Here is a 144,179-nt window from a genome sequence, read left to right on the forward strand (position 1 = left end):
TGGGAACCTTGTCTTCAGTTTCAATTGCTGTCATGTCATATTGCCGTTTCTTGCCTCAAGTGATTTTTTTGCAAGTTTGACATGTTCCTCTTGCCACATTTTTTCAGTTTTACAGTACAGATGCATGAGGAAAAAAGGCTGTGCAAATCATTTCCTCCCTAAAGTAGAGCTGAAATATGATCATTTTTGGTAGGTGTAAGGGAGAGAAGAAAGAAGCAAAAAAGTAAAATAAAAAGTAACCTTGTTTCAGTGGGAAGAGAAGATTTGAGTGGGAGGTGAGATCAGAAGGGAGACAATGATTTTGGGAGGTCTTTGAAGAATTTATGAAAGTCTCATCAAAAGGAGTCATTTTCCAGTATTATAAAAGTTTATCTTGATGCTTCATTTATACCTAAAGGGCATATGCTTCACCTCTCACTGTAACAGGAGCTTTATGCTGAGTCTTTCCAGACTTTCCAGGCAGCTTTCATGCCTCCCCAGCACTTCCCCAGTGCTCTGCATACCAATAATTGTCTCACAGCACTTCACAAAAAGCACAGTGGACGTGGACTAGGATCAGAGGAAGAAATGGGCAGTATGTGCCAGTATATGCCTTCAACTTGAGTCTTTTCCTGAGGTAAGACAGAGATAAGCACAGGGAGGTAAAATATTAGAAGTGCTTTTAGATCCAAGAGCTCGTCCTTGTTTCCTCACGTGGAAAAGCAAGGTTTTTATTTCATGTTGCATTTCATTCTGTGGGTGTATTTCCTGTATCCACAGAGAGGATGAGTGCCATGCCATGGCAGTGTAGCTGCAGCAGGGATGTGACTCCCTGCCTGTGGCTGGCTGGGACACAGCTCCTGCTGCCAGCAGGGCACTGGAACACACAGGTTGCCCACTTGTGAAGGGCAGATGCTTAGAATGATATCCATGAAGGGACCTGGAAATAGCAATGTCATTTGAGGTGTCCAGGCAGGCAGCATTCAGAAGCTCCTGCTGAGCTGTTTAGCCCTCTGCAGGAGATGCTGTCACTCTTCAGCTTCCTACATAATGTCCTGCCAGGGCACTCAGGGGAGGTGACCTTGCTTTGTGTGCTTTGCAGTGCCTGGCAGGGGCACAAGGAATGGGTTCTGTGTGGAAGGGAAGGTGGAGGTGATTGCCATGCCCACTGATACCATGTTCAAGGCATTCACAAATGGATGTGGGAGATTGCTTTTGCAAGTCTTCTCTTGGCTCAATGGATACAGGATTTTTTTCCACATGCAGTTGCCGTGAGTATATTGGGTTAGGTTGTTCTCAATTCCTCTGTTAAAGACCCTCCATTTCACTTAAATAATTAGTCATTGAGAAACACTCCCAGAGTATTCTGCTGGCTGGGACTCTGCCCTGGATTCCAGTCCCTGCTCCACATCCCAGTGAATAAATCCTGCCTCCATGGCCCTACTGCTGGGTTAAAGGGGATCAGGTGACAGTGGTGTCCCTTCCCCATCCCATGGGACAGACTGGCTCCTCATAGCTCCTATTCCAAAAGGGATTTACAGCTGAAAATCCAAACTGGAGGAAAGCTTGTCGGCAAGGTATTTTAGAGCCCTCCAGCCTTCTTCCTGCTCAGTTTAGGTGTGATTTACCCTTCACTGCCTGGGCAGCCTCTGTGCCTGGCCAGTTTAATGATTTCACTCTTTAGCAACAGGCCTGTGAGCCAGGAGTTCAGGATGTAGGAAAACTGTTAAATAAAACATAAGGGAATGCAAAAATAATCATTTAATGGACATTATGAAAGGACAGTAAACCAAACAGTTCAGTCCAATGGATGATGTATAACATCTAAACAAATATGACAACTAATTAAGGATTAGGTTCTGTGCTTTGGATGTCAGGCCTTATAAAAATGAACAGCTAGGTTATGTTGGGGGGAAAAAAAAAAGCTGCATTTTGCAAATGTCAGGCAGACAGCTCAGTAAGCAGAAAAGCTCAGTTATCCAATTAAAATAAATGTGCAGTGTTCTCAATATAAAGAGCTAAAGCATCCTTATGTCGAGGAGTTAAGATGCTGAAATATAAGTGGAACAAAAAGTGCTCTCTATAAAGAATAATGTAATCTATCAAGATTAACATTTTGCATGCTGGCAAAGGCAGATAGTAATGTGTTTCAATTCTTGAAATTGGAAACTTTAGGCTAAGATCAGTACCAATTTAAACCCCAGGTAAGCCCAAATATTGAATGGAATTAATTATTTACAACCACGAAGGGCTAATAACTTGCCCTGAGATCTTCTATGGGAAATAGATATTTACAGTAGGTGCTCTCCTATTCCCCATAATCCTCCCTCGTACTTCAAGTGAAATGTAATTACAAGTTGCATAAATGCAATTTAGGAAAAAGTCTTCCGCTAGAAATAATTCTGATTTATTCAGGAGTTTGACTCCTGTCCTGAGAAAGAACAAGGGTGGTTTGAACATTGTCATGTGCATGGGGTATCAGGGGGAGGCCATAAAGTTTCAAGGCCACCAGTAGGGGACATAGTTAAACCTAATTTTTTTGTTGCTTTCTAACAAAAGGAGGTTATTGTCTAACAGTGGAAAGCAAGCAGTGGGGAGGGACCACAATAACAATTAAACTAGGTTGCACTTGATTTGTAGGAATAAAAGAAGATTCCACTATCTACGCTTCCAGCAGAGCATATTTTTTTTTTTTAAGCTAAGATTTAAACCTGCCCTTTGATGCAGGTCTTCAAAATAAGAATTTCTAAGGCCGGAAACGTGTAACAAAATTTCTAAAAGGATATTCAGTTCAAGGTATTTTCAACAGAATTAACATGAAACATATGGATTTTCTGGTGGTTTATAAAGTAGAAAGCAGAACATTATTACTAGGAGGGAGGCTTTACCAGAGTATTAAAATGAAATTCAAGTTTGTGAGGTGCCTGACATATAAAATAAAATCTGTCAAATGTTGAAGTGAGAGGTGATATCTTAGCTCTGCAGTGCTTGAGAAAACATGGAAGATCATGGCTGTAACACTCCCACCTCTGTTTGATTTCGCCACCCACAGATTTGCCACCTTTTTAATGAAGTGAGCAGTTGCACTTGCAGCTCTGAGTGCCTCGGCTGTCCTCACCTTTATTCTTCTAGAAGCAATGTTTCACATCTTCTTGGCCACAACTTTTGATGTTCACCCAGTAGGGCAGTGATCCAGCTCCCTATTATTTGAGAAGAATGATGGCCCGGGGATACAGACATTGTTAATTCACAAACTCAGCTGATGAGCTCTGCAACTGAGGTTTCATCGCAGACTTGAAATTTCTGGGGCCTCGTTGCTCTACAGTTAAAAAGCAAACAAAGTTCTTTCAGGAAAAATAGCAAGCAAGAGAAAAAATAGTTTTATCTGTGAAGCTGAAAAGCAGCTTTTATTGGCAGTTCTCTTATACTAAGAATAGAGAGAGAAATATGCATGTTGCTACAGCTGGTAAATTCTGCCAGAGAGACAAGAAATTCCTATGGGATGTCTCTAGATTCTGGTACATGTCTTTTTTTAATTTTTATTTTTTATTTTTATTTTTTAAACATGACCCTCTGCTAGGCCACACTATAAAAATTCAACACTGGCCCCAGTCTTCCCCCAGCATTGGCCCCTAATGCCTGATTGCCATGGCAAGAGCCATAACCCTTGGAATGGGAGGATGTGGTTTGTGCCCTGGGATTAAGAGGAAGGCATGCATCAGCAGAGCACACTGCACCAGCCATCCACTCTGAATCCACTCTGAAATCACCCACCTCTGGAAAATAAGAAGTGGCAACATGAATATGATAAGCAGAGCAACATGGCCTACTTTCTGATAATCTTCTTTTATAGCTTTATTCTCGGTGGCTTTGAGGGGAAGTCAATGCAGAAATCGTTTTGCCCAGTGCCAAAATAATGGAAATACATGGAAATTTGTGCTCTCCCCCAGCTGTTTGTCTCTTTGTCCTTTAGTCAGCCTGATCCTGCCACCACTCTACAGAATTTCATACCTGTGTGGAGCCCAGCATAGGGCTGGGGACAGGAAAATAGGATATCATTACTGGAACACCCTAAGAAACAAATGCCCAGTAAAATGAATTATTGTAAGGCAACTGGGGATCTGGGAAAGGGAAAAGCAACTAAGGGGCTCCTGTTGAAGGTCAGAAGGAACTTGGTGCCAGCACACACCATCATTAGCACTGACCTGCCCAACCTGAGGGGGGATCTTCAGAACACTGTCACCTCACACCACAGCACAGACAGGTTATTTGAAAGCCCCCAAATGCCACTTGCCTTATTTTGATGAGGTGTTTTCAAGTATTTTTAGACAAAGCACTCCCAGGGTTTTGAAGCCACCTGAAGAGAGAGGTGTGGTCCAATTCAGGAGACTTGTTTGCCTAGAATTTTCATAAAGGACAGTTCCAGCTTCTTTTTTTTTTTATTTTTAATTGTGAGAACTCACTTTTTCTACAAATATGAAAGTTCTTCTCTCTTCTCATTTCATTCCTAAATTTAAATTTAATTTTCTCCTCCATATTTTCAGGATTTCTTTTAAAGATTAAAATAAATAAATAAATAGGAAGGAAAAAAGGAAAAAAGAAGTTGGCAATGCTGCAGGTCTGCAAAGGAACACAGCACTGAGGTAAAGGAAAGCACTTGCTGAGTGAGTAGGTCCTAGGAATTTTAAACAACCTTAAGGCTGCTAAAAGGAAGAGTCATGAGGTCTCTGGTGTTTGTGAACATGCTGCAGAAAAGCAGACACATTAAAAGTGAGAGTTTTCCATTCTCTGTTGTGTAAGCACGAGCAGGCAACAACACCAACAGTGTATTTTAATCAGAGAAAAGCTACCAGCTAAAATTTGCTCATTTGCAGGGTTCAGCCCAGAGCACAGAAGCTCTTAAGGTGATTTCTGTAAATTCAAGAATGGATGCCCCAAAACAAATTGATACCTTTTTTTTTTTTTTTTTTTTTAAGTTAGGTTTAAAAATCTTTTACCAGGGAGCTAGAATTTCAGGATTTTAGAATGAATGAATTAAAAGCCTGGTTTGGGGCAGCTCTGTATGTTTTGTATGAGTCACAGGCTAGCTTTATTTTCATCCTTGCCCATCATATTTCATTCAGTGTGTAAATTCTTAGAAAAAAAGAGTTTTCACCTCATTGAAAGCATTTCACTCTTTTGTTGAAAACTCCACCAAAGCAGGAAAATTCCCAACTCTCCTGCCCCTGCTGGGCACACAACAGGAGGGAGTGCTGAGCCCTTAGAGCAGATGGGCCTTGGGCAGCTGCAGGTGGGAGCCACCAAAGCCAGCCCCGAGGGGCTCCAGCCTTCCCCTGGCTAGACTGGGGTGCATCAAACAGCTAACACCACTAAATAATCCTAAATACACTAAAGCACACCAATGCAGCCCCCCCAGGGTCAGTAAGACCTCACAGGGAGTTGTCTGGGTGGGGAACTCCAAGCTGGCAGCTCTGCCTGCAGGGTGGGGAGGGACAGCCAGGCTGGGATGTCACAGCAGACACATCAGACACCCCTGAACCCCTCCAGGTACCCAGCCTGATTTATTACTTTATAATAATATATTTTATATTAAAGAATACTATACTACACTATACTAAAGAATACAGACAGGATACAGACAGAATGCTAAAAAGATAATAATGAAACTCCTGACTCTCTCCAGAGCCCTGACCCAGCCTGGCCCTGGTTGGCCAAAGAGTGAAAACAACTCCCAGCAGAATGCAATGGAACAATCACCTGTAGGTGAACAATCTCCAAACACATTCCAGACAGGCAAAGCACAGGAGAAGCAAATGAGATCAGAATTGTTCTCCTTTTCTCTGAGGCTTCTCAGTTTCCCAGAAGAAAAATCCTGGGCCAAGGGATTTTTCCAGAAAATGTGAATGCTACACTTTGCAGCCAAGCCATGTGGCAAACACAGCCTTTTGGGTTTCAAAGCCTTTGTTCTTTGCCCCTGACTGATACACAGCACTGTGACAAGCATAAGTTTTCCCCTTATTCATCATGAAATTAACTTGAGGTGTTCAAAGCAGCAGAGCTATCAAGCCCAGATCATAATCAGCATTGGCTTTTTCAGGGGAACCTTCCCAGCCCAGCACTAAGGTGGGATCTGTCCCCATCACGAGCCCCATGAGCAGCCCAGCATGTTCCACGTGGGCTCTGCAAAGGGCCAAGGAAGGGATGGATGCTCCTCCCCCTGTGTAGCCACATTTCTCCTCACAGAGAAAAGCAAGGCAATCTTCCCAAGAATATTTCTGACATTCGCATTCTCTGAACCTCAGAGAAAGGAAGAAAAACTCTTATCTCATTTGCTCTGCCTGTGTTTGTGCCAAAGTAGAATGCAATATGTAGATTGTTTACCCAGAGTGATGGGGTTTTGTTCCTTGGCCTGTCAGGGCCAGGTGTGTGTGTGTGTTGGGACTGTGGGTGACAGTCATGAGATTCTGAGCAGTGGAGTGCAGTGAGTGCTTGGCAGATTCAGTTTAGGTGTAATGTAATACAGTATAAAATAATACAGTGTAATAAAATGATTAATTAGCCTTCTGGTAAGATGGAGTCAGATGCATCATTTCTCTCTCCTCATCGGGGGCAAAAATACCCACTATACCCCTGCCCTTTCCAGCCTCCCTCTGCAGCCCCAAAGCCACAGAAGGGAGGGATGCTCCCCCTGCCCTCTGCAGCCTCCCTCTGCAGCCCCAAAGCCACAGAAGGGATGGAATCTCCCCCTGCCCTCTGCAGCCTCCCTCTGCAGCCCCAAAGCCACAGAAGGGAGGGATGCTCCCCCTGCCCTTTCCAGCCTTCCTCTGCAGCCCCAAAGCCAGAGAAGGGAGTGGATGCTCCCCCTGCCCTTTCCAGCCTCCCTCTGCAGCCCCAAAGCCAGAGAAGGGATGGATGCTCCCCCTGCCCTTTCCAGCCTTCCTCTGCAGCCCCAAAGCCAGAGAAGGGGTGGATGCTCCCCCTGCCCTTTCCAGCCTCCCTCTGCAGCCCCAAAGCCATCACCAGCCAGCCCAGATGCGTTGTTTTAAGTATGCTCATAATGAGTAAATGCACCCACAGCCCTTCAGAGCTGCTGTTTCCAATGTTTAAGTGCCTTTTGGGAAGCTTTTAGGCTGAAATGTTGCTGTTAAGACACTGAAATATTAGTAAATCTTGCAAACGACACAAGTTCTAATGTTCCTCGTTTCTGTGGCGATGCACACTGTGCTAATGACCCGGTGAGTGGATTTGCTGCTTTGGAAAGCAGAGCTCTGTGCTGTAAAACTTTCATCTAACTTGAGCTGCCTCTCTCTAACGAATTTTTTATTTGTTTACTTGTTGTTTCGGTAGAATTTAAAAGTAGCAATTAAAAAAGTCCAGCCAACCAAGCCCTCACCCCCTAATGAGGAAGTTGCCTTAATTCAAGATCTAATATAATGATGAGGAAAACATTGTGCTCTTTCCAGTAAAGTGATAAGAAGTAAAGGAAGATGCATAAATATGCTGGTATTTTACATGAACAGGAATGCATCATTCATGTGAAGGTTTACACTCACACCAGCCACCACAGTGACATTTTCCACTCAGCTCTGGGCCTGACTCCTCTCTGCTTCTTGGTCAGAAAGTCCTGATGTCCTTTGAGCCCTGGCTCTCCAGTTCCCATGTACTTTGTTTGCTACAGGGTGGAGGAGCCCCTGAGTCTGCCTGTGCTAGGCAGGGAGGCTGACCTGGCACTCTCAGCATCTCCACAGTGGATTGAAGCAGAACCTGAGCAACCTCTGTGCCCAGCTTTCCCCCTGAGCCTTGGGAAAGAGGCCAGGAATGAAGAAGAAGCAGGAGGAGACAGAGAGAGGAGGGGAGCCCTTGAATGAAAGGAGGAGCAAGCCAAGGAGACTGCACAGGGCTCACCTGGGGACATGGGTGTCTTCCCTGGATCAGGGAGGGGGAGTGTGGGAGCCAAACTGCATCCCCTAGCTGCCAGGGCAGAGCAGCTCTCCTTTGCCTTCTGCTGAGAACTGTGTGATCCTGGAGGGCCACAGGCGTGGGGGAGAAAAAAAATAAAATTACAATTCCTACAGCCAAGGTCAACACTGTCATCTCTGCTGGTTCTGGTGGAGCTCACAGGAGGAGCAGGGGAGCACAGTGCTGCTCCTGGCACTGCCACCTGCCCTTCCTGAAGGCAGCCCTGGGCCACAGCCACCCCTTTGTCCCCAGAGTAGTGTCACCCCTTTGCTTAGGAGTAGAAAAAAATACTCTGCATACACAAATAAATAAAACCTCAGCACTTCTGTTTAAAAAGCAAGGACTAATATTGACTTTGTGTTTATTTACAGTAGAGGTGGTGAAAACAATGGTATTAGAAAAATAAATGGTCAAAATGTGGTTATTTTGGCCTTATTTCTGAGCCAACTGAAAAGATGAAAGCTAAAAGGTGATAAAAGCTGTCTGTAGTGAAATCCCTGACTGCTGCCCCCTGCCCCTCCTCAGAGCAGGGCCTGTCCCAGTCCTCCAAGGGCTGGTCAGAAATGTGTCCCCATGGCCACCAGTCCAACTGTGGCCGTGCTGTGCTCACTGGCTGGGGTGGGAGGGTTTTCATCTCCATCCTTTGGGATGTCCTGTGCCATCAGCCCTTGGCACAAGGCCAGCACAGCTTGTGAGAGAGAGGGGACATGGCAAACCCAGCTCTGAGTGCAGAGCATAGCAGAAGGAGCCATGGAGAGTTTGGCTGTGGGCAAAGAGCAGAGCAGTGCCAGCACTCACTGAGCACACAGGAGAGGCAAAGAGCAAAGCAGTGCCAGCACTCACTGAGCACACAGGAGGGGTGAATTTCACAGGTGCCCATCCTTCCAGTGCCAGGGGTTTCCAGCTCAGCCTCCACACTGTGGAGGTGCTGGGAGGGAGTGGGATGCTGCAGTGCCAGGGCCAAAATGAGCCGTGGGAGGGGAGGTCACAGAGGGACAGAAGGTTTGGCAGAGCTCCGGACACAGGCAGTGTGGATCAGCACCTCCTGTGACCTCAGTGGCCTCAAAACCACACAGAAACCTCCTCCTCCCCATTATACCTTTTTTTTTTTAGAGCTACTCTCAGTTCCAAAACTTTCTATTAAAACTCCAAAAGCAGACAGAATAGTGTGTTTTGAGAGCTGTAGGTCTTTATTATGGTAAAATCATAACATCTAAAATCCAATTCAGCCCTTGCTATAAATAAGTATAATGAAGAATTTAATGATATTTCCACTAAAATTAGTCAGAAGGCAAACTTTAAAAAATGACACAGATCATTAACTGGGAACATTTCTCAGAAGAGATTTGTTATATTAAAAAGGCACTGAAATTACTAGCGTTAATCAACTGTATTGTATTAAAAACTCTGTATAGATTAATTAAGTACTTTAAATATGGAGAAATAAAGTGGGGATATAGAGGCGGAATCACAAGCTTGAATCTGGGTCTCCTGACATGCTACTTCCCTTGAACTTCTTAAGCACCTAATTTAGTAAGAATTCAAATTAAATACTTATTCTTGGCTGGTCTAAGCTGTTTTTAATACCCTATTACATAAGCAACAAGATTCCTGGCATGACTTTTCATTTACTTTCCTCAAACACAGATACTGAGCTCTTGTCCACGCCCCACCATTGGCTCAGTTGAGTCAGTAAGGGTCAGCAAAATACACTTTAGACCATTTTTGAGATTTTTAGCTGTGGTTCTTTGCCTTCAGGACCTGGCACTTTTAGGTGATCTCCCGCTGGAACAAATCTGGGCTTGTTTAGCCACAGACTGCAGAGAAGAAGAGCATTCAGCTCATACACCTCAATTTGTATTTGCCAATGAGGGCAATTTGCCTCTGCACTGCTGCTCCCTTGGGTACCAGACACTTAAAACAACCTCAGTTCAAAGTACCAACTTAAAAAAAAAAAAAAAAGAAGCAAAACTGTGAAATAGGTAGGCTGCATTTTGTCTTTCTCCTTGTGGGAGCTGTGAAGCATCATCTCTGTCATGCAGGCTGAGCCAGCCTTGCACAGGTTGGAAAGGGAGGTTATTCTGTGGGTGGAAAGCAGCAGCATCAGGCCCTCAGTGCCCTTGTTAGCACAGCCAGCAGCTCCAGGAGTGCTTGTTCCTCTCCTGTAGAAGCACACCCCGTTGGCAGAGATATTATACACACAATTAGAATATTCACTGTCAGCTCCTGCAGAAAATGTGCTTCACTGTTATGGCACGGGAAGAGCAAACTTGTATTTTCCTGCTGGGGTGTTGCTGGTTTTTTGCCAGGTCCATTTGTACCAGGGGTATTTCAAGGACTGAAAAAATAACAGAGGTGCTCCCTCAATCTGCAGCACTTGGACTACAAAGGAGAATCTGTAAGAGAGGTCAGCAAAGCTGTCCTCACCCTACCTACAAAATAACCAGTCTTTTCTTATAGACAGGCATACGATTACATTTCTACCTGAAGAAAACTTTAACCACTCTTCTTCCCATCCTGCCCATGCAAATTCCCAGCCAGTCCCCTGAACAGGTTAGGGACTGACCAACAGAAACCTGAACCAGCCGTACAATCTTCCCAATCCTGTGTGCAATACAAAGGAAATTTCCCCCAGGGATCCTCTGCTTTGGAAACTGCAATTGAAAAGGCAGCCCAGAAGAAGAACCTTTTACTGGTTAAAGGAAACATTCACACTTGAAAGCTGGGAGACTTAGATTTCGGTTTTTTTAATGGGCTTAGTATTAGCAAAATAAAATAAAAAATAGAATTCTTGTGCAGCTTGACTGTTTCAGTAGCAGGTATTATCATATATCCTTTTCTCCCACTTTCTGATTTCAATTGTGTGGTGCTTTAAATGACGCTGGATAATACAGCAGAGTGTGTGTCAGAAACAGGTCACCAGCTGATTTTCTGCAGCTGCTTTATAGAAAAATATATTCTTTAAAACTCAAAAGCTCTTCAGCTAAGGCCTCAATACTTGAGGAGCTGTTGTATATACCAGGTTTGTTATAGTGCAGCTCACATTCTGGGCACACTCTTTAGTTGTGTGATAAAAACTACTGACATAGGTTCATGTAAAATGCAATAACATAAAATGTTTGTAGCCACATACTATCACTGAAACAGAATGAACTACATTTATATTTTATTTTATTTTATTTTATTTTATTTTATTTTATTTTATTTTATTTTATTTTATTTTATTTTATTTTATTGAGACATTAAATCGGAGATTGTCTTCACCTGTGAAATTCAACTCAGGGGACACATTTGTAATTATATTAATTAAAAACATCTGGACACTGTCTCATGGCTTTATGCTACATGCAAAATGTATTTTTCACAATTATTTTAAAAGTAGGTATTTTTTAAACTTGGATTTTCTCTTTTTCCTGATGTTTATTTCTATTTTTTCCCTCCTTAACGCAGTTTATTTTGCTATTGGTCCGGGAGTAAGATAAAAACCTGAAAGGAGCTACACCTGAAGGTAAAACCTGAAAGGAGCTGCAGCTGTGTTTTATCTCCCAGGTGTTATCAATCCAGGGTTGATTCCTAATGAAGAAAAGCTGCTTGTGAGGAGCCAGACTTTCAGGAGAGGCTTTGTGGTGCAGCAGTTTGCTCTCTTGTGGCTTGCATGGTGGCTGTGCGGTTGTTTCTTTGGCACAGAGAAAGTGTGAGTTTCAGAATGCCCTTTCTGTTTTGGGAGAAAAGTGTTTTGTCTGTGAGCCCCTTTGTGCCTCAAGAAAATAATGATCTGGCTGAGTGTTACTTGGTGCAAGCCCCTCTTTGTTCTACTTTTCAACTTGTGTTGAGAGACAAGGAAGAAAATCTGTCTTGGAGGTGATTCTGAGCATGAAGGAGGTGGATGAAGGATTGATGTTGAGCTGGTGAAAAGGGGAGTGTGGGGGGCAAAGTATTTTAGATTTTGTCTTTCTTTTTTACTATCTAAATCTATTTTAATTTGCTATGAGTTAAATGAATCTCATCCATTCTTTAAATCAAATCTTCTTTGTCTGGGATGGTGATTGGTGAGGGCCTTTGCTTCATCTCCACTCACAAAACTTGTTTTGTTTCTATCTCCCTTGTTCTGCTGGGAGGGTTTCTGCCAGTGACCAAGGCTTGTGGTGCTGGAGGAGCACGTGGAGGAGAGTCAGTACCTTCAAACTGGGCAGATTCACCTGGAGGAAGAGGGAAAAGGGTTGTGAGAATAGAAACAGGGAGGCTCATCTAAGTGAGAGGGAGATCAAGGTGTCTGGCTGAGAAAGGTGAAATAATTTTGGGCTATTGGTTTCGAAGCAACATAATCAGCTAAGGCTGATACCACACAAGGCTTACAGGAGCTAAAAGTTCAGTGCAAACAGTGAGTTTTGAAGAATATTTGGAAAAGAGGAATGTGATACTCTAAAGGTACCTTTAGACCTGGCTCAGGGATGCTGTTTATCCACAGTCAGCTGACAGTAAAGCCTAATATAAAGCCTAGTGCTGCATGTAAGCACCCAGAGCCCAGGGCAGAGGAGAGCTCCTAGTCATGGCTGAGCTGTGTTTGAGGGGCTGTGGGGTCTGTGCCCCATGCAGTGGCACTGAGCAGGGTGCCTGGTCACCAGCTCCTGTCGGAGGATGCTGTTGGGATCAGCTTTCATGGAGTGCTTGGGTTGTTTGCTCAGGTCCTTTCCTGGAAATGCAGCAGAGCTGCAGCGCTCAGCAGGCCACCAGCACTTCATCTTACTCTTGATACCTGCCTCCTGCAGTATTTGTACTGTTCAAATACAGCTGTAGCCCAGAAGTTTCAGTGAGTTAATAAGCCAGACTCTGTGATGCAGGCTCATCCAGGAGAAATGAACAAGTATTGTTGCCCCAAATCTGCTCCAAGTGTGACTGTCGGTAGGGTTACAGCACTTGGTTACAGTACATGTCATTGAGACAGTTGGCTAGAAATTCATAGTGCTTTAAGTTTAATTTTGGCTCAAGAGTCTGCATAAACTGGAGTACAAACATTGTCTTGGCTTTTTTTGCTTTAGCTGGAAGGTGCCAATGAAGTTCTGTAAGAGGGCAGTGAGGCCAAAACCAAAGAGCTGTGAACCCAGAGGGAGGAGAAGGCATTAAAATGGGTCAGCTGTGTCCCTGCACTCGGATAAAAATTCTTAATTTGTGAAACAGACTCTTACAGCCAGCAACAGAAGGAAATAATCCTGGAGGAATTCCTGCACTGCCTTAGAAGGAAGAGATGGGGATCATGCATGTGCATCCCCCCCCAACCCCACCATGCATGAACAGGTTTGAAAACTCCCTCCAATATGCCTGTTTGCTTTCTCTGTTTGTACTTGAGGGGTTTCTAGTCTCTCTTCTAGTTCAGTGCAGTAGCTGGGGTTTTTCATGTGCTGTTGGTGTCCTCTGGGTGATACCTGGTCCCTGGTACTACCTAAAGTAGTGTTAACAACAGAAATAGAAGTGTCTGTGCTTAAATAGAGAAGCCACAGTCTACAGAAACATTTGTCTCCAGGCTGAATGATCTGAGCATAAGTGTGCTCCAGCCAAGCTTTGTTTTTCCCCTCTCTGGTGATCACTGACGCCAGCCTCCCCTTCCCTGCTGATGGAAGGTGATCATGGCTTGTAGGCAGCAGGCAGAGGAAGCCTGGATAGAAAACATGCTGCAATCACACCAAGATGTGCTTTCAGTGTGAGCCATCACAGTGGAAATGCCTCACATTCAGACAGAACTGCAAGTGCAGCATGGAAACAAATGGGCCTGAAAGTTACTGTGTCTCAGTGATGACTGAGGACCAGGTACAGGCAGCGTGTCCTCATGCCTTTTCATACTTTGTTTAGAAGAGGAAAAATAATAGGCAATCTCTGAGTTGCTGAGGTTTTCAATTGTCTGAAGTGGTGCAAGGAGCCAGCACTCCTTAATGAGGTTTTGTGGTTTCACTGCACGTGTTTCATTTGAAGGTAAAGAGTATTTGCACAGGCACTAATACAGAGTGGAGAAGAACTGTATAGAATTTATGCTGCCCCTGGGGTTAAGAGTGTCCATATCTGACGGTTTATGTCCACCTTTTCTTGCAGAAATGATTGCAGGGTGAATTTTAAGTACTTTATCATGTGCAGGATTTGTAAATGCACAGGAGCTGGGTTAGGGCTCTTGTGCTTTGAAGGAGGCTGCTGTAAGCCTGGTGCTCTCAGAAATCATGCCTACCAATGCAGCAGGAGCAACATGCATTTGTGTTGCCTAATTCTGAAACAGCCCCCAAATTTGACTTAATATGTAGAAACTGTGAGTCTGAACATTAGAATTGGGGTTTCCAGAAACAGGAAATAGATTGCTGTGAGCACAGAACCAGTAAGTTTATATTTTCTTTCTTTTGCTTAGAATGTCAGTGATAGCTGTAGACATAAATAATTTTGAAAAATACAATTACTTCTGTCCTGGAGCTTTGAATGAAAAAAAATACTTGTTTTGTGTAAAGAAACTTAATGGAGACTGTGACCAGAAGTTTTAATGGAATGTTTCAGGTGCTTATCCAACCAGTGAGTGCTCAGAAATATAGCACTTGAGCAGCAGCTTGTGCTAGTGGTAAACAGCCATCATGATGTTCTTGCTTGTCATATTACAGTTTCAGCGTTCTGCCATGCAGAACTGTTGGTTGTGTTTGAGTGCAGCTAATGCCTCAGAGTGAGTGAGCCATGGAGGAGAATCCCTTTGGAGCCCCACAGCCTCAGGATGGATCTCCCAAGCTGCAAGGGTAGTTCAGCACTGTGAGTTTTGGAGAAGGACTTCACCCTGTCCTTCCTTAAAAATGGGTGTGCATCTCCTCTTCTCTGACCCCTGCCCCTTTTGATTTTAATATTTAGGTCAAAACTAGAATTGCACACAAATGGAAAGTTGAAATGAGAAAGGATCATTGCCAGCACTGTGTTTGAAACAGATTATAAACCAGAGCAGGTCAAGCCCCCTTGACTCACAGTCACTTTTTCCCACTCAGGCATTAACAGGATGTGCATTCAGTCCCTGTTAATGGGCTTCAACTTTTCTGAGCTGCAGAAGAAGGTTGGATTAACATCTCTGTGCATTTTGTCACTTTCTGACAGCACTGTAAGCTGCAGGCTGGGGACTGGATTCCCACACAGGGTAGACACTTGAACAAAAGTACAGCGTTAAGATCATCATTGTTTTGACCTTTCTTCTCCTTTTCTGCTCAATTCCTGCTGTGATCAATCAATAGCTGCTGTGGGAACCCTGGGTCAATATAATTTAAACTGGTTAGTATGTCAGGATGATGCCACTTCAAATACTGTAGCAGTCAAACCTTGCTGTATAAATAAAAAAAATCCCATGTAGTAGAAACAAGGCAGGTATTTTTCCTTGTAACATTTCTGAGCTGACAAGTCTGGATTTATGCTGATATAAATTATTCTTATAAAAATAGAGACAGACAAAAATCCTTTGGAGAGCTGCTTCCCTAATCTCAAGCAGATCTGAGGAGAAACCCAGAAGATTGGTTTGAGCATGTGAGAAGCTGGCTTTGTGTCTCCCTTACAGCTTAGGCTGAAGGGCTCTGGTTCATTAAACCTAAACACAAAGCAGTTGTACCCCAGACTTCTGGCTTAAGAAGGCAGCAAGAATTTGTTATAAAACTCCTGACTTGACCAAGGGTTTGTTTTCTCTTGTGAGAAAAATGTGTCTTAGCTCGGTGGTGGAGCTCTGGAGCACCTGTAGGTGTTGAGGTGTGCTCAGGCTGCCCTTCCCAATTGAGGTAGGGCTCCCCTCTGTGGGATTTATCCAAGGTAGCTACTGTTTTTTTGGTAAACAAAGGAAATCTTAGCTTGCAGACTTAATGGAAAACATGAACCATCTGTGAATGTTACTTGCAGCTCGTTTACTTCATTGGCAAATATTAAACGGTGTTGTAAAGAGCCACTGAAATTATGGAAATGGGTTTTAACGTTAAAATCAAAGTGCAATTAGAACATTTCACTGCATAATTGTTTGGCAGAGTAAACTAGCAAGCAGAAGATACCAGGCTTTCTGATTTATTGGCCACAGGTTGTTTCTTTAGAACCACAGAAACCGAGATACATTTTTGTATTTATATTTTTTTTTAATGATCTGCACAATTATGAAAAGGCAGTGCTCACACATCTTGGGGTTTATTTTGTATGACTGTGTTTTACAATTCCAAACTGTTATCTCTGTTTTCCCTAACCAGCATAAACTGGAACTGCAGGATTTAGAGGCAGGGATACAGAGAGCAGCATCTTCATGTTTTCCCCCTGTGTACAGCCTCCTCTGGAACATATAACTTGTTTGGTTTTGATTATTATTCAGACAAAAGAAAAAAAAAGGTTGATCACCAGTGTGGCCCAGAGTGTTTTGAAAGTAAATGCCATGTTACAACAGACATCAATCCCAAAACATACTGGTTTTTACATCTGCAGAAAAAAAGACCTTGGATTTGGTGTTGGAATACCTAAAAATATTATATGTATTTGTAAGATACAGTATTAAAATTTATTTGCCCAAAGCATGTTACAAATGGTCTCTGCTTTGCTGTTTCATGAGGACCAATGAGGGATTATGATAGGTAAGAGCTAGCCAGTGATGCATAGAGTCCTTGTGCTTTTAATTTATGTATGGGCTGCTCAGAGTAAGAATATATTTACTGTCTCATGCAGCTGAGCACTAGGGGCTCAGCCCTGGGAATGAAATAACATGTAGTAGAAATTATTGCACAATTCTTTTACACTAAAAAGCTTTTCAGAGAGTGTCTTTTTCTGTTCAGTGTCTGTACGATGGGGTCCTATTTGTGACTGGGTTCCCAGGTGCTATTATAATGCAAATAATTGTATTTTTCCTTTAAATGCACATTGCGAGCTCCAGTGTTGCTTCAGGAGTAAATATTTAAGTACCTTTAATATTGAACATTTGCTGAATGCCTTGGTACAGCTGCTATAACTGTTTAGTTTATTTATTTGTGGAATAATGCTAGTCTTGGGGGAGAAAAGTGTCTGCTCTTGAGATCATGTTTGGGGTCCTCAGCTCTGTTCTGGGTAGGCTGAACAAGAATTACAGCAGGTGATGTCAGCACTAAGGTGAAATTGTATTGGAATATTGCTCCTGTGGGGGCAGAGGTGTTCTGCCAATCAGTATTAAGGTGACTTCTTCTCAGGGAGCACTGCTGCTCTGTGGAAATGCACTTTACTGCTCTGTCTGAGCTGTGCAGTCTCTGGGCACTGCAAATTACTGAACAAGTAGAAGAGCAACTCTTGTAGCTTGTGGCATTACAGGTGGTGCAGACATGAAGCATGTTCCCATAAGCACACAAGGATAATGGTAAAATGTAGATATTTCCAAGCTGTTTGGTTCAAAGGCCAGGTGTCCTGTGGCTTCTGCAGCAGTCAGGGTCCTCCAGCTGCACAGTGATGCTGGTGCTGGGCATCTCTGGCTCTTGTTTTAGCTTAGCCACTGCTCACCTGGGCAAGAACAGGGATTTCTTAGGAAATGCTTTAAAACCAGAAAAATAGTGGTATGATCTTTGATTGCTTCTGCTTGCTCTTTTTAATATGAGTGGGATGGATTTCAGTCTGGCTTGGGCATGAAAAGCATTTTTTTTTTTCTTAGTGTTGGTTTTACATTCAAAACTCCCATGGGGTTGAGGCTGTTACTAGCATAGCTCTTTGGTTGTTGAAAAACTCCTGAAGCAAGCAGAAACTGGCCATTGTGGAGGTGTTATCTGCTGGCAGCTGTAAATCCAGGCTCCTCAGCACTGGGTGCCCTTGCTCTGGGCTCTCTGCTGCTGGTGGGTGCAGCCTTCAGGAGAGATGGGCTGGTGGTGCTGGTGGTAAGGCAGAGGCTCGGAGGCACAGTGTGTGCTCTGGAGGCCAGGGTGGTGCCTGCAGGCCAGGAAGCCAATTTCTGCCCTGGTGCTGGGAGAGCAGCTGACACGGGGTCTTTATTCACCTCAGAGGGCTGAACTCCCATCTGTGAGCTGCTCTGGCAAGCAGCTCTGGAGAAGCCCTCCTTTGTGGCTTTAGAGAGGGGTCTCTGCCACAGCTGAGTGAGTTGAGACATTTGGGAGCCAAGGCCAAGGGGGTGTTTTGTCCATTCTGGGCCATTCCCCTGCATTACTGTGCTGCAGGGTTTAGTGTGCAGAGGCTGGCAGGTTCCTTTCCTCACCACCAGTAAGTACATGGATCAAACACAGCATTTCTTTAAAGGTAAAGAGCTAAAAAAAAAAATCTCAGCAAGTCTCATGCAAATGAGCCTGCCTTCTCAATACAATATCCCTGAAACACCAACACAGTGCAGGTCTTTGTAATGTGATAAATCAGCTGAAGCAGCAGGAATTTAATGTAGTTGCTAAGGAATAGGAACTTTTTTGGAGCACCTCTGGAGGTTAATTGATGAAAGGATTTTGAGTTGATAAACACAACAGGAGGATTTGGATGTTTTCTCTCAGATGAAAACCTGTCTAGTCTGTGCTGCAAGATATTTATTTAACAAGAACTGTAAGTATGGATATCTAAGACGATAATTTCTCCTCCTGAAAAAAGAGACTTAATTTCAGTCTGATGTATCCCACAATCACTCTGACATCCCAGATAATTTCACATCCCTTCAGGGGTTTGGTACTTAGCTACATGTACATGCAAATCCACAAAGTAGATGGAGCAGGAAGATGACCTCTGAGCTGTCAATCCCCACGGATGGGAAGCAAACAAAAAGGAATGGACTAAGGCAACTTTGCAATATGAAGCTGGCACATGGTGATGATAAACAGTCAACACTGGCACAATGCTGCTGTTTAGCTTTCAACTGAGTTAGTCTTGCTGCTACCACTGGGAAAACTAATAACATAACAAATGAAACTATTGTTCAGTTTCATTAAAAAGAAATCTGATAAGATGGGGAAAATTGAATTAGCCAATCTCAATAGAGTTGCTGCTTGTTGGAGCACAAGCAATATCATCTCTAATAGAATATGTCCCAGATAGTTTTGGCTGGCCCATGCAGCCATGCAGTGTGAAATCTGTGTGCAGATGCTGGCACAGCCCTGCAGCAGGCTAATGTGAGCATTAGTGGGTCAGCACTCTGCATCTCCAGCAGCAGCTCCTCAGCCAAGGCTGGCAGTGCTACCTGTTAGATCAATGAGATGAATTGATTGCTCTTGGCAGAGCAGGTGGAGGCTTCCTTCCAGGGAGGCTGTGGTGCCCTGCTCTGTGTGTCAGGTGGACCCTCCCCTGAAACCCCCAGCCTGAATGCTCTGCTCTGGCCATGGCTGTAGCCACTCTGCCAGGCTCATGGACAGCTTGGATTCCTGTTTTAAAAACTCAGCTTTGGAATCCACTTTTAAAGACTTTGATGCCCTGGCCTCTTGAAGCTGTAGGCCAGCGTTCCTTTTGTTGTGGCTTTGTGAGTCTCCTGGGAGAGTCCCTGCAGGACAGTGCTGCCCAGAACTGGGCACTCTCTGTAACAGTGCCAGCCTGACTGCACGAGGCTGAAACCCTTGCATCACTTAGAGCTGACTCCCAAATGTTATACCTGAAATAATCAGTGCTTGCTTGTTTTGTTGGAAAACAGAGGTATTGTGGTAACACAATTAACACAATAGCCTGGGATTTGTTGGGGTTCCTCAGCTGCCTCTGGCACAGCCCAGTGCTCTGCCCTGTCCCTTGTCACTACAAGGGGGGCTGGCATGCCACAGTTCATGTTTGTAGAGCTCATAAGATCCAAGAGATTGCAGAAATGTCCTGTGCACCTTTGGTGCATGTGTGAGTGCACTTAAGCTGTGGGATGTGGATCACCTCATTTGCTCAAGTGTAAGAATTCAGTCATTTAATTGTTGGTAGGAATTGAGGGGAAAGAGGATCGAGTGAGACTTTTTGTTTGTTTATTTCTCCCGTAACTTAGAAGGACAGAGAGGTGCTGGGTTACATGAAGGGAGTAATAATGTGTGGAAGATTTTTGGGCATTTTAACAAATGTACTAAATGCAGGCTTTGAGGCACTGTGGAGTGGGGGGACACAATTCAGTGATAATACACTTTATGTAGGATCAACATATTTGATATGTAGCATAAACACCTGCATATGCTGTTTGGCCCCAAGCATGATATTGAAGGAGATTAATCTGAATACTTTCAGGGAATTACCTAGCTAGCTTTAAACTCCTTTGACATCTCAGTGTCAGAATGTCTCAGAATCCAGTTCAGTTTCTTTATTTCTTCTTAAGGTTATTTAATTTTGAATTAGAGAATTATAGATGTTGATTTTTACACCTTTATTTTGCTAGAATTAATTTCCCAGAGTTGCTTTTTCTTGTTGCTGTTTTAGTAGGTTTCTGGCTGGCTTCTGCCTATCCAAAGAGGTTTGCTATAAAGAGGTTTTCTTTTTCCTTGACATGGTTTTCTGGGCACTTTAAAGCACTGCAGTGGCTGTTTGGTAATGCTCTATTACTTGTAGCACCTTCTAAAATATCTCTTATGTCATCTCATTCTCACAAAAGTGGTGCACTCTGTTCAAGTTTAAATAATATGTTATCAGATTCAAAAGCTTACTGTCCTTAGACGATCAGAGTGAACTACTTCATTTTCAGTGTGTGGGGAAATGAAACATTTTGTAATAGAAACTTAAATCTCCTGTCTGTGGAATGAAATGACCTTGGGTGGTACAAGATTTACATTTAAGCCAATGGGCACTAAAACCTGCTGTGCACAGCTTTGTATTTCCAACTAGCTGTAACTCCATTTTGTAAAATCAAAATGGAAATGGTGTTCTGAACATTTTTATTTTAGTGGATTTAAATGTAGCCGTGTAAATAAAACTATTAGATGACAGAGAAAAAGAGATTTGAAGAGTAATGTTTTGGGGAGAGCGAGGATGTGGGGGAATTGTAAGAGAGAAAAGGTTCTTGACCTGCCAGTGGGATGTTCCACTGAAATGTGAGGCAGCAACAGGGAGATGGGGATGAGTGGAATTTTGTGAAATTAGGAAACAGCTGGAAAAGCTTCCCAGGATGCTGCTCCATGGCAGCTTGTGGCACTCACAGCAGCTGCAGGACTCTGCTAGAACACACATGTGCAAGGATTAAAAAAAAAAAAATAAACATCTTTCTAGATGATAACCTTTGACAGTGTTATTAACTCCTCTTGCATGTGCTAAAGAGCCATGTGAGGCCCTTCTGCCTGTTTTGTGACTTGTTTTGTCTGTGAAGCTGTGACTGACATTTAAATGTGATTTGAAACTTGGTGTGTACCTCTCATGGTGTTGATGGGGAGGATGAACTGTTGTGGTTCACCTGTGTACTTGGGACACCAAGCTCTTTGGCACTCCAAGTCCAATAAAATGCTGCTGTATCAAGGCAGGTTTTGTTAGAGGAGAGGGAAAATAGGGTTTCTCTTGGGATTTTGTCCTGCAAGCCCCATCCCAGCACCTCCGGCAGCTTTCCCCCACTGTGGGCTGGTGGCTGGGAAGCAGCAGCCTGCTGAGGGTGGCTGCAGGTGGATCTGCTGTCCTTGGGCTTCTTCAAGGCTCGCTGGAATTGCCATCCTTGCAGGGGAGGAGGATGAATAACAGGAAACACAGCATGAACTCGTGTCTGTCTCCTCTGCCCAGCATGAGCAATGTACAAATGTCACACACTTGGGAGGTAAATTGATCATTCCATCAAACCTAGAGAGGTTTTTTTTTTAAGTTATTGGAGGTACAAGGGCACATCTAGATGGGCAGTGCTTGTGAAGGTCATGACTGAGATATCTTCCTAATTCTCGGGTTGATCTGGAGTCCAATATTGGCTTTCATTGTTGTGTTGCAGCTTTTGTAACTTTGGAGTAACTGCTCTGATGGGAAAGAAAATAAAGCCAATTGAGGTTTTTTTAGATATACATGAAGTAAAAGGTGAAGAAAGTTAGGTATGGTTTGCTTGTAAGACTTCATGAACATCACAGTTTTTCAAATGCTTTTTCCCATGATTTTGAAATATTTTAACCTGAAGCATTGTAATCTAGATATCATTCTCTCCTTTCAACATTCTTGGTGTGACTTTTTATTAACTGAGCCTGTGGCATCTTTAAGGAACATTCCCTGGCTTAAGATCTGCTCAGCTTCAGATGGAGGCAGCTTTTGTGAAAGGGAGTTATTGTTAATATGTGATGGTGAAGTTAGGTTAATACATGATGGTAATTTGTTAATAAGTAATGATGTTGAAGAGCTTTGTCACAGCTGAGACCAGGAGGAAATTCATTCTTTGCTCTTCCTTCCTTTTTACATCTTTTCTATATCCAGTTTGTTATTTCTGCAATACCATTGTAGAAGCTTTTAGAAATAATGGCCATATTCACATCAAATTGTGAATTCAAAGGTTGATAGAAACTGCTCCCTCAGCTTATTTGGGAATCTCACGAAATCCAGCTGCTGTTGGGAAATGCTTTGTATGCTGTGAGTGACCCCATCCTTCTGATGGGGAGCAAACAATAGATCCTGGCAGTGCATGCCTGCTAAAACATTACTGAGCTAGCAAAATTCTGACTAACATCCTGGGCTCCACTTCAGCATTTTCATTTATTGAAAACCTGCAGCACAGGTAACCAATTTTGCTGTACAGTCACATTGGATTTCCTGCCTAAACTACAAACTTTAAGCAACAGACTTTGCCATAGTTGGTAATTATGAAACCAACCAAACAAAAAGTGCGTGTGTACTTATTTTATGGACTAAATGTTTTCTTATTGGGTGCTCTTCCCATATAGAGGATAACCATTTTTGATACCTCTCTGGGCTGGCATTGCTACTCCTTAGCCTAAATTTGAGCTGTGTTTTAGCAGGGCTCCTTTCCCTCCCATGACTGTGTTGTTCCTGCTGTGGTGCTGTTGCCAGCATCTCTGGCCAGGTGCTCTGTTACCTGCCTGGGGGGGCTGCAGTGCCCTAAAAAGGCATTTTTGGGCTCAGAGACCAGCCTGCCTTGTGCAGCCATCCCCAGCCTCTTGACCTGAGCAACAAAGTAGCGTCAATTTCTTTACTCTGGTTCCAGAGGACCCAATCCTGTTTCTGCTTGTCACCATGGAAGCTCTGGCAGAGTAGAGGATCTGAGAAGCTTCTCCTGTATCTCCTGGACAGTGGGAACCCAAAAAGAATCCTTTCTTTGAATGTGAATATATGTACCTCTGGGTTGAAGAGTGAGATTATGAGGTAGGGGTTAAAGCACAGAGTCCTCCCCAGACAGTTGTTTGTATCTTATTTTTTATTCTTAATGCTTGGGAGTAGTCAGCACAGCCAGCTTCCTCTCCTGGTTAAGGAAGAGCTGCTGACTTCCATTCCTAAATAATTTTGTGCATTAACTGGCAAGTCTTCCTCATCTTGCTGTTTGGGCTTTTGGACTTAAATAGATTAATTTCCTTTGATCCTATTGTTTATGAAAGTAACCTTTTTTCCCCCTTTTTTTCCCTTTTTTTTTTCCCTCTCTTTTACCCCTAGTCTCTTTAATCTCTGAGAGAAATGTAACCTGCCTGGTTCTTGGGGGTCTATCCAATGCTTTTCCTATCAGTGGTTCTGTTAAGATTTCTTTGCTGACTTTTGCTGTTTCACTATACACACGTTCCTGGTCTGCTTTAGCTCTGAACCACTTCTTACACAGGCAGTCTGAGCACCCTGAGTGTTTGGAAAGAAATAGTAAATAGGAGTTGGGTAACACCGTGTACCAAATGTGTCTGTGTGGCTAAAGACTTTCCATGGACAATGTATACATATTAAGAGGAGGAGAGGCTTCTGCTGCTTTAAAATAAAAAACTGGTTTGTAGCAGAGTAAATAAGCTCCCATGGTTGTTACCTGGATGATGCACTAATTGGGAATGAAAGCATTGTGTGGAATTTATAACACAAAAGCATCTTGATAACACTGTCTGGTGGTGCATTAGGCTGTTGTGCTGGGAGGGCTTTAAGAAACAGGGCACACAACTTTTCACAGCTACACTTTCTACTCCAGGTAACTCTAATGCAAATGAGGGAGAAATTGGTGACATTAGACTAATAGCACTGCTTAGTCTGTAATAGTCTCTACTTAATAATGACTCCATAGTTAAAATTTTCAGATGAAGGCTGAAAACAATTTGCTCCACAGGAGGCCTCGTGGCTTTGTGTCTTCTGTTTTCCTAGAATGAATATTCAGACTAAGAAATATCAGGGAGTACAATGAAACAAGATAAGCATCTAATGCTTCCAGGGGAAAGATCACTCTCTGGCATAAACAGCAGTTGCACACAGAGGGTTCTTGAAATTACAGCATGTTGATGTGTCTGTGTAAAATAAATAGAGACAAATGTAAGTCCAATGCCTTCTGTAAAGTGAGACTTATATCTAGAGTTCTTCTCCCATAGATATTCGTCCAATCAACTTATGGGGAAATTTAGGCCACAGCAGGGACTGATTCCTTTTGCCAACATGTCCAGCTCCCACCTCAGTGCTATGAGGAAAGCCAAGATACAACTCAATATTTATTTTTTTTATTGCAATCCCAAGTCAGACATTGTAGTAGTAACCAACAGTGGAGAACAGAACATAGCCTAGTTGTCTTCCAATTGATAATCCAGATTCAAGTAAAACAAATTTCTAAACTGGATCAACTCCTGTTGAATAAATGACTAAGGCTCCAACATACATCCTGCCTGTGCAGTGACAAAATGGCAACACTCATGGTTGCCTTTCCATTTGTGATTTGTCCATGCTGATGACAAACTCTTTTTAGCTGAGTGCACTGCTTATGGTGCAGGTTCCTGTCAAGGTGAATTTGATTCATTTTACCTTATTGCACCAAAGTCTAAATCATGTCATTTCTATCCGTGGCTACGTGTGGTTGATTTGTGGTACATGTCCAGCTGGAGAATACATAACAGAAGATTGATTACAATAGCATTTCTAAGAGTGTAATGATAACTTTTTATGGCTTTCAACTCTGTCATTGTGCTGGTGTCACAGTCTTCTGAAAGGAGTTTGGGATCTCACATGTCACACCGTGCAGGAAAATAAGGTGGGGAGAGGAGCAATAGTCTAAAGAGCTGGGAGGAAATCACATTTCTTCATTAGGTTTGTCTGCAACGTAAAAACTGTCAAAATTAAGAAATGTTTCACCACACCCTACAGAAAAAAACATATTCAAGGTAGCTCCATAAAGGGCTGCCAAGGAAGAAACTGAAACCTGCATTATTTGAGTGTTAATGAAATGTCAAAGATACCTGGAGATTTGAAGTATCTGCATTTAGGAAGGTTGGTTTTCATGTTGGCTTTGATCTGACTGTATGAGGTGTGATTTTTGCCTGTGGCCTTCTTTCCAGATACACAGTGACTCCACTTTTGAAAGCTGTGAGTGATTTGGGTGCCCATTTAAAGGCATAAGCACTGCCAGGATTCTTCCAAACCTCTTAGCTGTGTGTCCTGAGTGGGTTTCTTATGTTTACAAAAGAGCTCACTGACACTTGTAAAGCTGCTTAAAGCCTGTGTCAGTCAGCAGTCAGAATCTAAGCAGAAAAAGGAAATACCAAGTAGATGAAAATTAGAAGATCCCATAGAAATTCAGTAGCAGGTCTGGGAATGTCTCTAATATTCTGGGTTTCTTGATTCCTTCTCTTCAGAGGCAAAGAAATTTATGGTATCCTTGACTTCTCCTTGGCTGTGTGATTCCATGAAATGCAGGTGCTGTGGTTGATGGGAACTGTGGTTTTCCAATGTCCCCTGTAAGCAGCAGGTGCTGCTTTGGCAGAATCCTCTGCTGCTCTGCTTCTGATCAGTTTATGCCTCCAAATACCAGCAAACCTCAAAGGGTAACACGATACACCTTGTCAAGGATCATTCAAATACACTGATCTTGTTTTTACTAAGTGTTAACTGGGCCTTCCTGTTTGTAGAGCAGTGTTTGCAAGTACTACTTGTGAGCTGGATAAATTATTTAAGCTCTTGAAATAATGTGTACAGTGCTTCAAATTAAAAGCAGATTTGATTTGTCCTAACCACTGTACAAAGGCATCAGGGACTGGATTGTCAGATCCTTTGAAGATACAGTGATCAGAAAATCCCACTGACCATTAATTGAGTGCTAATGGCAGATAGTACTGTTGGGAACTAATTTATATGTTATATAAATACGTGTGTGTGTGTGTGTGTGTATATGCATACATACATATATTTATATATAAAAACTGTGCATCCCAGGCATTTAAATAACAGGTCTGGTTTCATGAATACAGATGTAGTTTCAAAGATACCTTTCCTAGCTGTTTTCTCAAGTTCTACAAAGTATTCCCTGAGAGCTGCTCCCTGCTGTTGCTGGGGTTTCCCAACCAGGAATGGCTAAAAGAATTGTTCTTGTTGAATTTACAGTTTGTGTTCATTTGAACTGCTGCTCCAGTCAGTATTAGATGCTGGTTCAATTTAATTGAAACTTGTTTCCTGAAAGAGAAGAGAATGAGTAAAATCTGTTTTCACAGGCTTAGTTCATGCTGATAAGCAAATTAAATCATTTGCTGTCCTGAATGTAGATAGGATTGAGTATTCTTTGTACTTCAAGGCCAAACAATTCCAAAGTAAGCATCAAGCTGCAAAGAAAAGTCACTGTTTGAAAGTACTGATCTAACTCTTGTCCACTTGTTACCCCCCACCTCCTGCCAAGGACTTTCTGAGCCTGGTCAAGGTGGGCTGAGTGCCCACTTGGCAAAGTGTCACCTTTGCATGGCAGAGCATGCACTGCCTGGGAGGAGTCAGAGACCTGCAAACTGCTTTGGATTACTGGGAACCGCAGCCAAGGAGCCTTCTAAAACTACAGAAAAGCACTTTTTGACAGTTGATGTTGTTTGACAGCTAAGTGCAACACCAAATAGGAAGGTTGGGCAGGGAGGGCTGGATTATGGACAATTATATTGTTCCAGGGAGATCTGGGGATTGATGCTTGGTTTTGATTAAATCTGTTCACTGTTCAAGGAAAATTAAGTTCTACTTGCCGAAATTATTTATGGTATGGACCATGTGCCTTGCATCACGTACTCCTCTAGTCACTGAGTGATAAATCCAAGTGATAGAGGTCTCTAAAATGCATGAGAGTTGCAGCAGTGAATGAAAAAAGGCAAGAGAGGGAATAGGACAGAAAGTCAGACTTGACATGAGCTTTTTTTTTCTTAATGCCGTGAGAAAATAATCTGAGGAATGTCCCCTGCAGAAAAAAAAAAAAAAATCCAAGGCCAGTTTTGCAAATATCTGTGTGGTTTTGTAGCATCCTTCAAGGCTGGTGTGCAGTGTTTGTATACCTGCCTGTGCTGCAGGGCCCTTCAGGAGGCTGCTGTGATTGTGCCCTTGGGGACTGGGGGTGTGCAGCTTTCTCCAGAAGTGCTTCACTGAGCACCCAGATGACTTCAGCTGCTCTTCTTTAATTACTGATGGAGACTGGGGGGGGGGGGGGGGGGGTGTCTGAATTTCAGCTGAAGAACTGATCTCTTTCAAGCAAAGCATCATTTCATAGTAAATTCGGTTACTTTTGTGTTGTTTTGCTTGTTTTTAAAGAGAGAAGAGGAAAATAGTGGTATAACTTTCCCTTACTAAAGGTAACACTTTTTGGTCCTATTTTCACTGTGCAAGTTGGTAGGAAATTGAGTTCAGAGTACTGAGGACACAGTTCAGGTGTTTTGAACCCTAATGTACCTGATTTACTGAGGGAGAATAATGAAGGAGAATAGCCTCAACTGCTGGAATAGTTTCACTCTATTGAATTGCATCAGTTTTAGACAACTGGGTCTGAACTGTGACATGTGAGATGGGATGTTGTAAATAGCACGGCTGTGTGCACAGCACAGCCCCCCTCTTCATCCTGCCTTTCCCTCTAAGCCTTTCCAGCTTAGAATTCAACACAAGCTTCTTTCTCACCAGAGAGAGTGAATTTTGATAATCCTGAGATGTCTAGACATCTGAACTCCAAGCTGCCCAAGCCTGAGGTGCATCTTTTTGGAATTTCTAAAATCTACATTTTACATGACCTATGCAGTTGATGTAGTGGTTTGTTTCCAATTAAAATTTTAAGTTGTAAAATAGGTACCAGAGAATTTGCAGTGATTCTACTAGGAACAGGAGAACTAGTTCAGAGAAAATAAGATTCAATTCAAGCGTGGGTAGGTTTATGGGATTGTAGGGTTTTAGTTTTATTCTCACACTCCTCTGTAATTCCTAATTTTGGACAGAACAGATGGACTGAAATTCTCTCTCTTTCCTTGTTTCCCTTCTGGGAGAAAACATGTTTGCAGGGACAGATTCACTGGTATAATTGAAGTAGAGAACAGGTCTGCTGCATTTCTGACCAACTGAAATCCAGAATAAAACAAGAAAATGAGGTTTAGGTATTTTAGCTAAAGGAAAAAAATCCTATTAAAGAAGACAGCCAACATAGGTATGAGGATCAAGTCATTAAGCAAAAGGGAATGATACAGATGTGTTGAATAATTCTGGATAAAACAAAGAGGAGCTCTCTGAGGTGCATTGGAAATTCTGTGCTGGTGCTGTGCCTGTGTCCCTGCTCAGATGGAAATGGTGTCTGGGTTTACCTGAGCTCTGAGTGCAGGGCAGCCCATGCTGAGCCTGGAACGTTCCTGCATGGCTTCTGCACCTACACAGAGACTCCAGTTCAGGCTCAGGTGAGCACAGAAGCTCCTGCCTCCAGGCACAGGTGAGCTTCTCTGGCCAGGTGAAGGAGTGACTGTGCCACACACAGTTAAACACAGAAGCAAGGAAAATCAGTTCATCCCTGACCAGAACCCTGCCAGCTGAAGGTGCAGAACTGCTGTGCCAGAAGTTGCCAAAGGAGTTGGGATGTAGCACAGGGCAGGGGGTCAGGTGCTTGTCCTGGGTTGAGGCTTTTATCCCTAATCATCCTGTTCTGTTTGTACTGAATAATAAGTTTTGCATCTTTAAAACTTGTTCCAGAGGGTGAAGGGGGGAGAGAAGCAGTGTGCAGTTTGTGTACAGACACTGCGCTCACTCCTCCTCATTCCTGCTCCTGCACTGTGCTGTCTGCAGATGGACAGACAGCAGGACAGAGCTCTCCTTTGTTTTAGTTAGTTTAGCTAGCTGAGGCAAAGAAGTTCCCTGGACTGTGGGGTTTTTTTTCCCTTTTCTTTGGACCTGTTCAAACCTGCTCTGGAGCCTGAACACCCAGAGGAGCACCAGCAGCTCCACCTGAGGCCCACCAGGCCGGGCCTGGGCCGCGGCATTTCCAGCGCCAGAGGGACTGATCAGAGACTGAGTGAGCTGAGCTACAGCCCACAGAGGGGACTTTCTCAGTTAGTCATCTTTTTTGGAGCACAAGGGGTTTTATTGTTTAATATTGTTTAGGTTTTATTGTTTATAAACAGGGTTTTTCCATTTTTCTCCAAGGAGGTGTTTTCTCCTGAACCGGTTGGGAGAGGGGCCGACCGAATCTGCTTTCCTAGAGGAGCCCCTCTGGGGGTTCTCACCCAAAATTTGCCCTGATCAGGACAGTGCTCATCAGCCCCACAGAGGTCCCTGACTCGGTGCCTTGGCTGCGATATCAGCTGGGGTTGATTCAGGCTGGTGACAGCACACACTGCCAACCCCAGCACGCTTTCAGCACAGCCCCCTTCCTGTGAGAATCCCCTTGGTCACTAGAGACTCGGGCCAGAGGTGAGAGCTTTTAGCTTTTATAATGCTCCTGTGCAAACTCTTGGGAGTGAGATCCTTGGGAGGGCTTCTAAACCAACCAAGCTGGGCTCAGGAGCTCTCTGGAGCTCAATAAAGTTGGAGACTGAAAAAGGATTCAAAGAAAGTGCCAGACAGGCTGACAGTGCTCCTGTTTGTGCCTGCCTGTCTGGTTACAGCTGGCACTGGAGGCAGCAGGCTGGGCTTGATGAACCCTTGCCTGAACCAGCATGATAAATATATCTTTGCTCATTGCAGAGCACCAAATGCTCTACAAGGTTGAAATCCTGAAAGGCAGACTCTCTCCAGATACTGGATTTAAATTCTAGTAAATGCCCATGTACAGCAGAGAAGGGAATAATTATTATATAGCAACTCTTCTAGGTAAGAAAATTATTTCAATTATTTCATAATCCCTTTAATGTCTGTGCTTTCACACCAGCCAGCTGGCTTGGTTACTGCAGGTAAGAGAGGCTACTCTATTCCTTTAACAACTTGTTTTCAATCAAGGAAGCTAGATTTTTGCAAGATCAATATGAGATGAACAGAAAATATTTGATTACCTCAGGAGCTGTCAGTGTCTGACTTTTTTTCTAAGCTGACATAAATAACATCTGGGACAGCAAATGTACATGCTTCTGCTTTCTATTTCTGAACATTATTCATGGACTGAAACTTAGCTTGAAATTGAAACAATAAGAGTTGGAATTCTGGAAAAGCACCACTGCAATTTGCAGCAGAGAAACAACAAGCTGTCAGCTGGAATGAAGATTCCCAGCACACAGAAAGCAGAGAGCATGTGTAGCATGATGCAAAGTACAGTGAAACTTGCTTGTAAATCACACTGCCTTTTAAAATTCAAGTCCTTCTCTCTGGCAGAGTAGAATGCAGCTGAAGTATTGCCCCATGCCTGAAATTATAGCACCTAAAAAATATTGCTGTTTGTTCATGCTGTGAGAAAGGTGAACCAGGAAAATTGTCTGAGAAGAAATTGTCTGTGCTGTACCTTTGGGGTGGGTGCTGCAGTCACTTTTGCACCTTGCCTGTGCCCCATCTAGACAAGAATTCTAAAATGTCCAGGCTGTTTAAATATCAGATGTTATTACTAAATCTGAAATGGCTTTATGAAAGGTTACTCTCTTCATACCTACTATATAGGTGGTTATACTTCTGCTTGGCAAGTCCTCAGAGCAGGAACAAAAAGAATACAATCCTACAATTTCTATTCTGTGCTCTGAGAGTGCCTTAAAATGCAGCAGTGTTTCCTACCCAACAATTGTCCCCAGCAACCTCTTGAGATCTGAGCTATTAACTACCAGTGAATGAGTACATGTGCTGTGGCCTTTAACCTCATCTTTGGGTTATCATTTCTGATGTTTCTTTCAATAACTTTGCCAGTTTTTTTTTTTTGTTTTTTTTTTTTTTTTTTTTTTTTTTAGCTGCCACTGAGATTTTTTTTTTTTTCAGAGCTATGTTTCACACTTCTGGGCTGTATCCCCAGGATAGAAATACTTACCTTTTCTTTCATATCTCATGTGCAATTTGTTGCCTCTGACAATTCCTTTCATTCTGAAAAATATTGCTTTCGAGAAATCAGTTTTAAAACCTCACAGCAACTCAGACTATTTTTGTCTGTAGCCATTCCAAAGAAATACCAGTTGCCAACTTGTCTCAACAGCAATCAGCACCTCCAGGTAATGGCTCCTGACACACTTTGGTATAAAATGTTGCGGAAAACTCACGATCTGGCTCTTCTTTTCAGGCTAACAAAGAAAAATGCTGGAGGAGAGAAAAGATGGAAGAGTTCACTTCCTCCCCCTTGGAATAAGTGCTGTGAAAGGGATGAGGAGATGTTGGTGTAGGATCCTGAACTTGCTGGGGACCAGCACAGGACGTGGATGTCGTGTCTCTCTGAAGGAGCTGTCACCTTGAGTTAGGCTGCTGGGCCATGGCACAGTGCCACCCACACTTGGGTGTACTTTGGAGTGAGCAGAAGTGCTTCAACTTCCCAGGCACACCAGCTTGGATCATGTCAAGGAGAAGGAAAAAGGGAAAGAAGCTTGCTTGTCAATGTTAAGAGAATAAATAAAAAATTAACTAAACCTTTCCCATGTGCTGTGCCAATAAATTTAAAACTGACCCAGTGGTTTTTAACCACTTTTTTTTTCAGGCTTTTGAAGCTTTTAAAAAGTCCTTTAAAATTCAACTTGTGCAGGTGGGGAGGCAGGGGTGCAATCAATTTTTCTCCCTTCTTTCCAGGAGGCAGCTGAGGGAGAAGGAGCACATGCACAGTCCCTGCAGTGACCTGGGGAGCAGCTGTGACCACTGAGCCCACACAGCCCAGCTTCCCCACCTGGGGGGCTGTGGGGATTCCTCTTTGTGTTCATGGGACCAAGTTTTGGCCCCAAGAGTCTCACAGCCTGAAGGTGAATGTCTGGCACAAGGAGGGCCTTCATTTTTTGTCTATTGTTCTGGGCATAATCTGTAATCAACCAAAAGCTGTGCCTGAGATGTTGCTGTGATGGTGACTTGTCTGGTCTCAACTGGGCATGTTGTCCCTTTGCATGTGGATAGAAAGTTACAGACTTTTAAGTTTTGTTTTGTTTTAATTCTTTTTAATTTCACAGAAAATTCACAGAAAGCCTCTGAACTGGCTTTGAAGCAGTGTAGAGGAGTGGTGAGGGATATATTGGGTGGAGGTATTTTGGGGGACAGCTTGAGCTGCAGGTTGAGCTCTGCTGCCCCCCAGGCAAGAAGAGGCCATGAAGTGCTGCCCCTTTGCATAGAAAAGGACCCCTGGCCCCAGGTGAGGGAGCCTGTGACCTCCACACTTCTGCACACTGGACTGTAGGGTGTAAAATCCCAGGATGTGCTTTGTTCAGGGTGCTCCCTTGGAGGCACCACTTGAGCTGTATTTTGTTATTTAGTTATTGCACCAAGATTAAATTATTGTTATGATCAGGACATCTGAGACTCTACTGTGGGGAGCCTGGGGTTGAGCAGGTGGGGAAGCACCTGGTCTGCCTGTGTGGGGTGTGTGAGGGCCCTTTGGTGAAGTCAGACAGTGTAAACTGAAGTTTCACCTGGTTTTAATAGCTCGTGATGTTCAGGTGAACTTGTGATTCAGAGTTTGTCTATGTTAAAAACTTTCCTGAGAGATTGGGTAAACCAGGTTTCCAGGGGAACATGAACAAGAAAACCTTTATAACCACCAAAATAAGCTGTTAGAAAAAACTGAATCTATTTAGCTGCTTGCTTGCTAACAATTGATCAAACTAATAATGTTCATTATATCCAGCCCTTGCAGGCAGTTTTGCAAAGGCAAACCAATGCCTTCCTTGTGTTTGGACAAATCTTAGGCTTGAGCTTAACACAAAATTCAGCTGCTAAAGAGCCATGAGCACAGCCAGAAGAGCTGCACTTGTTCATCTTGTTCTGGGTCTCTTTTGGGGTGCTATACATGGGGTGGAGAAGGCTGCCTCTGAGGTGACAGCTTTTGGTTCCTATGGGAAATATGAAATTAATTTACTTTTCCTTTCCTAGATTTTGGGATATTTTGGGTTTTTTTCTGTGCTTGTATTACAGCTGTGAGTCTTTTTACATCTCTTCAGCCTTCCATTGATTCCTTAGTGTGGTACTTTTTTTTTTTTTTTTTTGGTTTAGGTGTAGCCTGGTCCTCACTGTTTTCCTACAGTATGAAATCCATAGGACAGTCAGTTTTTTACTGTTGCTGAAAACTCAATCACTCTCTTTTTATATCTCATACTAGTGTTCAGGTATTAGATGTGTCTGGTTGTTTAAAACTGAGTATAAGTTTAATAATATAAGCTTGTAAGTGTTGGGGAATGGGTGGGAAATACCATGCACAGCAGCAGTGGGATGTGTCTTGTCTGTTTACCAGAAATTCATTAATATCGGGGCAAATCATGGCATGTTATATGTTTAAACTAAATTTTCTTTCTCCCTCATTATTTAATAATTATTTAATTTTCTTTGATTCTCTCTCTTTCTTTTCCAGCTTAAAGAACCAACCATGCTCTGGCCAAATCTCTACCAAGCCAAGCAAACTCTTCCTTTTTATCCTTCTTTGATACTATAATGCTTCAACAGGACCAGTGTAAAATCCTTTGTGCTACCCTTGCCACCTGACATCATTTATCTCTGAATGTTTATTCTCCTCTATTCTCCATTTGAACAGTGTAAATATTTGACTTTGCAGTTGTGGTGTTAGCACAAACTTCACAGGAAAAACTTGGCTTAATTAAGACCATCAAAATACCTGTCAGCCTTGTGTATGTACAAGAGGCTGGGTCAGAATTAGCTACCTACAGGTGATGCTGCAGATGTTTCAAGGGCTTTTTATTCTTTATGGCAGAATGTCTTTCAAAGGTGAATTTTGCAGCAGGTACTTCAGTAAAATAAGATAACAGGAAAGAAAGTTTATATTCCTCTAAATACTGAAAGTTAGGTTTTACCCTAAAACTTCTTTAAATATACATTCTAAGAATATGCTGTCACATGTGGAGTGAGAAACACCATAGCAAGTATGTCATAAATACAGCTGAATTTTAAATACCCTCTTGTTTTTATGCCTGTATTCATCTCAAAGCACACCAAAAATTCCTAAAGGTTAATCTAAATTAAATAGGAGTACAATCATTTAGCTTGTTCATTTGCAGTAGGAATAGCTTAAAGATGAGAAAGAGATCATCTTGAAAACTTGCTGGAAGTGGAAAATAAATGTATGGAGAGAATGTATGGATTACTGTGATCTTTCACAGTCGTGTTTGATATCGTGGCTAAATTTAACAGTTGTCTTAGGCATTTTTGTTCAATTAAAGACTTGATAGGATAATTTGCTGAGGAGCTAAAGGCTCCACCACAGGATGAGGCAGCCAGTGGTACTGGGATCAGGGTGAGCAGAGAGCTGCATTGCAAACAGCAGCACTTGAGGTTTTGTACAATGCAATGCCAGGTGCAGCTTGATTTCATAAAACAATAACCCCTGGCTGATGGAGTGTAATATGGCACATCTTCAAGAATAAATGAGACAAAATATTCCAATTACAGACTAATCTTACTTCTTTCTATCCTGAGCCAAGCGTTTGCCTCAATTGTTCAGCAACAAATTACCCCAGGAGCAGAGAACTACCACAGAGGATAACAAAGTGGTGTCTGCTCAGGGAGATTAACTCCTGATCAGATTCTCATATTAAGAGTTCTTGAAGGAAAAGAAGCAAACTAATTCACAGCAGATGAGACACTGATGTCTTGTTCTTTGTCTTCAGAGGAGCCTTCTGTGCTGTGTTCAACGGGATTTTTTTTTTTTTTTTGGAAGCTGCTTTTTGAGGATTTGTGTGTGCCTTCTGCACAACACATGCTGCAATGAAAAAATAAACTTACAGGAACAGTTTCGTGGGGGCTGGGAAAATTTTAGAAGTGTTGAGTTGTGACAATTAATGCTTTTATTCAGCACCTCTGAGTTTAAATTAATGTTCTGTCATTAACTCTTTCATGCATCTGTGTCATAAGAATGTGTCTCTTTTTCTCTTCTTTTGGATTGTTTGAGGACTGAGGCTGATTTTGCCCTGCATGCTGCAGAGGGGAATTCATAAAGAGGCCAGACTGAGATGCAGAGGGAGAAGCAATGCAGAGGTATTAGTTCCAGCCATACTGTGAATGCACATTATCACTGTGTTGGAAGAGTTTTAGGGGAGAATACTGATGTATGTGCTGCAGTTGGATTTCCTCCTTTTCTCTGTGTTTCCCCCTCCACACCCCCATTAAATATCTTTATGTAGCTGCTCTAATGACAGCCTTTGGGTGTACTCTGCAGTCAGAGCTGGGGGCTCTTTGCAGTCACCCACAGCCTTCCCTGGGGCTTGGATGGATATGGAATTCCTCCTTTGCTTCCAGCTGGATGTTGTTGATCCACACAGCCCCTCTACAGAGCTTGAAGTGCTTCACAGTCAAGTACAAGTTACTGCAATGATTAATTAGTTTATAAATATTTTCTACAGCTTAACAAAATGTATCATTGCTGCGTCGGAAAGAGCCACTTGACACTCTGTGTGTATTTTAGGCTATGAAGATCAGCTGCAATTTTAAATGTGCAAAACCACTCCACTGGAATATTTCTATGCAGATGGGAGACAAAACTCAGCCAAATTTTTCAGTGAGTGGTTAATGGTCATTGTTTTGAGAAATTCAGGGTTTAACCTAGCATAGTATCTAAGTGTAACACTTCACCTGAGTCTCCTTTATAATTAATCACCCAGATTTAGGTTAATTGAGCTGCTTTGCAAGCACAGACTGTTAAAGACAGTTCCTGACATCAGCTCTTTCCTTGCTCTGTGGAAAATATTCTCTTGAGAAGACCAAGAAGGAATTTAAAGCAGAGCCCAGAGACCTTACACGGTCCTGACTTATTCCTGGGACAGCCCAAGCAGTGACTCCTGATGATTGTTTTCTTGCCTCTCAGTTTAAAAATGCAGGTTTTGTTGACTTTGTTTCAGGTTGAACTGAGCAGCATCCTCTAAATCCCTTTGGTTAACAGTTGCTGTCACAGCAACATTATGGAACACTGGAAAACACTTGAAGAAAGTGATTTTCAGAATATTAAAAGAAGCTCAGAGTGAAGGGTCTTTGATGAAATGTGTCAGGTCACTGTGCTTAGGAGGTAGCTGTTAAATGTGGATGTGTGGAGCAGGAGGGGTTAATGAGGGGGGGTTCTCTTTGTTTTGAAGGGTGGGATTGTTGGTCTGCACTGCTTAGACTGTGGATAGCTCTGGTAGATAGAGATAAAAAAGCACAGGTAAGAGGTGCAGATCTTTGGAGAGCCACTTGATCAAGTGCTCCTTGGGAGGGGGGTTCAGCTGCAGGAGCTGCCTTCAGCTGCAAACACTGATGGAAGAGCCTTGGTTCCTCCCAAACAGCCACCCAAGGAATGACTTGGCTGTTCCTTTCCCCTGCCCCATGATACACCCATAACTGGGTGTACTCACACTGGCTCCAGCCAGGCTGTGCTCCAGTGCATTGCTGGGAGTGCAGATTGCCTGTGATGCTATAAACCAGATTATGAAGGTGTTTGCCAATGTTTTGGCTTCTCAAAATGCCTGTCTATCCTTGAGACCTCTGCAGTCAGCCAACTGCTCCAGGCTTGGCCAGCCACGCTGCTTGGCAAATGGAAAGGCATCTCATTGTGGTAATTTGATTTAACATACCTGCTCACAAAAGCAGGTGACTCTTCATTTAGCTAGTGAGATGTTAAGGCTAATATTTCAAAGCTCTGGAATTATGGCATGGTTTTGGTCTTTTTTTCCCCCTGTATTAATTTAAAGTAAAATTGAGCATTTTTGTAGTTTAGTTGTTGCAAAACTCCATGTACTCACTTTGCAAAGTGTTTCAACAATCCACATTCACATCAATAACTCTTACATTGACACTGCCTAAAAAAGGCTCCTGCTTGCTTTCTCCTTTCACTTAAATAAAAACCGGGGGGGTGGGGGGGAACCACAAAAAAACCCCCAATCAAAATAAAACAAAAATGCCTATCCATTTCTTTCTGACAGGAAATAGTTTCAAATTTGAGTTTTCTATAACCTCACAGAGTTCAGATATTCCTCTAGTTGGCAATTCTTACTGGGAAGGTATTGTAATGATGTCTCCAATTTCTATATGGTGGAAATTTAGCCTGGATCTTCCAGTCTTCACCAGGTGCCAGAACTGTGAGAGCCAGGCCCTAAATCCAAGAGATTGCTCTGAACAGATCTAGAAATGTTCTGTGATGCTTCTCTTTGTTTCCTAATGGTAAGGCTATAAAAATCATTCCCTCAGCCTCATGTGATCCCATAGAAAATTGGGACAGACCAGGTATGCAATTCATTACTTTGCACCTCACTGGAGTGCAGATTTTAATGCATCATGTGATTTGTTTTTTTTAAGGCACTTATCAATGAAGTGCCTTTTTTATTTTGAAGGCACTTTGATCATGAAGTTACATTAATGCAACACAGGTTGTCCTGTTGGATTACAGGGTGTGTCCTGAAATTCCTATCAGAAGTCTAAAAAATGGATTCCTTGTGTATTTGGAGTACAGGAGAAGCCTTGCTGCTACTGCCCTGAAATGTGTGCCAGGTCTTCAGGGCATGCTACGTAACGTGGCCCCAAGAAGAAATGCCCTACTTTCAAACTGGAGAAGTTAAAACAATGAATTATAGAATGAGATGATGAGGAAACACTGAAGGAGGCACAAGAACTAATTTCAGGGAGAGATGTTGCAGAAGTGTTTTTAAGCCTGTACACCAGGGCAAAAGAAGTGGTACCAACTCATTTTGCACATGCACATTAAATGTATTAACCATCTTCTCGCCTTATGTAACATATCTAAATAATTTAAATGTGCTCTTTATGTAACTAAAAGAACATATTGCTTGAAGCAAAGTGTAAGGGGTAGGGGGAAGGGCTTGGATAAAATGATTTCTTACCCATTTAGCTGTAGAAATGATAGCCCAAGTACTGTTTTTGCAGAACTATTTGGGCTACATTTGAGTGAGATGTGTATTGGAAAAGCCCTAAGAAATTAATGAGAGTCCCTTTGCTCCTTCCAGCCTTAACTTGGGCTATGGCCATGATTAGTTTTGAGGAAAACTGCCCTCAGGATGTTGGATTCACTGCACCCACTGTGTATAGTGGAAATCCTTCTTTCAGTGGCAGAAAACAGATCTTTGTTCAACTTTTTCAATATCTTTTGATCTTTCTTACCCTTTGCAATGACTTTGAGGACAGGTTAGCAATCAAGTCTGGCCAGCTCACACCTGAAAATGATTAAGATGGCCCCAGGGTGGCAAATTAGCTCAGATGAGAATCAGGTGAGGGCAATTAAGTGTTGGGGCAATTAAAAAACAGCTGGGACGTTCCCAGCCCTCACTTCTCTGTAGGCTGTTGAGAAGGAAGCAGACAGCAACCAGGGTAGGTTTTGTTGGTTTTTTTCATCCTTTGTTTCATGTTTGTGTACTGTTGTGGTGTTTCTGCTGTGTGGACTTTATGGTGGAAATCATCATGAGATTTTTATGGGGTCTTTAAATTTATTTTTTTCTAATTGTTTCCTGTTTTTTTGTGCTAAAAGGAGCTGAGTAGTTGAAAGCAGCAAACTTTTTTTTTATCTAGAGTAGCCAAGCAGAGGCACTGCAGAGCTCATGGTCTTGAGGGCTAACAGATCATTGCTGTGGAAAGAGAATGTGACTTGTTATTATTTGTTGCACCTAAAAACAACCTCAATAACTAATCAAAAGTGCTTTGTTTGTTGGTTTTGGTTTTTTTTTCTCTGAGTCTTTTTTTGCATTTTCAAGTTTCTCATTTGTAACCTTAAAAGTGGAATGATGTTCTTAAGACATTTTCCAATTGCAGAAGCCTTTTTCTGTTTGCAGCTGTACAGTGTGATGTGTCAAAGTTCTTTTTCTCTATTCTGTGGCAAATCTTAATTTTATTTAGCACACAGTCAACATTTACTTTTGTCCTCCTAGAGATAAAGAATTTGCATGAGAGGTTTTTGAGTTGTTCTGAGACAATATTTGTCTTGATAATTGGATGCATTTATCCAGTTTTGTGGGTGTTTTATTCTTTTTTAAAAAATAGGTTGTTGGTGTTCTTCAGTGAGGTCTGTCCCTTAAAAACTTGTTTACCAAACCCAGCTTCTTAGTCTAAAATATATTGCATCTTTGCAACATAAGCTGTGTGAAAGGAAAACTACAATATTATTATTCCATCTGCCCTGTTAAATCCTTACCTAAATGCCTTGCTGCATGTTGGGGGTTATTTGTTCCCTTTTTAAAGCTATTTCAACACCTGGTATTTACTCAGGAAGCCTGGAGGACTCATGTGGTTCTCAAATTGCTGCTCTTCTCCAAAGCTCTCTCTGTTGCTCTTTGGCTGAGTGTGATGGACTGCTTTGCATGCCTGGGAAGGTTCATTTCTCACCAGGCAGAACCACGTGCTGACATCTCTCAGGGAGTCCCATATGCCAAGACACCTGAGCCAGCCTTTAATGCCTCCCAGCTACGTGGCAGGCCTGGAAGAACCTCTCTCAAACTTTCTCTCCTGTCACTTTGCTGTTTTTAAGAGCTGTCTTAGCAGCATGCAGAGATGAGCAGACTACAGGAGTGTGGAGACTCTTAGGTATTCCTTTCAAGTAATAAATAAATAATGCATTCCAGGCTGTGCTACCAGCAGATGTTCCTTGTTCCAACTTTATGGTTCTAGAGATAGTTACAAACAAGTTCAAAAGTAGTTTTATAGTGTTTCTGGGGAACAACACCAACAAAGACACTGAGAACTGCTGCAGTTTTCAGTTCCTGGAAGGCAACTTCAAATATTTGCATTTGTTATGTTAGGTAAAGAAAGGGGAGTTAAAATTCAGAAATCATGGAGTGGCTTTCAAAAAGGAGTAGGCTTCAGCCTCAATGGCCTCTCTAGAAGATGAATTCTAGGCATTCATAAGCAGGATGTCTGTCTGTTATGATGTGCATGAAGTTGTTTAGCCTCTCTTTGATGAGCTGAAGGTTATTGTTGACTGACTTTTCTTCAGTGTCAGTATCCTCTGAGTGCATCAGTGCAATGTGGAATTCCCACATACAGAAGAAACAAAGGCACTGAAGGATGGGATGCCCAGGATCACAGTCTTTTGCTTGGGGTTTAGGAAGTGTTTCATTAATTGGGAAGAGATGAAGGTGTGCTCTGACTCAAACCCTTCTCTGACAGGGTAGTGAAAAGGTGATCTGGTAGAGGACAGGGTGCCTATAGGCCTGTGGGGGAACGAGGCACAGGGTTACACACAGATTAAATGAATTCCATTCCAATTAGTGTCCATCTGCTAATTTCAACTGTGGTAAGCCTCTATGAAAAGATAATTCTTGGGTAACTTTTGCTAGTTTAATAGTGATTGTAATTTAATTTTCATTTCACTGGCTGTCAAGGAAGGAAAACAATGGTTTTGGTTATCTGAATTCTAGAGGGTTTATCTCCAACTGCTTTTAATTCCAGGGGATTTATTTTCTAGGGTTGGCCATGTGCACTGTGCTGGGTGTATGTGCACGAACACTCCCAGAGTTGTTATTGAATACTTTCTCAGCAGATATTGACCACTATTTATGCATGTAAAATAAAGGGATAACAAATACTTAAAGGCATTGTGATACACCCTTCTCTCTGCCACATCAGAGAGCCATCACTGGGATTACACAGCAATATAACAAATTGAAATTCATTTAGTTTCTGTCCTGCAGCAGTAATGAAATAGCAGGAAAGTAGGAAAAACATTCTTTTATACTTGTGGTTTTTTACTGTTTTCTGTGATTGCTGTTTCACTTGTTTTAAGTAAAAGATGAGAAATGTGCATAGTTTCTTGAAGTGATAGTTGAAATGATGGAGTTCAGCATTCTCTTATGCCAGTGTTTCCTGTAGTTCTGCATTAGGGAAGTAAACTTAGATCCTGGAGAGAACTCATGTTTTGGCAGTCTCTGAACTCATCAATGCACTTTATATGGCACTACTGGTTGTGATATCTGAGGGAAGTAGTAAATAAAAATAAATTCCTGTGACCACATTAATATTGAGTCTAAACTTCTTTCAGCAACCTGCTGCAGTTTGTCCTTATTGTTAGCTCAGTTTAGATGCATTTGTTTGGGTAGAAAGCCACAAATAATGTGGGGTTGGCTTGAGGTGGTTTTTTTCCCTTTTATTCACCTTTTTTTAGTTGTATTTTCTAGCTTCCCTAAGTGAGTGGTCTTGTTTAGGAAAGCCTTCCCAGACTGTGTGTGTTGAGGAATTGAAGGGATTTCTGTGTGGGGCTTCCCAGGGCAGTGGCCTTGGGAGAGGTCCCAGCTGGGACATGGGGAAGGGATGAGCAGGACCCTCCCTGCTGTCACCCCTGAGCTGTGCCAGCCAGGGCCACACCTGATCTTCAGTGCATCCCTCTGATGGGCAGGGGGAGGAGGAAGGGCTGAAAGCAAACTTTGGCTGTTTTTGGATATTTTAAGATTCACTCTCAGTTTGCACTTCCCTGCTTTTGTAAGTCAGGAAGATTGTGTGAGAATTGAATACCTGCTCCCTTCCAGTGCTTCTGATTTCTCAGTTTTTGTGCCAAAGCATGACAATTCCTGTGATGATGTTACCATTTTGCTAATGGTTCATGCCCTAGTGGATACCCTCCATTGCCCTAAAATATGCAATCATTTAATTGTCATTGCAATCCTATTATATTGCCATTATGGAACGTCTGGTGGGGAAAGCTATGAACATGTTATTAGTGCTGAAAGGGACAATTTACTGAATCTCTCTAAATGCCATCACTTTTCAAAAATGAAACAAAATTACTTTATTATGCATGTCTTACTTTAATATTCTGCTCAGATAATGATTGGGAGCCATTGATCTTTTTCTGAGTGGAGATTTTTTGGTACAATTTTTAGTTTGTTGCAATGGTAGGAATGCTAACAACTTCTCGGCTTCTTCCAGCATCCTTCTTTATATTAAAAAAAGGAAGGGGAAAAAAGGCAGCTCCTGTTGAACTGGAGTTGTGAGTGCAGTTTTTGAAGTGCTTTGTGTTTAGTGGCTCAAGAAATGTTCCTAATCATAAGTTCATACAAGTGAATCAGAGACCTTCCCCCTGGCACTCCCTCTCCCTTTCGGCTCTCTTTCCTTGCTTTTTTTCGCTGTTTTGTAAACTCTTTGGGGCACAGGGTACATCTTAATGAGTCTTTGAAATAACATTATTCTCTGCTCTGTACAACCTCAGTTGAGGTCTCCAATTACAGCCCAAGTACAGATAATTAACTCCCTGAGTGTGACTGGTGCTGGAGGAGGCTTGGTTGCATTTGAAGCACAGAGAACTTGTTGTCAGTGTGGGAGCTTAGAATGGTGGGCTGCTGCCAGAGATGGTGCAGTAAATTGGAGAATTTGAAATTCTTACTGACTCTAGACATTGCATTTCCTTCTGTGGCTGGCAAGTGAGGCTGAGTGAATCATTCCCTCATCTTTGAAATTACCTCCAAAGAGCTACAAGAAATCCAAGGAAAATGTCATTGTGGAACAATATGGAGACCAAGAGGGACTCCTCCAATGTGTTATAAATTCCGGAGGAAAAGATCTTTTAACCATAAGGAAGGAAGGTATCATAGGAGTCCTTTAATATCTTTATGGTTTGATGTCTTTGGAAGTGCACATAAAATAAGCTGAAGAGCACTACATGCAAATTATGATTAATAATTTGAGCTTGGGGGGCATTAAAAATTCTAAGGTATGGCAAATGCAAAATGGATCAGGATTAGGAATGCAGATATATGCTTACATTGCAAGTATGTCACCAAGCAAAACAAAGAATAGTCTGTTGTCACTTTTTCCTCTTTTTTAATTCATGTGATATGATAAGCTATTTCATGTAGATTCTACAAATATTTTTTTTTAATCCTAGGTTTCTTCCTGGTAATTTTGAATTTGTAGTTCTGGGCCAGCTGATATGACACAAATAGAATTATTACTCTACAACTTAGTTTGGAAAAGGGTTTTTGAAAAGCAGTTTTGAATTGCCTTGTGGCAATTCTCTTGTACATAAACTCATTTTAACTGCATAAAACCTACTATATTGCATCTAGAAACTGCAGTGAATGTGCATTTAGATGTTATGAATAACTGCAGTTAAGTAGAAATGAAACTGAAATAAATCTGAATTTTATTTGCACTTTCCCTTCATTTTAATGCCACTCAAGCTGCTGCTACCTTTTATTCTCAGAGTAACATAGCTGTTAAGGATAAAGAGAGAGTGTGTGTGTTTATCTGTGAAATGCTCAAGCACTGTTGGCCTACATGTAGCATGGTTTATAACCACAGAGGCTGTGCAATGAAATTTTGACTGCTGGACATTATTTTAAAGCCGTTTGCTCCTGTCATGGAAATGCATTACACAACTAACACAAGGTATGGCTGAGAAAACTGAATAACCACTTCAAAATTTAGGGTTTCTGTGGGTGATAAGGGCTGGTTATGCCTTGGCAATCAGGATGCTGTTAAAAGCTGTTGGGAATGTGCATGAGGGGTTGTTCCTGCAGACACTGAGTGGGTTTGCAGCAGCCAGGACTTGGCTTTGTGCTGTGGCAGGGAGCACTGCCAGTGGCACCGTGTGGGTGACCATAATCCCTCTCCTCTGCAGCCACAGCTGACCTGGAGGAGCCCAAGTGACTGGGGGGGAAATGTTCAAAAAGCACTTGGATGGCTTGGTCAGCTTTGTGTCATTTCTGAGCCTGACTCACCTGCTCAGCAACTGCAGCCCACAGGAAGATAATGTGCTTTGTCTGCCAGTGCAGCCAACAGCCTCTGAAAATTTTACCACCAAAAATCCTGGTTGATGAAGGTTTGCTTGATTTATCAGGCTGTGATGGCTTTTATTTGCCTTCCTGCTGTTCTTTTTGCTGCCAGCTCATTCAAATCTAAACTTTTTGGACCGTTTCTCTTCTGTCAACTCTCAACTTTTGTCACTCAAGCCACCCTGCACAATTAGTGTCAGAGTGTAATTAAAATGCTAAAATGAGGTGGTAGGAGCCTGTGTGTTGCCTGGTGGGCTCCTGCCAGCAGCTAATGAACAAGCCCTCTGTCCTGAACACATGGATGTGCTGGGAAAACAGCCTGGATGCTGAACACAAAGTCTCTTAGCAAAGCCATCGTGGAGTGGAGCAGTTGCAGAGCCATGCTGCTCCTCCAGAGTGAGCACCCTCCTGGGGAGCTGGGACACAGCTTGGGCTGGCCCTGCTCCATGCAGTGACAGGGCTGTGGCTGTGCCTCTCTCCCTCTCACTGTGGGTCCCTTCCCTCAGCAGGTTCTGTGAGTCTCTGATTATCAAGTCTGCTTCTGTAATAGTTTTCTCTTTTCTTTCTTTTTCCATTTTCTAATGATTAAATCTGCACTAATAATGATTCTTTGATTAGGCTGTTAATATTTCAATTATGGTACCCAGAAGCCAATGACTGGACATAGAAGGTGCATTTCTTTTTGCCTATAGCAACATTTTGAGCATAATTTCTTTGATCTCTTTTGAATTCACAATAGCACATATAAGAAAAAAAAAAGGCAGCATGGAGTAGGCTGCTGGCATGGAGGCTGACCAGGCTCAGGAGTTATTGCAGTCTGCACTGCTGCTCTGCCTCTTCTTTCTTAACTTTAAACTTGTTTTATCACATCCACCTCCCCTTTCCCTTCTTAAAGGACTTATCTCAAAGACTGAGAATTAGTATAGCCTGGAAAATCTTTAATTTGTGTCCTAATTAATGAATATAATGTGATGTACACCTGTGGTGAGAATACCTTTATTAGCATTGAAGCTGTTAGACATCAAAGCGTTGTATCAGGCAAAACCATCAATTTCTCATTTAATGGAGTCACAATTCAAGTGTGTTTTGTTAGAATGAAATCACATCATAACTGGAGCTCTGCACAGTGAGCAGGAACCCTTCCATGCCAAACTGCAGGTTAATAATGGGGTAGGTTGTTATGTTAGGTCACAATCCACCTTTAACATCACTGTAAGTTTTATGAATTTATTCATTTTAACACTTGACAAGTGTCTAAAGAGGCAGATGCATTACCATTATTTTTGCTTCATAAATAAGGGTGAAACGGTGTTCTCACCTCAACGTGAACAGTTTCAATAAAGAGGAAATGCTTCAGCTTTTGCAGCAATAATTCTTTTCCTGCATGGATAAACTGAGGCTGAAGGCAAAATAGTTTGTGTCTATCTAGTATTGTAAATACATTACTTTTCCTCTTTTAAAATTGAAATCCTTCCTATTAGGCCACAAGCAATGCTGAGGTTTCTTTCCCACAACTTCTTTTGTTTCTTTTCCCCATTCCTCTGCTGTTAATCCTATTGTACAACATTTTGTTGAAGGCTTTTTGTTTGGTTCTGATTCCTCATCTCACTAAAATGGGAAGTTTGTTCTAGCTGAAAAAAAGAAATCTTGGAGATTTATTGTAGAAAAGCCTGGATGTGCTTACTTTGGCAAAATTCTCCATGATTTCATTGTTGTTTTTAAGAGCCATGAAGAAAGCTGGTCATGTTCAATATTGCCTGCCCAGGCAGTGTCTTGTAGGCATGACAACAAGCATATGTTGTTGGGGAGGCAAATGCAACTGGCTCTGGACCTCATCCATCTCTTGAGACAGGGGTGGGAGGAGAGGGAAAGGTAACAAGGAATTTGTTGTAAGACAAATATAAGATGAACCTTCCCACGAGAAAACAGTAAAGAAATTCCCAATATGTAGGGTTTGATTTTCATATTCTCTGGATCATGGTTGTATTTATCTTCTGCCAGGAAGGATGAAGGGGCCAATAATGGTCTTTTCCCATTCTCCAACCTTCTTTTCCTTTTTTCCCTCCATGAATTCTTAGATTTATTTTTATCTTGGAGAAGCTGCAGTTTACTGGTGCAGTAGGTTAGCTTTTATAGTTATAAAATTTAGGGGAGAGTGATATCCTTTCCATACAACTTCCAGAGTGCTTTCCAAAGCCTTTATTGCTGTAATCTTTCAGATTCAGTAAGAATCCTTGACCTTTGCTGCCTCCATTATTTTAGAGATGTTGCATGACTCTGATTCCTCTGTGCTACCACATCATAAGGGAAAATCTTTCCTCATGGAAATGGCATAGCTGCATCAAATAAACAAGTCTTGCTGTCTTCACATTAAGTGCTACAGAGATCTGCCTGCACTTTTGTAGAAAAGTAACTATTGCATAACAGGTAAAATGGTAATGGAGCTTATTCCTCATGTACAGTGATTACTTTAACAAACACTTAGTCTATATTTTAAAAAAAGTGAAAATAATTTATTGGAAACATGAAAATGAAACTGCATTTTTTTCTTCAAATTTTGCAAAGATTATTTTCACTCTGTGTTTTGGGGCTTTATTTGACAATCAAGGAATTCAGTCTGGCTGCCAGACTCAGCTCTTGCCACCTTTAAGGTAGGGATGTGGGTGTGGTTGGGAAGAGTCAGAGGTGATGTTCTCACTTTTGTGCTGAGACAAAAACCAGTGTCAGAAAACAGACCACATTAATGAGTTTCATTAAAAAATTTATTAAAATGTGCATGTGTAACATTTCCAATTATAGTGTAAGTATGAAGGGATGTGGTCTCGTGGGAATGTATTCAAGTCTCTGAGAAAAAAAGCATTCTAAAACACACATAAAAGGACACTGCAAGTCAGATTAACATATGAAAATCTCAGCAGTGGAGTTCCTTGAAGAAAATGAAGAAAAATGTTGGGAAGAATATTTAGAGTTTACTGTTTTACACTGCTCAACAGCTCTGTGTTCATTAACTGGCACATCCCTTCTAATTTGTGATCTCATTTGTACTGTGTCAACAGCTTTTAGCAGTGCCTCTTCACATTCTGTTTGCTTTAAAACACAGTTTCTGTAACCAGGGAGAAAGCTGGGAGCAGAATCACCATTTCAGAACCTATAGTCATCCTCATTGCTGCCTCCTCTGCTACCTGGCTGAGCTCTGGCTGGTTCCCCAAGAGCTGGGGAGGTTCTGTGGGTGAGGCTTTGCACACCTGATGGAACTGCTCAGTGCTTTTAGTGAGTCTCTGCAGGCTTTGTGACATTGTAAAAGCACTCAAGAATTAACATTTTCTTTCCTTTATGCTGCATTACCAAAGTCATGTGATAACAACAGGACTGGTGTGATGTATAGAGGTAAATTTGGCAGTCTGTCCCTGCTTGCTTGGACTGGATGGTACATGTCAAATTTGTGCCTGTCCCAATGCAGATGTTACCTGAAAGAGGAGGCAGTGTTAGTGGGTCAGATGTAGATTAAGATGTTGCTGCCGTAAGAATGTGGGCCAGATATGATTTGCAGATTAAGCTGGTTTCCCCTATTGAGTTTAGTTTGCATTTTTCTCTTTATTATTTGTTTTGTAGTTCAGTTATTTTGTAATAATTTATCTACCTCAACATAAAAGAACCCTAAACAATGACAGAAAATATTTTCCATACATTTCAGCATTTTTCCTTGTTATGGTACAAAATACTTTTCCATCCATTGCCATTTTTATATTTCTTTTTGCAGTAAGATGTCATTTGAAAATATTTTGGAGTGTTCCAATGCTCCTTGTAATTTTTCATTACCTAAATCATCCAAGTCCTTTTACAACAAGCCTCAGTCCAACTAGAGATTTTGTCTTTGTCTCCTTTTTATCCCAAACTCTGTCTCAGTTACATCAGAAGCTCCAGCCCTATGAAATCCACTCTTGTCCTGCTTCTCAACAAATTTTGAAAAGTGTAATTTGCCTGCCTGAGGGTTGCATTATTAGGTTTGCTGTCATCTTATGAGTGCTCCTTCCTCTGCTGGGTTCATCTGCAACAAGTCAGAGTTCATTTATTATAGAAACTCTCAGATATGCAGAAGAAGAAATTGTGAAGAGACTTTAATGGTTTCTATTCCTTACAAGAGGGGTGCCTTTAAATTATAAAGTATTATAAAGAACTTTTGCTCTTAGCATTCATTTTCTTAAGCTCTCAATCCCTTTGACAAGGGGAATAAGAAGCAGAGGTATCACCTGGAGCAGGGAGGGAGAAGGGGAACCATCTAACCCTGTCTTTCTTTGGCTGATTGATGCTTGGTAAGTTTACAGGAGTTAATCTACACCTTCTGGATTAGCTCACCATCTGATTTGGTGCTGTGATAAACAAAGAGGAACAATACAGGCCTTTGCTCCCACATGTTAACAAGGAAAAGAAAATAATAGAATAAAAACCATTTTTTTCAGTAGTTAGCTGCAGGATCGGATAGCAGAGTTGGAGATATTAGTAACATTGAACAAATAATTAAAATTGAGCAAGAGGGCCTGGAAGCAGCTGCATTTTGTAAAGTAGCAGCTCCCACAGCTCTGCAGCTATCACAGTAGCTCAGTGTACACTTGGTTAAATATTTTGGTTTTAGTCTTCACTGCAGCCATCTATTTCCACAGTGCTCCTTATTCCTGGCTGTCAGTAAAATGGGAGGGGAGCCTCGGGGCAGAGTGTGCATCTCTGTGGGCTTTTCCAGCTGCTGATGGAAAGACAAGCTTGTGCAGATGTGGAGAGAAGGGGAAGCTGAGCTGTTCCCCCAAAGCACAGCCTCAGCTCCAGTGTTTTTCACCACAGTGCCCTTATTGAAATTTGTGTGGGTGATGTCAGTTTAATAGGCTCAGCACTTTTAGGGGACATTGACAGAAACTAAATTGGAAAAATGCAACAAATGTTAGGTTTTAGCAGAATATCGACTTTACAGATTGAACAGGGAAGAAAAATATTGCATGGTGTGCAACTTGAACTTCACATTGTCTCATTAAAGACTCTGCAATGGATAACACTGCCTGCCTGCCTTGCCCTCAGCTGTGGACCCAGCAGATCATTCATGTAAGGAGCAATAATAAACCACTCCATGGCACCTCACTGCAACTGCCACGAGGTGTTCTGAAGATCTGTTTTTATTACTTGCTAAAGTCTGCACTCCATTCATTTCTGTGTAACTGGTTTTTTTGCTCCCTCCCCACTTTTCTGTGGCCCCACATCTATTTCTTATTCATTTGTTTGACCCAAGTTTCTTGTGTACAGCAGTCAATCCTTTGAAACCCTCAGGTCTCCAAACCTGGGTGTGTATTTAGATTCCATCCCCCCTTTTAATGGTGTACCTACAAAACACGAGTCAGAAGAAATATTAGTTTCTGTCAATGAGAAAATTTTGCCTCCTGTCTAGAATAAGTGGATGGACTGAAAAATTGAAAACAATTTTCAGAAGAAGAAAACACTAATTCTCAAAATGCGAGCTCAACACTGAATTTGATTTTTCCATCTTGACATATTTTATGCCATCAGCTACCAGTATCTGTTTTAGGAACATAAACTGTGGGTTGAGGGCACATCAACTCCACCATTAATGTGAATTAAAGGCCATTGAATCTGATACCAGGTTAATTAAAACACCAGTTAAACAAATAGTAGCAAAAGAGGGTTTGTCAAATGGGCCTTGGATGGTGGATGGTCACTGAAGGGATGGCCAAATCTGTGCTTTATCCCTTGGCTGGGGGCTGCAGGGATAAGGAATTATTCAAGAACAATTAGTTCACGGTTAAGTTTGTGAGGGTTTTTTGGCTTTGTTTGTTTTCCCCCCAAAATGAATTGCCTAATATAATCCTGTTGTTTACTCACCAGAGGATACAAGAGATGGAATTTGCCAACTGTGCAAAGAGTGGGCCCTTGGTGGGAGGGACTTGTGATGCATTTGTGGCCTGAGTCCCACAGTGGCTGTGACTGTGCAATACTGATATTTAGTGCTTTCCATTCCTTAAGCAGTAATTCTACACAACTCATTATTTATGTTCAGCAAATGCCAAAAGCTTTTTTTTTTTTTAAGAAAACAAAACTTATTAGTTTGTCCAATAACCTCTGGAATACTGAATTTTGTCCCTTGAGTGCAGGAAAAGCTGTTTGTCTTCTTTCAGAAAGCATCCAGGGTCAAACCTGGATGGCCAAACTATAATGTGAATATGAAATTCCACAAAACCCAGGGAAAGAATATTAATATTTCTCTCCATGTTTCTCTTTTCATGATTGCAACACAAGCACTGAATGTGATTTTCCTGTCTTGAAACAAACACACCAATAAGTCTATCTGGTCTGCCAAGAAAAGATGCAGCATCCAGACAGTTCTTTGTACTGTCAGATGAAATGAGGCTATTTTGACTAGTGTTTAGGATATACAACATATGGCACACTGCTGATTTTTGCTTCCAAGGGATCATAGTGGATTCACAAATCTGATGATTTAATTCTATCTGCACCCTACAAAATACTGAAATGGCAACTCAGCATGTTTTTTTTTGAAGGTGTCAGAACCATAAAAAGTTGTTGCTGGCTCTGTTCCAGCACTTCTTCCTTTTATTAAAGTTATTTTCTTAGCTTTTAATTAATCACAGCTGTCCTTGAGGACAACAAAATACACGTTAGGCAGACAGAGATGGTTTTGTGTTTTGCCTTTCTGCTCCCCTCAGCAGACATTGACTGTGGTTTCATCTTCTGACCTGCAACCTGAAAGCCCACCCAGGAGAGCAGTGCCCAAACCCTGCTGCCCAGCCCTCCCTGAGTGTTGGGGAGGCTGCTGCTTTGGGACTCTCTGCAGAGGAGGCTTTTGGGTGATGCTGAAGCCTTTGATTCCCAGTAGCACTGGTGTTCAAGGGGCTCAGGAGAACAGCAATCCCTCTCTGCTGCAGCTCTGCTCGTGTCACCTCCTCATTAACCTCTCAGCGCTCATCAGAAGCCACCACTCCTGGGGTTGGGCAGCAAAGGGATCTTGGCTGGTTTATGGCTCTGATAAGGCCTAGGATCACACAATGGCTTGGGTTGGAAGGGACTTTAAAGCTCATGCCATTCCCCCCCTGCAATGGGCAGGGACAGCTTCCACAGAGCAGGCTGCTCCGAGCTCCTGGCCTTGGGCACCTCCAGGGATGAAGCCACAGCTTCTCTGGGCAGCCTGTGCCAGGGCCTCACCACCCTCATGGGAAGAATTTCTCCTAAGATTTAATTTAAATCTATCCTCTTTCCATTTAAGGTGATTTCTCCTTGTTCTGTCCCTACATGGTTACACACTGTGATGCTTTACTCAGGGTGGTGTTTTTCTAGGCTCAGAAAGGACACAAAATTGATATATATTCATTCTATCTGCACAATTTTCAAGCTAGTTCTGTGTTGGCCAGGTTGTCTTCTTTGGCACATGAGCAATAGGATTTAGGCTATGGTTTAGTCTAAACCTGGACTATGAAGCATGGCTTTATGATTAAGTAAACTCCAGGCTCCTTTGCTCCTCCTGTACCTGTGGACTTTACATGACAAAATATTCAGCTCTCTGGGGTAGCTGGGAAAGTTTCAGAGGATTCATTTTCTTTACCTCAGGAAAACAAACAAAGCTGAGCAGCAGCTGAGCTGCTGTGTGAATTTTGTTCTTGGGGAGACAGTGGGCACCAGCTTAATACACACATTTGGACTGCTGGCTTGATCCAATGCTCTCTGAAGAGCGTTGTACTGCAGCCTGAACCCACCCAGCAGATGCAAATGTGGTTTTTATAATGCTCTTGTAAAAAACAGATGAATCACTTTAATTAGGTGGCCTTTTATTTATTTTTTTCTTTTTAAATGCCACTTTGGGGTACTGGGTGTTACACATGGGAACACTTCCCCTATGCTCTGGTGTTGAGGGTCACAAAAAATGGTTTGTTTTTTTTTTTTTTTTAAGTCACCTGTGTGATCCAATAAACATACTGTGATCCTGCCCATCTCTTTCCTTGTCTTCTTACACAAATTTGATATTCCTGCTACAGTATTTTCTTGCAGTCTCATTTTCTGTTAACTTTCAATTTTTATAGGCTGAAAAGTACCTCAGGGAAAGAGCTTGCTGATTGGTTTTTTGGGCTTTTTTTTTTCCTTGTAAAAAGCTATTTTTATAACCCCTACAGTTCCTTCTCTTTTTTCAGTGCTTGCTTTTTCAAAAAGAATAGCAAATTGACTGTATCTGAGAGTTGATATGCCTATTTTGCTCATAACTTTTAGCTGCTATTTCCTTAGAAATTTCCTGATGATGCATATGGTGTGTATGAACAAGCTGCCCTCTCTGTATTTCCCTTTATTTCTTTCCACCCCAAGGCTTCTCATTCCTAAAATTTTAATGTAAAAACATTTTTTTTTTAGTTTAAAATCTGCCTTATTCTCAGAAGATCCCTAACTCTCTTTTATTCAATCATTAAATTATAAAGCATTAAATTATAGGGTGCCACCTTGTTATTTCTGTCATTTCCTCACTGATCCACAAGCACACGACCTGAAAGTGAACTTTCCCTTTAATGTCTTCTAAAAATATTCCACTCTGGGATCTGCTGTAGCTTGTGGCTGCCATGAGCTGCTGTTTTTTTTTTTTTTTCTCCATTTCAATGTGACTGCAGGAGCAGAACTCACCTGGGTGGGCAAGAGCTGCACCAGTTCCAACCTGTGCCTGCTCAAGGATGACATTTTTAACAGATACCCACACCTTTGCAACCCTACTGCTGCTTTCTTAAGGAAGTTTGCTGTCCCAAATCATAAGGGGTTTGTGCAGGTTAAAAACATATTAAGGGAAAATTGAAAGAGTTTTCTGTGTGTGTATGTATATAAGCATGTGTGTATATTTATGTATAAATGTAAAAGCACAATTTTGCAATAACTTTCTCAAAACCAGTCCCAGACAATGAGAAAGTCCCACTACAGAAATAATATGCTGTGGTTTTCTGGGGAAAGCAATAGGACTTGCAGCAGGATCTGTGAGTTTAGGCCCATGCTGTGGTGTCAGGAGTCTGTAATTCAGCTGGCTGACAGGAATTAGATAATTCAGACTGAACTGGTGACAAGCATGGAGCAATCTGGATTGTTGATTGTCTCTGCAGCTTGCCCAAGAGAAGCCAAAAATGAGACAGAGATGTCCCAAATTAAAACACAGGCTGAGCTGTGCTTGCTGCAATTTTGAGTTGGGTTGCTTGACATAATTTTAGGAGAATATTTGTTTTTGGTTGTTTTAGTGTTTTCCTAGTAGATTTCCCCTGGTGTGGTCTCCACACATATTGCCAAGCTGTTTTTAAAGTAGCTAAATTGAGTGAGAGATACAGAAATGATTCTGAATCAAGCAAAATTCAGTAAGCTGGGCCATATATTTCTGACAAATTTATCTCCATGGAATGTGAGGGCTGGTGACAAGGCAGACAGATTGTTTTCACATAATCTGTGCATCTTTAGTCTGTACCTTCCAGTTTTGAAGCTATACGTCTGCTGTGTCTCAAGAGTTAAAGAATTTAGAAACATTTTGATTAGTGGTGACAGCTGTGACTTGAACAACTTAAGCTGGAAAGGTGAGGTCATTAAAAAAAAATAAAAATTCAGTGTCCTCATGTCTGCAGTGCTGGCCTTGGTACATAGAGTCTGGAAGCCTGACGGTAATACATAAAAATAATGGTTATATGTGACAGTCTGTTTTGAGGAACTTCCTATATTTAGTGACCATTAGACAGTACAAGAATTATTATTAGACTTTTTTTGTTTGTGCTTAAACAGGATTTGCAGAACTGCTTAATGGGCATTGACCCTTACAGCTCTAAAACAGCCACTGCAAATCTATTTTTTCTTTTTTTGACTTCTGCCTCTGCTGGCTCCCTTTGGTTTTGATGTTATCTATTTAAAACCAAATCTGATAAGGGATAATGGCTGCATTAGAGTTGAACAACTGCTTTGCTTGATCTGTCTCCAGTGGCTCTGCAGCAAGGTCTAGGGACTATCCTTTGTGATAAACACTGCCACAGACAGCCCCTAATTTCTCAATCAATTCAGCAGTAAGGTGAATGTCAGCAGCTTCAGCATTTCCTGGACCAAATGCAAGTCTGAGGAGGTGTGGATTGTGAAAAGAGACACAAAGAGCTTAAGGGAGCAAAGGACCAGGATCAGGGAGGAGAGGCTCAGTGGGAACTGATCCTGCCAGGGAGGGAGAAGCAGCCCTGCAGATGGGGAGGGAAAGAGGAGAAGGAGGAGAGATTCCATTCAGGCTTTTCCTACAGGTACTGCAGCAGGAGCTCTCACTGCTTCAGCAGTGCTGTGCCTGTGTGCCATAAATGTGGTGTCTCCTTCATTTACTGACAAATAACTGCATTATTTCCTGATATATTTCACAGTTATCTACAGATGTATGTAGATATACCTATGCACTTATCTATGTTTATACATGGGTATATGTATGTAAAACTGATCATCGTGTAAAATACAAAAATTCTATGTGCAAATATATATATACCTATTTATAAAAATAATAGTTCTACCTCCTTTAGCAAACTAGGGAAAACAAATGTGTATGTCCTATATTTATTGCTGGGAATAATGACCTAAATTATTTTCTTGTTAGAGTTCAGATAGCTTCATTATTATACAGTTTCCTCAGAGCAACTCTGAAGAGTTTTTTGTATAAAATGCATTTATTTATCACAGGGCTTGTTATCTGTGCTGTAATTACAGTATGCATACTGATCTTAGAGAGCAAGAGAAATAAAGCTGTTAAAACAGTAAGAATAACTTAAAAAAAAAATACTTTAGTAATTCTTCTCTTAAATCATGAGGTTCCTAACTCACAAGTTCTCTGTTTCATAAATCACAACTTAGGAGCAAACCAGTCAGTTAATGCATGAGGAGAGGGCTCATCCCTCGCCCTCCACCACAGTGCAGGGCTCTCCTGCATCTCCGGGGAGTGGGAAAGCCCCAGCAGCCCCAGAGGATTTGCTTCAGGAATCTTGTTGGGCAATCTGAAATGGAAACATGACCCGTGCCATTGGCATGGGGCAGCAGGTCCCTTGTACAGCCCCCTGAGCAGGGTGGTGGCTGCAGGGGACAGCCAGGCTGCAGGGGGTGGTGGCTGCACAGTGACCTCCAGCCCCTCCTGGCCATCGTGTCCTTGCCCTGCCTGCCCCCTGCCCTCACCTGGACCTGGTGCTGCTGATCCCACCCTGAGCTGGGTGCCAGCTGAATTCTGGCTCATGAAGCAACAGTCACAACGAGGCCTTTGATGTTGTCCTGTCAAAAATAGCTATAGATGGTGATAAGGGGTCTCAGAGGGCTTCTGTAGACCTAAAGATTTGTTTTGTACAATGTAAGATTTTACTTTTTGAAGCCCTGAGGTTCACCTGTGAGTAATTAGCTGATCTAATTAATCTAACTTTGATGTTTGATGTTGTATGATATTGAAGAATTTAGGCTTTATTTATTCCATAAGAACTTTAGGAACAATACCATGCCAACAGATCTAATTAAGAGGGAGAGCTGCTTTATGCTGTGACATTACAAGACAGAAACAGAATGGAGTATGTGGTAATTAAGGTGCTGATGGCTTTTCCTAAACAAATCTGTGTCTGTGGTGAACTTTGAATATAGTCCAGCTTTACTGTTTGATGGAACTTTAAATATACAGGCATGGCATGGTGGCATTAAGTCTGGAAGTGACAGTGCAAAAAATATTGACTCTTCTTGTATTAATGCTGTGCTGAAATGTACTTTGCACCAGAACTGTTTGAAATGAGTTCAGTTTGCTAGCCCACTGTAACATATGACATTTTTCTAATTAGGGCAATGTTTAATTTACTGTCTCATGGCTTTTTGAATAAATATAAATTGTCATACTAAAGTGACAGGTGTAAAACCCTGGGTAGCTGTGTTAGAGAGGTTAATTTGCTCTTAATCAAATCAGTTCTGCTTCACTTTCTCACGGGGAGTGAGAGATAATAGGCCTGTTTAACTGGAGATTAGGCAGCCTTTTCCCTGGAATTCCCAAAGGCTTCACCTGAGACTTATTGTGTCATATTCTCTATGAAGATATTTGAATACATCAACATTTAAAGATGTGCTAGATCTACTCACAAGGGTGTTTTGTTGCCCGCATTTGACTCAGCAACACTGAAAGGAGACCTAGGACCAGAGGAGCTGCAGGAATGTGGTCCTGCAGGAATGTGGAGAGCTGCAATATGCCACCCAGGAAGGGACCCATCCCCTTCCCATGTTTGGGAAAGAAGGAGGGTCAGAATTCTTTAAAATTTTGGGGTTTTTTCCTCTTTTCCCTTATTGAACTGAAAAGATAAAAAAAATCCTCATCCCATCTTACATTTTGCAGTGAGAAAGTTGTCAATATGTATGGCTTGAGAGCTGATAAAAGGGCTAAGAGACACAAATGGAAATGCTTACCAGTTTGTAGGAAGTGAGAGCAACCTGGGAATGACCTTGAGGGGTGTGTGAGCATGGAAGCTTGGTTTGTGGGATCAGTAGGTGAAGGCTGGTGCCAGAAGGGCAATTGCTGCAGTGCCTGCCAGGATTTGGGGAAAGGGGCAGTCCCCAGTGAGGCGACATCAGCATCCTGCTGAGGGTGGGGTGAAGGAGGAGCTGAAAAACATTCAGCAAACAGGCTTGGGAGAAGGCTGGAGAGAAATCCAGTGTGTTACAGAATATTTGAGGCTAGGGCTCAGAGCAGTGCCAGCTTTGATTGCCTGCTGCATCTGGGATAAGAGGTTTTAGCTTTTAGGGCAACCTGGCAGCTTATTTTATGACCTTCAGTGTAACTAGCTCCAGTTGCAGAATGGAAATGAGGTGATCTTCACTCTAAAGTTGTGATGCTTCCTTGTCACAGTGTTTTTAGGCAGACCCATCTTGTCTTGTGCTAGCAGGAAGGAGAAGTAAATAATAACCACCCTTGCATGGCAATCTGTGTGCAGGGGAGAAGCCAAAAGCACAAACTTGCCCAGCCTCTTGTGCCTGGCAAGAACAAACAAGGTTCTCACTGGTTTGCCATGGCAGCATGGAGGGGTACAACACAAGGAATGGTCTTGGTGCTCACTCTGCTTCAACATCAGGGAAAACCATCCTAAATAACATTAAATACCATTATGCTGGAAAGATAAACTTGTGACAGAAATGGGTCTGGAACTGTTCCCTTGGGGAGGCAAAGGAATGTCTTGACCAAAGGATTGCATCAAGGAGAAGCAGGAAAAGGTGACACACTTCATCTAGGGCTCTGAGCAAATTCCTCCCTGCATTATTCCACATGAAGAAGAGCCATCTTCTCCTTAATAATTTAGGAGGCGGGAAATTAATCTTTTGTAGTCCCTGGCCATAGATGAATGATGCAGTGAATTGAGACTGATTTTTGCTTGTGTGCATCTTTTGTTCCTGAATTATCACGTGCACCTGGGACTTCTTTTCTATTTATTTGAATGGGCTTCATGTAAGCCAAGTACTGAGAGAAATGTAGCTTTTTTGTATGTAAAACAAGCAGATCCTCTGACATGTTTAGAGCCCTATATTCTGGATGTGCTGGGCAAAATAAGAAGGATAGATACTATCACTCTTCTATTATTTATGGACTATAAAGTCTTTACAGTGGCATTGACAAAGGGTTTATAGTCAGTACACAAGCTGGTTATACCATAAATTGTAATGTTATATGATAAACTGGAAGTTTATAGCAGTAGTAGATATCAAAGAAAAAAATGAATTTTGGTTTGGAATGATCTATCATGGGATGGAGTTGCTACACGTTTAAATATTCAACCATTTTTGTCTTCATTTATTTTGAAGCTACTGATAATTCATGTGCTACAGAACAAGGATTTATAGGTTTATTTAGAGACTGCTGTGGGGGGAGGTAGGAACAGACCCTTTAAACTCAAGAACACATTCTGGCGGGGTAGCTGAGAAACACTGATGCAATTAAATTGATTCAAGTCTTTGGTTTGCAGCCCTAGAGATGGCAAACAGGCCTGTTGCTAAATATTTGGTCTGTGGCTACAGGGCTCCCAACAATGCAATAAAATAGTTGGATTACTATTTCTAGGAATGTAAATGAAGACTACTTAGAGCAAAAATGTCTTAAACATAATTTAATTGCTTTGAGTTTACATAAAAACTAAAAGCAGGAAAATGTCAACAAATGTTAGCTTCCCTTCCTTTGTGAGTTACATTCCTTTCTTTAGCTAATGATTCTGTAAACAAGAACCAAAATATTCTTAGTGTTTACTTACAACACTTTAATTTAAAAAAATCTCATTGCAGTTTTTTCCTATTGCAAGGAATTGCTATATATTAAGTTCCTACTCTTTATTAAATTCGTAGTTTCTCACTGCTCTTTTCTCCTCTCAGACCACTTCTGGTGTGTTAGTACTTTACAGATGGAATAGCACTACAAACTTAATTAATACTGGCCAGGTAAAACTAATTTTCTTTTTTTTGTGGCTTCTAAAACTGAATTAAAATTATCTCAGTTGGTGAGAGCAGGATGCTCACCATGGGTTTGTTTCTGTAAGGCCATTGGTGTAAGGGTTGGATTTGATGGTTTTTCTAAGTCCCTTCTAACTCAGCCTATTCTGTGAAATAGAGTGTACCATAGGAGCTGGCAGACTTGGAAAACCATTCTGCTGTCTTAATTTGTGATGTGCTCAACACCCAGGTACAGCCAGGATTTTGCCAATCTGAAGATTAGACACAAACCTGGAGGAAAAGAGTTTTTTCTGTAACAATGAGTGTGGCAGACTTGTCCTTGGTGGGGACTGGGTGTGGGTAGCACAGATTTGCCGAGTGAAGCAGAGATGGCTGTGTTGGGCAGGGAGCAGGCTGGAGGGGAGTGGTTCAGGTGAGAGTCCAAGCAGAGCAGGAGGGCTGGGATGAAGCAGGCAGCACGCTGTGAGCCCAGAGCACTGGGGTGCAGGGCCAAGCCAGCCCCTGGGGGCCCCCTCAACCTCACTGTGCCCCCTCCCAGGAGGGTTCCATCCCTCCCTGGGGATGACAGATTGCTCAGGATTGACTGTGCATGCTATGAAGGGAGAGAGGCTGGAAAGCATCTTCGCCAACATGAGAAAATACGTTCAGGCACTAAAATATGAGCAATATTTGTCTGTCCCTACTGCCAGGGGCCCAGGTAATGTCTGAGTGTATGCACAGCACATCCATGGCTTCCTTCCAAGCTCTGCTCCTGTCTGGCTGCATAATGAATATTCATGAAGGGGAAAGGAGTGGGGGGGTTGTTTCTGTTTGTTGGTTTGTTTTGGTGATTTTTTTTTTTCCCCCTAAAGAAATATTTTTGTTTCTGGGGGGAGAAAACCCAACTGCTGTTTTCCCCTGAAGTACAAGTTGTGCACTGTGTATGTTGTTAAAGTACAATGCTAAGGATGAAAAGATGTATCTCCCCAAGCGATTTCTTGAGTTGTTTTTCATGCAACATAACAGTTTTCAATTGTACCATGTAGCAGTCAAGTGGTCTTGTTTATTTTAGTTATGCCTGAGGAATTCTTTGAAGAAATTAAAAATAAAAAAAACAAACCAGCAAGCCATTTTGGGGTTAGGCTCTCTGCTTGTTTTCAGCCTCCTCTGATCTTTGACACCCCTGCTAAGAGATTGAAAAATTGGGATTGGTAACATTTCCCCATTTGCAGTGGTGTAAACAAGCACATAGTGTAAAACCCTGTCTGAATTTTGACATCTGCTTCTTTATCACTGATGCTTTAAATATGAAATAGTTCCACAGGAATTTCAAACTGCAGAGCTTGATGGGAGCTTTGGCCACTGTTGTACCCCATAAATGCTGATCAAGTTGGCATTAGTGTCTACAGGACGGGCTCTTGCAAGCTGGGCATGTGTTTTAGTCTCTGTGGTTGCCACTGTGAGTCAGCACTGAATGTTCACAATGTTCACATGGGATAAAATGTTTGTGTCCCAGAGCTGGTGAGGAGCTGTGGGCAGCTTTGTGTGCTGGGACACTGAGGGGAGAACAGTCCTGCATGGATCTGCTCTTCCCTGAGCTGGACACAAGGGCTGACCCATCACAGCCTCTCTGGGGTCCTGTTCAAACCCTTCCCTAGATTTTCCTCAAGAACCAGAGAGCTCTGATGGGCCTTAACTGCTCCAAGCAGCCTTGTCCCATGGCCCAGGAGAGGTGTCAGAGCTCAGGTGGGGCTGGGACTGAGTTTGTTCCCTCCTGTCCCCTGCCCTGCTGCATGCCCCTTGCTCAGGTATCTCTGGGGTGGGGGTGACCTTTGGGACTGCTCCCACAATTGTCCCAGGAATTGTACAGGTCCTGAGCAGCTTCCCACATTTGCCTCCTCCCTTGTTCAGTAATGAAAGTTTCAGGTAGGTTTTGGTGGTTTTTTTTTTTTTTTTTTTTTTTTTTTTTTTTTGTTATTTATCTGTTTTCTACTGAATTTTCTGCCTGATTTGTCTAAGAAGTTGCATAATTTATCTGCAGCTGAAAACTGCTCCCTTTGTGCAGCCCCAAGAATGACATTTTCAGTTTACTAAAATAAATAAAAAAGAGGGGAGGGGAGTCAGGGACTTGTTGACATGCCAGGGGCTCTCGTTTGTGCCTGGCAGGTAATAAGTGAATGAACTGTTAAATTACTGTTGTGTTCCTATGAGGTCATCATTGATTTCAATGAAATTCTTTAATGCTGTTGCTAACTCTTAAAATCTATAGCAAATACTCATTGGAGCATGTATATTTCTGAGGATTTATGAGCTGCTCCTGATTCATTCAATCACAAGTATGATATATACCACTGAAATATGAAAAATTCTTTGGGTGGTAATTTTTCCTTTGATATTTCCTGAGCAGAGTATACCCTTATTAGCACAATACCTGTTTCAATCTATCACTATTTACAGTAAAAAAACCTAAAAAATAAATGAAGTTTTCAGCCTCCTATGCAAACTAAGACAACCTAAGCCTTTGGTATCTTCCTTGTATATGTCTGCTAAAATGCCAGTTTTAATACAGATACTTTTAGCTCTGGGCAGTGCTTTGGTATCTCAAACAAATACACTTATATTTTTTAGATAAAGTTACCTCCAAATCTGGACTACTAAAAGCTGCCTGGTTCCTTGTCCTAGCCATGAATACAATAGTCCTAATAAATACAATAGAGTTGAACTGAGTTTGTTAGTTGTGGGGAGTGCCAAAATGGAAGAGTGTAATAAATAAATCTCCAAGTGAGGTGAAGAGGTGTTTTGTGCTCTCTCTCTATGTGAAGCTTGCCTTCTGCAAGGGCTCTTTGGAAAGAAGGGAAGGGGTTGATGATCTGCTTGTCAAGGCTGGAGCCCACACCAGTTTACTGCCCTGGGGTGCAGCATCCCAAACCACCCTGCAGTGAGACCTTTCAGCTGTGCACAGCAGGCAGGAGGAGCCTTTGCAGCTGCACAGAGGCACTCAGAGAGATTCTCCCATCTCACCCCTCACTTCCCAAGAGCTGTCTTGACTCACTGCTTGAGCTATGCAGTTATGCTGTCAAAAAGAAATAGGGATTGTGATCCATATCAGAGCTGTTTACGTTTTATTTACAAAATACCATATTTTTTCATTCAAGTCTAAACATATAAGCACTTAGTGGAGTATGAGCAGAACTTAGCCCTGGAAAGACATGATTTTAGCTTACATTTCAGAATGAGAGTAAATGTTTGCCAAAGATGTGTGCATGCTCTACCTTTGAGTGTGTGTAGTCCCTCTTAAGCCTTCTCGCAGTGATTGTGGCTTACATAGCTCAAAGCTAATTTTGCAACAAAACCTTACAAGTGCAATATTTGGAGAACCAAACCATGCTTACAGGCAGAAATCAATCCTGGCTGAGGAAGGCCCTTGATACAACTTAGGCTTTGCATCAACAGCTCAAGTGGGGCTCCTCCTTGGAGGTAATTTCACATCAGTGTAGAGTACTGCAGTGGGAACAGCCAAACCAGTGCAAAAAGGGGAAAGCTTGAGCAGCCAGCTGGTGCTGAGCACTGCAAGAGCACTGTGGCAGCCCATCACACAGTGCTCAGGGACTGCAGGACTCCTGCTCATGGTAAGAATCCAACAGTGATTTCAAAACATTTAAATAAATGCTTTCTTTTTATTTCATTTTTTTCTCACTGCCCCTTATTGTCTAGAGTGTCCCTCCTTCTTTCCTGAGGTCCTAAATGAATCCATGACATAACCAAATGAGTTGTTCCAAAATGGAAGCACACTTGTTTTTGTAGAACTATGGCATGCACAGAGAAATTTATTTGTAAGGAAGAAACTTGGCACCAGGTTTATCAACACACATGCTCAGACTCTTTGTAGAAATGATTCATCTAAATGAATCAACTCATAGCATGGATAAGGTAGTTACAGGTGGCTTCTGAACCTTCGTCTGTGTACAAAATAGGTAAGAAGAGATCCAGCTGCATCTTTAAGAATCAACAGCAGGGCAGTGTGAGGTTCTGCACCAGCTCTGAGTAGCAGAGCAGGAAGGATCACACAGCTCAGAGAATGGGTGGCCTCTGGACCTAAAGTCATCTCACTGGATTCTATATAGCTCTGCATTATATATAGCGTGCTCTTGAGCTGTCACCTTGTTTTTGTGGCATATTAAGTTAATGAATTATTTTTCTAAGCAAATCAGACTGTTGAGGAATGCTTGTAGCACTGATGTGTGATGGTCAGACCACTGTAATGATCCTTTGAGCTCCAGCAGCTCTTTGACCCACAATTACACTTCTAGTGTGTTTGATAAGAAATAGCTGAGAGCATGAGATTGCAGATGTGTATGTTGCTGGCATTACCATAATTGAGACATACTGCCTTGTTTAAAAAAAAAATATGCAGTGAATGTGCTGAAGCTTTCAACTGGCATAACACAAACGCCCTGTGTTTACTTTACATGTCTGCATTTGCATCTTATGCAACCTTGACTAAAAAATCCTTCAGTCTTCATGGTTTTGGGTTCTTGCTTAGAAAGGTTTCTCTTCATCTCTGCTAACCTGCTGCCTGAGGCAGAAAGCAGGTTTTGATTCTGTCTGTATTTGCTCATTAGTAGAGGAAGCAAGATCCAAGCCCCTCTTGAGCTGAAACCCCAACAAGTGTCTGTCCTTAAACTGTGATGAAGGCACCCTCAGCCCTGTGAAGGAAGGGGCAGCTGAACCAGCATGAGGAATAGATCAGGTTTCCATTTACCCCTCCGGGGAGGGTGGGAGCAGTGCAGAGGTCTGTGTGCTGTCCCAGAGCTGGAGGGAAGCACACTGGCAGCGCTGGAGGCTGAAGCCAAGAAAAGGGATCTCCTGGCTGTAGGGCAGCATCTGACTTTGAGCCTATTCATAGGGAAAAGAGGCTTGTAGGGCTCTGTTTGTGTTTACCTGCCTGTCTCCTAGATTTGGTCTTATGAACACATGAAATACATGTAAAAGAAAAATCTCCAAGAGAAACAGAAGCCTATGACTTGGGGTAAGCATGTGGTAGAGGAGACCCAGGGAAAGAATAACCACACCAGCTTGGTTCTGGCTAGGATCAGAGAGAAATACCAGAAGTAGCCAAAATAGCAGGATCCTCAAGAGTGACAATGAGCTTCCAAAAGATGCCAATTAGGCTTCATTATTCTTGTAGTTTTGCTGTCTCAGTATCTTCAATACCACGGTGTACAGTTTAGAAATCCAACCCAAAACCTTGCTCCTTGCGGTTTGGTTCCTTATTTCTGTAGCTTTTGTACCTCTTTGGGATTGTTCAGTCAGTCACGCCACCTTTGCATTGTTTGGGTATTTTCCAGCTATCACCTGCTTTGTACCTTTCCCATCAATATAAAAAAAAATGGTTATGTGATTTTATTTTACTGCTTTGTGCTATGCTTAACAGCCTGTATGAATACAGAACTTGATATAAGCGAGGTGAAATAGAGAATATTTCTCCACAATAAGTAAACAAGTTTAGCTCATTATCTAGTTTGTAATCATTCCCTACTCAGCATGTACGCATAATCTTTGTTGCCCAAATTATCCAGAGGTTAAACTCAAGCTTACATTTAATAGGAAATAGTTCCCATATTCAGCTGTGCAACTCCCTGCTAGGCAGAGGAACACGTATGTGCATATTTTACAATGGCACTGAGCACACATTTGTCATTCTTTTCAAGTCTCTGTTGGTTTCTGTGGCGGTGACCGCGGGTCTTTGATCAGGCTGGCTGTTTGAAATCTCGCAGTGGCTAATAGCTCCTTGTTAGCGAGGGGGAGGAGATGAGCGCTGCAGCTCACAGTCACAGGCAGTCACTCGGTGAACTCCTGAACTGGAGTGGTTTGGAGTGGTTTTTAAAGCAGGGGTTGAATTGACAGCGTTTGAAGTTGGCACCAAAATCAGTGCCTGGGCGTGGAGGTGACACGAGGCTTCTCCTTGGAGTGGGCTATGGGTGGAAGTGGGGAAGTGTTCAGGACAGATGTGTGCAGCTGTTCAGGCCTACCAGAAAAAATTGCATGTGTTGGTCTCTGCAAGGGGAGGTCTTTATTTGAAATATCGTGATATTCTCTAACTGTCCCTAAGCCATGGAACTGCCCACTGCCTACTCCAGCCAAGGCTGGGGCTACACTCAGCCTCGAGGAGAGGGTAAGGGATGTGTTAGCACTCCTCTGCAGTGTGGGGTAACTTGGAGGAACAAAAGGAAATGCTGGACAGAATAAAAAATCCAAGTAATGTTTTTAAGTATCTTTTCTTTAAGATATCCAAATGAAGTGTGACAAGTTGTGAATGTAAAATATCTGTGTGTTTTAAAAGCTGCTGGTTCTGAGGGCTGATGCTGGCCTTCTAGGGAAAAGAAAATGTATTGCTCAGGTAGCCTATAGACCAATAAAGGAGACTAGTGAAAACTACAGAAGGGGAAAAGTGACAGAAAATTAATATTTATTTTTAGTAAAACCATTGATGATAATAATAAAAAGGCAGGACTTGCAGAAATCCAATTATTGTATACCTTGTATCCCATTATTAGAAGGCTGGTTCATAGAGACCTAAAGTCTGTTGCTGAAATAGATGACATGATTTACATGACTGCAATGTTAGAAATCAATAGTTATGACTTATTTAGGAGGGATTTGGTGGGCATAGAGGCAAACAACTATTGTAAAACATCACATTTCCAAGTAAGAGATACTGAAACAAAGTTATCCTGAATGGATATGAATCAGCTTCTGCTCAGATGATGCACTACCCACAGTTTGTTTAACAATGGCTGAATTCCAAAGGAGCGCTGGATAATTCCCTTCCTACATTTACTTGCAATCCTCACAGTGGAATAATTTGTGGAATAATTAGAGTGGCCAATTTGTCAAATTTCAGTTTAGACACCAGTGCTGGAAAATGAGTACTGCTGCAGGTTGTACTTGATTATGTCTATCCTGCACCTAAACATGAATTACCTTGCCCAAGCTCCAAGTATGAAGTTGTTTGAGCAGTCCAGCTTGCCTTCCTGGGCAAGCTTGGTTTTCCAGCTTCTCAGAAAGGATGCTGAGTCAAAGGGGAAAAGGTGGAAAATTTTCACCTTTCTCTGAAGGCTTTTTCTATGTTTTCCTCTGAGATCTGTATCAGCAAAAGGTGTTTTGCTCTTGGTCTGAAATAGAGTTTTCCCTTAATTTTTGAACTAGTATGTAATCTTAATAAAACCTCAGGAAGTTCCATATCGTTAAAACTGGTTTGCCAAAGATTCTCTAGAAAATCAATCTGTTTTAACACCTCAATTTAATACTAAAGGTATGGGAAACCAGCAAATAGATGCAAGAGATGCTTTAGAGGGCAGTGTTTCTGCAGCTCCTCAGTTCTCGTTGTGTCCCCTTCAGCAATGCATCCCATCCACGACTGTCAGATGAATTGCATCTTGCATCCCACAAGGCATTACCTCCCAGTGGGAAAAAACGTTCAGGAGGCATCCAAGAGTACTCTGAGAGCAAGAGCACCATTTAAGCAATGAGTAGCTGCTGACTCACCAGAAGAAAGAGGCAAGCTAATTTCCCTGGAGCCATACTTAGCGTCTGCAAACAGGGCAGTGCTCTCCCTGGCTGTGCCAACATCTCATCACAGATCACTTACTCACTCAGATGGCTTCTCTGGGCCACTCAGACTCCTCCCTTCTCCAGGAACATCACCTAATCCCTACTCTGGATTTCACTTGTTGGTCTTTACTTGTAGAAGTTGTTCAGGACAGGAAAAGGGAAGGAGAAGTCCCAGGATTTTCCGTGTTGCTTGGGAGAGTAGGGATCCAACTCCTGCTGGACAGCAGAGGAACTGAGGTCCTAATTGGCTTTGAAAGTCACTCAATTTAAATTAAATGTTAATTCCACAGAAAATGATGTCAGAAATGCCTGGATTTCTGACATGAAACACATGTTTGTCACTATGAGATGCCTCCAATAAAGAGTGGGTGTGAGAAGGGAGACTGAGGTTGAGGGACAGCTGAGAGGAAAAAGACATTTGCTCTAGATTTAACTGATATTACTCTGTAGATTTAATACTTGACTTTTCAACCCTTTCCTAAATGATTCCATGTTATAGATGGATGAATTAAATTGAGTCAGAACTTTCTAGACCTTTTCATTATATTTAATGTCTTCTTAGACCAATGAGCCAGGAAAGGTGCAAAATAAGAGCAAGAGCTGAGTAACTTTTTACATAGTTAGCTTGATGCTCAAGTCAAACTGAACTAAAAATAAAAAGCCTATTTCACTTTTAAGGTAATCTGCCCCAGATTTGGGGAGGGCATTAACAGGCCATTGTTGGCAAATGAAGTATTAAATACATACCCAACATAAAAACAAACCCAGGTGAGGAATTAGTATTCTTCCAAATGTATATTTATATATATATTTATTTATAACGTGTGTCAATCTGTATGATGCTACAGCCACTGCTTCTTTCCTTCTAATAGCAAACTCAAATCACCAACAATGTGCATAAAATACAATATTTTGGCTTCTAATACTTTTCAGTGAGTTCTGCCTTTTAATTTGATGTATTTTTTAGCAGCTCTGATGAATTAAGTTGGATTAAGTGTCAGAGGTTCTGGGCTGGATTTCTGCTTCAACCATCATCTTTCATACATTATTTTTGTTACTAAATGATGGTTAAATAGAATGCCATACATTCCTGAAAATGAAAACTTTGCAACAAATTAGTGCATCTAAGACTGTAAGTGTACATGGGTCTATAAAATTACAAACTCCATAGTGTGGAACAGTAAAAGTGGAAGGGTCACAGCAAGGAAATGGATTAACAGAAAAGTAATGTGTGGCAGCTTGTAGTAGGTAGCAAAAAGACTCTATTCCATTTTCTTCTTCACGAGCAGGAATTGCTAACAGGCTATTTTAATACTTTTGCAAAAGCTGCCTAGGAGCCCTAGCTACTAAGCCATAAAGGGAATGGGTAAGTCCCCAGAAGGCTTCCTTTCTTTTCTCTAATAAATGTGTAGGGGGAAAAAAGCAAAATAATAAAAAAAAAAAAAGACACCCAGCTTCAAAGTTAGATATAAAATAATTTTCCTTTATCTATTATCTTGCCTAGTGCAATGTACTAAAGCAGTTTTCTGAATGCTATGGAATTTAATGTTAAACAAAAATAAGCAGAAACAGAAATCTGTTTTAATTTCCCTCTAATTACTTCCTCAGAACCAATCAAACTGCCAGTCAGGGCAGATGAAGACAGCAAACAGATCAACGTTTTACCATCTTTGTTTTAACATACAAAACTCAGTTACTTTGTTAATGGACATAAAAGAGGTTGCTGAATTTGTTTTCAAGCTCAGGTAGCTGATTATGTCTTGAAACAATATTTATATTATTGTGTTTCAAGTTAATTTTGAGATTGTGCTGGAAAAAAGCAATCAGTTAAAAAAAAATAAAGCCTGCCAAATCTCAGGGAGGCTCTTTTGAAGATGCTGAACAAAATCCTAAATTAAAGTAACAGTGATAACACTTAGATTTATACAAAACCTGCCAACTTAAAGTGCCTTTAGAACAAATACACTTCTAAAGATCAGAAATCAGTTTGAAACTGATTTCTCTTGCATCTGCACTTGTGTAGTCATGTACACATCACTAAAACTCTCACAATTTTCCTTCTCATGTAACAGAAAGCACGAGCTTAAGGTTTTCAAAGTGTTACCTGCACCCACAGGAAAAGTACAATATATACTTGGATTATTGTATTTCTTTATGCTATTGTATTTCTTTATGCTGGATCTGGAAAGCATGTGATTTGTTTTCAGAGGAAACTGTACTCCTAAATTCCTTTGAAAAACCCCCCTCACTAAATCTGTTATCACCCTAATTCTTTATACAGATAACAAAAGGCATCTGTGCTGTCTTTTCTTTATATGCTTAACAAAAATAGTTTGATTAATTCTAAATGACAGGCATGGCAGAAGAAAGTGATATAATGAATCTATAAATTGAGAGACTCTTGCTTGGGGTTCTTTTTTCTTTTGCCTTTATTTTTTCCCTTGAGTTTGTTTGTTTGGGGAGTTTTTGGGTCTGGTTTTGTTTCCTGCAGATTTATTGAAGTAGTCTGCAGGAAAAGGAAGGGAGGGATTTGTGTTTAAGGTATCAGTCTGGAAGACAGAAGGAGTTTACATCTTTCCCTGCCTGAGATGTTTGAGTTGGATACCTATTATTTCCTAGGTTGGAATATTCCTGCAAAGTACTGATAGCATAGCATTTGTGCAAGTCTCAGAAATGAAGATGTAGGAAGGAGAGCAATGCCTACACAGCACTTCAGCCCCTTTGCATTCCCAAAATTTCAGACCCTTATGTAAGGAATGATGCACTTGACTTGCAGAAGGATGCCTGAGGCCAGCTCAGGGAGCCTCTGGAGGGCTGGGGGGAGGAGGGAAGGCCCTCTGATATTTAGTGTGGGTTACCTTACACATGGACTGCAGCCAAGTAATTATTATTTTTGGTTTTGTTCTTCTTACTCTTTGATTCCTTATTTGAGTACTGCCTTTCTTTCTTGGACAGTATTTGTTCATTAAGTTGAAATTAGTTAAACATTAAAAAGAATCTTTTTGCAGTGTATGATTTTTTTTTAATGAAAACCTCATTCTCCTTGCTTACCCTCTCTTTGGATGTGGTTATTTAACTTAGTGATGAGTTCTGCTTACAGACAGAATTACTGAGACATCTGTGGAAAGGAGATTTTCAAATGGCAGCACAAAAGTTCTCCTTGTAAACTTGAGAATATTTGCATGGGCACGAGAGGTTTCTGAGGGCTCAGAAGGTAAAGCTCTGTTGTGCAAGCTGATGGAATAGACAAAAACTTTCTTTTTCTGCAGCATTGTAGTTTTGTTTCACTGCTTCAAACTGCTATTTTTCTTGGTTTCCAGGTCCTGAGCAAGAACTATAAATGTCACAATATGCTGAGTTAATGAGGGAGCACCAGGCTGGGCTCTCTGCAAGACTTTGCTTTGCGGTTTTAAATCAGAAAATCAGGGCCTTAAATTTATCTGAACATAGCCTCCTTTTTGCCTGTGTGGTTTAATGTGGCTTAATTAACTAATGTCTTAAGTGAGGATTCAAGTACCCATGTAGATTAAATGAGGCAATTTAGGATCCTGCAGGAGCTGAGTCCCTCTGAAAATGCATCTCTTCTTCCACAAAGGAGCTCAGAGAACACTTTGGGGGCTGTGTTAGTTCTGTGTGGCAGGGGCTGCAGGGGTGGTTTCTGTGAGAAGCTGCCAGAAGCTCCCCCGTGTCCAGCAGAGCCCAGGCCAGTGGCTCCAGGACAGAGCCAGCACTGGCCAAGGCAGGGCAGGGCAGCACCCCTGGGATGCAGATCTGGGATGGGGAAGAGCAGCTGGGCAAGGACAGATGGCAGCCTGGGAGAGGAGTGAGAGCTGGAGAGGAGCAGCTCTGCAGAGCCCAGGGAGGGCAGGAGGTGCTCAGGGCAGAGCTGAGATGGCCTGGCTGTGCCCAGGGAGGGGCTCTGGGATGGAGAGATCCACCTGGAGCTGGGGGGGACCCACAGAGAGAGGGTGCATGGCCAAAGGTGCTGGGATCTCCTGGGCTGGAGCAGGGTCCTGGCAGGACCCACAGAGAGAGGAGCCCAGGCTGGAGCAGGGTCCTGGCAGGACCCACAGAGAGAGGAGCCCAGGCTGGAGCAGGGTCCTGGCAGGACCCACAGAGAGAGGAGCCCAGGCTGGAGCAGGGTCCTGGCAGGACCCGCAGAGAGAGGAGCCCAGGCTGGAGCAGGGTCCTGGCAGGACTTGTGACCTCACTTCAGAGCTTGTTCTGAGGGACTGCACCTCCTGGGAGGGTCCCTGTGCTGGAGCAGGACAAGAGGGTGAGGAGTGATCACTGCCTCATCTGGTCTCAGCCCATGAACCTTCCATTAGACTGGGATGTTTTCTCTCCCCTGAGGAGAGCAGGGGAATGACAGAGCAGATTTAGGGGCACCTTCATCCAGTCCAGGGCTGCTCCCTGTGTGGAATCCATGAGGGGAGGGCTGGCCTGAGTCTGCAGGTGCTGGGCAGCATCAGGAGTGTCCCTCACAGGGCCCAGGTACAGCCCCAGATGTGGCAGCAGCTGCCACAGGCAGCCAAGAGCTTCTGCAGAGGGGCTGGGGCTCCCCTGTCCCTCACCCCCCAGCAGCCCAAATGTCACCTGGGCATGCCTTGAGAAGCAGAGCTGAGGTCATGGGGAGCAGCCAGCGATGGTTTTGTGTATCCCTTTGAAGAGTGTTAACCCCATAAACATCAAATATGAGTTAGAGAGCTCTGACTGCTCTGAAAGCCCTGGCTGAGCAGGCAAATTCTCAGCTCCTGTCTGCCCACCCAGTGCATTCCTGCTTGCCCTGCCCTGGATCATGGTCCAGCTCTGCCACACACCAGCCCAGCAGGGCTCCTGCTGCCTCTGAGCCCACGCTCTGCAGCGTCACTCTGCTGGTGCTGGTCATTGTTTGACATCAGGGGAAGCTCACACTTCTTTCTCACAAGTGTTTGTTTTTACAGGATTGAATATTCACTGCAACAGCAAAACAATCTGTTGTGCTAAGCAGACAAGTTCTGCACAAATGAGGATACTGCAGAGTCAGACTTAAGTAGAATTTCTTTAAACAGCTAATTCAAAGGAAATATCTTGATTTCCAAAGCTGTACCACACAAGACAAAGGAGAGTGATGCACTTCTTAACAGTCACAGCAGACACTGGGTTTAGAATAATTGAATCATTAGAATTAAACATCTCCACATCAGAATCAAAAGACTTTTCTGGATTTAGCAATTGAGACAATATTACTGGTGAAATAGGAAAAGCATTGTATTATAGGAGCTAAATGGCAAGCTCCTAAGCACGGAACAATTATAAGTTATTCAAAACCCTTCCTGCTCAAGGGCATTTAGAAAAATGCAGAAGCTCATCACACCTTGTAGAGACTCTGAGGCAATTAATGGTGAAGGCTTCTGGAAACAGAAATGAGACTTGATAAGTAATTGCTAGATAAACATTATAGAAATGCTGAGGTCCTGGGTTTAGAAGTGAGAAAAGCTCCTAAATGCCTCAGCTGCTCCTGAGAATGTCTCTATTTGTTATACCTCTGCAGCATTTCAGAGTCTAAGTGCCCATTTTAAGATACTTTGGGTCTGATTAAAAAATAATAATGGCTGAGCAGTGGAGATAGCAATGTAATTCAGTCAAAGGGATGTGAGGCTGAGCTGTGTTATGATCAGAGTCAAGACTGTCAGTAATCACTTTGCCAACTGGTATTTTAATATATAGATAATTATAACAGCTCCTTTTCTGGCTACTGAGGCTTTTTTGTCTGAGTGCTGATGGTTCTTGCCTCATTAGAAATGGGCATCCCAAAGCAACCTGGCCTCTGGAGCTGGGCTGGCCAGCACGGGGTTAATTCCTAGATGAGAATTGCTTCTTGCTGTTCTTTGAAGGATATGGATGTGATATTTGGTTTCTCCTCTTTGAAACTCTTCTCCCTGATGAGGAGTGGAAAAATATTTGAAATTTTAGTACTGTTTATGATAGAAGAAACTGTTTCTTGCTCTGCTTCATTTACAGCAGTAAGAAAACAATAAAATATTTTGGTGGAGAAGAACGGGTGCCCTTAAAATATTTTTAGAAAAATATTTTTCCAGGCCATTAATACAAAGAATCCTCTTACATGGATGTTTATTGGGAATGTTTTTGCATGTAGTTGTTTTTATGAAGCTATTTTGATGTTCCTGAATGCTCCTGCACAAAAGAAAATATTCTCATTTTGTTAGTTACTGCTTATGAAAATGACTTTATACAACTTATTTATAACCTAAATGTAGGGTCGTGACTTTATCTTGAATGTTATGCCCTATTGGAATAAAAATACAGTTCTATACAGTTCTACTAAAGCACCAGCAGAAGAAAAAAGCCTGTGCTTTCTGTAGGTTGCTATTGCTCTCTCTATTTTACTGAGTTGGCTTACAAGACAAAAATGTTCATTCTTTATTTGTGTGAACAGCCAACTGTAGCAGCACCAATGTCTGTAACTGGATTTCATTATGGAAATTCAGCTAAAAAGGGCCACAGGCACAAAAATCCATTAAAATGTTTCTATTGCTTTACATATTCTTCTGTGATAAAAATAGCCCTATATTTGAATTTAAGAAGCTTTAGCCTAAAGGGTAGCAGATGGATATTAAGGAGATTATAATAAAGAAGGGTATTATAAAAAAAAAAAAAGGAGGGTGGGAGAGAACCATTCTTTCATATTTAGGGAAACCATTTGTAATAGCAAAGGTATTCAGAAAATGTGATCTGTTCCTGGGTAATCAATATTGACTTGTTGATTCTTTAGGTTTCTCTATGAAGTCCTGACATGAAAATAGGCTCATTTTGTAAGAAATGATACAAACGGCAGCTAAAAAATTAGATCTATCTAGGGCACTTTGATTGTCACTGTAACAATGTGAAATGTGATGAGTGGCTGCCATCTGAGCATATTTTGAAATAAACAGCAAATGCTCTTTGGCTCAGTGAGAGTCTCACAAAGCAGCCCTCAGAAGTTTGAGACCGTGCAGCTTTTGCCAGTTCTAGACCTGATTCCCCTTCCTGTAAATCTACTTTAGATCTGAACACTTTTCCCTATCTCTGCAAATTTGTCCTGGCAGATTCAAAGGGTTTTTTTCAAGTTTCTTGAAAATTTCTGGTCCCTTTGGAGTCCGGACAGAACCTTCCAGTAGCCAGCTCAGATTTTCTGCTTCAGTCCCAGAAGTCCCTCCCTCCTGTGGGCACACAGATCACTTGCCCTGAACAGCTCAATACCTGCAAGTTAACTTTGAGACAAATCAGGCTTAATTTTCATTTTTGCATAAGGGAAGAGAAAATCCATGACACACCTGGCAGTTCCCAGGGTTGTGGGACTGAAACATTAATGATGCACAGGGGCAAGGCTGCAGCCAAACTGTCCAGCAGCACTGGACAGCACAGCCACGTGGCTTTGCTCCTCTTGGAGGCTGGACAGGCTGTGTCCTGCAGCCCCTGCCCTTTGGAAAGGGCTGATCCTTGCATTGCCAGGGCTGCTGCATCACTGGATGGCTGGTGAAAGGTGAAGGGAAAAAAAAACAAAACCCTGTGTCTCCTCTCTGGTGTGCTGGCTGGAGGTGGCCCACTTAAGTCTGCTGGGATTAGCTGGCTTCAGTGGGCTTGACATCTGTGTGAGTAAGGTTGGACTTTTCCTTCAGTTTAGCTGGCCCTAAAAACATTTCAGTGATGGCATTCCCTTTCCTAGACTTGCCATGTCTTGGCTGCATATGGTGAGGTGTGCTGGAAGGATGGATTTGTTAGCTACTCCTCCTGCTCTCTGAGTGAACCCTGGGATTTTCCAGCAAAAGACAGGGGAAGAAAGGAACAGGGGGAAAAGGAAACAATTGCAGGTCTCAATACCTAAGAAGGGTTAAACAAAGAGATAACTGCTGCAATGCCTAAATGTTTTTGGCATCTCTTTAATGTGAAACCTTTTCATCTGTTACACCTTCAGAAGTCAGATCTCACCACACTCCCTCTGAGTTTTGTGCTTCCATTTCTGTCTTAATTACCTCTTTCAGAGTGAGATTGCTCTTCTGCCTTCGAGGAGGGGGATTTTCTAAAGCAATGTTGTATTTTTTATTTATAAATATATACGTGTGTATATGTCTAGAGAAAGTGGGATTGAAATCTTTTGTTCCTGGCACTCACCATATGCTACTGTTTAATATTTAATCAGCCCCACCTCATCAGAAATACTGCTGGCCTCATTAGATAATTAATGGCTGCCTGCGTCTCATTTGCTTCAGTTGATACATCTGCAGCCAGTAATTAGAGCAGGAGTTTATTAGCTGCACTGGCTTGGTTTATTTGTGAGACAGTCTCTGCTTTGATTGAAGCCGTTGGGATTGGCATATGTGGACAGCCTGCCTCCCTGTTCAGTAGGGCTCTTTTGTTTACGTTTTTGCTACAGTTTTGCAACACTGCACATCCTGGCAGTCCTAGGAACAGTTGGTGGTGAAGATTTGCCTTTTATAATTTAGGAGATAATTGGGTAATTCAATGCAGTAAAGCTACTGCAAAGCAATTCTGTAACTTTGGGGGAGGGGTGAGGAGGGAAATCTGGTAGACAATTTGTTCTCTTATAGTTTTCATTTTTATATTATTATTTTTCAGACATCTTAATACAAATCCCCTCTAGCTGAAGGATACATAGGTATAGCACAATGTGTTTGGAAAGCTTTCAGTCCACATTTTTTTATCTCAATATATTAGCTGAGACAAAACCAGTCTTCTTAAATATTGCTGAATGATCACATGCCCGTGTCAGTAACCATCCTCCTTAATGAATTCCCATCTCAAGCCCCTCTCCTTGGTCTGTCAACTCATTTGCAAGTGTGTAAAATGTACTGTGGTATTTTCTTCTGGCCCTATGAATTTTTGACAAGTCTCTCACTGAGTAGTCTGGAGGGAAACCTTTATGCAACTGACCACATTAAAACCGTGAGAGGGATTGTTCCTGCCTCTGAGAGAAAACACCACATCTCATCAGGATTGTCTCTGAAAGGCCCTTTCCTATTATTATGCTTTTAATCCTGATTAACTGGGCTTGGTTTTTTTTTGGTTTTTGTTTGTTTTCTTGGTTTTGGGTTTTTTTTTTTTTCCTGAGAAAATAAGTCTCTAGAGCTCTTTCTCTTCCTCCTAACAAGGTTCTTGTACCAATGATCATCCAGCCAGGCAGAAGTTTGAATGAGGAGTTCTCCCTCCTCATTGCCTATTTTGTGTCTCATCTTTGCTGAGCACCTTGCCTTGGCTTTGTGTGCAGAGGTGCTGCAGAATTCCCCTCTGGAATAGCAGGTGTGTGTTTGACAGCCTCTGGCAACACACCAATGCAAGAGTTAACTGTTAATGCAGGGGAAAAACCTAATACAGATTAACTCACCTTTACCACCAGAAAAGCAAACTGAAAATTCTTTTATTTTTTGTATATATATTTTCCAAAGGGCCAGGTTATTAAGCCATAAGCCAGCACTGATATTTTTTTTTTCTTTTTTTTTCCCCCATTCTGTGTGGAAAACGGGGTTTTGGGCTGTTGACTCTGACTTTTTATTTTTTCCTCAGTGAGGATTCTCCTGCAGTGAACATTTCTGGATAAGACTTGTTCCAAGATGAACACATCAGCTGTGTTTGCCTATGTGCAAGGATTCCTGCAATTAAGCCTAATTTCTCTTATAGAACCTCTTTTATCTACCAGCATGCGTGTTCCTGAAAGAATACCCTACATTTTCTGTATTCTGGGATGCCATTTCCTCCTCGTTGTACCTCATAAAACGAGGGGTAGGAAATTGTCAGTGATTTTTGCCCTCAGCCTTGCTAGAAAGAGAGAGGTTCTAGTCAAATTTAAGCTACACCTTCTTTTAACCTGCCCTCAAACCAGGTGGATTTACTGCAGGTTGGAGGCATCCTCAACCTCTGGAGGGCTGGGTTTAAAGTGATTCTGGCTGGGTTGTTCAGGTGAAGATATAAACTCTGATAAGACTTGGGGTTGGCAGCTCCCCACCTTGTTCTCTTCCTGCAGAGATGAAGTGTCAGTAGCTGTCTCTGCTGGGAAGCCTTATTTCCTTTATTGTGTGCATCTGGGTGTGTTCTTTATTGGTTTTTTCCTTATTTTGCAAGCCACACTTTGTATCTGAGCCCAACTACCTCTCTCACCCAGCTGGTTTATTTCCCTGATGTTGTTGAGAGATTGAACCCTGGTGAGGAGCTAGAATTTGTGATAACCATGTCTATAAAAGACTGGTACCAGGCAGCCTGGCTGCACAATTGGAAAGGGTGGCAGCCAGCAATAGTTTTTACTGTAGCTCCAAGCAATGGTTTCCTTATCAGTCTTCAAAACATTAAAAAGTCCTTTCTTCTACTAGATAATCCTTTATCATCCCTCTGTAGCTCCACTTAGCCTACACTGGCAGATTCAGTGTGTTTTGACAGTTGTGACCTGATGAAAAAGCTTGTGCTGTGTTTGTAATTGATTGTAGCCAGAAATGGCTCACGGACTCTATTTTGTTTCTGTTGTTCACTGTGTCACTTGAGCTTTTTGTTTGTGTTTCTCTGGTTCGATTTCTCCACGGTGAGGAGAGCTCTGCAGAAACAACTTGAGGCTCTCGTTCTTAAGGTGGTGCTGGGCTGTGTCTGGGACGAGGGCAGGAAGGAGAGACAGCCTTCAGTGTTGGCTGATGCAGGGCAGGAGGGAAGGGGTGGCTGCTGCACCCCAGGGGGAGGCACAGGCTGCCTGGACACTTGGATCAGACCAGCTGCTTAACAAGCACTCCTTCCTTCAGACTGTGCTGTCCCTGCTTTGGATCATTTCAAGTCCTCATCCTGGTCATGGTTAACTTTGGCTTTCCCATATTACTGCACAGGGGAATCTACCAAACCACGTTTGGGTTCCATTCCTAAATGGCAGCACTGGATGTGCCTGTATCACTAATTTAAACGTGCATTTGGCTGGAACAGGAGGGATCTGTGTGTATTGCCTGCACTGCTGCATGGATATTATATAACCAAGCTAGTTGTGCGTTTGCAAAATTTTCCAAACACCAATTTTTTTTCTCTGAATCCTCCCAATGTCCTATGAAGGGTGTTTTAAATGGCTGGTTTTTGAAAGCTGATTATTTAATGGTGTTTTATTCAAAACAGCATTTGGGTATTTAACATCTCAAGTTGCCCTCAAAATTCACAGTTACATGTTCTGAGTGCTGAGCCTGAAGTTTGTTTCAAATTTGCGTCCATGATTATTTTATGAGCTCAGAGGAGTCATTACTGAGTGTGTATATTGTGACTTTTTTTCACCTTTTCTTGGTGAAGTACTGAAGTTAAAGGCGAGGACATTTGTTAACTGAGTCTTCAGAGAGCCAAATGTCTTTTTGGTTGTTGTTTGTTTTTTTTTTCCCCATCACTGGCGTTTTATGGCAGCTTACCCTTGCACACCATCTCTTCAGGTCTGGACAGTGTTATTCAGCCATTTAATACAGAATTTACAAGGCAAGAAAGCAGTTTTTAAAAAATCATTAGAAAATGGAAAATTTTGCAGCCTACCACAGTCTGTTAGACAAGTCATTTAAAGTAATAAATAGGTGAAACCTGTTCTCACAAGCTGAATTGTAAGAGAAATTTATCTGATATATATATATAATAGTGAAAGAGACACTGGCACAGACACTCCTTTGCAAGATGATGAAAAGTTACAATAAATCTCCCTGTGTATGCCTTTTCTTTCCCCTTTAAACATCCTAATGTCATTGTTGTCAGGTTTCTATATTCAGAGTCTATCTCCTTTCAGTAATCTCGGGCTCGCCTGCTCTCCAAGGGACACAATTATGTTAGTTCCAAATAAGGGCTCTTTGATCTCTTTTTATTCCTCCTTTGTTTCTGCACAATGAAAGCGAGAGGAACTCAATTAAAGTGACTTAGTCTGGTCTCTTGACAGAAATTGTTACAAGTAAAGGGTTTGATTCTCTCCTCAGTTAAACTGCTGTTTTGCCAGTGTAGCTACATTGACACTATCAGAGCTGCATTGATGGAGAGCTGCTGCAGTGGAAGAAAGGATCAATCCTCAAGTTTTTCCAAATAGGCCATTTGAAGGAACGACCACTTTCTTTTTTCTCAACTGAATTGAAAGCAATTTAATTGGCTTTCAAAGCAGGCTGTTCAGTGAAAGGAGCCCAGACTGAAGGTGACCACGATGGCAACACGAAGGGGAGACACGTCTTGTGATCAAACTTTGTGTTGCATTGAAGTCTGGTAATCCTTTAAAAGCCAATTTTAAGAATAGTGTGCCCATGGCTGGCATTGTTGTCAGACTTTAAACAGTGTTGTTACTCAGTATTTTCTCAGAGTAAGCCATGTCTTAAACTCCCTTACTACAAAAAACATGTTTATCATTTCTTTTTTTTTTTTTTTGAGAAAGGCATAAATTTTAGGCAGCATGCACTCAGCTTGTCTTTCAATCCAAATAATATTTGCCATCCTTAATATATGTTTTAGGTCTTAAGTCAGTCTGTCTCTTTAAAGATCCAGAGATTTGCTAGAGCCTGCAGGGATTGTGAACACTTGGTAATTGCTACAAAATCAGATTCTTCTATTGACAAAATGGAAACCTTGAACATTGCTATGTGTGTTGCTGTTCAGAAAGCAAGTCCAGGATGGCAAAACATCACTGGAAACATGAAATATTCCATTTAAAACAGAATACATGGGCTCTTTACCCTTTGTGAAATATAGTCATCAGTGTTTTGTGTAACTCTGGGGTTTTTTGGCATCATATTTGTTTTCCTTTATATTTGAATAGATCATTGTGGTTATAGGAGATCTGTTGATAGCATAACTGATCTTGAATACTCCTTCTCCTTTTGCTTTGAGAGATTGTTTCCTAGATAAATCCTGTGAAGGGTTTTTTTCATTCAGTGGAGTTATTCCATGCTCAGCTGTGCCCCAGCCTTAGTCATCCTCTGCTGCTGTGAGGTTTGTGGGCCTTGGGTTCTTCAGCTTGTTAGAGGGTCCTTGTCAGGCTTTACTGGGGAAACCATCTGATTTGGCTTCCTTTTCCCTTTTGTCAGGATTCAGTTATTCCCAGCATGCCAACTGTTTAACGCTGCTTTTCCCATTAGCCCTCAGAGGTATGAGAAATGCAGTTCATGCAGTCAGGTTAGTTACTGTCTGTGGAGCCTCTCTTCTCCTCTGCACCTCTTTCCCACCCCTGGGTTAACCCTTTCCTCAGCAAATCTTGTCCTGCTGCAAAGTCCTGCCAAGCTGCTTTGTGAGGTTCCTGTCTGAGCAGGAGTGAGGGCACATTTCCTGACACAGCATGTTGTGGTTGCAGTGGAGACTGCTGCCAGAACAAGGTCTCAGAGACATTTTGTTTGTGTTTTCTGAAATAATTCTTCACTGGTTCTTGTGCTTCCAAGCAAAACGAATGGAGACAAAGGCAATGTGTTTGTTACTCAGAGGATGGAAATTACAGGCAAGCAAGAGATGAAGGGCAAGCGTGGGAGGTATCACTTTGCTCTCCAGTGCCACAGACAATTTGGACTTGTCTGGAAAGGATCTAATGATCTCTGGGATATTTGATCAAGTCTTATTTAAGCAAATTCTCTCCTTGAATTTCGAGGTGATTCAGTGATTAGGGAATGCTCTAGACATCTCTATTTCCTTTGTGCTTTTTTTTCACAGTGGGAAGTTTTTTAATGCCAAAGAAGAATGATGGTCTGCTGAGAGATGTTATTTAGACAGTAAAATAGGGAGACAGCAAAATTTGAAGTCTTCCAAATGTTATTTTACAATGATGATCCACTGCTGGATCTAGCTGCTGTTTCATGCTGTACCTCATATTCTCAAGGAAAAAAAAAAAACCAAAAAACTAAAGAAAACATAGAATACAAGAGCTCATGAAAAAAATCATACATACACAAACCTGACTGCCATATAACAAGACTATTGGATTTTGAGTATATGGAAAAAATAGAAACAAATCAGTCAGTGATATTTTCTCTGTCTATAGCTGAAGAAGAGTAGACCAGACAATGAAATTCAAGGGCAGGAAATCTTGTAGTGGAAGGAAATTCAAGAAGTGTTATATGGCTTATCTGCATGCAGAGCATCAGAGCATTAAAATATACCTGTGACTGAAATCAAGGTTAGAGAGCAGAGCTATTTCTAAGATTTCTTTATTAATATTTCTCAAAATCTGAATGTATTGGGAGTGTCAGGAAAGCTCTCTGAGTTCTTGTCAGGTCTCTTGCTGGATTTTCCTGCCCAGGTTTTAGCACACTTAGGGCTGGGGCATGCGAGTCTCATATTTGAGCAAGGCTCTTAGGAACTGGACTTCCATCATCCTACCTAAGAGTTTCCACCACTGCTTGGGCTGTGCTGATGGTTTCAGGCTGCTCACCACTCCAAGGCATTCCAGCTTCCTTTTTCGTTTTACACAAAGAAATTGAAAGGATTTATTTGTTCTTCTCCTACTTTTGGAAAAAAACACTTTCAAATCCTCTATTTTCTATGACCAATACTTTTATGTAGAGTGAAAATCTTTTAATATCAGTCTTCTAGGTGAGTACACACTGAGCTTTGACTGTCCAATTTCTTTGCTTATTAGTAGCATCCAGAATCCTTCAATTTCAGCAGGGCAGAAAAGTCACTTGATTGCCAAGGTCTGGATCTGATATAACACTGGAGTGATAGACATGAGTGCAGCCAGGAGCATTGCTCTGTGCTAATTCTGCTCCACTGATTTCAATGGAAAATACCATCCTAAAAATGACTACGAGGAAAAAGAGGAGTTATTACTCAGTCCTGCATATGTTCTGCCTTATGCTACCAAGATGCAATTAGGTTGAGGTGAAGCCAAGGCATGATTTTGTATCCATCTGATTCTTCTTCCCCCTGTTCACCTGAGCAGGGTGGGGATTTGCTCTGCCCTTTCTCTTTATCTGCTGCACACAATGCAGGTGCTGCTACAGGAAAAACACAAATCTTTTTAGTCATGTGCAGCCTCCCATGCATTTGGGTCTTGCTGTACTGTGGTTTTATCCCCTCCACACGTAGCTTTGGTTTTATCAGGCTCTCAGGAGGAGGTTTATCTTAAGCTTGGTGTGAAGTGGAGGTCTAAATTCTGAGCTGTCTCTAAATCAATGCACTCCTCCCTGGTAGGAAGAGTGCAATTCATGCCTGGAGTGGAGATAGCAGTCTTTTCAATATCAGCTAAATGTTTTATCCTTATTTATCTTATTTTAATTCAACCGCTCTAAAGTACTTTTCAAAGTAATCAGGTATGACAGTGCTGGGGTTAATTAACAGTTGGTGTGCTGCCAGCAGCTTCCCTGTGATGGTATTGATGATGATACTGATCTTATCTGATATGCTTTGCTGGGAGAAAAAACTGAGAGAGAAGCAAAACCATTATGATATGAATATATAAGGACAGTAGGTGTCCTTCCTGCCGTTTTATGGAAGTGTCTGAAGGATTTCCCTCGTGAGAGAACAGAAGCTCAGCCTAACCCTTCTCTGTATTACACCACAAAAATCTATCTTCAAATGACATCAAACACTTGTCTTGGAACCACAAAGCCAAGTATAGACAAGTGCCTGAAAACTCCTCTTGCTGCTGGTGCTGAAGTGGGATCCCCCATGTGATTTTGAAGGACATTTGATATGTGCAGACACGAGTAGTTCCTGTCCAAGGGCTATGAACTTGCCATGTCTTAACCTTCCAAGTTTTCAGCTACACACACACAAACATTGAGACATACCAAGGCCTTTGTTTTGTGGACCTGGGAATTTTCCAATGTGTGTGTGAGCTGCAGCTGCCTGAGAGGCACTTTTTGCTTTTGCAGTGTAAGGCATCGTTTGTTTTTGCTTGACTGCCACAAATGAAATAGAAAATACGATGCCAGTAAATCTTCTAAGAAATTTAAAAATGAACAGCAAAGAAGTCTCAGAAATACATCACTGTGATAAATGCTTGTCATGTCTTTGGGAGAGACAGGAAAAGCTAAAATCTCTCAGGTGATATTGGAGGAAACCAGATGGCCCAGTTAAGACTGTGCTTTTTAAACCAGTGGTGATTAGATTTGCTAAAAGCCAACTGTGAACTCATGATTCTTTACCAGTGCTCAAAGTCCCTCTCCAATATTGTCCAGCTGTGTATAAAGCAAGTCTGAAAATCCACCCATTTTTACACAGTCTGTAAGTACTGATGGGTTCTCATGCAGTCATCAATCAAATTTGTGCACTGGGCTCTGTGTGTTTTCAGAACTGGGTGAAGGAGGAGTCCTTCCAGACTCCTGCAGCATTGTCACTTGGGAGAACTGTGAGGATGAGAAGTCAGTGGAAAAAGGCAGGTGAATACACAAGATGTTCACCTGGCAGAACTTGTCATCATTTTCAGGCACTGACTAGTGATTATTTGTGAGTATGGTGAGAATTCCTATCAATCTATGTTTGTCCCTCAAGATTGCAGTAAAATGAGTTCCATGGTTTGCAGTTTGAAAAGTAAACAACTTACTTTATATACTTTATAATTTTAGTTTCTTGTTTTTTTAAATCCAGTTCATGGTAAAGCTGCAATTGAGAAACATTGATTGAGTTAGAGGATGAGGAAAATGGATAAAAAATACTTCATTCAGGAAAGAAGGCAGAAAAAATTTGGGAGCTCTGATATCTCTGCAGATACACTCTTTAAATCTGCCAAAACCCATTCTGTGTTGTTCCTCTCACTTTGCAAGATACGGTGAAAATCTTGCAGGTAAGGATTCCAAATTTCTGACAGTGAGATGAATTCCTAAACTGGCAGTGATGCTGGGGATGCAGTTGGACTGACTGCCTCAGCAGCCTCCTGCCATCCAGCCTGGGAGGGCACTCAGGCAGCCCTGGATCCCTCTCTCCCAGCTGGGATTTACTCTTTTTGCTGAGCTGGTGTTGCTCAGGTATTGTGCAGACTCTTGGTGAGCTCCAAGGGGATCCAAGGTGTGTGTTGGGCTGGCTGATGGCTGTGGGAAGGCTGATCACACTCCATGGGTTAGCATTGCATGGAGCAGCCCTTCAAACAGCAGTGCTGTGCACCATGTAATGGGTCTTTGAGAGAGTATTAGCAAGTTATTAAATGCACCCAATTAAAAATAGGAAAATGGAAAGTATTTATAAGAGCTACATAATTACCTTTAAATCAGTGTAATGATGTTTTTTCTTACAATATCAGTGATAATGTCTGACCACAGGTCAATGCCTCTGCTCTGTTCCCAGTGGTTTTGCTGCCAGCAGTGATCCAGGTAGCTGATGATCTCTATTAGGAAGTCCTTTGATGTTATGGAGACCTTCACCCTTTGCTCTTTGTTTAAAAAAAAAAGAAAAAAAAGTCATATCTGGTGGTGGCTGGTGCCTCAGCATTTCCCAGGGCACCTGCCTGCATATCTGAGCAGAGTGTGACCTTCCAGAGCTCCTTGGGTCATGCTGTTACTTTGTAGAAATCAGATTTTTTCCAGTTCTAGTTTCTGTGTGCATAAGCAAAGACTTTTATATCTGTCTGATCAGAGGATCATTACAAAGAAGAGGTGGGTTTATATGCAGCTATCTCCTCTGTTTAGGGATTGGTGTTACTATTCACATTAACATCTTTTTGTCTTCCTGAACAGCTTTGCAAGCTTTGAGTTTTTAGAGGGCTGTGGTGCACTTACATTCTGCTGTGACTTTCTTGTGGCAAACTAACCAGATGCAACTTCTTTGAAGCAGTTTCTCAAACTTCATTAGCAAAACAAGCATTCATCTTTGGAGCTGCAAAACTCTCTTGCAAGACCAGTAAAAAAAGGAATTTGACAATCTCTTGTCACAAGGGTTTTTGTTTCTTGGGGGTATTTCAAGCAAGTGGACAAAACCAGTGGCTTGCCTGAAAGCTCAGTCTAGAGAACAAGTGATAAACAGACTAAATAAAACATATCTTGAATTCAATTGTGGGAAGTTTTGGTAGTAGCTTGCTGTATGATTTCTTGGAGTGTAAATTTCTTGGAAGCCATGGCACCAAGGATTTTGTTATTCCAGGTTTCAGTCGTGCAGGGACTCAGAATGCTGCAGGGTAATTTTGTGTAGCGATGACCTTGGTGCCAACACAAACTAGGGGAGGAAAAGAGGAGAGAGAGATGAGTAACATCTAAGCGAATTAGATTTGAGTAATATTTTTAAAATTTTATTTGCTCTGGTTTGTTTTGAGGTATAGGTTTAAACCAACTCCATTTGGAAGCTGCATGAAACAAACAAAACCTTGACGATGAGATATATGATATATATATATATATAGTTTCAGGAATTTAGTTTAAAATAAATGTACTTCAGCTTTAAAGGAAGCTTTTCTTTTAAAACATCCTTTTCTCTAATTTTCTTGAAGTGTAAGAAAATGAGCTCACTTTTTGCTCAAATGTATGGTGCTTTATCAAACTTGTATATAAATTACTTGATTCTTCATACTGCTGATATTCTTACAATTGTTTTAATAGACCATAAAAATGGTAATACTGTGGTAAACCATTAAATGCTTTAGCCCAGCAGTATTCCTGGTTTAATAGTTTTACTCATTTAACACTTACGATTTGTAACCGAGTAAATCTAATTTTAAAGTAGGTTGAGGAAGTTAAACCACCTCTGGGGGATAAATCTACACTCCCTTACCTGGAGGGCAATACTAATTGCTATCCAGACCCAGAACAGGCTCAAATGAAGTCAAGCTCCAAGGATTACTAATGAGTGAGGCTTACATTGTATGAGCTCAAAGTCTTTGAATGCTATTTTTTACTTGAGAAACTGGCTGAACAAAAGTCTGAGAAAATCCATGCAATCAGTTAGACTGCTGGTGCTTTTAAGCATTAGTAATTATCAGCCTTCCTCCTTGGGATGTTAATGATAGTGGTTTGACCTTACCCCAGTGTCTCTATCTAAATGTGTAACTTAGCCATCAGTTTGCTCTAAATCAAGCACTAAATCTGTCTGAGCACCATCTCGCATGGATATTAAAAAAGCATCAGGGGCTACTCGGCTTCTTTTGTCAGCTACATCTCAGACAATTGTGTGAATAAATTAATGGATGAAACTGACCTTTTTAAAGTTATTCTCCAAGTTCTATGCTGGTGTGGGTGAGGAGCACATCTCAGGATTTATTTCAGTGCAGAGGAGGTGTTTGCAGGCACTACTGTTAAGCAGAATCATCATATCAGTGGTAATTTTTGTAGAGATCTTTAGCCTTTCTATCAGTTTTCCACCTTCCTCATAAATCTCGAGTGAGCTCTTTTATGAGGTTGTCCTCTTATTTTCCTCCTTCCCTTTCCCTCCCTTTGTTCTGCTGATACATGGCAATGGGAACACCGAGGTTTGTTTAAAACACTAGCAGGCTGCATTTAGACCTTTTAAAAACCAAGTGTGAAAATGCTTGCAATGATCAGCCAGACAAACGTTCACATGAATAAATCGTAATGTAAAGCACTTTGCAGGGCATAAAAGAATGGGAGGGAACAAGATGAGGTCTCTGTTCCCTAATTTAAATCCTGTTTGAGCCCAGAGGGTTTAATAGGTACCTAAGTGGTGCCTCAGAGAGTGAGACTGGGACTTAAGAGGTGCAAATACTTTCATCTGACTTTCTGCTGCTGCTGAATTTTGCCCCCAATGGCCAACCTTAGTAAAATCCAGCGATTTTCTTTGAATAATGAAGCTGTGGAGAATCCAGCAAGTGCGTGGAAATCAGAAGTAGGAACGGGCCCTAGAGGATTTTTAACCTAAATAGAAGAGGCTGTATCACCAGCTTTGAAAGCTGTTACTGTTTCACTCTTCTTTCTTTTTTGCCTCTGGGATATTCCTGAAAAGAGTGCATCTTGTGTTTTATGAGATGTACTTGCCTCCCTTAGATGTAGAGAGAAACAGGAGGAGGTGGACGGTGGCATGGCCTCCAGCACTTTGTTTATGAGAACACCCTTCCAGCAATTTTGTGTCTGCATGAGGCAGAAGAACCATTTCCAATGTGCCCTTGAGCTGTGGATCAAGCATTTTACTTCTTACTGTTTTCTGCTTTAAAACTTGGTGTTCCTTTCCCAGAGTCCTTAGATGGAGGAGGATTTTTTGTTATTTGCAGTGGCCAAAGCATTTCCAGCTCCCTCTCTTTTCCCCAGCCCCGTTTCCCAGCTGATTGAGCTCGCATGGTGCATTTCCCTCCCTGCCAAACAGCTCTCCTGGGAGCAGGCCTGGCATGCTGTCTGCTTCAGGACACCTGCAGGACAGTGTTGTGGTGCAGTCACCACCTCAAACTTTTATTATAGCTCAGGTGATGAATTGGGGCTGTTGGCTCTGTTGGCCAGGGTTGTGTTCCCAGGCTGTGTGTACAGAGGGCTCAGAGAAATGAGCTGGCCGCTGGCTGGCTCCTTCCTGGGAGAAAAGCTGAATTTACTTGATCATTCTCCAGTCCTCCTGCTGCTAATGCTTGCAAAATCCTCCATTTCTCCCTCAAAAAACTCTGACAAACTGACAACAAAACCCAGCCTAACTCCTAGAATTGTTTATTTCTTTTTTCCCCCCAAATGAAAGTAACCTGAAAAGGAATCACAACACTGGGAATCATTTAGTCCTGAGAAATGTGCAGAGCACCTCGGGCTCTCAGACCCAGGGCTGGGACACCTCCAGGGTGGCACAGCTTGATGCTGATCTGCAGCTTTCTGGCTTCAGATCCAGAGTGCCACAGACAGAAAAGCTGTGTTTGCTCTTGGGAACTAACCACTGTCCTCTGCAAAGCTGACACAATTATGTGTGAGTAAAAATAGATTTTTTTTTCATCGTAGATTTGCATCCTCTCTACGTGGTGAGGGAATTTTCTGAGTTCATCCTCTGAGGGGCTGCTCTGCTGTAGCTGTTGCTGCTGGCTTTAATTCACATACCAAGGAAAAGGAAAACCTCTTGCTCACACTGCAATGTGTCATCATCTGGCAGTGCTGGTCACGTCTATATAGGAAACAGCCTTGTTTATCCTATTGCTAATTTACAGAAATAAATTTCTTCCCCCATTGAGTGTTGATGCACACATGTGCAATTCACCAGTTGTAACTTGTGTTATTAGCTCTTATCCCTCCACAACAATTTGCCAAAATAATTGCCTCAGCCACAATGACCTTGTTATGTGATGTTTCTGAGTAAGATGTGCAACAATTTATTTCTTACTGGAGCTTTCTTGTTTAAATTAGCATAATTTCTTCTGAAAAACAAACAGATCTGACTCGTCCATTCAGCAGAAGTGCAGAGGGAAATTGTTTATGCTGTTTTTACTTTGTTTTTCTTTTGGGCTGAGTTTTTATTGTCTTGTGGAAGAGAACTAATGACAGATTAGGAGGTAAAGAGCTGCTTTCCTGGAGCCACGTGTCAGCATGTAGGTTGCCTCTGTAAGGATTTGCCTTCAAATACCAGTGTCAGAGTGAAATTGATAATGAGGAACACTTTGGGTTTCCTTTTATAAAGCCCATCTGAAAATCTGTGCAGGTACCAGCATACACAGAAGGGCATTTCCTAGCCCTAATTTTCTCTCTTTTTACCAGTTATTAACCTATGGGAGAACTTTTCTTCCTGTTCCATGGCAGTGTTCAGTGAAGGATTATGTCACAAGTTCTGGGCTGGGGGAACAGCAGTGCACTGTGTTGGTGGACTGCTCCTTTTGTCCCTGATTTCACTGGGAGACCTGGGGAGATCAAGTTCCCTGCAAGAGGTTGACTGTTTCAAAGTTCTTTGATCAATGAGGTAAACATCATTAAACTTTCCACCAATATTCCCATTCCAGAAGTCAGTGTCTCTGGGCTCTTTATTCTGTGCTTATTAACTTTTGTTGTGCTTGTGTTCACTCTAATTTAAATCGTAGGCTGCAAACCACAATTAAATAATCCCACATTTTATACCTGAGATGCCTGGAAACTACTGGGTGCAGGTTATGTGTTTCTCTTCATTTTGTCCATTTTTTCTGAGAGCTCCTAGACAGGTCAGTCTGAGGAAGTATTTTGTACTTATCCTACAGGGAGAATCCCTTCAGTCCCAAGCACCAAGAAGGTTCTCTAGGAAATGTGGATGTGTAGGATTCATTCCTTCCTGGCTGCTTCTTATGGGGATTTGAAAACTTGGGATTTTTAACCTCTAGCAAGTCACTTCCTGAAATCCTCTGGTGGTTTATTTCTTTTACTCCCCTCGATTCTGATTTGATATTAATTTTGTCAGTTTGTTATTTTCAGTTTGCTCAGGTGTGTGCAACTTCTGCTTTTGGAAGGATGTCTTTTCATGTCTAATAGCCTCTTTTACTCAGCTCTTTGAGTACACTGATATTTTTTGGAAACCCATTTAAAATTATTCTTGAAAGGTATTATACATGTACCCTGAGCTTTTCCAGTGGTGCCTTTAAAGCCTCTCTATGCCAGTTTATATAAAAAGAAAGCTTTAAAATATTTATATGAATATTTTAAAATTTTAGCTGACTCTTTTTAATTTATTTTTAACTAGCTTTTTCATATTTGTATCATTCTTCTTTTTCAAGTTAAGCAAGTTAACCTTTCAAGTTAAACCTCTTGTGGGTTTGCTTTTAGGCTTCTTTTTGGCTTTTTTCCCCTCTCGTACAAGTGGTTTGGTATCTGAGTGTGGAGTAATGTCTTTTCTAGAGTTTTCCTTGGATAACTTCATTTTAAGTCAGTTGAGCTGATCCAAGCATTCTTCTCATCTTGTGAATTTTTCCTTTAGCTGCTCCTAAAAGGGGTTCTTTAGGGTTTAGAATGTCCACCAAATGTGTCACCATCATTTACTACATAGGGGGAAAAGTAAATTTGTCATTATTCTTGTGCTTTGTCTTCACAGCTCTTCACTCTCCCTGACAATTTGTAACTACTGTGGTCCTAGTATGTTTTAGGTATATTTACTATTTCTGTTTAAGTAGATCTTGCTTATGTCTCCAAGCTTTGTAGGGAAATAAGAGGAATTCCTCTCAGAACAGTGACAACATGTCTTTCCTTTCCCTGCCACTCCGAATTGAACGATCTCTCGAGTAATTCTGAGGGTTTCCAGTTGTGCTTTGTTCTCTCAATGCCTTTTCATTCAATTATACCAATTATATTGGTGCTTGGTTTATCCTGAGTGTTGGTGCCACCTTTTAGACCTTCTCTAACAAACCCCTTGCAATCCAGTTGTGCTGTTCACCCCTTGAAACCAGGGCAGGGGGATGGTCAGGACTGTGTCTCCAAGGGGAATACCAGACAGGTCTTCAGGAGTTCTCCTAATCAATGAGAAATTCCTCTTTTTAGGTGTTTCCTACCATCCCTTTCAGTCAGACAGACTCTCCTATGGGTTTGTCCATGTCAGGTTCTTGTAGCTGTGATGATTTCTTGTAACTGTGATGATTTCTCGTAACTGTGATGATTCCTCCCATCAGATCTCTCTCACTTTCTGGACTGCTTTAAACACCTCATCCCTTCCCAGCAGTTTGTTTTCTCTCCTTAATCAGTCAAACCATTTTCTCAAACCTACCAGGAGTTCATTCTCTGCTTTCAATCCTTATGTTCAACAGGGAAAAATTCTCCTTCCCAGCTATGAACTATCTGAACTTCTCCTCAGTCTCAGCTTTCGATGGCAACTGCTGTCCCTCTAATCCACTGTGGACTCCCTCGCCCATTGTGTGTGTGACTCTTGACTAATTTGAGTTAATTGCAAGTTAATTACTCTTTCAGAGATTTGGTTTTCTTTATGATTTGCTGAGCTACATATGAAGTTACTCTGTCTTGATGAGGAGACAGCTTTCCACCACTCCAGATCTCTGCTCAAACCATTTGGCACTGTCAGATGTGGCCACAATAATGTTGTTTTTATTGTTCTTTTGTTTATTAGAATGGCACCATTCTGGAATATTGATTGTTTTTTCATTCAGGTGTTGCTGCTGGTGCTATGTTCAACAGTACAAAAAGTTTTCCTCCATGTCCAAGACAATGTTTCTAGAAACTTCATTATAGACATGAGAATCTGGGAGAAGTGTAATGTGTTTTCTTCTTCCTTGTATTTTCATCTAATGGTATTATTTGCACTGTGGCCAAATAAACTTTTAATTAAAATTGTGCAACATTTAAAAAAAATAGAGTTGGTACAGACTGCCCAGTATATGTAGCAAAGAACAATGTTTTTAAACTTTTAAACTTTGTTTAAAACTTTAGCTTTTAGAGGCCTCCTGTTTGATGATGTGATACCTTTAAAATGTGGATCGCTGAAAATATTGATTAAAAACAGAGACATCTTTTTGAAATACGTTTTGTAAATGAAAATTATTTCATCTTTAAGTGAGTGGAAGGTTAGCACTTTTAGTTGTTGCCTTAAACAGGAAAAAAATTGATGGAAAAAGATTTAAACTGTTTCCATAGAGGACCCACATCTCTAGATGCTGAAAAGAAAAAATGAACTTGATGTGATTACTCCAAAGTTTTTGTTGAAATCCCTGCTTCCTAAAAAAAAAAAATGTTTGTTTTCTTGTTGGTTTAGTTTTTTGGTGTTTTTTTTTTCCCTCTACTGCAATCAAACATGCCCATTAACCTTGTCTCCTGTTTGTTTTTCATTTAGCTTGAGTATGTGAGGTAGTGTTAATGGCTCAGCTGCAGTTGGATGGAGCTGCAGTACTTTTGTTATGTAACTTCATGATTACAAAAATACAAGGGTTTTCAGTTAATTACTTTTCTCCTGAAAACCCCTTCATTCATTCCTAGACAGAGAAGTTCAAACCCATGCATCTTCTCCTTCACTGCACCCTGCCTCTGGTAGTCTAACATTTCTAGCCATTAAATATTAAAATTCTGTGAAAATTTGGTTAGTGGACCTATCCAGTCCACTTTTATCCCACAGTGGTTTTCCCCATGTGCTTTCATTTAGTGACTGGCATCTGCACCTTATAAACAGCCCTGAATTTTGGTCTGCATTTAATTACAGATTGAACTTTCTGATGTAATTTTGAATCACTGGCTGAAGAGGCACTCATGTTTTTGTGCTTTTGAAGCAACAAGGATTTTGAAGATTTCTACTGTTTTATTGAGCCCCCCCTCCATTTAATGCCTGAATGAACTCTAGGTAGGGAAGCTTTCCTAGGTGCACAGTGATCTTCTGTGTTGCTGAAATTAAAAGATGTAATTTGGAAAGAAGAAAGTTTGCCTGTGGTGGCCTGTGTAAGTTAATTCCTCCTGATTGTCTCTTGCATCCTGAAAAAGGGAAAGTAGATTTTTCTGTGCTGTGAGCTCAAACTGTGTCTTGATCTCTGCATGAGAGGTGAGTGTTTGTGGTAAATGTGGCTTTCTTAATGAGCACCTGCTGTTCTGCATGAAACACTGTCACAAATAATAACAAACAGCGCCCAGTTTCTGCCTCTGCAGTTGGAATAAAAACTGGGTAGTGAATCTTCCCTCCACAACTGTGTCAACAGCAGGTCCTCGTTACCTGTCCTTGGCTGCTGGAAAGTGATTTATTCCCTCATGGTCAGAAAGCTCCTTTTTTTGGTAAGTTTTTTTGAAAGGTAAAAATAAATATTTTCCTTTTTTTTCAAGAGGATTTTATTGGCACTATCTGAAACTGCTTTGGCCACTTCCAATCCCTTCAATTGTTACTGGGCTTTGTGGACACAGGCAGGTCTTTGTGGAGCTTTGTGAGCTGCAGGAATTGCAAGCACACAGCTCCAGCCCAGCTCCTGAGCTGACAGGTGATCATCCCACTTGGAGCTGGGAAATCACATGGTGGCTTCTGCAAGGATTTGCCTTCTGGCTCCTGCTTTTGCAGTAAATGCACAGGAGCCTGTTTTCTTTGTGGAGAATAAGAGAAGCTCTGTAATTTAGTTATGAATAATATCACTTTGATCAGTTTCTTCATTTTCCTGTGGGCTGTTTTCCTGTGGAGCAATCTACAGCTCCTGTGGGCTGCAGAAGGAACTGCATAGGAAGGAAGCACAGGAAAAACAGTGCAAGAGCCTCTGACTTCAGAGAAAAGAGAAAATCAGAGTCTGGAGAGGGAAAGCACTTGAAGAGAAGGTTACCTTGGTATAGGGAATAGAGATCTCTATTATTGAAGGTTTGGTTTTGATGATTTAAGAAACAGAGAAGGCAGATGGGAGGAAGATGTCTTTAATTTATCTCCCAGTTTAATGTAGAGCCACAGGGCTTCCCCCAGGTGCAAGGTGAGACAGCTCAGAGGAGTGTTTGGGCATGTTCTTGTTGACCTGAGGGATCCTCCTGGCTCCCAGAGCAGATGAGCAGTAAGGACAGACCCGTGTGGCAGAGGGGATTCCATGTCACATTCATTTATTGCCCTTTGCACTTCTCCAGTGTGGTCATGATCTCTAAACGGAGTCGGAGCTGCTGCTGAGGCCCTGGGGGCTCCTCCACCCCAGGCTTTGGCTCCAAGTTGAAAGATTTATATCCTTTATCTGACTCATGGCTGCTGCAGGCCTCGTGATGTACTCAGCATCAGAAACCCCTCCAAGGCCCAAACTTCATAAATCTTAAATCCTATAAACATCCTAGTTGCTGGAGCACTGATTTCAGGAAACACTGTTACAAAAATTGTGAGTCCAGTAGTCCTGGATTCTAGGAAGGAAATTTAATTAAAAGAGGAGATAATTAGATGGGAAACCTCTGCTGGGAGTAATTAGAAATATTTCTGAATGGGTTTGAGTTAGATGAGTAATCCAGTAAAGCTATGCACAGCCACGGCCGTCCAGCTTCCAGCAAACTGAGCGAGAGCGGAATGAGAGACTCTCCCCAGAGGTGATTGCTTCTGGAACAGGAGGGAAAATTTCGTGGCTGATGGAGCCTGATTGGTGCCATTCCTCCTCTGGAAGGAGCTTGTCCCAGGCTGGGGTTAGAAATCACTTTTCTGCAGCACATGGCTGAGGCAGCCCACTCTAGAAAGGGGGAAAGGATCTAGCTCTGTGCCAGCCATAAGATTTGAGCTTAGTCTTCTCTACCACCACACCCAAACAGAGCACTGCCATATGCTGGAGTGAACACAGACTCAGGAGGAGATAGGAAAAAAAGACTAAGTTTGTCTCCTTTTTAAATTGAATTCCAGAGAGGAACAAAGAGCCCTTATGAGAAGATATGTCTGTTTTTCCTCCTCACCTTTTTCAAGAAATCAAAAAAAAAAGTTTCTAGAGGTAGAGCTTAGAACTTGGAAGAGTCTCAGTTCAAAATTAAATCAGCTTTATGATGTCTGCATTCTTTTCTTCTGGGGTGATCTGGGATCACACTTGTGGCCAATAACTTTTTTGTGAAGCTGCATGTGAGATGGTTGTAGGTAGTTAGTGTGAGGATCAGGACAATTAACCCCCCCAATCACTGACAGTGACTCAGTACATGGATTTTACACCATGTGCTAAATGTTGTTAAGGCTCATCCTCTGTTCATCTTTTGTGGCATCTTAATTTCTTGAAGTCAACTCAGCTAAAAACAGTTTTTATTTTTATATGTGTCATGATGAGAGAATTATCTGATGGGAACTCAGACTTGTGGTGATCCCTTCTGGCTATGTTCAGAGAGGCTTTAATATGATTATCCTATCTTTAGGGAGATTTGGGTAAGCATGAGCTGTTCAAATGAGCTGAAATTCAGAGGAGCTGTTCGTACTTTGCTGCTGAATTTTTCAGGGAACTGGACTCCTGTCATTTAACATTTCTGCTTCAGGAGGTCTTGCTTTTCCACCAGCAGCATTTAAATGGAACAGCCAAGACTTCTGAGGGCTCACATCCAAGACTTACAAGTCAGAAAAGAGATGTCATAAATCCTTAACTGCAGCTCCTCACAAGATTATCCAAACTTCTCTGAGGCACTGCACACCTTTTGCTGAAGCCAGGTGCTGGTGTACAAACACTCTTCTCTATCATGCTTTCCAGGTTGGATTTCTCCATGTCCTGGGGAGCTTACAGTTCTCCACCAAACTTCAGTTGTGTTTATGTCACCAGAAACAATTCTGGTTATGCCTTTATATAGACATACAACAATGGGTTTGTTTCTTTTATTTTCAAAAATTTGAGTATTAAAGTCCAGGAGCTAGAGCAGCTCTTTATCTGATATTCAGCATATGTGGATTTTCATAACTTAATTCACCTGTAAGATTTTCCTGTGGCTTTCAGTAACCTACCAAGTGTGTACAGACACTTGTGCTTATTCAATTTCTGCACAAAGTGGAGGAGTTTCATTTCTGCAATAGAATAAAAAGCAAACAACCAGTCTGGAAAACTCTGTAGAAAGCTCAGTATGTTTTATGGATGTTGTTGGATAAAGACTTTTGCTTTTCATTTCTTTTAATATCTTAATTACCCACCTTATCTTTGCAATATTGTGTACAACAGTGTTACCTGTGTGGAGTCTCAAGGGGTTGTACCTTGAACACTTGTACAGGAATTTTTCAGGAGCTGGAGGAGATGGTTCCTTGGAAAAAACTTGAGCTGTAGGCTTTGCTTTTCCAATCCTGCAAAACTTTAAGCATTTTCCTCATTTCTGCAGACTTTAGTGCACTTCCTTACATGTGCAGCTTGCATATGTAACTGGCAGAAGTTGAAGACAGAAAGTTTTTATTAAATATGTTAATCACCTAACATCATTTGGCTTGCAGCCTCAACTTTAAAGAAGCTATTAAGAGGGGGAAAAAGTTTCATGAGTGAAATATAGCACATGAAGTAAATGGCAAAATGCAAAGATGAAAGATCAGTTGCTCTGTCTAACCCTTTAAATTCTAATAATTTTGTTTAGCCCCTCAGAAAAAGAAATTGAGTCTTGATATGCCATTTTTAGCTGGATTCTGACCGTAAATCACTTCTGGTGTTTGAGAAATTGTCATTAAATTTATTTATTGAAATGACAGTATATTTCAGTCTATTGTGGTTAGGATTCTGTTGGCTGGACTGTTCTCGTGCAGCACCCAGTAAGTGTTTTTGTGTTTCTGCCCCAGTGTATGGGATTTGCAATAATGGATGTCATAACCCTCTGCTGAAGCTTTGGAAAGAACTGGCCATCAATCACCATGTACAGTCTTTTCAATTGTGGCTCCCAGTAAATGTGTTTTCTTCATTTATTTGGAAGCTATTATGCTGTCATTTAAAAGCCCCAGAGAAAGGGGGAAAAGCCCTTTTAATGAGACTTTGTGCACTCTGTTTTTTAATAATAATGGCTTGTTTGATGTTAAATTTAAAGCATGTAGCTCCTTGGCAAATAGGTTTTTAGTTGGTTCACGTAATCAAAAGCAGTACAACTGGCATGTGAGCGTGTGCTCTGATCCCAGCTTTCAAACACAGCCCAGAGAACAAACATCCACCCTGTCCCTGGCTCAGACTTTGAAAAGGCAAAACTTTCTTCCTGGTGTAATTGCCCTAACAGATCTCATCAGTGCTGGTTCACATGCTGTGTTTCACAGATCACAGACATTTCAAAGCTTGCTTGCTGATGAGGAAGAGGTTCTGCAGCCATCAGCACCAAGCCAGCCTGCCTTCCTGCTCCCCTCCAGCTCCCACTTTATTGCTTGATCTCCTTTGCTGCGGCTTAACTCCCCAGGTTAGCTTTTTGTGCTGCCTCACAGGGCCTGGGCATGGAGCAGAAAAGTTGTGGTTTGCGTTTGTTTCTCGCTCTCCCATTCCAGGATGAATGCCAAAGTCTTTAGGGTTATTTAAACAGTGTAACAGCTTAAAATTGATTAAAGAAATAATTCTTTTAGGTTGCCTAAATGTGTCCATATGATCAAATTCTTTTATGAGAAAATCAAGTTGGAATACTAAGAGGAAAAGAGCACAATCTTTTGAGAAACTTCTATTTATTTTATTATGCCTCTAGTTTTATACTTTGTAGAAAAATGAAGACATTAAAAGAATGCCACCTTCATAAACACGACCACATTCCTGTGAAGAGTGTAGGTTTCATGAATTGAAATGTTAGCATCTGACAATGTTTCCACAGTTTTCATGTATTGGAACAGGTTTTCTTGGTAGTAATTTAGAGTATTCAAGAAACTTCAATGGAAAATTAGGATAAATTCATAATTATTGTGCCTCATGGTACAATCAACAAATCACCGTTTGCTTCTACTAGTTTTACCTCAGGTTCATTAATAAGTGTTTCTGTGGTTTTATATCTGATTCTTGTTTAGGAAACAGCCATGCAAAATCTCATTTTGGAAAAAAAAAATCTATCTTTTAAAACATTATATAAAATTATAGAACCGCAATTACAGCCATGTTCAGGAAGTTCCTTCCATCATGTTGTTCTTGGTCTTGAATATCTGAAAAAAAGTGAAGAATTCAGTGCCTTGTGAAAATTATTAACTACAAATGCAAGTACAGATACCCATCACTTTACCTGCAAACAAAAGAAAGCCAATTGTGTAACACTTCTTTTAAAGTAGGTTTTCCTACTGATAATGCTGAAAACAATTATATTAATAGTGGCTTGTTTCTTTCTTTATCTTGATTGCAAGTTTTCCTTGCCTTGTGATATAAAGGTAGCCATGGCAACTTAACGTTTTAATCACTCCTTTGCAGTGCATTTCTTAGGTAAAGATTATGTAGAACCTGCACTTGATATCTGAACTAATTAATCCTTCTTTCCTTTAGATAATATTTCAAGATAATAGTTCTTGTTTAAAAAATAAGTAACTGAAAAATGCCCAGTTGTGAAGGAGACAACAAATTTGCACTTGAAATTTTGTTGCTGTATCCACTGAGGGAAAGACAGGGATTTGCTGTGTTTATAAAAATCTCACCCCTCCTGGAGAAGGAGGGAATTCCCACGACTCTGAGGAAGGGCTCATATTTCATTTAATTACATGTCAGAAGCAGGTCTGCAGGCACTGGCCTTTCAGCACTTGCAATGTCTCAGAGAATGTTGAAAGAACACTTAAGTGATTTGTTTCTGGCTCTGCAACCAGGCATGGCAGGCTTTTCTCAGTGCTCTCACAGGTTTTTTTTTTTTTTTTTTTTTAAGGACAGAACAAAATTAAGTGTTGAACTCTTTCCCTAATCCATAAACAATTTTTGATGCCTGTTTTCCACATAAATACAGCTATCTGTTTGTAGCAACACTGTTGGTAGTTCTGTGCATGGAGAAGCTTTTCAAGCCTGCAAATGAACCTTTTCCCTTTGAATCTCAGATCTGTGAGTGCTCCAAAGCATCATGGAGAGCAAAGGGCTTTGATAATGGCCTTTATCATTAAGTGGTACTTTGGGTTTGCACTTTGCCTGTGCTCCTTGCCAGGTGATAACTTACTTAGCTGAGCATTTGGATATTATTCCTGAAACTCACCACTATGAATATTGAACACAATCTGTGGTCCTCTAATCACTCAAGCAATCCTCCCAGCAAACTCTTTGCTCAGAGCTATGGCCCACATGCTTCTCATTCTGTGACTGCACCACACCGGTGTGATTGCCTCCCTCATAAACAATGTCATCCTTTCTTTCTTTAGGGTAAAATTTTAATTTGCCTCCTTTCTTTCTTTTTTTTTTTTTTAAGTCCTAAATCAGAAGCCAGGAGCTGGTGATATCAATGAATAGATGAGGATTTTGAGTTGTGCTCACCTCCTGGATGGTGAAGTCAACATGTGCTCAGCTGGTTTCCAGAAGAGAACAATGCAGTTTCTTTGTGTCAGATTGGTACTAAATTTTTTTCAGGACAGCTGGAAACCTCTAGTAATAAATTTCCTTGCAAATTATTGGCCTGATCTGAGGAATTCCCTAGCCTGGTTCCACTGGAGCTGTGATAGGCTTCTATGTATATTTGTGAAGCAGCTGTAAACCACAGTTATTTCACAGCAGTTATCAAGAGTTGAGGCCCTATATATATATATAATTTTTTTTCTTTAAGAATATGTTAATTAAGTGGGAAAAAAAATCACATGGAGAGAGCTGGTTATATAGGAGTCCCAGACCAGCAGACAGGTGTTTTGGTGACACATTGGTGCTGAATTCATCTTTGAGCCACGTGCTTGTTGTATCTCTGCTTCAAGCAGAGGAAAAAATTCCTAGTTCCCCTTCCTGGCTCTGGCCAGTCTCTCTGCTGGAGTACTGAGAAACATTTGGAGTGAATCCACCTCTGCAGCTCCAGAGCTTGCTGCAGTGTGATGGATGCTGTGGGAGGGCGAGGAGGCAGAGGGAGGGTTAAGAACCATGTGGGTTCTGTTCAGGAGATGTTGTCAGGGGGCAGTAGTTTAGTCAGGGGTTGCCAGTGGCCTGCTGCAGGTGACAGAAATCTGCCTGAAAGGTGTGGAGCCAAGCTCCAGGCAGCCCTGGGCGTTTGGTGTGTGCAGCCTGGGTGCACTGCCCTCCTCCTCTTTGTGCTCGTGCTCCACAGGGCTCACCCAGCCATCCAGAGAAGGGGAAGGATGGGTGACTCCAGAGGGGCACAGCTTGCTGCCCTCGGAAATGTCAAGGCAGAGATGTTATTTCAATTGCAGGCATTTGGGAAGCTGGGAAATATGGCTTATGGCACTAAGTGCAGAGAGTTAGAGGAGCACAAGTGCTGGGTGAGGGTTTGAGAGCAGAAACTGGGGAAGCAAGCACAGCAAAGACAGGTTTTAGGCACCTTTTGTGTCTCTTTGTGTGGTCTTACATGTGGAACGTGTCAGCATTTTTAGGTGTTCCATGTATGTCATCTGGCTGGAAAGAACTTGGTTCTTTACTGGAGTTGTGCCTGTGCAAGGAACCTGGATTTAAACAGGGCAGGAAACACAGCAGCCCTGGTACTTGATTTCCTTTATATACCAGAAGAAATAAATTTGGTCTGAGCCTTCCCCAAGCTCTCTGGACAGCCTGGCTGGGAATTCCTGGGAGCTCTGAGCTGAGTGCCAGGCTCCAAGCTTCCCAAGCTAGCAGAGCAGCTGAGCAATTGGACTGTGCTTTTTGCAGCCCGGCTGCCTGGGACAGAGCCAAATTAGACAGCCAGCTTCTCAGCCTTGGTATGTAAATAAAGGAGGGTTGTGTCCCTAAGTATCAACCCCTTAGACTGGAGGGAAAACAACTAAGAGGGGTTAATGAATGAATTCCCTAAACCACAGTGCACTAGAACGGGGGCAGGAGAGAAAAGAATAAGTTGCCTTTTTAATTTTGTTTTTTTAAGGAGAGCAGGCACTCATTGCACTTAATCAAGTGGAGAATAATCTGAGAGTCAAAGGCCCTTAATTATGTTTTCATTTGGTATGATTTTTGTTTGTCTGACAGATCGCTTTGGCAGCCATGCAAAGAGGTTCTGCCACGTTCAGAGCAGTTTGTATTCCATATCTGAACTCTTGCCCACATCTTTAGGCAAAGAGTTCACACAGAGAAATGGAAATTCACCTGCACTTCTCTAAGGTGATGGAGTCAATCCCCAAATGGCTGCAAACTCGGTGTGTGTAGGAGAACTTTGGGTTGCAGAACACATTGGTAAATGCTGAATGTGCAGAATGGCTTAATTTCCTGTGTGCAGGGCTGAGCAAGGTTATTAAGAAGCCCTTTCAAGTTTAAGGTTTTCCCCAGGGAAACTCCAGAAACACAGCTGCTTGAAAGGAGAGAAACAGAGGGAGGAAGAAAGTACGAATTAAAAGGAGCTGAAATGTGAAGAGGCTGGCTGCGTGCTGCAGAGAAGCTGGAGGCAATATTTTGCACAAACCTGAGATAGGAGGCAAGATAGCAGCAGCAGGGTGGGAGGAGGGACAGGGCTCTCAGGGCTTGCTCTGGCTCCTTGAGCCTCACTCAGACACGTGGCAGGAGCAGAGCTGCTGACACACGGTGGAATCCATTCACTGAGTGCTGAGCAAGGCTTGAATCAACAGCTAGGGGCGAGAAAAGGAAGAGAGGGGTTGTTCTGACTGGGTGTGTTTTGGGGAACTGTCTGTGAAACTGGGGTTTGGTGGCTTTGCTGAATCATTGGGAATACCCGTGGGAGTGGAATCCAGGAGCTGCCCCCTGGTGCAGGGATATAGTTCTGGAGAGACAGGAATGTTTCTGGAGAAAGCAGCAGCCAAAGTCAAAGAAACGCACATGGGATAGACAAATTCTTTAACAAGATGAGATATCTGAGAGGCTTTCTAGAATTTTTCCAAACCAATTGATGAGAAAAACCTTAAAGTGATGTGGAAATGGAGGAGAAAGCAGCCCAGAGGTGGGGATGGGTGCAATTTCTGAGCAGTCAGAAGCCAAACAAACAGATCCTGTAGCACTTTGCAGAGTAAACATTTGCTTTCAGCAGTGCCATGTGTATCCCTAAATAAGCCCCATCTCCTGGCACCCTTGCTGTGGTGCTCTGGGGAGGATGGAGTGCATGTCCCACACACTGCTAGGAGGGGAGTAGGAATGGTTCTGCTGTGCTGGGATCAGCATGGCAACACCAACACACCCCAAATCCCCCAAGCTTGTTTCTAAGCAAGGTGTGAAGCCTTCCTACAGGGGGGTGCTCTGGGAGGAAGGCTCCAGCATGAGGAATCATTTCATCTAACTGCATTATCTCACAGTCTTGGCTGACTTAGTTCCTTGGCCAACTTAATTATTTTTATGAAGAATGCTGTGTAGTGTCAGAAGCAGTGAGATGCTGGAATTCTGTATCTGAAATAAGTTTAAACTTAGCTCTTGTTGTAGTGTCAGTTCAAAAAGAAAAAAAAAAAAAAAAACAAGTCCCAATGTCAGCAAGTACCTGAGAAAAGAAAGTGTAAAATAACTAAATGTATTTGTATAGTACAGCTTGCCAGTTTCAGCTTCCACAAGTGACTGATTTTATTTGGAAGGGGTAGGAGTATTTTAGGTTAGACTCTTTCACATTCTAGAACTGGAAGATTTCATAACCCACACTGTATTTTGAGATGTGTATCAGATGGGAGAGTTAAAAAAGGAAAAAAAAAAATTCCTCTTGTCTTCTCATACAAAGAATACAGGCAAAGAGATTCTAGAGTAGACTTGCTCCAGAAGTGTTCCAATGAATTTCCTACTGAAAATGTAGAACAGTGATACCAACACCATCCCAGTGTCTTTGTGAAGATCGTGGAATTAGGTGATATTTGTATTAAGTTGCTTTACTTTAGTGCTGACAGCAGAGGATGACACCTTCTTTAGTGCAATTCACTTCTTTAAATCACCTCTATGCCTTGTGGATCATATTGCAGGTGCCTGTATTTTGACATGCATTTCACTCAGCTTAGGTTGCCTATAGGGGAAATATTTTTCTTTCACCATTGGTATCCAGAATCATATTTATTTTTATTTAAACCTTGCTGAATTCTTTATCAACTCCAAGTAGCATACTGAAAGGCAAATGCACAGCCTTCAATCTGATAAATTTTGTGCCTCATTTTTTGGGTACTCAGTAAGAAATGTCATGAAAAAATAAAGTTTTTTTAAAATATTGCATTAGTCATAATGAAGTATTTTCATTATTGGGTTCATTAGCTTGTAGTTTTTTAGCAGAATAATTAGCTGAGCTTCAGTTAAGCCTGGAAATGCCTAGCACTTCTGGAAATAAATTATTCTTTCTGAGACTTCCAAGCTTCAGGCTGAAGTTTTCTGGAGCAAAGGTTTAGGTCTCTAATGTGTTTGGAAATAAAGATATTTTCAGCCTCCAGTTTCACATAGGCAGTGTGCTGTGGTTACAGCCCATGTAACCAAGAGAAATATTCCTTCCTCTGTTCAAAGACATGTCTGTGTACCATGGACAGGGGTGTTTGACCTGGAAGGAGAGTCTGATGATGGCAAAATTGTTCATCCCAGTGCTGTGGTAGAGAACAATGTTGGTGTTTGAAGGTGCAAAACTCTTCCTTGCAAAGGGCAGTTCTATCCTAGTGGGCTGTCCCTTTTCTTGCTGCTGAACCTCAAGGCAGACACTAAAATGCCATTCAGGAATCAGTGGCAGGAGCAGCAGAGAGGAACAAGCAGGAGCTGCTGTAGAGTGAGGAGTTACCTGCCACAGGAGTGACCTTCAGCTTAATGTGGGCTTGTCTGTATTGATTTTATCTTACAGCATGTTATTGAACACAAAAGCAAGATGAGCCAAATCCCCCTTATTGTTCTTGAATGCTGCAAGACTCCTCATATGAATAAGGGGACTAGGAGGTGACTCTATAAAAAGAATATTTAGCTGGGTTTTTAGATCATCTGCCAGATTCTAATCTCTGTAGGCATAGAAACAGGGTTTTTTTCTTTGACAGCCACGCATCTGAAATTAGAGTTTAACTCCTACAGTTGTCAAAATAGATTTTCTGTGGTTTCAGAGCTTTTTCTAGCATCAAAAGAATATTCAGTTTAAATTTCATCCCTGGCTTATGAGGACTTGGGTTAGATTTTTCTGTAGGATGATTGCTTGTCTTTAGTTACAAGGCCTGGTGCAACTTTTATCTCCCCAATTCTTATAATTTCTGCTAAAGGAGGGAGAGTTTAAACCCAGGCAGTTGGGATGATGAGGGCCATTGGAGGTTCTGTCTGTGCACTGTTGTCAATCAATGCCTGGGACTCTACACATCTTTTTACCAAATTTCAACCTAAGGATCCCCAAGGCAGTTGAAAACTTCCAGGCTCATGTAGATCAGAATGAACATTTTTATAACAGGGGGATCAGGAGGATCTGCTGCTCAGCCAGGAGAAATTTCCAGAGGTGCCTTCATGACCTGACTATGGCAGAAACTTTGCCTACTTTTTCTTTTTTCTTTTTTTTAATCCCTTGACTATTTCCATCTTCTTAACAGAATACAGCTCAGAAATATACACGGGGTTTATTGAACAAAAAAGTTCAATCAGCTCAGCTATGATGATGCAAAACACTTTATTCTCAGCACAAATTTTAACCTGCAAAATCCAAAAGGCAGCAGCTTTGTAGATTGCTGTTTTGGAACGTGCTATAGGTTTGGTAGGCAGAGAGAGGAAAAATCATATTGGAATGCTAAAAGAAAGAATACCCTTGATCTGAAATTCAAATTTTTTACAGTAAAAATGTGAGCAATATAGAGTGCATGAAAAAGCTACAAGTGTGAAAATAGCTTAGGCAAAACAGGAAGACCTCTCCTTTAATGCCTTTGGGCAAATCTAGGAGATGGTTCCTTTTGTTTAAAAGTTTCTGGACACCCTATCTCTCCCACAGTAAATTTTGGTGCTATTAGCTCTTACTCCCTTCACTGTAGGTAGCTGAAATTTAGGCATGGAATTAAAACCACCTCCCACACTGGGATTCTGCCTGTTTGAGATCCTACTCAGGAAATGAGTTTTCTGTTTCAGAGGAAGAGGAGCAGGTAAAGATCTGAGCCATCTCCTCTGTCATCCTGCTCCAGAGCAGAATCAGCTGTACCCTCTTCATCCCTGGCAGATGAGGACATAAGTGCCCCTGAACATCTCCAGTCCTGCAGTCCCTGCAGCATCTTTAGGGAGATCTCTCCTGGGCTTAAATGTCCTTACAATTGGAAAGATTTGCCTAACATCTAACCTCAATCTCCTTAGCTGGAAGTTAAGCTCATTAATTCCTGTGCTATCCCAAGTCAAAATGGTGAAAGGATTCTCTCCTTCCTTTCACTACACTAAGACTTATCAAATCTCCTCTCTCTGCTTTTCTGTAGCCCAAGAATCAACAGTTTATTCAAGATCTTCTTGTAGGACAAACTTAGTATTTTTTTTGTCTTTAATTTTTAAAAATTGCTTTTGAAAATTGTTGATTTTTTTTTCTTGGACAGCAGTGGGATACAAGATTTCAGGTGATATCTAGATGAACTGGTATTTCTGGAAGATGGAATGTTTTTATGTGTCTGAGGAAATTGTTCCTGTTCTTGTAAGGCCATGACATTTACTGAGTCATAAACAACCTATGATCCTACAGCCTTCTGATCAGGTCTTCAGGGTTCCTAGTTAGCTGACTACTCACTGCATTTATTCTTGTTTTTTGCCTCTAAATTTCTTTTTTTTTTCTTTTTGAACTGCCTTCACTTTTCTAGATAACTTCTCCAATTAGTCATATTTTCTGGGGGTGTTTGTTTTGTTCAAGCTGCTTTTGTGTTCCTGTAGAACCCTGCACTCCTCTGTTTCCTTCACAAAAAGATGTGTGCTCTCTAATCCTGCTACTGGAACCATCAAACAGGAACAACCAAGGCAGCCTCTGAAGGAACTTGACTTGATGTTCCCTCTCTAATGGTGGGCACCTAACAAGTGTAGAAAATTGTTTTCCATCCCTATTAGTACTGCCTCAGCAGTAGATTAATCCACAAGGGTTTGAGTTTGGTGACTGTTTTTGTTGCCTTGTTTTTATTTTCCTTTTTGTTTTCCAAGCTTGCTCAAAAGAATGTACATGAACTTAAAAATTTTAGGAGATTTAACATTTATCTTTTTCTTCTTCTTTTCCTTTTTTTCCCCCAAACTGGTTTTCATGTGTCCATTACCTCGTTACAGAAACAAATTAAATGTACTTCTGGTGACTAATTTTTTTTTTTTTTGCCAAATCTTATAATCTAGAAGTTGACAACCAGTTTGATCATTTATTTCAGTACTTTTCCAGGAAAAAAGTAATCCCACTTCTCTACAACTGTCTGACCCTTGTTTTTGACTCCTGGTTTTCAAATGCAGACAGAAACAACATTTTTCCCTTTCTGCCTGTCCAATTCTCCACCATTGCCATAAATTCCAACTGGTAATTGATTTGATGTTGCCTCAGTCAGATCTGTAGTGAAGTAAATCTACCTTAGCTGTTTTGAAATTAAATTTAACTTATCTAAAAAGTCCTAGATTGTTTTCCCTATGTTTTTGCCCTGATTTTCTGCTGTTGTCTGTACTGGCAGCCTGCTATCCATTATATCACAAGTGCAGTCTGAAGCAAAATTATATAAAATTTTTGGCTTTCTTTATTTTTCTCTTACTAGATTTTCTTCACCATGTAGTAGCAGATCAGTTTTATTAGAATTTTTTTTCCCTTTAATGTGGGCCCTTCTCATATTACTAATACACTCTGAGGATCACTTCAGTCAGCCTGTTGAGTCTGTTTGCTCTCAGGTTTTACATTTTGTGTTTGCACATGTGCTATTCCTTTCTACTTATCCCTGGTAATTAAAAACCTTTTCCAATTCCTGGCCTTTGAAGTGAATAAATAAATTTGTGCCTTATGAAGTGACATCTTGATGATCATCTGTTTCACACTCAGATAATCTGTCTTTAACTGTCCTATTTTAGTAAAGAAACTTCTGGTTCTCCTTTATCTTTGCATTTTTTTCTCTCCAAACCTACTCAAAGCGTATTGAATTCTGCTTTCATGGTGTCTTTGGATTCATTTGGTATTATTCTCTTTTCATTTCAACGTGCCTGTCAACTACCTTTTTCAGTGACTTATGGGTAAGTAGGAGGGTTATTACTAATAAGAAGGTTATTAATAATTTTCTCTGTCTCAGGCAACTGGAGTCCTGTGTGGACTTGAGGGAAAAGTGAGTGAAGTGATTTCTGTAGAAATGGAGAAGGGTTCAGGAGAGAAGGACCCTACAGACAGACTTAGGCAGTGCTCATGATGTGACAGCTTAAAAACTGAGATCTGTTTGTGCCACCAAATCAAAAATAGATCTAAGTTTTATATTATATTGAGTTTCTCTTGGGAGATCCTTTCTTTTCCTTTTTGGAAGCCTATAATATTTCATTTGGGTGTGTTTTCCCTCTTTGAGACACATGATTCTTGTGCAGAAACTGCTGAGTTGGCCTTGTATCACAGAGGAAACTGCCAAGGAAGGGTGGAAGGGAAAATATCGAAATAGTGCCCACTTCCATGGGAAAAACTACCAGGTTGTGCCTGTTAATTGTGTGACTGAGCTGAACGTGTTCTAAGGTGGAATTGGATTTTTTTCAAGGTATTCTTTTGATGATTGCTGCTACATCTCACCCAAGGTTATATTACATAATTGAACTAATATCCCATGCTACAGAGGAACTTCTGGAAAGTCTGGAGGCAAAAAGCAGGACTGATATTTTCACTTTAGGAAGCCCTTTCATTTCAGGATCGTGCTAAAAAAAGATAACTCACACTGATTTTACATTTATAAGTGCATAATTTAAATTTTCTTGCCTCAGAACAATTCCATTCCCTTTCCCACTGAAGTTTCTGTTAGATATGTTAAATTAGATGGGTAAATGAGTTGGCAAATCTACTACAGAAAGGCCACTGAGAACACACCAATTTTGGCCATTACTTGTAATATTTAGGAGTTTTAGGATAAAACAGTAGATGTTCTCCATGAAAGCTGAAGATTTCTGTCACAGGAGTATAGGTGACTTTGAATGCTTTATGTGGAGTAGATTTTCAACATATTTTTTGTATGAAATATAATTTTACAAGTCTCAGTTGCAGATTGTCCCTTTGTTCCTCACTCTTACTTCTTGCCTGCATCTGCAAAGGGTTATGAAGTTATTTCCATGATAGAAAATTCCAGAAAAGTCTAATTTGTCATTGCTTATCATTGGCACATAGTAAAAGAGTGAACTCGGGGAGTTTGGGTATTGCAGGTACTTCACAGACTTCTTGCTTCACATGGGGAGAAGGAGGGAATGGCATATATTTTCTCCTTTATTTTTATGAACTACAGAACTGAGAGAGATGTCATATTTTAATTTCACAATGATATCCAGCTTGTCATGTTTATCTGTGCACTATGTCCTGTATAATCTATAGACCAGTGAATTTTGTTTTGTCCTAAAGTGCTGCGTGCATCAAAGAAGTGGCAAAAATGGGTTTTATGCATATTTTAGATGCCTGCAATACCTTTCATAGCAAAGGAGATGATAAACATCTGAAAGAAGTCAGTGCCCATGACTGGGAAGATGAGCTGTGATGGCAATGCACCATCTTGAGTGGTTTTAGAGGCATAAAATATTAACAAACCATTTGTATCAAGTAAGTTGATAACACCTCTTGGTAAATGCTCTGATCCTTTTGTTTGCTGCTGCCACTTCCCTTTGTGCTAATATAAAATAGTCTGGATATGGATCTCCATCCATTGAAAAATACTTATGGCATCCACAGTAGGAGTTTTATTTCTTGTTTGTGCAAAGACAGGTTCAGGATGCATCAAGATAAGCCTGCAATCTACTCAGCACTCTGCACTGGATCCTTCTATTGCAGTAATTTTTTCTAGTTTCAAGAAATAAGCAATTTTTCACATACTAATGTTAAAAATGTGAATGCAAAAAATCCTATGGTGACATTTCTTTAACTAGTTCTCTCATACTTTAGGAATTTGTTAAATTAGCTGTATTATGCTGATAGAACTAGCCTGTGTTAGGTGTTTCTGCTCTTTTAAAAAACTCTCTTACCAGTCTGTTCTCTGTAAGGGTCATTTTGCTCTCAGAGAATTCAAGGCAAGTTTTTTTCTCAGTTATGATGGCATTCTGTAAAGCAATTGAATTGCAGAGGCCAGGCAGCAGCAAAAGAAAAAAAAAAGATTATTTTTCCTACCTTGATATGCTTACAGAACTGGAGGGACAACAGTCTTTTATAAGAATTTATATTTTTGCAGATGCAAAGTTTAAAAAAAAAATCAAATGGAAAGAAACTTGGGTTGAAAATCTCTTCTAGAAATAGAAGATAAAGTGCACAGCCAGAACACAGCCTGAATAACATACTGAAAAAATCTCAAAATTTTTAGTGTGTTTTCAGCAGAGATGGATTGAGTCAATCATGAATTCAAATTACCTTTAACTTGATATGAATGTAGCAGGAGGTCAGACTTGCTGGGAGCTCTGGGCATGTCCTGGTGGAGCTGGGCTGAGTGTGCAGCAGCAGGGCCAGAGGTGGGAACACGGCAAATCCAACTGACTGCAAGGAAAAAAAGAATCACTGCAGGAGGGGTAAACCTTTGGGATGAGGCTCACAGAAGAATGGAGATGTTTAAAACTCTCCTGAACACAGACTTTGGCAACCTGCCTTAGCTGGACTTGCTTTGCAGGAGGGTTTGGAGACCTCAGGAGATCCCTCCTGCCTTTCTGTGGTTCTGGGTGTCCCAGTCCAACACAATTCATTGGTTTGGTCACATCTCTGCCCTGGTAAATTCAGCTGGCACTGGGAAGAGCAGTGCATCTCCAAAGACCTTGGGAATGAAATGTTCAGGAAGGGTTCTCAGTCAAAAGCTTGAAGGATTTCAGGTAGGCAAACTTTTTAGTTCTTCCAAAACCCGAACAAACCTCAACTCCTACACGTCTGCAGTGTGTCTGAGTGTTTCTGAACTCACCTTTTAAATGGCCCATCAGCTTATAAAATGAATTTTAAATGGCAAACCTGACTTGTAGGCTCAGAAATACAAAACGAGCCAGACTGTGCTCATAACCATATTAGTGGGTGCATTTGTTACACGGTGATGAGTCCCAAAAGGAGCTGCATCTTGAAAATTGTGTTGCCTAACTTCTGGATATTCACTTTTTCCCTTTATGTGCTTGATTAATGTCTGCACAGCTACTTGTATAGATGTATTTTTTTTTTTTTTTTGTAAAATGCTCTAAAATATGAAAGTAGCATTGTATAATTTCTGCAAGGTTATAGACCTTCCTATTATTTTTCTAATCTATTGCAGACTGAAAAGAGGGGGGTTCCCCCCCCCCAAAGTTAAATAAACTTTTAATTAAATAAAGATTTTCTCTTCAAAATGGAGTCTACAAATATCTAATCCCAGAGCTACAATTTCTCAACCTTCCTCCTCTTCTATGAGATGTTGCTATGGTTATTACCCTGCTGGGTAGTGAAATGCAGTAATTTGTTTAGCAATTCCTTTCTTCCACAATACTGTACACACATAGAGGAGGCTTGCATTTACCAAGTGCATCAGTGTGACAAGTCTGCTGTTTTTCACAAATCCTTCTAATGTAAGTCATGGTTTGTAAAGCACATATAGTTTGGGTTAGCAGCTGAAATTCGTATCCAGCAAAAATAAGTTTCTCTGGGAGCAAAAATAAGTTTATAGGAAGCTGTTCCAAGCACTGACTGCCTTTCTTCCTCTCTGCAGAAAATGTGAGGACCCTAGGAGGGGCAGCAGATGTTGTGTATGCTTTTTTAATTTTTCAGGCATTACTAGTTTGCTGACTAAATAATCAGATCCTTGAGAGAAACTCAAGTCATAATTGAGGTTTCACTAGGAGCAGCAGATTTGCACTAAGATCTGTTTAAGCCAAGTGGTGAGAATAAGAACAGTTTTGTTGCATCTGCTCTGTTTCAGTATGATCTGACTTGCTCCAAATCTTAAAGCATGACTGTGATCTAGGTGGTGAGCAATGATATTTGCTGCAAGGGTTTCTTTGAGCAAGGCTTGCATCTGCAGTTGCTCAATCTCTGTAAGCCATTTAGTTTCTAACCTTCTCCAAACAGTTGGGCTGCACTGGACATCAAATATTTGTAAATGTGGAAGGTTCTGTCATGGCAAACAGAGTTTGGGGTTTTCCTGCTGGGTGGTGCTGCTTCAGCTCCAGAGGGCTGTGATCACTGTGTGCAGGGAAGGTGCTGCATTGCAAGGTTCAAGGAGCAAAGAGGGAGTGCCAGTCAGTAAAAAGCTGCAGGGAAATGGGCTGCAGGTTGAGCAAGAGTGGGTTTTATTTGGGCAGAAAACACAGCAGGCTGACAAGTGGAAATGTCTCCTGTCCTGCTTTACCAAGCCAAGAGTGGCTGTTCTACCATGGATTCTCCTCACTTGCATTCAGGCTTTTCCTAAAGTTTCAAGTGATGAAAACTTCAGTTCTTCCTTTGGAAAGCAAATTGTTCCGTACTCTAATTAATCCTACAATCAGTTTGTTTCCTCACGTTAATCAAAACATATATTCTGAATTAAGTCCTGGCCCTCCTTGCCTTGCATGCTCAGCAGAACACTTGAGAATTGATGGCCTATGGTCATTTTTGCTGCTTTTTCTGTGTTTTAGCAGCTACCTCTTCAAATGATGTCAGGTGTACTGACTTCATTCTTCTGTATCCTCTTGCTTCTCACTCATCAATGATATTTGCAGGGTGGGAAAAAATAAAAACAACTCTGGAGTCCATTTGTCCATTTTCTGGCAGGAAAGAGTGAGGAATGGCCAATAAATAATTAGTTTTTTTTTTTTTTTAAGTAAGTAATTAAGCTCTGACATGCAGTTTATGAAAGCCTGTGGGCTGATTCTATCAGGTAGCCAGCTGAATTTAGAGCCCTGGCCAGTTTAATGTAATTTGGGAAGGAAACACAAGGCAAACACAACTCTGTGACTGAGGGATGTCTTGTCCTTGTCCTGTCCTCTAAACCTGCACCCTCACTGGACTGTGCAGGGAAAACAATCCTCTGAGCAGCCCTGAGCAGGGAATGAAGGAATGGTCATTGAGCAGTTTAGATAACATGATTGTGTTTTATTTCACTGCAAGATCAGATGAAAGTTTCAAAAGCATTTCCTGTCTTCTCTGCTTTCACCTGTTTACAGCTTTAGTGCTATCTTGCAGCTCTCTGTGTTGCTAGGGTTTCAACACACTGCTCTGTTCAGTTCTGGAGGATGAAATGAGTGTTTTATTGCAATTGTCTGGAATTTTCTTCATTCAGTCTTGCAGAAAAAGTACATCTGTCAAATGCACCTGTCTTCCTGCACTGAACTGTCAAGAATTGATGCATAACTCCCAGGAGTACAGAGGAGTTGTTCTCAGCACCTTGACTTTTCATTTCTAAATCACCCAAGATTCTCCTAACCTTTTATTTGCCTCACAATCATACAGTAAATTTGCAGTAGACTGACTTCTCACTCAGCCTTCCAGGCTGTTTCCTCCATTGAGGTGTTTCTGTTTTTCCACTTCATCTGCACCAGCTTAAATAAGCCCATGGGATTTTCCCCCAGGTTTGTGGATACTTACTTGAACGAGCAGAATATCATAGGATTTGAGGGTTTGTGGCAGCTGGGCTAGTATGACATGTTTTTAAATGGCATTGATTTCATTTATTTGATTTCTCTGAAACTCTTTCATTGCCATCTTCTGCGCCTTCCCAAACTCCTCCTCATTTTGGATCATCCAAACAAGGTCAGTAAAACTTGAACATAGGTGTGTCCTTAAAGGTAAGGAGTTCAGGGAATAAGTTTGAGAAGGGCAGACCTTAGAATATGGTCTTGAAATTTTAGATTTTATGCAAATGAGGAAAAGTACTAGAGATTCTTTCTTCTAAGGTTTTAATGGAAACTGTCATATAGAGGGAAAAAAGCTGACAGTTGTCCTCAACCAGCTATAATTATGTTGATGTTATGTTGATGTGTTCCTTTTTGAAATTCTAATCAGGTTGATTATTACAATCAATAGATTATAGCTGGTATGATATTACATTTTATGAGGTCACAAGCAGATGATGAAAGTAGAGTCATGCTGATGTTTAAAATCAACAAGTTGGAATTACGTTGTTTGAGAACTGAATCAGGTTTCTCATGGCCTCAAAGCTGAGCATGGAATATCTCCAAGGGTAGAGATTCTGCTTTCCCACTCACTCCAGCCTTTAGCTTTACCTCTGCTAGCAGGCAGTTGTACATAGCAGAGGTCCCTTCCTGCCCCTTTCCCCCTGAGCCTTGTGTGTTTTCTCCAGGCAGAAGAAAGGCTCTCAGCCCCTCTGTAAGGTTATGTGCAGCAGTCCCTGCCTGTGCTGGCAGCTCTCCACTGGGCTTCACCTGGTTTGACAAAGTCCTTGGTGTACCCAGGGTCTTGGATCTGTCCTGTCTCACTGCAGGAACTCCTGTGTGTGTGTCTAGTTGGCTCAGAAACAGCTCAGTTATCTTCTGTTACAGGTAGTTCTGGTGAGCCCCAGGAGTTCTGTCAGCAAACCTTGGCACATTTATTCCCCTGAGCCCTTCCTGTGTCCCTCAGCACTGCCCCCTTCACCTTACTGAGCAGTGGGCCCACATTTCACTTGGTTTTCCTTTTGCTGCTGCTGCTGTACCTTCCTTACCACCTTCCCATCCCTTGCCAGTCCCATCTCTCCAAGCTCTCTGTGTGTGTGGGGCATATTTGCCCAAGAATCAGCAAAACTTGGGAGCAAGGCACAATGTGATTTGGGTCAATGTGTCTGTCCCAGGGGCAGGGCACAGTGTGATTTGGGGTGTGTCTGTCCCAGGGGCAGGGCACAGTGTGATTTGGGGTGTGTCTGTCCCAGGGGCAGGGCACAGTGTGATTTGGGGTGTGTCTGTCCCAGGAGCAGGGCACAGTGTGATTTGGGGTGTGTCTGTCCTAGGAACAGGGCACAGTGTGATTTGGGGTGTGTCTGTCCTAGGAGCACAGTGTGATTTGGGGTGTGTCTGTCCCAGGGGCAGGGCACAGTGTGATTTGGGGTGTGTCTGTCCCAGGAGCAGGGCACAGTGTGATTTGGGGTGTGTCTGTCCCAGGGGCAGGGCACAGTGTGATTTGGGGTGTGTCTGTCCCAGGGGCAGGGCACAGTGTGATTTGGGGTGTGTCTGTCCTAGGAGCACAGTGTGATTTGGGGTGTGTCTGTCCCAGGGGCAGGGCACAGTGTGATTTGGGGTGTGTCTGTCCCAGGAGCAGGGCACAGTGTGATTTGGGGTGTGTTTGCCCTGGGAGTGTAGGACAATGAGATTTGCTCCATTTTTGTAGTCAGAACAGCTTCCCCAGGGTTCCCTGTGGGCCACCCTTGGTGAGCAGCTCCTGGTGCAGGGGAAGCCGTGTGTGCATTAAAGAAGGGGATCATGTCAGATAATACAGCCATGTAAGGTCTGTCATCAAAGTCCAGAAAACCCTGCATTGTGTTCTCCAAAACAAATTTCTCCCTCAGCATGCAGCTTCAGAGGGGGTGTGTGTGAGCTAAAATCCAGCTTTGCAGCTGCCTACCCTGGATGTGAGGCTGAGCAACTCCTTCAAACTCTTATTCAGCAATAAAGCATTAAGAGCTTGTTTCATCTATTCTTTTGACAACCATGTCTTAATGACCCAGAAAAGAGGTATCCAAGCAAAAACATAGTAGGACTCTAAAACCCTAAAGGAATTCAGTCACTAAATTGTCTACAATTATGTGACACCCACACATGCTGGCTTAATGTATTACACTGGGAATGTGTTGACGACTTCACCGGCAGTTTCACATTAAAATCACTGAGCAGAGCACGGAGATTTTATTTTTCACTCTTTATGTGGAGAAGTAAATTTAATAAATATTTTGTGAATGTAATTATTTTATGTTAACTATATTTACTTTGGCATATATCATTTTAAAAGGAACTATTAAACTCAGCAGTAAGGGGAGAGAATATGCATATATAGAGTTCTGCTCATTAAGTAGGGCTGTGAACTGACTTCATCATCAGACTCAAGGTACATAAATGGCAAGGATATGCCTTTGAAATATTTTACAATTTCAGTGTTGTCATTTCTCTTAGCAGAGGAATTCTGATTTTTTTTCCCTATCGGTGAAAATGAGGATAAAATTCTTTTTCTGTGCAGATGGAATTTTTTAGCCTTAGTTAAAATGATAATGGTTAATAGAAGAAGGCTATCTTATGAATTTGAAACATTTCAGTTTTAAACTGAAGGTGTTTTCCAGTTATAATTTCAAGTGATAACTTCTAGATTAAGCCAACTTTGGTTAGGGTGGCCTTGTACCCTTATTAAATCTTTTTGTATGTACAAAAAAAGTTTTAGAGCAGAAGGAAGGTAAAAAGTATTGGAGAGACTTTGCATAGTATTTCTGATGTCTCAACATTGCTGCAAATGAAGTCAAGACACCTGTTTGGAGTTTTCAGAGATTTTTACTATAATAGTTCAAGAACTCAAGTGGAAATGGGTAGGCCTGGAAGAAAACAGAGATGCTGAACACTGTGGAAAACTATCAGCTGCTTGAGGGAAATCTTGCTGGAGATCACAGAAACAGATTAATATTCATTGAAATTAAAACTTTTTTTTTTCTTTGACTATCTTTATGCATTAGAGGAAGACAGATTTCTAGCAAAACTCTGGAATTGAAGGTGTAACACATTTCTGCTATTTAATGTTGAGCAAGTTAATGTTATGCCTCAGTTTCCCTGGCCATAAAGGGGGATAATGATACTTATCTCCTGTAAATTGCTTTGGGAACTTTTGATTATGAAAGTTGAATATGATTATTCATTATGTTTGCTTCCTATGAATATTCTAGTGAATGTGTTTCGCAAGGGGATGATTAATTTTCAACAAATATCGGAGACTTGAGAAAATGAGTTTATATCCTCATAAATATAAATGTTCTGTTTCAGATACTGAGGAAATGTGACGTATTTGTATTCCATACAAATGAAGGCAGTATTCTCAAATGAGGAACATTGAGCCCACACGTGTTAATCACATGTTCCCTCATGCCAAGAGCTATCAAGCTTCCCTCATGCCAAGAGGGGAATGGTTCTAAGGAATACATAGAGATACTTTTGGGCAAAGTAAGAAAGAGATGCAGATGCAGAGTTGCCTGAGATAGGGTTATTTCCACATGTTGCAGAGGTAAAACACATGGGGTGTTTGCTCTGACAGGTTTTGAATATGCAGTGTCATTCTGTGACTCAGATGGTGTGGTTATTGATGGGTTGTGAATGCCATACCACAAATGTCACTCCAGTGTAACTGTGGGGACATCACTGTTTAAAAATATGTATTTTAGAAAGCCTTCAATGCCAAGAGATGGGGGTCATCTGTCGTTGGTCTTTACAGATTTCTGCAGTGGTCACTCACCCTCAGTGCCAGCAATGTTTGCCTCCCAGCTGAGGTTCTCTGTCTTGCTCTCATTGCTCTCTCTGCTCTGTGGAGATGCTTAGGTGCTGGAATTACCCAGAACTTGATGTCCCTTTCAGGCAGGCTGGAGAGATCAAGCCTTTGTCTACCAATAATAAGACACATTTTTCTACCCTTGAAGCCTTACTTGCCCCATGTTTACACTCCTCCTCTAATTTCTCAGCTCTCTTTGATTACCAGACACTGTAGTCACACAGTCTGTAACATTGTCTGGTTCTCACACTTTGCTCATTCTTTGTCAGATACTGAATTGGGGTTTGTTTTGGTTTGTACCCAGCACCATGACAGAGTATCTGAATTACCTTTCCATTTCAACTGCGTTGTCAGAATTGCAACTTTTTTGGCTTCACGCTGTTGTTCCCTTGGCAGGAGCTGTACTCTGTGCTCCCTGGTCTGTAACTCTGCTCAGTACTTGTTTCAGCACAACTTTCTCACGAGTTAAAGGCTTTCCATATGTTTTTTGTCTCTGTGTCATCTACAGATTTTAATAGGAGTGTTTTTATGGGCATTCAATTGTGTCATCAAAATTATTCTTATTCTGGTGATTCTTTTATTCCTGCTTCCTGCTCTTTCACAATTACACTACAACCCACCAGTCACCTTTTACCAAATGACTTTGGTAAAAGTTTGGTTTTGTGTGTATTTTAAAAAAATCTTGGCGTAGGGCTATTCATAAATAAAAACTCCAGCAAACAGAAGTTGAAAGGCTTAAATCTAATGAACAAACCAGAAGAGTATGAGAATGAGTATCAGTGCTGTTATCTTCATCTTGCTATTGAAAAGTGCCATGTAGGCAATATCTGTTTAATTATTTAATATACATACTTGCCTAGGTTTAGATGAACACAGTTGTGCTTCACTTTGAGGACCAGGAGCTAAAAAGCATTTAAGAGCAAGAGGGGCCCACTTCCATCCTTGCTGAAGAAAAACCCTTAAAGCTTTTTTACAACTTTAGTCTCTGTGCCCAAAACAAGGAGCAGAACAACAGGACTGGTCAAGGATGAGCACAGAGGTGGGTTTGGTGTGTGCCCTGGATTTAGTTTCTGTTATTGCTAAATAACTCTTTTCATCAGCACTGACATCTCAACCCTCCCTAGAAAGGCACAGGTAAAGCTGTCATGCAAGGGATAATTTCTAGAGACAAAACTCTGTCAGCATCCCTGGAATATGGGGACCAGGAGACAAAGAAAATTTTCAGGTAGGCTGGAAAAAAAGGCAGTAACTGAGGAGAGTGTTTGTGCAAGATTTCTGCAGGATAGCCTTGAGAAAAGGTTTTTTCACTTACAAGAGCTTAATTTAATAATGACTGCCCTTTGGGTAGAGCACAAGTCAGCAAACACTCACTCCAGCCCTTTCTAACAATCTGAAGATTACTTGGGGCATTAAAAAAACCTAAATCAAAACCCCAGCAAAGGCAAACCACCAGGCCAGAGCTTTATAATTTTGTCAACTTTTATTTTATTTCATTTTTTTTCAGAGGTGTGAATAGATATTGAATTGTGCCTGAAAAGTGTGATTGTTTTGTCACTGCTGCTGCACCAGGGGATTTTTATTTTGGCAGTTATCGTTAAGTAAAAACTGCCAGTGAAAGAGTTGAGCTAAAAGAACATATTTGAAAGATTCCTGCACCAGTCAAACTCGCTTAGCCCCTTAATCCCTTACATTGGCAGTTGAATCCAAGAAAAAATGTAGCAGTGCACAGAGGAGCTATAAACAAACAAAGCTTGAAGCTCTTGGCACCTTAAAAAATTGCCTGTTTCTTGTAAATACATTGCAATAAAACAATAGCTACTGAACATTAGTGGAGAAAGAAATCAGCCATGAGGAACTCAAAGTGGGTGGCCTTCCAACTTGGGGGGGAAAAAAGCAGTGGAGATAAATCCTGCAAATACCATGCAAGGTTTTTGAGGGCTTATTAATAAAACACACCTGTAGAACACAGGCAGAAAATGAAGTTAGTTGATGATTTGAGGGGTGGAACTTTTGTCCAAGGCACTGAGGCACTCCATTCCCTGCAGTTTAAACAGCTGTTTTTGACAACCCACTGCAAGCCCTGCCTTACTGCCCCTTCTTAGCCCTAATCAAGCACATTCAACAACATTTTTGCTACAGAATATGGGAAAGAAATAAAATCAGGTGTCCCATTTATAAAGCAGTGATGAGAGCAAGGATTCATTCTCATAATTTGCTTCACTGTGAATTGTTTGAGTATCCTGTTAAAAATGTAACAGGAAGAATTTTTGTGGTGACTTAATGATGCAGGTGCCTATAACTGGAAAAGTAATATTTGAAATGGTAAAGTGTGGATTGAAATTCTATTATATTTATGTCACAATTCTGTAAAATACAGACTGAGGTAGAAATGCTGCACAAAATAATTGGGAAATGGGCAAAATTAAGTTCTTTAGTTGGCCATTTTATGTTAGCAGAAGGTTTTTATTTTTGGCAAAGACTGTATATTTCTATAACTGTCCTTTTTGGTAGGTGGAGTGGACAGGTAAGGAATCAAGAGAAAGCTGTAGAGGAGATGAACCACAGTTAGTTATTTAAAACTGCATGTGCTTGTTATCTTTTGTTCTGTAGTTTGTCTTTGTTTTTTGCATCCTATACTTTGCCCCTTCTGCCATTTAGGTCTACTCAAGATCCTTTTACAGCATTTGCCAGATCTCATGCTGATGGACACACTGCAAGCTGGGTTATGAATTTTGTCTGGATGTGAAATCTAATCCTGAATGCCTGGGATACATGTTTGTCAGCCTTAAACTTTCACCACGATGGGAGTTGCAGTTTCCTACTCTGACTTTTGAAGTAGGGCTGGGATGAGGCAGGGAGGGGTGCAGATGAGCTGGGTTCAGCTAAGAGTTTTCAGTAAGCAAACAAGGGCTTGCCTCAAGAAGGAGACCAGATTCCACATCAGAGAGGAGGATTGTTACTTGTAGTTTTAGGAAGTAGTAGAGGGAAAGCCTTCAGGGGATAAGATGGAAATATCTGGGAGTGTTGCAGCATCCCTGTGTGTAGTAAACTCTGTGTGGGAAAAGCAGGAGGTGCTGTGCTTGTGCAACTCTCTTCATCTGTATGAAGCTCCTCCTTGGAGTGGTTAGTAAAACACATGCTGGTATGCCTGTGAGGTGAGGATTGCAAAATCCCCTCCCTTGAGAGTGAGTGCTACACACAGTCTTGTTAGCAATAGAATTTAATAAATCCCACGTCTCTGGGCTGCCCCAGGTGGGTTTGCACCACTTGCAGAGTGCACTGCATGCTCCAGCACAGACTGAGGGCAGGGGAGAGGCTTCCTTGGCACAGCCTCCTCCTCCTCCCAGCTTCCTGAGGGACAGCTGGAGGGTGGGAAGGCAGCAACTTTTGGGCATTTGTCTACCTTTGTAAAATGTCTCTGCTAAATCTGAGCAGTCTGTGGGCTCACTGGAGCCTGGAGGTAGCACAGACAGCAGCACTAGCTCTACGTGTGTGTTAGCCTGCCCTGTGTGAGCAAAGCAGAGCAGGCTCTCAGACCCCAGGGCTCCTGGCATGGTGAAGGTGCTCAATGTCTAATAATGCCATTTGGTGTCACCCTTCAAGACAGAGGGTTTAATGCTGTAGTTTTTCTGAGAACACTCCCCACAGAAGTCAGCAGTGCCAGGGAGGTGTTGGGGTGATGCTGCAAGAGACTGAAACCCTCCCAGGCAGTTCCTGTGCAGTACAGGCACACCATCACTGGTGATCAATGGACCATGATGCATCCATCATGTGTTCCCCTGCTATCATCTCTGGAGATCAGGGATCCATATGATGTGTTGTTTAAGTGTGATCTAAACAGATAATCCCTACTTACTTCACAATACTTGGAAAACCCTTAAATCAGAATATTTTAATTGTATGGTTTCCATCAGCATCCAAGTTTTGTTCACTGTTTTGCATTCACTACGTCACAATTTCTTCCTGGAACTCACAGGGGACTTCTTTTCACTTACATGAAGATCTCTTCATGCTGTTCTGTCAGTGAAAAGGAGACTTAAAGTGGGAGTAAATTACACTAATATACAGTGCTGTTATATTGTCACAGAGATGTAAAGCAGTGTTACTGCAGTAGAATGTGATGTCCATCTGCTCACTTCAGCTCCCAACAGAAAGAAATCCTCTCCTTGACTAAGAAGGACGTGGTGAGGAAACTGACTTGGATTAACAGAAATGGCAGCAGCCCTTTTTGTTTCACATCTCATTTCACCCCAGCAGAAGGGGACCAGGTGCTGTTAGCATTTTCTAGGTGATGGTGGTCCCTAGGATGACTGTGTTGCTGCTTCAGTTTAGGTAAAATCCTAAAGAATGAGAATTGCAGATCCTCTCCTTGCTGGTGTTTTAGAGTAGAGAATCTTTGTGTCTGCATGGGCTGACAGCATGTGAAAAATGAATTATTACCAGTGAGCAAAGAGAGTTTATTAAAAAGAGAAGTGCTTGTCTTCAGAGAGAGATAATCACTGCACATTTCCAGTTGGATTTCTTCAAAACAAACAACCAACTCCCCAAAACCACAGCCCATCCAGAAAAAACTCAATGGGAGAGAGCTGGAATGCATTTTTTAAAAAATGTGGTTTGGTATTTCAGCACTACATGAAAACAGGAGAGCTCTTTAAATCCACCTAAGATCATCCTACCTCCCGGGTTTCATTTTGGAATTCAGTGTCACCACTAAAGCACAAGGACACTGCTCTTCCTGGCTTTAATCTCTATATTCCACTGGGCTCATTTTCATAGAAACCAGCCCTATCTATCCTTTCATGAAGGGTTCCTTTATGAGGCACTCCTAGAATTTTTGATCTAGATTTTGGGTACTGCTGACTGATAATCAATCTTTGTTTTATGAATAACATCTTTCAGTATAAATATTTTAATTAAATTTAGCAGGAATTATTATGAATAATATATTTTACCATCAAAAGCAATGACTAATACTATAGTTTTTGAAGTTCTGGATTTTCTTTACCATATAAAAGCCTTCTCTCTGCATGTTAAGTTATATTAGCTGTTTAAAAATACAAATAGATAAATTATGGTTCTAAACATTTCCCTTTATCCTTTGTCCTGCAGATAAGTTCACAGGCACATTGCAAAGTGAGCATGTGGTTGTGACAAATTCAAAATGAATTCCTGGAGTGTGTGATGTAGCTCTAAGTGGTGCTAGAAGTTTCCAAATCCAGCCTCACAAATGAGTCTGACAACACAGGTGTGAACTCAGCAGTCAGTGGTCCTTGCTGGTTTGGGGCTGGCAGATATCCAGTGTTGGATTAAAATGTCATTTGTGGCTGCCTTTTTGGTGAAAAAGATGGAGTGCTGGCCAGGTAAGCTGGGCTCTTTGGATGAGTGGCAAGCCCCAAAAAGGTCCCCAAGGTCGAGAACAAGGGCAGAGGAGCTCTGGCCACAGGAGCCCAGCTGGGCTCCCTGCTCCCTTTGGCTCCTGGCCTTTGTCTCTCTGTAACTGTGGCCAACTAGGAATAAAAAGGAAATTGCAGGTCCTGGATGTGCAGCACAGCAGCTCCTTCTGGTCCATGCCTTTTGTTGGTGACAGCTTGAAATTAGGATCTCAAACTCAGCATACTGAAGGAAAAAGAGGGGAAGGGAAAGAACAGCTCCAGTTATTATTTTATTCACTAATTGGCCTTAATTTCCAGCATAGCTATTTTGGTCCATTAAGTCTGGCTTCATGCTCCCCTTGTTTATCAGAAATTATCTCAACACAGCTGTTTGGTTTTATGAGTAGGCATTTTTTGGTTTGGAATTCTTAAATCTTTCTGCCTCGTGCTTTTGACTTTGGTGACATGGTTTTATGCATCAGTCTGAACCTTTGATTCCTTGGATAACTAGATCTGTCTGTGGAGAAGAAGGTACAGAAAGCTGTACCCCTGTAGTCTTTATTTTTCTGTTTTAATTTGTGCTTTTTGCTGCTGATTTCTTGGTGAACTTCAGGAAACTGCAGCAAAAACAATTTAAAAACAAAAGCCTGTTCAGGAATATATGAACCTTACTTTATATTCCAACACAAAATTTAGCACTCTGCTTAAGAAAAATGTGGAGGAAGATTAAATTTACTATGTATTCCTAACCATCCCACCCTTTCTAAGGCAGGCAGTGGTGCTGAGAGCTGGGTTGTTTGGGAAGCAAGAATTTGCCTGCCTGCAAAGTGAGGGGCGGTGCAGGGAACACCCTGCATGTGAATCTCAGGCAGAAATGCAAAAAGGGACCGAGAACAGAGACAACTTTGTGCAGCCTAAAAGCAGCAAGAGGCTAAAGCTCTCTGGAATCAATAATTGTTTGCTAGACATGTACGTTGTTTTTAATAGAAAGCCTTGAAATATATTTTATAACACAGAACTCAGTGGTTGTGTGAAACAGTATTATGTCATTGTCCACACGTTCACTTGAAGCAGTAAGGGAAATACAGAGCTCCACAAATCTGTGTTTTACCCTGTGTAATGTTCACTAAAGCTTTACAGCAGGCTTAATCAGTTGGACATGAATTAATGATGGTTATCAAACAAAAAATAATGAATTCCAAATAAATACTTATTGCATAATTGAAGTCACAAGAATTTTCTATGAATAAAATATATTTGTATTTACAATGCATAAATTCAGTTGTGACACTGTTGGCCATAAACAGCTTTCTGATGGAAGTATTGATGAGCTATGTTAAATTAGTAATGGCTTGAATACATTTCTTAATTATGTCACTAGCTTTGTGTGCAGGAATGTTGTCTGAAGTGAATTGGCTGCCATTTATTTTGTCTGTGCTAGGGGAAGAAAATTGTGGTTTTTTATTTTTAATTTTTAAAATCTAACAAATACTCAAGAGCTTCAGTTGATGGTAGAATGTTTTGGATTGGTCTTTTTTGTTTATATATGCAGTGGATGTTCTGTAGTTTCCTTCTGCATTGCCAAAGACATTTCAGATAATTTTTTCATTGATGCAATAGTTAGCCCAGTTTCACATGTATTGGAGGAAACATAAATCTGTGACTCTGGGCCTTCTCAAAGAGCAAGGCAGAATATACCAGAGAGCTGCATGCATGTTGCAGCAGTAACAGAGGCTCTTTACATTTTAAAAACAAACAATAAAGGTGAAATATAATTGGGGGATACTCAGGGGTATCAGAATAGTTCTGTGCAACAGACTGTTGGCATTTAGCATTAAAAGTGGAAGGCTCAGAGGAGTGGCACCTTTGCTGTGCCAGGGTTCTGTGAGTGCATGCTGGGCTTGGTGAGCAGGCAGGGAAATGCCTTCTCTCAGTGATTTCCAGACCCAGATGGAGTTTGGTGCTGGTGGGTTAGCACAGGAACTTTGTAAACCACATCATCCCTTTGCACACCAGCTCCCTGCCCAACAAATGAGAACAACTCTCACCTACACAGCTGAGTTCTGAAGTTTGTGTAACATTTTTAATCCATCAAGCTGAGCCATCCTCAGTCATTGAAGTGCTAGTTTTTGAAAGATGATGTGAGTGCTTCCAGTTGAATTAGCATCACACATTTCAATGGATGTGAAATTTGGTTTTTAATGAGCAGAAACCACCCCCTGCTTTGGAAGCAGTGTTATCACTATTGCTCTCTTATCTGAGAGCCCTGGTTATGGCCCATAGAAAAATCCTTCTTGCAAAGAGCTCTGAAAGAGAAATAGATAAATAGAAAAGCAAGGAAGTGCAAGTGCACGATAGGCAGAAGCCTTAATGTGTCAGCAATCTTACTGCATTTTGCTCTTTTTTTTTTTCCTCAGCAAATGGGAAGTTTCAGGAGATAATTGCAGAACAAATAATGAGCCTTGTCAGCATTAGCCACCCCTAAGAGAGAAGCACAAAATGGTGAGTGTTCCAAGGTGCTTGTTTAAAAGTGTTAGTGAAATGGGTAAAACCAGGTTGGAGGAGTGTGAGGAGGAGTGCAATGGGTAGGAAATGGAGAGAGGCTGGGATAATGGGAGGAAGTGTCAGAGCAGAAGTGTGAAGGAGATGGTATCTCAGACAGAGACCTAACTGTCCTTATTGCCCTCTGAACACTGAGGAAAAAAGTTCTGAAGCATCAAACCATGTGGGGAAAAAAAACAAAACAACCAAGAATGAATAAGGGCAGAATGAAAAACTGTTCCATGAATAAAATCACTGTTTCCTGTTAAAGGGCACATCCTCCTGCAAAGTGAGGCCTGATGCTCCCTTGGGCTTCTCTTCCCAAGATCAAGTGAATTCACTGCACTGGCACCAAAATCCAAATGGGTTCACTTGTGATTTCTGAGAATTGTGAGCCTTCCTCTTGAAAAGTTGAAGCTGTAGAGCACCCTCTGTAGAAATGGTGAGATGCCTCAAGTCACAGTTCTGCCTTTGGTCTACCAAAGAATTTTTAGATCAGGTTTAAGGAATAAATCCTCTTGAGAAGTGATAAAACTCTTCATCCTGCCCATGTAAAACAGACCAAGATAAAGAAACATTCCATGAAAGGTAGTAATGTGTTAGCACAGATGGAGACACCACCTTTCTCTTTTGTATTTTATAAATGTTTTTTAAAGGCATGAATACACTTATCTACTTCATCTTTATTTATGTTATACTACTGAAAAGTTCAGAAGCATAAAATTGAGTGTTTTGGTTTGTTTTTTTCCTTGGAATAATGAGGAATTAGAATGAGATTTACAGTGCAGTTTATACTCCATACCCACCTAGACTTGGATGCTTCTTCTGACAGAGGCCAGCACTGGGGAGAGTCTAAGAGCATCCCACTCTAGAAAAATCTGCTTTCCAAATACATACTTCCAGCAATAGAGCCAGCTAACACACAGAAATGGCTTCATCTTTCTGTCATAAGATTTGCAACATTTAGGTCATACTTAGACCAAGGACAAAGAAACAGAAAGATTTTCAGTTTATGGCCCCTATTTCATCAGTAGCAGGAGCAGGTCAGAACAATTACAGTACATCTCATAAAACTGTCTGCCTCCCTACTCTGCAACTTGATTATTCTGTATAAATTTTCAACAGAAACTGTAAAATCTGCAATATTTATACCATGACATGAAGCTGTAATGATGTGAAACCTCTCCATTCACGCATGTCCGTCTACAAAAGTGAGATTTTGATAAATTTTGCTCTTTAGAGTTTGTAAGAAAATAACACAGACTTTATCCCTTGGAGATCTGTTTTACTGTACCCTGTTATTTCAAAGTTATATAATTTTTTGTCATACCCACTTGAAAGAAAAATTAAAACAAATTCCAGCAAGATCTGTGGGTTAGGCTTTGAAGAGAAAAATGACACCACTCAAAATATTCTTTAGAACATAACAAGAACACAACTATTTTACAACTTAAAAAGAGCAAACTTTTACATCCTTGTGGCAGTGCCAATTGTGTTCTCTCTTTCAAATGTTGTCAAAAATTATAAAGCATAAAAGCTTTCAAGCACTGAAGATTAATCCTCCCTCCCAGAAAGATAAAGATTGTAGTCAAATTCTATAAACCTCGTTTTGCTTCTAGCTACATATTTTTAAGTATAATTCTGAAGCAATATCAAAGCAGATGGTGCAACAGCAGCATTGAAAAAGCATTTGGTGTATTGTAAGTGTCAGGTTAGAATTCACAACCTGATGAATTGCCCACAAGTTGAGTGCTAAAATGGTGCCATTTCTGTTTTAAAATAACTAAGCTGGAAACTATTTTCAGAACTAGAATTAAAAATAAAAAAAGAGAATAAATAACCCATATGTCCCTTGTTGTTTTTAAATATTTAAGTGTCAACTGGAATTGTGAAAGCAAGGGTTGTGTATTGAATTGCTGTAAAACTTTCCATTTGTTGAGAGTATTCATGCTGTGTGAACAGTGTTCTCAAAGACCTTTGCAGCTGGTATTGTCAGCATATGCAGGAGATTGGAGTTTTACATAATGCTTCAGCAGCAAACACTCTTGGCTTTGAAGGAAACTTTGTTTTCAAGGTAGCAAATTCTCCACAAGATCACTGGCAGGAAGCAGAGCAATCTTCCTCAGGTGATGGATAAAAATTGACCTTTCTAACTATGAATAATGTCAAGTTCTGAAGCCATTAGAGTTCAGCTTCCTCACAACTATAAGACTGCATGATGCTATTTTATATTTCTATTCAGGAGAAAAAAAAAAAAAGAGGTGAGGATTTCTTTCATGCTATAGATAAGAGAAGACAGCTCCCATTTAGCTGGCAATTCCCACAAAGAAATTTGAGGTTTTATTCCCCCATTTCAGTGCCAGAGCACTCACAGACCTTCATTTAGAAGCTGAGAAGACAGAGGGCTGTAAGAAACTCTGGAATAAGAAGTTTCCAGGGAGTGAGAGAGTGCTTATCCCAAAGTTTCTCCGCTCTCCTCGTTAGGCAGAGGATCCCCCGCTGGTGGCTGGGTGGCAGAAGCCCCGAGTGGATTTGTCCCCTGACAGGCAGTGACACAGCGGGTACCTTGTTGGTGGAACATGGCTAGGAGTGGTCTTTGGGAGGAGAGGCAGGCATTGATCTGTTTCTGCAGCTCTGCTGGTTCACTGGCAGCCCCGTGGGCTTTGGGGAAGGTGGAGGAGCAGAGTGCAGTTTGTTTCTGAGTGTGCTGCCTTGCTGGAACAGATGCTTTGGTGACAGGGACCAGCACTGTGACACCGAGTGTTGGATGCTGCTGGTCCTGGGGGGAGATGGGGCCACGTGGGGCCTGAGCCTGCATTTTCTGAGTTATTTCCATGTTTCACTGTGCCTCTGCTTCTCCACTGCACAGAGAGCTCTGGTTTTGTATTTGTGGGGTTCCCCAGACGAGGCAGGAATGAGGAATCTGACTGCATGTTCTCAGAAGGCTAATTAATTATTTTAAGATATTATATTAAAGAATACTAAACTAAATTACACTAAAGAACGCAGAAAAGATTCTCACAGAAGGCTAAAAAGATAATAATGAAAGCTCATAACTCCTTCCAGGGTCCCAACACAGCTTGGCCCTGATTGGCCAATGAGTCAAAACAACTCACATGAAACCAATGAAACAATCTCCAAACACACTCCAAAACAGCAAAACACAGGAGAAGCAAATCAGATAATTACTGTTTTCCTTTTTCTCTGAGGCTTCTCAGCTTCCCAGTAGAGGAATCCTGGGCCAAGGGATTTTTCCAGAAAATATGGCTGCCACATCCTTGGAGCTCTGTCTTGGCTGTATGAATTAGCTTCCATCATTCAGCTCCTGGTTTACAAGATGATCTCTAAGAGAGGAGCACCACTGCCTTTCTGGACAGAGTTAGCAGTAATATCTGGAGCATCACTTGCTCAAAGCCATCTGCAGAAATTCAATTTGCCAGGCAGTGCTGAGAGTTTGGTGCTCCTGCAGTGTGGCTGGGAAGACAGTGGCATTGCAGGTCACCAGGTGTATCCAGGTCTGAGACTGGCTCCTTCTGCTGCCAGCATAAGAAGCCTCCTCCTGTTGGGTTTGGGATGGTTGCCAATATATTGATCCATGGAGAAGGCAGCTGCCTCTCTAGAGACTATAAAATGAGATGCCTAGCTAGAACCCCAGTGAATAACAAGTTTTTGGCTATAAACATGAGGAATATTGTTTTAAAGATATCCAAAATGCTATACTGAAAAAAACAAATAATGAGATTCTGAGGTGAGGAAAAGACAAAAGGGGGGGCTCTTTGTACATGAGTGAGTTTTTTCCCTTCTGCTATGAAGCAGAGCTGATGTTTAATCAAAACTTCAGTGAATTTAATATACACTGCAGGTGTTTTAGTACCTATAACCTTATTTCTTGCTTGGTTTCTTGAAAGGAAAATAACCTCTCCCAGGATTTGTTTTTAATGAAATGTAGGTAATGTGCTTTTTGAGCTTACAAGAGTGATGCCATGAGACTGCTCTGGGAGGAAGCTGGGGGAGTCCTTTCCCATCTGTCCTTTAAGGACACTGGCCTTGGAAATCACCCTGCAGGCAGGTGCCTGTGCCAGGTCTGTGCTGCTGGTGGCTCTCAGGTGGTGACAGTGGTGTGTGTTACCTCCAAAACTGCTAACCAGGGTGGAAGGAGCTGTTGTTTGTGCTCTGTCCTTTGGGATATGTCAGTGCTTTCCCAATTAATTAAAGGTAGCCTTACAGTTAGAGCAGAAATGTGCACTGTGAACTCCTGTGCAGCTGTGAGCTCAGGAGAGGGTGGTTTGCATATCTGTGCAGGAAACACAACTTTGTTTTCTGCAGAGACTTGGCCTGGGAATACCAAGGAAAGTTATTCTTAAGGTTTGTCCTTTTATGGCATGAATGCTCAAGTAGTATAATGCAGGATTTGTTTACTTATAGCTTAAAGAGCTGTATTTTAATGGAATCCTGGTGTTCTGGCTTTCCTGGCTTTCCAAGGTTAATGTTGTAGATAACCCTGGTGTTTACAAAAAGTCTGAAAATTTCCAAATGAAGGAAGTGATTCTTCAGCTGGCAGGAAAATGGATGATGGTTTGGGCATGTTTTAGGAAGTCTATAGGTATTTCCCCCTGCTTTATGTTTAAAAGTATGTTAGAAAAGTTAGATATGTTTAGAAAAGTTTCTGTCTGACAGCTGACAGGCAGATGAGAAGGCAGAGCTGACCCCATCCTTGAGAGGGTATTGCTGCTGTTATCAGCAGCACGAGCAGGATCAAAGGTAAGAGGGAACAAACCAAATGCTTGATACTCTTCCTGAAGGTCCAGGAAGGGGGCATGGCTGCCTGGTGGTCCTGGTTCATGTGCTGCATTCTTTTTGAACTGTTAAAAAGAAAAAAAGAAGAAGTGAGGGATATACCCTGAGCATTCTCAGCTGTGACACTCTGTGTAATTCCTTTGATTCCTTTATGTGTTCAGATGATGCCAATAACTGATAGCTAAACCCAGGCTGACTCTGTAGGCCACGGAAAAGCAAGGCTTCCTGACACTCTGGCCCTGTGGCAAGATGAAAATACTGGGAAGGCTTTGCCCAACTTCCCTGCCCAAGTGTCTGACAGGGCTTCTGTGCTGGGGTTAGTTGCCTTGGAAACCTGTGGCTGTGCACATGGGCAGGAGCAGGGCTGCAGTTGGTGGACATGGCCCTTGGGGGCCCCATTACTGAATTTCTTATGTTTAGAAATACTTTGTAATAAGGCCTCTGGTGTCACTTATTAGCAGTAAAGTGTAGGGCAGCCTTCATCAGCATCAACTGCCAATTTGTTTCTTATGGAAATGAACCCACGTTGATGGTGTGTGAGGCTTTTTGGAGATTTTCTGCTGGAACAGAATTCTCACTTGTTCTTTTTATGCTGCCACTTGACACACACTTCTCTAATTTGAGTGCTTTTCTACTCATTATATTGATTTCAGCCTTCTCAGTGAAATGAAGTAACAACTTGCAAGGGGAAGATGGGCAGAGAGAGAGGAAATAAACTTATAGAGAAGCATTTTATCTGACCATGTTCTGCCTTAAATTAAAGTACTGGAGTCAAAGCAATTTTCATCTTCACTGACTGATCTGACTTTTTTTTTTTTTTTTTTTGCAAAGTTTTGTGTCTTCATCTTCGGTAAATGGTGTTTTGATTCCCTTTAAAATGCAGACTGAAATATTAACATTTAAGGGAATGTCATAGAAATGAATATATGCCTATCTCATTTTTTTCTATTACCTATTTCATTCTTTCTATTACCTCTTAGGAAGTACAGAGATGAGTAAGATATTTAAGAGGCTGTAAGCTAGCCAGATATCTGGTGTAAGAACAATTTCAGTTACAAGGCAAGTTCTGGATGTAAAGCTCAGGTCCAGGGCTCTGCAGGATGTTTTTTGTAGGTTCTGTGGGGTGGGATTTTTGGGTCTGGATTGGTTTATTCCATTTTTATGGCTTCATTTTCCTGCGAATGATGCAAAACTGCTTGTATTGGGTGAGAATGTCCCAGAGGAGCTACAGCCTCTGTTTGCTGTGGTGATCAATCCATCACACAACAGGTCCCAATCCCCTCCACTATGGAAATGCATAAATTTCTCTTGAGATCTGACATCCTGGTGTGCTGGTGAAAGAAAGAGAGAAGAGGGAGACAGAGAAAGGCATTTCACTCTTTCTGTTGAGTACATTGGTGTCTTTCACTGACACTTGAGAGAGATTTGTTGGGAAAGGCCAAACACTTCTGGAGCAAGCAGGCAAATACGGGAATTTAATTTAAAACCCAAAGATCTTTTGGTATTATCTTTTAATTAAAAGTCCCAGAAAATACAAGCCTGAAAGGCTGAGAGAAATGAGAAGGATATACTCAATAAATGGCCTTTTCATGCAATCACATTTTGGGGTCTTTAAGAACCTCCTTTCTTCACAGTTGAATTCCTATAATCTAAGCCATGCATACACTCCCATACACCAAGATCAGTATCTTTTGAGTAAACTCCTTTCTTGTCATTAAGACTTGACATTTCTGTTCATTGTGGCTGTCTGACTGCAATAAACTTTCCTCAGAGGATACACAAACTCTATTTTCAGTGAATGCCAGGAAGAGGCTGCATATGAAGCAGGGAGAAGGAGTTCTTTTAAAGAATACTAAACTATACTAAAGAATACTAAACTCTCCAGGCTGACTGGAGAGGCACAGGAGTTACTGACATATCCTGCACCTTTCAGACAAGAGGGGATAGAGAAATCAGAGGAACATGGTGGATTTTTAGGTTTCTCGTCACATGCAATCTCTCACCAAGGCAGGTTTGTTTCCCTATGTTGATTTTCTTCTACAGTCAAGTTTTAAGTGTCTTTGGTGTTGAGGCATTTGATACTTTCCTTGTGAGGTTCTACCAGGGCCAGGACATTTCATAGGTAGGCTGTCTCCTAATAGTCCATTAAAATAAAATAAAAAGTTTCACTACAGAGAATGAAATACTGACACTGCAAAGCCTGAGTCTATAAAGATCCTGCAAGAAAAATGAATGGTGGAACTCCCTAGACAGAAAAAAAAAAGAAAAAGTCACATGTAAAATGACAAACAATGGAAGAGAATCCTTTAACACGAACAAATCTAAATTGCTTGAACTTCATTGTGCAAGAGGTCTCCATTTCTGAAGGCTGCTTTTCTTCCACCATCATCTCTTAATTACAGTGAAAACGTCCCTTGAATGCCTGGCATCATTTATAATTGGATCTCATTCATTGTTTCTCATGATACTCTCATCGTTAAAATTATTAATTATACATATATGCAAATTATTAATATTTAAAAACCCTTTGAGTTGTGAGCTGTACGTTATAATTTACTCTTTTGCTTCCAGTTGAATGAGAATAAATTTAATAATCACTCAGAATTGTTGCCCCCCTTCCCAAAACATAAAACCCACCCTAAGACCAGTAAACAAGATCATCAAAAATGCTTCAAGCTGCATCCCTTAAAGAGTTAGGTGAGGTATCAGTGTGATTCCACACTGCCCTCCAACCTTTCCTGTTTTATTCTAATTCCCTCTAAGTTGCAGTTACACTTTTATCTATTCCCTATGGTTGTCAGGGATGTTGAAGCAATATTTGCTTTCCCAAAGCTGCATCCTAAAGGATAAATCCTGGCCCCTGGGGACAGAAAGAGGGTATTTGCAGCAGAGATGACTCTGGCATGAGAGGAAGTAAAATAATCAAGTTTCCTCCTTGTTGTGCTTGAATCTTCCACACAGTATCTCAGGGCATCCCTTTTGAGGTTGTTTAGATTGAAGCAGACTGTTGCCATTCTGGTAAAAACCAGAACAATTTTTCTTCTTACTGTTCCTTTTTACGAGTCTTGAATGCCTGGAGCTCTGATTACTTTTCCTCATGTGATAGGTTCAAACTAATGTTAATGATTTCATTTAATTTTGTATTGATATTTTGCTAAATAAGTAAAGGCTGAAGTGTTTGCAATCTTCAAGTCATTTGAAATACCTTTCTGTGAATCTTCATTACTTGGAAGGACTCTTTTGCCATGGCACAGTAGTAAAAATGTTCAGAGGAACATTTTTATTACTGTGCTCTTGAGCTCAGAAGTTGCAGGAGTTGCTCACTCTGTGTGTAATGTTCTCTGAACCAGCAACCTTCTAAGTTTTCATCTAGCAGAGAGTTTTCATCTTAATTGAGAGGATCATCCCCTGAACCACTCACATACCCTGAACCTCTGTGATGTGTTCTCTGCATTAATTGTTTCTCTCAGTGGGGGCTGAAACCTGCTCAGCTAAAAATGTCAAAGAAAGGTGTAAGGGGAGAATTGTGGACTCAAGTGTGTCCAAGTGGGAATCCTGACACTTCCCAGTGACTGCTGTCAGTCTGAACATTTTGCTTTTGTACACACAGAAATACTTGCACAGGGCTGAGTGTTTTGGAGACTGAAGCAGTCGGGTCTGATGGAGCAGGCATTTCTCCAGCTGAGCCTCCCAAAGTTCTCCTCCTGGGTGGTGTCCTCAGTGTGACATGTCTGCTCTTCTCATCTCCTACTCTCAGCACCAAATAAAACTCCAGGCTATTTTGTTTAAAAACTTGGTAGAGGATGTCTTGAATGGCTCCTCTTTCAATATCTGTAGCTTTAAAACAAATTTGCCTTAAGTAGGATGTCTGAAAATTTGCATTTATGAAAATTCCCAGGTTTTCATAATCAGTCTTCCTGCTCAAAGCTGTGGCATTGCATGTTGAGATTCAAAGTTGGTGATGTCCCTAGCAAGTGAATGACACTGTCCAGCAAAATTAGAGCAGGCACAGCACCCTGTCAAACCTCCCTGGCTTCTGAGAGTGCAGGGAGATGAAAAGGGCTCAAATGTGTCTGATACCAAACTGCTCTTCCTGAGAACAGCTTTTGGTTAGCAGAGATGAAAAGAAGCAAATAAACAAAGTCTATTTCCCACATACTCCAGATATCTGTGGTAGAACTGTGAAGGCTCAGAAGGGATGTCTGAAGGCAGAGCAGTGTGATTTAGTGGGAACTGCCAGCTTGGTAATTGAGGACTGGCTATTCCCACTCCCTCCCTGCTTCCATTCAGGCTCTGCTCAGAGCCAGCTACAGCTGCTGTTTGTATTGGGGTGCAGTGATCTCTCTTTGGACATAATTCTTTCTTCTTTCCCAACACTCTAAGCAAGCAACACTGGCTATTTCAGGCATGAGAAGGAGTTATATATAAAGCAGGGATGGATGCTTTATTTAACAGCTTCCTTGGAGGCTGTACTTCAGAAATAAGCATTGTCCCTCTGTCTGTCTGCCGTCACAAGGGTCCTGACCCAGCTTGGTTGTTGGGAGGAATAATATGCCATCAACATGCCTTGGCTTACCTGATTGCTCCCCTCGATGTCTCCTGAAGGAGCCTCACCTGTCTGTCCTGCCAATGATGTGCAGCCTTTCTAAAACCAGAGAGTTTGGGAATCCTTTTCTAGACAGGGCACCAGCTTCATTCCATGGAGTCAAAAATGGATCTAAATCAAAGTGAGGCTTGAATTGCCACTGGGAGCCTGAGAGAAGCTGGATCAGTACCAGCAGTGGTGGGAGGATGGTGAGAATGTGCCCTGGTGACTTGGATCCCTGGGGTATCTGTGGCCCCAGGCATGGCAGCTGCTGCCCCTGTGCTCCTCCTGCACCCTGCTCCTGGGATTGCTGGTGATGGCTGCAGGAGCCTTGGCCAGCTGGTCAGAGCCCTTGGTCAGAGCCCTTTGGCAGGGACTGCCTCTGGGCACTGATTTCAGGCACTTTGAGGCTCCCCCTTTGTGCCCCTCCAGTCCGAGTTTGTGGTGCAGCCCTGCCTGACTCTTACATTTGAAGTGGCAATTCTCAATGGGCTCATGTTTGGGTGATATTGATCCCCTCACTTTAGTTGTTGGTCTTTTAATTAGAATCATAGTGAAGATCAGTAAATAATGCTACATTCCCCTGTGGAAGTAAAAACCCCAATATTTAACAGGAGAGATTTTGTGGGGCTGGCAGCTGTTTGAAACAAAATTTTACTAAAGGTCTAAACTGATGAAAAAGAGCACAACATGGTTACAAAATAAAAAATATAGTTTTTATTTTTGAAACAGAGAAGCTTATTGGGGCAAGGGTATTTATTTGGACACTTTGACCTTTGAAAGTAATACAGTGAAATATGCTAACACAGACTCCTATTTTTATTCTAAAATATTTATTTCAGAGCCCTATAAAAATAACAATCTCCTTTTCAGAAAGGATTTGGTATAATCACAGGGTGTTTGCAGTTCCGATTAAGGTAGGTGTGGTACTTGCTGCCAATTAGTTTAATTGATGTGAAAGTCTGAGTACATCTTAAGAGGGCAGGATTTCCCTCCCTGAACTGAGCTGTCCTCTAAGAGCAGCAGGAAGAGTGTGTGTGGAAGAGGGAAGGAGAAAGTCAAGTACAACAGAAAGCCTCTGTCTCTAAGAGGGCCTGAACCAGGACAGAACTGCATCTTGGGGTAGCTAAAAAATATCTTCATCATCTTGATTTTCTTTTAAATGTTTTTTGGGGTTTTTCTTTTAGTCTAATCTGCCAATTGACCTCACCTGTTCCCTTAAGAGAAGCAAGATTTACATTACAATTTTGACTCAAATGTTAAAATTTTGTGTGATTTAACTTGGATGCAGTGTGAGCCCTGAGTAATTTCCTGTTTCTCCTGATGACACTGCAGTGTCACAGAAAGGAGAAGAAGATGACAAGTTTCACTTGTTATGCAATAGTGGCCACTCCAAAGATATTTTTTTTTTTTTTGCAAGTAGAGAAGTGAGCAAGGTGTGATTCACTTCTACAGCATTGCAAAGGCTGCCTGCTTGACTGGGACATGGTTGAAGCTGTCATTCAGGTTTCTTGATGTAAAATAAGGGTTAATTTGGGGAAAATTAATTTTCCCTCAAGCTTCTCTCAGCACTGTGCTGCATTCAGATGTGTCTGTGTGCTGTGATCCCAGAGCAGCTCCAGGGGTGGGACAGGGGCAGTGATCCCAGTGCAGCTCCAGGGGTGGGACAGGGGCAGTGATCCCAGGGCAGCTCCAGGTTTGGGAGAAGGGCTGCACTGCCAGGTCTGAGGTGCAGCTCTGCAGCTCCTCCTGGGTTGGGCATAACCTCTTCTGCCAGACAAATCAGAGCAAGGAGAGGAGTTAGGAAATCAAGATCAGCAAACAGGTGGGGAAGGGAAAGGGAGAATTTAATGCCCTGGTGGCTCATCTGGCTGTCTGCACCTTGGGCCACTCTTTGGTACCCTATCTGTGTTTCCCCACTCCTGGCCTGAAGCACACATATTTAACATTAATTCCAATTTAAAAAGGGATTTAGGGGGAAGAAAGGAGGGGAAAGTTAATTACTTTAAAGAAATTCATCATTTGAAACTGTAAAACTCTGAACACCGACCAAGTGTTGCTCCCTTGCAATATTTGATGATTCCTTTATGCAGTGATATTTTAGATTCCCTGGTTTTATTTTTATTTGGCTCCATTCTACTTGAAGCTGTAATCCTTTAGGAATTCTCTCTAGTAAACTCCCTTTCAAACCACTGGGGATTTCAGCAATCTGCTGGCACAGTCTTTCCCCATGTTTTTGAGTTATTTATAGATATGGTCTTGCATCACTGAAATATTTGTGCATATTCTTCCAGACAAAGCCAGTAATTTCAATATGTCACTATGTATGCCCTGACTTGCCTCCAAGGCCTTGTTTTTCACAGAGTAAAAAAAACTTTATAGAAGAGTGGGAGCTGTCTGACTGCGGAATGGGCTTGAATAATAACACCAGGCTCTCAGATGGAATTTTATACTCTAGATGAATCATCAGGTGCTCATTAAACATCTATCTACTCTAGGAAGAGATAAAAAATCTTCCTCTTGATGTTACCCTTAGGACCTGGACAAAAAATAATTTCATATTGGAACATGGAAACAGCAAACTTGACCAAACCATCAGCTGTAGTAGTTTTACTTCTGTTTGATTCCAACCTGAGAAACCCTTACCTCTTGCTGCTGTAATAACACTCATCCTTCTTAGAAGGCCTTGTAGGGAAGCATGGAAAGGGCTGTGCCACATTCCATCCCCTCTGGAGAAATTATCCTTTGGCTCAGAAATCAACAACACATCCTTTCACATGGACGTGCCCAAGGGCACCAGGGCACACCATGACACCCAGACATCAGGCAGCCTTTCCTAAAACACTGGCTCAGTTTGCAGCTTTCCCCTGCAAACTCAGTTTTGTGGCAGCAAGGTCATGTTTTAAATCAGAAATAGATGCAAGGACTGTGGTGAGGAATAAGTTTGTGTCTTCTTCAACCCCGTTGTAGGAATGGCAGCTGTGGATCATGCTAATACTTTGCTTTATCTCTTCACTGCATTCTAGATTTGGGATCAGATTGCTTTGCAAGCGGCAGTTTTGCTGGGCTGTGCAGTGACAGTGTCTGGTGCCACAGAGGAAGCTCTGCCATGCCATCACTGAATTTAATTCCCTCTTCCCAGTGTTGTATGACCCCTTATTTGCCCTGTGTTCAAAACGTGCTTGGCAATGGCTGCAGCAATTCTGTTCATCCTGCAATCTCGTTGTATTTCAATCACATCTTATTTTAACCCAGGTTTGACTTGTGTTGCAAGGCTACAGAGTGCCTAATATAACAAATTTTCAATGTTGTGTTTGCATAAATATTATTTCTAATTTTTTCCTAGCCTAGTATCTCCAGTCTCAGCAAATAAAACTTTCAGATCTGGAGAATCATGCACTGAAACTGCCATGTGTGTGGTTTGCTTTGCTTTTTTCTTTTCCCATTTAATTGAGAAGCCACCAGGAACAGTTTTTAGCCTTCTCATTACTTAATTGCACTATCTATTAATTTGTGTTAGTACTTCAATGATGTGAGAGCCAGTAAGTGGCTATTGTTCATTAGCCCTATAAATGCTGTGTGTTTGAGGTTTGGGTTGTTTGTTTGTTTGTTTTCTTTTTTCCCTTTTTTTTTTTTTAATCCTCCTAATGTCAGCATGTAAAATACTGGAAGGGTGACTGAGGTAAAGATATTTTCATTCATACCAAGCTAAAACACCTCCAAAGCAATCTCAGTGGAATCATTAATTTGCTATGAACAAATGTCTCAATTAAAGCTGCTTTTATATTTTCTCATCATTTTCTGATTAACTATTCAAAAGGTGAGCTTAGTTTGAAGTCCCTTTGGCAGCTCATGTTCTGTTTACTGGTGAAAACCTCCTTTCAAGTTTGCATCATTTTTGGATAAAAAGGCCTGCCCTGGGTGGTGCAGGTGGCCAAACAGCTGGGTAACAAGTGACCTGTCCTGTGTTGGGGCTGGCATTTGCACTGTGGCATCTCTTCTGTGAGGGTGAAGCTCAGCTGGGGCAGAACAGCTGTAAAAGCACAGGAGGGGTGTGAGTTCATGGATTTCTGCCTCGAATTTGGGAGAGCTGTGGTTTGCCTGTGTCATGTTAGAGGGAGAACAGAGCAGGAATGATGAAGGAGGGACTGACAGTGTGTGGCTGCAAATGAAAGTTACAAACCCTCAGCTTTCCCACCCTGACTAGTAGGTCTCTCCACACAAGACTCTTTGGATTTGATCTTCTGCTAACATGATGTTAATTTTACTCCAAAAATATTTAATATGTGAATCCAGAAAGTATCAGTAACCCTGGAGCTTGCTTAACATTGTAAAATATTCAAGAGGTGTTGGATGAAAATTGGGCAGTAGGCATTTTTTATTAAACTGTATGGAGTTCAAATATTCGAGAAAGAGTTCTGCTTCCATGTCAAAAATGCAAAGAATTAGCAGCAGAAGCTTTCATTTTGTGTGAACAATGGTGTTTTACTGCCAGCTTACTTCTGTTAAATGCAAGGCCAGGGAAGGAAGCAGAGAAGGAGGAGCTGTGGCTGCAGGGAGTGATGATACTTGTGAGATGTTAAAATGCAGAGTTTATGGACAGCCCCACTGCCTTCCTCACTTGTGCATCATCCTAGAAGAAGTGCTAAAGCTTATCTTTATTTAATGCTGCTCAGTCCTGTGTGTAATTTGCAAGAGCACGAGGTGGTGAGGAAAGAACTCGAGAGGGTTTTCTGTGGGGTGAGGGGGTGGGAGGCATCTTGCTTTTCCACACTTGGCTTGTGCAGGCAAGGAGGAGTCACAAAGAGCAGCTTTGAGTCACAGAGGATATCCCATTGCTGTTTGGTCCTCCTGACCTACAAAAGAGACAAATGGCTTTGTACAGCCTTCTGTTTGGTGTCTGGAAGGAAAATCAGACTGTAAGGTAACTTAAGGTTGAGGTTGCTTGGATTTTAAGATGGGATTTCTTGTACTGTGCTGAGGAGACCTATTAGAGTGGTGCTCTGCAAAATTTCAGGCTGTATGCAGATGGAATAATGGAATAGAATCATGGAATCATAAAGGTTGGAAAAGACCTCCAACATCATTAAGTCCAAACTGTGCCCTATCCCCACCTTGTCCCCAAGCCCGGAGCACTGAGTGCCACATCCAGTCATTCCTTGGACACCTCCATGGGGGCATCACCACCTCCATGGACAGCCCCTGCCAGTGTTGTTAAACAGTGAAAGAATATTTCCTGAGATCCAGCCTTTACCTCCTCTGGCACAGTCTGAGGCCATTTCTTCTTATTCTGCCTCCTATTCCCTGGAAGAAGAAAGCAACTCCAGCTCCCTCTGACCCTCCTTGAGGCAGCTGTAGAGAGATATGAGGTGTCCCCTGAGCCTGTCTGTTCCAGACTAGACAGCCCCAGTCCCTCAGGTGCCAGGGAGGCTGCAGTACCATCATCATTGTGTGTTTTGGGCTGCCTTTAGTTTGTTGTGAGCTGTTAACTTCTCCTATACACATCTACTCATAACTGCTTTTATGCAAAATGTGTCCTGAACTTCTGCCAGCCTAATTGTTTAATCTGACATCAGTCCTCTCATGCTTGTTTACCATTGCCATCAAACCAGAAGGGACCCATCCTTTTCTTTGAGAACACACAGAGAAACTTTTTTGCATGGATCTTTTAAGTTACTGAGACTTCCAGAGGCTGTTTTTGCCCTTGGAGCTAAGAGCTCCTTGCTCTGAGCCCTCATTCTGGAGGCTTCCTTCTGCTCACAGCCGGTTCTTTTCCTGTTAAATTCTCTGTAAACCAATTGAGAAGATGAAGCATCCTTGACTCCAAACAGTGGAGCCCCACACAGGCTGATGGCTCTCCTGCAAGGAGAGCACAACTGCAGCCAAACAATGGAGTGAAGGACACAGATAATAAACCCAGAGCAGTTAATCACCTTCAGCGTGCCCTTCACCGAAGGCAAGGAGCTGCCCTCCACCTCTGTGTACTGCCATCCACCATACAAACAAACCCTACAAAAATCTAATTATCTGAACTGATGCTGAGGATTTCCAGTGCCACTGTGGCAGGAATGTTCAGTTGAAACAGTCTTTTCCCTGGCAGGTTCATTTGTCAAAACCAGAACGTGTTGTAAAACATTTTGCTAAGTTCCTGCTGAAATGAGGGTAGGTCTCTCAAAATCCATTCAGCAGGTACCAGGTGAGATGCTCTGCAGACCCCTCAGGTTACTGCTGGTGCAGGGGGGCAGATAAATGTCTGGGGGATGTAGCTCTCCTAGATTTGTAGGGCAGGATAAAGCATAAATTATGGATTCTGTGTCTGTCTGTCTGCACCAGCAGGTTGGATGCCTGAAAATACACAGCTGAAAGTGTTTGGGTGGCTTGCTGCCAAATATAACAGTTCCTTAAGCAGTTTCAAACTTTTCTTTCACAGAAATTTCTTAAATGTTATTCTTGCTCTTACAAAGCTCAGCTTAAAAGAGGAAGAAGAACTCTTGAGAATTGGAAAATGTGTGTTGATGAGCACAGCTCTTTGTTACAATATGTTGCTGAATTTTAGGTGTTTGTAATGCTACATTTTGGAGGTAATTCCCTGATTCAAAACACCTGTTTGTACCAGAATGTTTTGGGTTCCTTTTCTTTTTTTCAACCATCCTGGTTTTTCTGAGATGAAAAGAATGTGTCTGGTGTGCAAAATGCTTTGATTTATCAGAGGTAAGCCCTGCTGTTAGCAGAGATAAAGGGCCTTGTTTACAAGGTGTCTATATCCTTAGAAAAAAAGGAGTTTCCAATAATTGAATAAGGTGTCATGAATGTATAGATTAAACTAGAAGGCCAACAGCAAGCGTGATGAACTTCAAAAGAACAGCTTCTCATCTCTCTGGGGACCTTCATTAACGAGTCACCAGATAGGCAATTACTGTACAGTTCTTATAATGACCGGGATCAGACACAAGCAATCAGCACAGTAGGCAGCAAGAAAGCAAGCAGAAAAAACCTGTGAAAATATGCCATTAAATCTTAATTATTCTTCAAAAGAAAACAAGCACGACTAGGGGGCAAATAACTGTAAGGAATACACAGAACTGTATCCAAACCTGCTGGCTCGGGGCAATGATATTTAGTTATTAGCAGCATCAACGTTTATTTAAAGCTAAGCATTATGTTCACAGGCCATTCTGAGGTGTATTTTCCACCTGTTTGTGCTAAGCCTGAGGAGGAGCTGCTGTTTGCTGCCACAGGATAGTTCTGCAAATCAGGACTCACACCCTGTCCCCCTATTATTTTGGTGTCTATTCCACTACTCTCTAGAAACAGCAGCACAGCCTGGGCCCCAGGTGGATGTGGAGAAAATGAGAGGCAGCTTCTCCCAGAAGAAGGATTCCAATTGATAAAGCAGGACAGGCCATCATGGGAGAGTAAGGAGGTCATTGGGGCTGCCCAGCAGCCCCAGCTCTGATGAGGTCTCAGCCCAACACCCCTGCAGGATTTGTATGCAGCAGCTTCCCTCTGGCTCCGTGGGGTTTATTTACCAGGGAGGGCTCCCCAGCTCCTGGGTTGCAAAAGTGGCTCCTTTGCAGCTAAGTGGGCCTGTTTAGCTCCCTGGAATTCTCTGGGGAAATCTCTTAATGATTATGAGAATATGAGTTTCTTGACTCATCCTTCTTTGTAAGAAATAATTATGAACTTATAAATAATATAGGCCCCATGCACTCACTGTTATTGGGGAGGAGGAGGGCTCAGAAGAGGAGGAATTGCACAGTAGCTACCAAGTTCCAGCTCTTTTATCTGCCCTGAATTGACTTTTAAAAAGCAATTTTATGCAGTGGGCCACCAGGGTCATCCTCATCACTGCCTGGCAGCAAACAACATCTTTTTTTTTTTTTTTTTTGTTTATGCACTCCAAATTGTCATTATACAAGTAAACTCAATTTGGTTTGTCTCAGAAGATGTGCATAATCCAGTACAATGTGGATCTATTCCCCATGTTTGTGAACCACCCGTGTGTCTTTTTCTTGATGTGTGTGAATTGCTTCAGTCTTTCAAGAGTTAAAATTTAGGATCAAGAGGATGAAAAAGCAAACCCCAGAGTTGCCATGCTGTTAGTATAATGTTCATTGTCTGAAGTCCAAAATACTCTGAGGTTGAGGTCTGAGAAATGGACTTGGGATCCTTTCCTATTTCTTGAGAAGCATATTAGCAGGAAAGATAGCAGAAAAAGAGAAAAAAAGTCTTAACAAAGAAGTACTGTTGTTTTTAATGTCAGTGCAAAATCGATCTGTGAGTTCTATGACATTTACTGCCTCCCTCCATAGCTAGGGGGATTTGAGTTGAAAATTGATAACTGAGGATAACCTTCCTTCCCAGAAGCACATGGAGGAAGTTGCTGATTTGCAGTTGTGTGGATTTAGCTGCAGAGTGCTGTGTGACTAATTGTCTAATGACTTTTCCAGTGTTTTTCATAGTGTTCCATGCTTTCCCCACAGAAAGAATAATTATGTAAATAACTATATCAGAACATAGTGTGCAGCTGAAAAGTGTAAGGTGCATTGTATGATCACATATTTGTATTAGAAGTCTGGCTCTGTGAAAGATAAAAGTGAATATTGGAGCTGTGATAGTTTATTTCCATCCATTTCTGTGCACTCATCTCCTAAGGTAGTTTAACAATTTAAAGATTTGTTCTATCTGATAGGGGCTATTCAATGTGGGAAACCCTCAAAGGAAATAATAACATTTTGCATTCACATCTCCCAACTATGGGGGCTGAAACTGGTGATACATCAGAGCTTTTGAATTTGCTGTAGACTGTCACAGTGATAATCCCTCAGTAAGGATTAATTCCATTTTCTTGGGAAATCAAACAAGATAACAGGAATAATTAATCTGTTGTTCTTTTCAGTGTTACTGATCCCTGAAACATAAAAAAATATTGTCCTAATCTTTCATCTCTGTGTATTCTAAAGCAGTGTTTAACTTGGTCCTTGAAAACAATATTTAGTTATCAGTCTAAAGTGTGTGATATATCCTCAAGTAAGTTGGGAGGGAGAAGGAGGCATTTAAGAGTGTTCTGCTTTCATCAGCAACTAATATTAAAACCAAAAAGTTGATCTAACATGGGAAAATAGAACAATTGAGCTAATTCACAAAACATCAAGATGCCTTGCCAGACATAAATCATTCTTCCTATAAAATTTTAATTAATTGGAACAGTTTTAGGATGTCTGGGTTTATTTTCCATGAAACTAGATTACAAAATAAGAAATTTAATTTAGTAACTACATCTTGAAAACATTTATTTTCAGCATAATTATTGAGCCAGATAGATGTTGTGGGCTAAATCTCAATTCCCAACATTAAGTTTTCTAAATAGGAACTCATAGTAGTTTCACAGATTCTGAACTTTTATGATTTGCTATTATAATTATGAAGTATTCACTGATTTTCTTCTCCTCCCTTTTTTCCTCCCTAGCATGCATTCAGAAAATCTTTTGCTACTCCTCCATCTTTTAAAGCAGCCCCAAATGGGATCATTGCTCACTGGTTTGGGGTGAGCCTGGTGCCTGCAGTGTCCCTGTGCTCTCCATGACCTCTCTCCTCTGCTCACCTCATTTTCATGAGCCAGAGCCCTGCAAGGTCTCATCAGGTTTTGCCAGGGATTCCTGAGCGACCCCACACTTGTGAAAATTGTGAATAATTGCACATAGGAATCCTTTTACTTGGTCACTCTGTAACACAAGGATTTATGAGCTGGGTTTCTACAGCAGTGGAACAGAGTATCAGTTGCACACTGCTGTGTATCCAAATCTGTAAATGTCACTCCCAAATTCTGGGTGCATCTGTGGAGCAATCAGGGGCAGGTGACTGGCCAAGGTCACCTAAACAACTCTCACAAAAAATTGGTGCTAACATTCAGGAGCCCATGGCTCCCCACATCCCTATGCAGTTTATCATCAGTGGTATCATTTACTTGTTGTACAGTCTTTGCTTTTGTGGTGGAATGTTGTTGTATTTCAGCAATTAATATTGACAATCCTGCTTGTTTCATTTCTGTGGAAGGTTAGCAGATATTGTCAGTTTTATTGAGGATGTGAAGTGTTCATGACCTGAGCAGAAAGATCATTTATGACAAGATTTTATCTTTTTTCAGGCTTTCCATTTTGTTGCTTAGTTGCATATAGGTAAAACCTTATTAAAAAGGGGCCTTGTTGCCCTTGTGAAATCAGGGCCCAAGTCTGCTACTTGGGCTGAGTAGAGCAGGACTATGGCAAAGTGACTCAGCTGAATTAGAGCTAGAAAAACAAGCTTTAGAACCATGTTGGTGGTTCTAAAGCTTTAGAACCACACATGGTGGTATCTGGTGGTTGGCTGGATTATATTTGTTATGATTTAAACCTATGTAACTGGTAGAGGCCTGCCTGGTTCAAGAGGCCTGGCTTTTGCAGTGAGGTGGCTCTCCCTTGCACCTGCATTGCTTTGCTTCCTACATTACTACACATTCTTTCTTTGCTCTCCTCTTCGCCTTTTCTGTTTTTCAGATACCTGTGATGTCGCTGGGGCTGGCAGGTCCAAGTGAGCAATTGCCTTTCTGAGTCTCAGATGTCACAGGTCACCTCTGTGGTGCTCTCAGATGCTGGTGTGACCCGGGGCAAACCTCAGCTCCCTGCTCAAGGCAGATCTTTGGAGCTGGCTCAGAACTGATCCAAAAGTGTGTCCTGCAGTCTGTGTTATCCAGAATATGGTTTCTGGCATTGAACTGCAATTTTATTTGTTTCATTGTTAATGGTAACTTCTTGTTGTTTCTGTCAGATTCCCTTTTGAGGTTTTCTCTCTGCTTTTGTGTCAGCACATGAGTTCTGACAGGGATCTGACCATGGCCAAGGAATGGAGCTTTTGTTGTTGTTTGGTGAGGTCTTTTTATCTGAGGATTTCGTCCAGGGCAAGATGCATGACAAAGATTCACATTGCAGAAGTCAGACTGTGCACAGATATTTTTTAAAGTAATTGAATTACCAAGCTGTACCAAACTTCTGGAGAAATTTAATAGGGAAGAAGTAGGAAATGTGCAAGGCTCAATAGAGTTGCTTTGTTTATGAAGTCTCAGTTTAAATGAAAAAACTACCAGGTAGTATCAGATGGATACTTACTAAAAGCCAGGGCCTTTAAAAATACCTACAGACTTGTAAATATCTAACTTGAAGGGCATATCTAACTTTTATCTTCAATGAGTTTTATTTCCACTGGGATATATTCTCAGCAAATTAAATCCTTTACGGAGTTCTGACAGTAGGGTTGGGGGGTTTTGGGTCCTTGCCCTTGAGGTTTGCCAGCTCTCCTGCCCTGGGAGGGGGTCTGGGGCTGGCCAAGTTTTCCAGCAGTGTGTGATGGTGTCTCCAGGTGTGGGAACCAGCAGAGCAGGATGTACAGGCTGAATGCTCACATAATATCAAATTTCACAGCTGAATTTTTCCCCCCAGAAGTTCAAGGAGTTAATTGCTGTGCAGTTCATACTGTGGGGTGTGTTGTTTTGGGGAGGCAGTGAAGTCTGGGCTGGCTGGCTCCTCAAATAACTTCAGGGGTTTCTTCCACTCCCTAGGCAGGAGGGGAGCATTCCCCTGGTTTGTTCTGCTCTGTCTGCCTTAACTTTACCACAATTAATGGGGTAAACACTGTTTTTAAAACTTGCTTAGAGTAGATGTTTTTTTAATCTAAGTTCATCTAAGTTGTTGTCTTTTACTGCCTTTTTCCAAACCAACCCATAGAGTAAATGAAGTTTTTTATTGTAAATATTCCCATGACCTGGTCCAACCACAAAGTATTAGTGGATTAATGAGGATCATTCCTATGTCCTTCAGTTCTGTTTGCATCATTAAAAGTATATAAGTAGCAGATAAAGTAAAAAATCTAGGTCATCCTATCTGATAGTATTTTAATTTAATTTAGAAGATTAAGCATACCTGTTTCAACAACAGAAAGCACTTTGTAGAAGTAAATTGTTAGCAACAGCCAGAGAAAGACCAAAGAAAACATTTTTACTTGATTCACAGTGAATAATTTTGCCTTGCTGCTAGTTTTCTTCTTGAAATATAAGCCAGGGATATATTTCATCATTAACCTTTTGAACCAGGCCAAGCATAAT

The sequence above is a fragment of the Serinus canaria genome, chromosome 14 (genome assembly GCF_022539315.1).
Source record: "Serinus canaria isolate serCan28SL12 chromosome 14, serCan2020, whole genome shotgun sequence".
NCBI lineage: Eukaryota > Metazoa > Chordata > Aves > Passeriformes > Fringillidae > Serinus > Serinus canaria.